Here is a 144,179-nt window from a genome sequence, read left to right as displayed (position 1 = left end):
CATTACGGTACCACACCTGCCCTGACCTGGATCTGTACCCTCCCTGTAACCTGGACTTGCTCTTCCCCATTTATTGGAAACCTGGACTATTGAACATTATAATAAACCTGTTAAAACTTCTCTGGCTTGGTGTACTTGTCTGCATTTGGGTTCTATCCAGTTAAATCATAACAACATTGAGGTTTTTCTTTCATTAGTTTTATCTGGCATTAGTGCGTAAACCTAAACTTTAGGGCTTACGGTAACTGTACGTGCGGCAAATACACACCAATTGCCAAATGCCTTTGTGAACTTGGCCAGAAAAAGTTAACGTTGATCCACTGAAGCAAAAAGGACAATGTTGGAGTTTAATTCAATAAGAGAAAAGCTGCGAAATGGAGAGTTGAAAATAAAGATAAGGGAGTGCCAGAACAGCAGCCTAATGTTTGGGAAATATGTTATGTGTGATGATTGTGAGGCACAATACAAATTGGACAGCCACAAGACTGGGACTTTAAATATGGCACGTCAAGGGAACTGTACTTCTCAGATGGGTGAAATGGAATAGTAACTGAAATCTGGACACTGACTGTAGGTCTATAACCTGTCACATAGACTAATATAATAATAATAACTCCTGCAGAATGAAGCAGTTATTGCAGTAAAATGATACACCAAATGTAAATTTTGACTCAGGAACAGGAGTGGAGAAATGTTATTTATTTATTTCAGCATCTTGAGAGAATGAATGTGCAGTTAGGGACCATCTGTAAAGGTGTTATCTTTATCAGCATCATAAAAGTTGATAGTACTTCAAAGCCCACACCAGCAAAAATGTATTTTTTTCAGCTGAAACACAATGCTCAGAGATTACCCATAATGTTGCACAACGATTTAAGTCAATAAGCCATCATTCTAGTCAAAGTATGATATATTTGGTCTTGAACAGAGCAATCTGAAGTTAAACTTTGGATTTTTCCATGTCTATACTGTTTTTCCTGATAAAATGACATACATTTATTTCTGTCTATACATGTCTTGCGAGGGCTGGCTTTATTTCATTTGGAAAAACCTACAAAACATGTACAATACCAGTCAAAAGTTTGGACACACCTACTCATTCCAGGGTTTTTCTTTCTTTTTACTATTTGCTACATTGTAGAATAATAGTGAAGACATCAAACTTTGAAATAACACATATGGAATCATGTGGTAACCAAATATATTTTATTTGAAATTCTTCAAAGTAGCCACCCTTTGCCTTGATGACAGCTTTGCACACGCTTGGCATTCTCTCAACCAGCTTCATGAGGTAGTCACCTGGAATGCATTTCAATTAACAGGTGTGCCTTCTTAAAAGTTAATTTGTGGAATTTATTTCCTTCTTAATGCGTTTGAGCCCATCAGTTGTGTTGTGACAAGGTCTGTGTGTGTGTGTGTGTGTGTGTGTGTGTGTGTGGGGGGGGGATAGCCGTTTTGTCCATATTATGGTAATAACAGCACAAATAAGAACAGAAAAGTCAGTCCATCATTACTTTAAGACATGAAGGTCAGTCAATCCAGAACATTTCAAGAACTTTGAAAGTTTCTTCAAGTGCAGTTGCAAAAACCATCAAGCACTATGATGAAACTGGCTCTCATGAGGACCTCCACAGGAAAGGTAGACCCAGAGTTACCTCTGCTGCATAAGTTCATTAGAGGATAAGTTCATTAGAGTTAACTGCACCTCAGATTGCAGCCCAAATAAATGCTTCACAGAGTTCAAGTAATACACACATCTCAACATCAACTGTTCAGAGGAGACTGCGTGAATCAGGCCTTCATGGTTGAATTGCTGCAAAGAAACCACTACTAAAGGACACCAATAATAATAAGAGACTTGCTTGGGCCAAGAAACACGAGCAATGGACATTAGACCGGTGGAAACTGTCCTTTGGGTTGATGAGTCCAAATTTGAGATTTTTGGTCCCAACTGCCGTGTCTTTGTGAGACGCAGAGTAGGAAAATGGATGATCTCCGCATATGTTGATCCCACCATGAAGCATGGAGGAGGAGGTGTGATGGTGTGGGGGTGCTTTGCTGGTGACACTGTCTGTGATTGATTTAGAATTCAAGGCAAACTTAACCAGCATGGCTACCACAGTATTCTGCATCGATACTCCATCCCATCTGGTTTGCGCTTATTGGGACTATCATTTGTTTTTCAACAGGACAATGACCCAAAACACACCTCCAGGCTGTGTAAGGGCTATTTGACCAAGAAGGAGAGTGATGGAGTGCTGCATCAGATGACCTGGCCTCCACAATCACCCGACCTCAACCCAATTGAGATGGTTTGGGATGAGTTGAACGGCAGAGTGAAGGAGAAACAGCCAACAAGTGCTCGGTATATTTGGGAACTCCTTCAAGACTGTTGGAAAAGCATTCCTCATGAAGCTGGTTGAGAGAATGCCTAGAGTGTGCAAAGCTGTCATCAAGGCAAAGGGTGGCTACTTTGAAGAATCTAAAATCTAAAATATATTTTGATTTGTTTAACACTTTTTTTGGTTACTACACGATTCTATATGTGTTATGGTTATGGTCTGGTGCGAGGAGGAACGGGCCGGACTGGAGACACGCACCACAGGTCTGGTGCAAGGAGCAGGAACGGGCCAGGCCGGACTGGGGACACGCACCACAGGTCTGGTGCGAGGAGCAGGCACGGGCAGTACTGGACTGGGAACACGCACCACTGGCTTGGTGCGAGGTGCAGGCACGGGCCGGGCCGGACTGGAGTCACGCACCACAGGTCTGGTGCGGGGAGCAGGTACGGAGCGTACCGGGCTTGCGACACGCACCACTGGTTTGGTGCGGGGAGCAGGTACGGGGCGTACCGGGCTGGCGACACGCACCACTGGTTTGGTGCGAGGAGCAGGGACGAGCCGTACTGGACTGGGAACCGGCGCCGGAGGACTACGACTGTACCAGTCCTTTACTCTCTGTGCCCAATCCTCCTCCAGTGAGGACTCCTCCGGGAGCCCCCACGAGTTAGGGAACAGAAACTCATCGTCGTCGTCATCCTCCGACTCCTCAATATATAACTGTTCCCATTCCTGTTCCCATGGTCGTAGGGACTCAAACTGGAAACCCACCGGGTGCAGTGGTCGGGGCTCTTCTCTCTCGCTCCCCGACCACCCCTTTAGCCCCCCAATTGCCTCTCGGGCTTCCTCCTCGGCCGGCGTCGGCGGTGTCGCTGTTGCTCCTCTCTAACCCGGGCCTCCTCTGTCTGTTCCCAAGGACGGTGATCCATCCCAGCCTGGATCTCCTCCCATGTCCAAGATCCCTTACCATCCAGGATCTCCTCCCATGTCCAGGATGTCTGCTCCTGGCCACGCTGCTTTGTCCTCGTTTGGTGGGATCTTCTGTCACGGACGTTGAGAGACGGGTCAGACCAAGGTGCAGCGTGGTATGCGAACATGTTTATTAAACTGGATAAACACGTACAAAACAACAAAAAGCAACGAAACGTGACGTCGGAAGGCTATACACAAACAAGCCAAACACACCGAAACACAAACAAGATCCCACAACCCAGGCAGGAAAACTGGCTGCCTAAGTATGATCCCCAATCAGAGACAACGAGCGACAGCTGCCTCTGATTGGGAATCACACCCGGCCAAACGTAGAAATAGAAACCTAGATCTAAACATAGATCTACAACAACATCGAACTAAACATGCACACCCTGACCAAACTAACTAGAGTTCTATAGGTCAGGGCGTGACAACCTACCACACAAAGCAAAACATTCCATTACACCATTACACATTCCATTACACCATAGCCTACTTGTCAAGAGTATTTTTATAATATATAACATTTTCATTGTAATCATTGTAATTGTGCACACATTGATGTCAGACATACACCTTCCCCAATGCTCTGTTGCTGATGACTGGGATGAACTCAGGAGCAGCTCTTTTTGACTGATGACTGACATAAGGGCATTTACATGATATACCTATCTGGCTTATATGATTATGATGGTCATAATGATTCTTGACAGTGTCATAAAGTGTATTTTCTTAGTCCAAGGGTGTGTTCATAAATTCACTCTGGAGTGCCAGAGTGCGCTCTGGGTGTTCATAAATGCAGAGCTTTGTCAGATTTTCCGTTTGTGCAGGAGTTCTGGCAGAGGAGTAGGGTTGATCCGAGCGTTCTGACCACACAACAACAGTCAAGCACCCAAGCTAACTGGCTAAAGTTGGCTAGCTTGCTAGCTACTTCCAGACACAAATGAGAGAACACCTCACTCTGACCATTTTACTCACCCTAGCAGAGCTGGTTAGGCTGTTTTCACGTTATCTAGAGCGTTGGTGACTGTAACTGTGCTGCTGGCAACAATTTAATTATGTTTTTTTGCCAAACAAAGGATATAAGAAACAGACTTCTTGGCTGGGAAAAAACACATTTGAATAAATGTGGGTTTTGACACTCTTATGTAGGTGTCATATCCCGCCATAAAATAACGCAATATATGTCACAACAGGTGTAAATATATGGGTCATGGCACTGTTATGATAGGTTATGACAAGTTATTTCAGCTGTTATGACATACTGTATTATGACATGGTTATGACCTTGTCATAACATGTTATGACACTAGATGTCAAGTAAAGTGTTACCAAAAGGGTACAGTAACAGTATTGGATACCGTAAAATATGGTATGGTAACGTACTGTACCTTTTCTTACAGTAATTTACAGGCAACTGGATTCCTGTAAGTTACCGTAAAACAACAGGAAAGGTTTTACAGTGCAGAGTTACAGCCATGATTATGGGTTAGAGATTAATACAGTATTCTACATTCACTGAAAGAATGGAGGCCTTTTTTCATTGTATACTCCAAAGCCTTGACTTCAAGAGAATCTTCAAGTTTACCAAGTGATGTCTCCAAAAGGTCACAACTTCTATTTTTGACCACTTGTTTACTTTAATATATTTCAAATGTACAGTCCCTGACTCACCTCAGTCCCCCCACCACTCCACCCATGTCCCCCTCTTCGTACCCTCCCTGTGCCCCCACCCCTGTAAACCACCGCCCTGCCCTCATGTCTGCTACTGGCTGCCTTGCTGCACACTAGCTCCATTCTTCTAGCCCACGGACTGAGAGGGGCCGGTGTGTGTGTATGTGTGTGAGAGAGAGAGTGAGTGAGTTCAAGTGTGTGTGCGTGTGTCCATGCGTGTGTGCATGCATGCATGTGCGTATGTGTGAGTCCCTCCGTAATAAGTGTGCCTGCGTGCGTGTCTGTTTGCATGTGGTGTGCGGCAGAAAGGTTTTTGCCAGTGTGTGTTAGGCGAAGTCGGTGTGTGCCAGTGTGTGTTAGGCCAGTGTGTATTCTAGTGTGTGTGAGGGGCCAGTGAGTCAAATACAATTTTATTTGTCACATGCTTCGTAAACAACAGGTAGACTAACAGTGAAATGCTTACTTATGGGCCCTTCCCAACAATGCAGAGAAAAATATAGAAAAAATAATAACACAAGGAATAGATACACAATGAGTAACAATAACTTGGCTATATACACAGGGTAACAGTACCGATTCGATGTGCAGGGGTACGAGGTAATTGAGGTAGATACGTACATATAGGTGGGGTAAAGTGAATAGGCAATAGATAATAAACAGTATCAGCAGCATATGTGATGAGTCAAAATAATTAGTGCAAAGAGGATCAGTGCAGACAGTTCGGGTAGCTATTTGATTAACTATTTAGTAGTCTTATGGCTTGGGGGTAGAAGGGTGCACCAGTGTATGTGAGAGAGTGTGTCCGGGTGGTGTGTAAGAGCATCCAGCCGCCGCCCCCTACCCAGCCCTGCACAGACCGGTACACCATTCTCTAGTGAGAAACTGGGCTGTCATTTCCTGGCACATGATATTGTTAGGTGGATTTGATTGGTCTTTGCTTCAATTACCCGCCTGTCTGTTTTGCCATCTCAAAATGGAGGGAAAATAAATCAATAGTAATGTGCCCCCACAGTGCCCTCATTTTGGGATTTTTTATTATGTCCACATGATTAATAATGGTTTATGGCTTATTTATATTTCTGACATAGCATCTGTTCTGTAGTAGCCTAAGCAAAGTTTGGTGAGGGAGGCCTTTGCTGCTATGATGTCCTATTATCATCCAACCCTGGTCGTGTTCATTACGGACTAAATGGAAGAAAATGGACAGAAACAGGGAGTGACTATCAGGACCAATAAGAAGCGCTACTTTTCGTTGCAAAACATTCATATGTTGCAAACCATTTTCGATTGTGTGCAGGATGTCGCATGAAGTGTTCCCTCACTGAACTGCTAACAGAACTGATAGTGATAACAGATGATAGTGTCAATCACAGAATTATATATATTATTTGTCAAAATGTTTGCCATTTACACTGGGTTTGCATATGAGGGACTAAATGACCGCGACATAAACAGAATGGTAGCTTCCCATGTCTGCAGCCTGTCTGTATGTCATCACTTTGTTCAATGTGCCTCCTTATGTTGGCCCAGAAAACACTCTCTCTCTCTCTCTCTCTCTCTCTCTCTCTCTCTCTCTCTCTCTCTCTCTCTCTCTCTCTCTCTCTCTCTCTCTCTCTCTCTCTCTCTCTCTCTCTCTCTCTCTCTCTCTCTCTCTCTCTCTCTCTCTCTCTCTCTCTCTCTCTCTCTCTCTCTCTCTCTCTCTCTCTCTCTCTCATATCCACCATCTGTTTTAGCAGGGCGTACAGAGGTAAGGGTCTGTAGCCCCCTCCTTCCACCCTCTTTCCAAATCCTTTATCCTCTCTCCCAAAAAAAGATAATTTACAGAGAATGAATAGTCCCTCTGCAGCTGAATTTATGAACTCCAACCGTAGTCATGGCAACGACTGGCAACTTTGTATTTCAGAAGGGGGAGAAAAAGGGAGGGGAAACCTTGCAGAGGAAGAACATATGCATTGTAGTATTGGTATTCATGGTGTTAGAAAACCAGAAAAGTAAATTGCAGTGTCTTTAGGGGGAAATAGGTAAATGTTTGTTCTGCAATTGCAGACTGCAGTCAACACAAAATTAACACACACACACTGTTTATTACCGATTGACTCAAACCAGTAGTTTTTTGTCACTGAGATAGGGGGTCAATCCAATTTGCAAGGGAAAGAAATTAGGCATATCACCTACAATGTGGTTAAAGCAGCAACAGAAATATCTGCACTTCTAACATGGAGCTGTTAGCTTTGCATAGCATGGCTACCGCTAACGCTACAGAATTCTGCATTAAGATTTACATTTACCTACCTATTATGCTAATGAATGCCAGTCGCTGTCACTTACACCTGCGATGTGCAAATCCTAGAAGGTTAATGCATGTGATGTGTTTACTGTCTCTGTCTATCTGCATCCACTAGCTGTTCACTCTAGGAAGTATATATCTGCTTTCAGGCTCTTATCAGTGTCTCACAGTGTTCCCTTTTTAAGGATACACACAAACACACACAGAGAGGCTCACCCTCTATACTCGACTCCCTCGGTGGAGAGGAAAAGCCCTGACACCATCAGACTTCACTTCACAGCCTCCTGGAGAAGAAAGCAGCGAGTGCTAAGCCATCCTCCAGCTGCCGCCTGCAAGGTGGAGATATTACAATTCACATTTTGGACAGATGTGAGGATCTCGCCTTGGCTATAGCACAACACTAACTGTGCTAGCGTTGTTAGTGTGTAGGTTACTGTCTGCAATTTTTGAAATTCCTCAAGTCAGGCCTATTTGATTTTGTAAGGATTCAAAGGCGTTTTTGCTGTTTTGAAAATGTGACATTTTCATAATTGTGTCTGAGAATTGTGGATGGGGCCCTCGTTGCATCTTTTGGAAGTGTTTAGGCTCGACGTGGTTGTTGAGGTAACATTGAGGTAGCGTTCTACCCAGGGAGAACTGGTTGAAACGTTGCGGTTTTGTTATGGTTATACTTTAAGATGCACAGCAGTTTGCTTCCTGAGTTTAGTTTTCGAGCGGCAGAATTATCTGACCACTATCCAAGCCAAGCTTTTCACTATGCTGCAAAACAGTATAGTGTTTTCATAAAACTGTTATGAAATGAGAAATACTTTGAAGGCAGATAAGCCAATGATGTCAATTGTATCACAACAATAGTATGCCATAACTGACTAAAACATCCTTCCCCTAAAAGTTCAATATTTACTATGCAAACACATTTAATCATACTACTGATATAATATGTGGAGCAATAAGTCTATTTACCCCACATCTGGCTGGTTAAATCTAAAACAAAAAAATACCCATGAAAAATAAATAGACCAAAATGTATATTGTGTAGGCCTACCCACATGAAAAAATACTTTTACTATAGAATTCTACTACACTGTAGTATCCCTCGATCATGTGTAGTACTTACTATAGAATGTTGTAGTATACTGTAGAATACTACAATAAATATTACAGAATTATCCACAATAAAACTCTGTAGTAAAAACTACAGTAATGTCCGCAACAACACTACAATTCACAAAAACACTACAATCAACAAAAACGCCACACTTTTTAAACTATAGTAAATACTACAGTATTAAATTTGCATACACCAATTCCCCTCCCCCATATCGCAATTTGTGCCACCCATAATTGACAAACCTACATGCCAAGTATAGATGATATTGTGTTCCCGATAGCTTAAAGAAGGTTGTGTTGTGGCCATGAGGTGGGGGTAAGATGGTGGACAGGGAAAAAAAGGAGATAGTGATGGGGAAAATGAAGTTTTCTGAAGCATTGAGAGTTTCCAGCCAATTGTGTCGAAAATAGGTTCATTACTCGAGGCTTTGAACAACTCATTGTACACTAGTGGCACCTGCTGGTCAAAATAATTTAGAACAGCCAAATTATTATAGATGGCGTCGCACACGCCGTAGCGTGGGGTAACATTTTGTCTTCTACCGAAACCAATACCTGAGTAATCAGGTGGTTGTTCGACGAAACAAAGCTTCGGACGTCATTGATCAAGTGCTTCTGATAAAGTGATGCACACATCGGCACACTGCTTCAAAGTAAACTGCTTAGTGAATTTGACATCATAAAGTGGAACATATTATAAGTAAATATGGAATGGGGAATGCACAAGCCTTCTGGAAGATCTGATGAAGGAGAAGATGACAGACAGGATTCTTTTGTGAAAAGTGGAACATGATTTAAGTGAATATGAAGTGGTGGATCACACAGAACTTTTGGAAGAGCTACAGAAGAAAACTGAAGGTGACGAGAGTGAGGATGAATTAACTACGGTGGCAGGTGTGGTGAAGACCACCGAGTTCGAGCATCGTCCTGATGTTGACAAAGATGATTCTGGCCCAGTGAGAGTGAGACATTTGGCAGATCCATATGTGGTGTCAGGTTGGGTGGAGAAGAGGTTTGGGAATGTTGGGTCGGTGAAAGTCACTCGAAGTGGAATCGTGTAGATATTTTGCATTTCTGCCATCCAGAGGGATGGGGACAAGAACCATGACTTGCTTTCCTCTCCGGATCAGGGAGCCGTTGAAAGGAGTGATAACTAGAGTGGCATTAAGTGTTAAGGCGGATCATCTGAAGTTGAAGATTCCCGGTGTTTGTGACGCCCGCCGTTTGGTGGAGAGCGTGGTGAAACTAAGAAGACACTGTCTGTATAAACTGTAGGGGTACCCATGGTGCTGGAGATCAGAGGTGTCCGGTGAGAAGTTGAGGTTGCCAGGATTAGAGTAATGCAGAAGATGTCACTGCTGAGGCAGTGGAGAGAGTAGTAGAGGAAGATGGGTACAGGGTGAGGGATCCTGAGAGGATCTCTGTGAGTAGGCCAAGGCCAATAGAGAGTGATAGGAATAACATGTGCTTCAGTAAGGTTGTTCTTTTGGCATTCATGGCCATGGTTGTCAATTGTACCACAGGAATGGAAGATAAATCACAGAGGATAGATGTTGTGGTGGCAGCTGCAGAGAAGTACTTGGGTGTACGAGATTTTACTGCAGAAGAGTTACAAGATGTTTTGAACAATAGTGTCCCGTCCTCCCAGGCTGCTGGCCTGGAGGAAGATCAGATAGGGCCAAAGTAGTGGAATAGTGGTGAGGTTTTAATGGGTGCAGGGTTAGTTGGTAGGGCAAGTCTTTCACAAAGTGTAATGAATTCATTCTACAGAATATGTGTTTGTGTGTGTGTGTGTGTGTGTGTGTGTGTGTGTGTGTTTTTGTGTAGGTGGACACAGCTGATGATGATCGTGATGATGATTGTATTGAAAATTATGACAACGACCTCATTTTGCCGGTGTGTGTGTGTGCTCAGCATCCCATCCAGGAAGTGAGTGGCCTCCTTTGGGAGAGCCATTGTTTACGCTCTGTGACTAAACCTTTCTGGGCCCGGGCCTAATGGCAGGGTTTCCATCAACAAGCCAAGGCTTCACATTCCTACTGCAACCAACACATTTTCCTTTTCACCCTCACCACCGGATTCACTCACTCCTGTTGGACTACTGTTGAGAGGGATGGGGTGACTAAGGCCGGAGAGAGGCAGAGAGAGCTAGGTAAGAATGAGGGAGAAAGAAGAGAGAGAAGGAGGGAAGTGGGTAGAGAGTTACTGTAGATACAGAGAGAGGAGAGGAAGAGACAACAGACAGAGAGCATCACGAGACAATGATAAAGAGATGAAGGGGTTGAAAGAAAAAGAGAGGGCAGTCACTATGAGAGAGAGAGAGAGGGAAGAGACATAGCAATGTGGGAGGTTAATAACAGACAGAGAGACAGGGAGAGAGGGAGGGAGAGAAAGAGAGCGATGGATGTAACAGAAGCTCCCGGAGTGAATTCCCAGAGTAGGACACGCATGGCTGAGCTGGACTGACTGACGCAGCCTGGATCTATCTGGGGTGAGGGGTTCCTGCACATCCAGCTAGAAAGAGAGGGATGGATGGATGGATGGATGGATGGATGGATGGATGGATGGATGGAGAGAAGGAGAGAGAGAGAGAGAGTGAGAGAGAGGCCCCTGGGCGGTGACAGGTGTAGCCTCCTGTACTCCAGCTGAGGCCTCATAGCTGACCTGGATACAGTCCTGAGTCCCTCACAACAGCACATGCTCCCATCCTCAGGGTTGCGCGTGCGCACACACACAAACACACAGACACAGAACACTCACTGGAACGTTGCACCATGTCTACTATTCAACGACATCTAACCAAACTGCATTTCATCACTGGATATTGAGGGAGAAATTATAATTCTGTGTACGTCGTACGGTTATTGTTACAATACTTTCCCATTTTTTTATATTTTTCATATGTCACAGCTATCGTCTTATTCAATTAATTGTTACGATAAGGGAAATGAATTACCTCATTCACTTTTTCATATTACCCATAAGCTATCATTTGATGTTAAAATCCCCTGTATAACTAACTGTAAGGTATACATTCAATTATTTGCCATATAAATTGAACAGTCAGTACAGCATATCATATTTTATTAATTAGAATACACTGTACCCTGAACTAACCATGAGTCCAGAATTTATTTGATTCACCTCACTGGTTCATATAATAAAGTGACCCTTAACTCCTTTGATTGGTAAATGAAAATGTTGATCATACAAGTGGAATGATAAGGACAGAAAAACAAAGCGCTTGTTCGCTGAGACAGTAAACTGGCTTGATTAAAATCCTGTTAAATAAACACTACATTATTAAATCCGATATTAAATTAAATGAACGAGAATGGCTTCATTTGTTTACAGCAAACCAATTAGCGTTAGTAGAAAACTTAGCAGAAGTGTACTCATGAAGGCTAGTGCATTCAAAGTATAACATTTTCTCTGGAAAAATGGTAATGATATACTGTAGTAGAAGTAGTAGCAGTGCAATGGAGGATGGATTATGTCTTCCTTAATGTGATATAGTCCTGAGCAATGAGCACAGACTAATTTTAATCTTGTTTTCCTAGCCCTCGTTCTCCTGCAGGTCTTTCCTTAACCCAATGGGGTATTCTGATGAAGGCTTTTCACACCCATACACACCCACCTCAACTAGCCGGTGCCCCCGCACATTGACTATGCAACGGTACCCCCCTGTATATATAGCCTCCCTACTGTCACTTTATTCTATTGTATATATAGCCTCCCTACTGTCACTTTATTTTTACTTCTGCTCTTTTTTTCTCTCAACACTTTTTTGTTGTTGTTTTATTCTTACTTTTTTTGTTTAAAATAAATGCACTGTTGGTTAAGGGCTGTAAGTAAGCATTTCACTGTAATGTCTGCACCTGTTGTATTCGGCGCATGTGACCAATAAAATTTGATTTGATTTGATTTGATTTGATGTGGATTATTATCAGCAGTCTACCTGAACCCCAAGGCCTGTCCACCATGCCCCCCAGTCCCCTACTGCCATGGCCAGGGGAGGCTGTCTTTATCTGGGCTACAGGACCTGGTCCTCCCTCCATCACCCCAGCCGTTGGCTCATGGTTTGGGGACAGATGCCATGCCAGTCCCCAGTGTGACTTTGGAGCCAAACCTATAGGTCTTTAAAGCTTAAGGGAGACGCTTTGTTTTAAACAGGCAGACTTGGTCCACAGTGACCCTCGGTGTGTGGACAACACACAACAGATGGAGGTGTGTGTGTGTGTGTGTGTGTGTGTGTGTGTGTGTGTGTGTGTGTGTGTGTGTGTGTGTGTGTGTGTGTGTGTGTGTGTGTGTGTGTGTGTGTGTGTGTGTGCGTGCGTGCGTGCGTGCGTGTGTCCAGGTCCCTCGGGGCCCTCGTCTGAAGCACAGCATTTGGTGGACTTACTCCTGGCTGGCATTTAGGAAACACAACAATCTGTTTTTAAGATAGAGACCAATCATATTCTGCTTTAGTCATGTCGTTCATTTTCACCGTTTCGATATATTGTCATCATATGCACTCTGGCGAGGAATATCTAACTGATTAAAACATTCATATCAAAATTGTTCTAGAAAATACCCATTGATAAAAGTCCAAGGTGATCAACGTTTTTCTGCTACAGTAAACAATCCAGTTTCTAGGGTGCTGACAAAATAATCTGTCAATACAATGTTTTCATGGAAATTATCTAAATAACTTCAAATAGCAGCAGTGCTTGAAGTGGAATGAAATAAGTGTGTTATTGTAGCTGCAGATACCCATTTTACATGTTCATATTTTAGAGCCAGTATTCTATAACAGATGAGTACCAGCTCAACTCATGTACTAAATAGCAGCAGTTTTTATTTAAATTGCTCTCAGGCCCACACAAGTATTGGGAAAAGAACAGATACACTCTTAGAAAAAAAAAGGTGCTAAGTAGAACCATATAGGGTTTTTTGGTTTGTCCCCATAGGGGAACTTTTTTTGGTGCTAGGTAGAACCTAGAACACTCTATGTATATGTAGGGTTCTTCATAGAACCCCCTGTACATGGTTCTACCTAGAACCATTGTTCCCACTAAAGTGCACACGGGCGCGCAGTAGCTCGAGACTGCCTTGCAGCTCCCCAGGACTGCAGTGCAGAATAACTATCAGCCCACAGAGAGAAGCACGAGATTGAACTTCACTCAACTTTCTAGAGCAGTGGACAACAACCGGTCGATCGTGATCGACTGGTTGATCTCCAAGGTATTCCTAGTCGATTGCCAAACATTTCTGGAAAAAAAACAATGATAAAGCCTTGTGTTCCTATATATATATATATATATATATATATATATATATATATATATATATATATATATATATATATATATATTGTTTTGCCTTGGTGGTAGGTGCACCCGATTCAGCTGCCCTGAAGGTACAAACTCTGCCTTCCCGGCGGGCCGCGAGAGTGTCTATAGGCCTACTGCTGGCCAATCGGATGGTTCAGATTACCATGTCTGCAGTAACATAGCAACAATAAAAGAAAGCTACAGCAAAATTGATGCTGTGAGATTTCAAAACGTTTAAAACCATCACTAGAGAGAGACTGTCAACGAATACAGCAAAGAGCTGCATTATGAGTGAGGTCATGTTTAAGTTCTTACTCAGCACTGTCAACACTTTGTATTCAACACTTTTATAAGCCATAAAATGCGTGTTCTTCCTATTTCCACTCAGCGCTACAACAAGCACTGCAGCAGTAATAAATGAGTAGGAAAGTGTACCTATAGGCTTCCGTTATTGTTATTATTAGTGGCTTGTGTCTCTTTTAATATTGAATAATATTTCTCTGTTCATAGGAGTTACAACATGAATTTGTGCATGAAACAGAAATAATGCGGTTCGACTCGAGTTTCGCCATCAACTGGAAGACGGTGGCCCTTTTTGGTCAGTGTCAGTGAAGGAAAGGGAGAGCGGAGGGATGTGGAGAGGTGGCCCTCAGTCTGCTGCTCTCTCCCTCCGCTGAGACTGACCATCAGATGCAGCCACCATCAGCCCAGTAAAATAAAAAACAAATGATTTAAATGTATGCTCACTCAGCTGTGCCTCACAAGTAATACAACAATGGTTATATTACCGGTGTGATCATACTGTATAGTCTACCTCAGATTTTGAAATATAATTTTAAAAAATTGCCCGAACAACAATGCATTGGCAGGGCAATTCAAGCAAAGCCAATATGCGGTGGTAATGTTTTGGGCCTATAGCTTACTGCACAAACCTCATTGTGTCACGCCCTGGCTCTGGGGACTCTTAAATGTTGAGCCAGGGTGTGGATTTTCTATGTTTAGTTTTCTATGTTTTTTGTTCTAGATCGTTTAGTTCTATGTTGGCCAGGGTGGTTCCCAATCAGAGGCAGCTGTAGCTCGTTGTCTCTGATTGGGGACCATACTTAGGCAGCCTGTTGGCACCAGTTAGTTTGTGGGATCTTGTTCCGTAAAGGTTTGTGTTGTTGTAACCTCAGGACTTCACGTATCGTTCGTTTTGTTGTTTTGTTCGTGTGTTGTGTACTAAATAAAAATGTAAGCTTATCACGCTGCGCCTTGGTTCCACGAGTCATCAGTCAACGTTCGTGACAGAAGATCCCACCTAAAGAGGACCAAGCAGCGTGTCCAGGAACAGACAGCCTGGACTTGGGAGGAGATCCTGGACGGGAAGGGATCCTGGACTTGGGAAGAGATTCAGGCCGGAATGGATCGCCGTACTTGGGAGGAGACTGTGGAGGCGCGCTACAGAGAGGAGCAGCGGCAACGCAGAGGGTACCGGCCGAGGAGGAAGCCCGATAGACAGCCCCAATATTTTTTTTTGGGGGGGGCTAAAAGGGTGGTTGGCGGAGCCTAGAGTTAGAGCAGAGCCAACTCCCCGTACTCAGGCTAGGAAGTGTGAGACTGGGCAGGCTCCGTGTTATGCGGAACCATGTACTGTGCCGCGAGTGTTCCGGTACAGTCCTGTACGTCCAGTGCTAGCACCACGCACGTGTCGTGCTAAGATGGGCATGCAGCCAGGACGGGGTGTGCCGGCTCAACGCTCGTGGCCTCCAGTACGCCTCCTCGGTCCCGTATGTCCTGCGCCAGTGCCACGTGCTGTAGCGCCAGTACGAGTGCACAGCCCTGTACGTCCTGTGCTGATGCCTCACACATATTGTGTGGAAATAGGCATTCAGCCAGGACGGGTTGTGTCAGCTCTCCGCTCCAGACCTCCAGTCCGCCTCCACAGTCCGGCCCGGCCCGTTCCGGCTCCCCGCACCAAGCCAGTGGTGCGTGTTCCCAGTCCAGCCCGGCCTGTTCCTTCTCCCCGCACCAAGCCAGTGGTGCGTGTTCCCAGTCCAGCCCGGCCTGTTCCTGCTCCCCGCACCAAGCCAGTGGTGCGTGTTCCCAGTCCAGCCCGGCCTGTTCCTGTCCCTCGCACCAAGCCAGTTGTGCGCGTCGCCAGCCCGGTCCGGCCTGTTCCTGTCCCTTGCACCAAGCCAGTGGTGCGCGTCGCCAGCCCGGTCCGGCCTGTTCCTGTCCCTCGTACCAAGCCAGTGGTGCGCGTCGCCAGCCCGGTCCGGCCTGTTCCTGTCCCTCGCACCAAGCCAGTGGTGCGTGTTCCCAGTCCAGCCCGGCCTGTTCCTTCTCCCCGCACCAAGCCAGTGGTGCATGTTACCAGTCCAGCCCGGCCTGTTCCTGCTCCCCGCACCAAGCCAGTGGTGCGTGTTCCCAGTCCAGCCCGGCCTGTTCCTGTCCCTCGCACCAAGCCAGTTGTGCGCGTCGCCAGCCCGGTCCGGCCTGTTCCTGTCCCTTGCACCAAGCCAGTGGTGCGCGTCGCCAGCCCGGTCCGGCCTGTTCCTGTCCCTCGTACCAAGCCAGTGGTGCGCGTCGCCAGCCCGGTCCGGCCTGTTCCTGTCCCTCGCACCAAGCCAGTGGTGCGCGTCGTCAGCCCGGACCGGCCCGTTCCTGCTCCCCGCACCAAGACAGTGGTGCGCGTCGTCAGCCTGGTCCGGCCCGTTCCTGCTCCCCACACCAAGCCAGTGGTGCGCGTCGTCAGCCCGGTCCGGCCCGTTCCTGCTCCCCGCACCAAGCCAGTGGTGCGTGTGTCCAGTCCGGCACGGCCCGTGCCTGTTCCACCGGTGCCTGGTCTGGCACCGGTCAGCTGCTCCACTCCCGAGTCAGAGCAATCCGCTCCACCGTCGTCGGGTCCAGCTCCAGTCAGCGGGACCAGACCAGGGGCGCAACGGGGAGGTGGAGAAAAGGTGGTGGTCACGCCCGGAGCCGGATCCGCCTCCGAGGCGGAATGCCCCTACCCTCTTGTGTTTGTGTGGCGTGGTCGCAGTCCGCACCTTTGGGGGGGTGTACTGTCATGCCCTGGCTCTGGGGACTCTTAAATGTCGAGCCAGGGTGTGGATTTTCAATGTTTAGTTTTCTATGTTTTTTGTTCTAGATCGTTTAGTTTTATGTTGGCCAGGGTGGTTCCCAATCAGAGGCAGCTGTAGCTTGTTGTCTCTGATTGGGGACCATACTTAGGCAGCCTGTTGGCACCAGTTAGTTTGTGGGATCTTGTTCCGTAAAGGTTTGTGTTGTTGTAACCTCAGGACTTCACGTATCGTTCGTTTTGTTCGTGTGTTGTGTACTAAATAAAAATGTACGCTTATCACGCTGCGCCTTGGTTCCACGAGTCATCAGTCAACGTTCGTGACACATTGCTACAGCATTGTTTTTAATTGGTTCATGTTGCAAAGGGTTACGTCATTCCCTATTAACACTATCAACCTTTCCCTTTACTGTGGCAATTGTGATCAAATCAACACAATATTAGCAACTTTTAATGCAACATACCGAAACAAAACTAACTATGCAAGAGATTTTGTTGTAGGCAGAAAACATCAGAGTAGGATTCTACATTTACATTTTAGTCATTTAGCAGACGCTCTTATCCAGAGCGACTTACAGGAGCAATTAGGGTTAAGTGCCTTGCTCAAGGGCACATTGACAGTTCACCTAGTCGGCTCGGGGAATAGAACCAGCGACCTTTCGGTTACTGGCACAATGCTCTTACCCACTAAGCTACCTGCCGCCCCAGGGAAATTCAATTCTATTGCATTGACACGTATGACTCAGCCCATAATCTACACAGACCAATGCGGCATAAACAATCAGAGCTGCAGTAGGCCTATATGCAAATAGACAATTGCCATATATGGATCTGTGCCATTTACTTTGAACTAGACTGTGTTTACAGCATGAGCAGTCGTGAGTAGATGAGCTTGTTTTGAGATCAAAGCGAGAGCTGCATGTAGCCACGTGTGCACATTTTGTTAATATCCTTTGCTAGTTAGTGAGTTATTAGCCCAGTTATAGATAATTTGTAGTCAGCAATAGGCGAGTGATTGCTTCTTACAAGACCACAAAACGTGTACATTTCTAGACTTCTTTGAAAAGTGAGAAAGGTAAAGAGCTTTTTTTGTTCTTAAAGGGGCATTGTTGTATTTTGAGACAGGCTTGGATAAGCTAAGTAGCCAATAGGGAGAAGGTAGCATAATTTGTCTGATTCTCTGTAATAATGGTATGCATTTTATTTTGTAAAGTGGTTTCTTGCATCAAACAACACAACAACATTTTCAGTCACCTTGTCTAAAGGACAAGTAGATAAACAGGTTAATGTCAAGCCCTGCATGTTTTTTTCAAAGGTTCCATGGAATGTTTACATTGAACACCTGTCATGTCTCCCCCCGTTGCTCCCCTCCGGCACTCTGATTCGCCGGTCTACTGAGACACCAGTCTGAGCGCACCACCTCGGCAACACCGGAATGGAAACCCAATGCACCTTAATCACCTTCAGCGCACCTGCACCTCATCAACTCATCACCACCCCTATTTAGCCCTGGACTGTTCTGGATGATGTTGCGTGTGATTGTTAAGCTTTGTGTCGTTTACTCTATCTTTGTTATTTCTCTTGCTAATTGTTAAGTAAACCTTGACCTTGTTAATTCCTGCGTCTGCGTCCTGCCTCTTCGTATACTCAGTACGCGTCACAGAATCACAAACCTAACGAAAATGAATGCAGCAGGAGTTTCCCAGTGCCTCGACCAGCACCAGCAGCAGCTTGCCCAGTTGAACGCCGCCATGCAGGAAGTGCTCCAAACTCTGCATAATCTGCCCAGCGCTCCGGTTCCACCTCAGGGAGCGGCGAGTGCCCCCAATCCACCTGTTCCCGTGCTATCACCCACTCCTGTGGGAACCCTTGCCCTACCGGAGCGCCATGACGGTAAAACTACTAAATGTAGCGGCTTCCTGCTACAGGTTTCCCTTTATCTGGCGCGTCAGCCTGGGGAATATCCATCTGACCAAGCCAGGATAGCACTGGTGATTTCGCTTCTCAAGAGAAAGGCGCTGGATTGGGCCACGGCAGTCTGGGAAGGAGAGGAGGCAGTGGCACTTCCCTACCCCACCTTCCTCGCTAGGTTCAGGACGGTGTTTGATCATCCCACGGAGGGAAAGGACGGGGTGAGCGTCTCCTCCATCTACAACAGAGAGAGGGGCCCGCGTTCCGAGTACGCTCTGAGTTTCCGCATGGTGGCGGCATCTTCTGGCTGGATTGAGCGTGCTCTGCGCACGGCCTTCAGGAGAGGCTTACGGGAGGACATCAAGATGGAACTCGCATGTCGGGACGACGAGATGGACCTTGATACTCTCATCACCACGTCCATCCGTCTTTACAACATGTTGAGAGAGAGACGGCGTTCCCAACACCTCCCGGAGCCTCGACGCTCACCCCATCTGAGCTATGGAAGCCACCCTACTTCCGAGTCCTCACCCATGGAGGTGGACAGCACCCCCTACACCACCACGGACCACAGATCTCCTGCCAGCTCCCTATCTAGGCGGTATGACTCCCGTCACCGCTCCATGAGTGTTACGTCAGCTCCTATCACAAAACAATTGTTTTTAGTTCCCATAACGGTGATTGGTTATTCCTTCTCTTCCATTTCTACTGCAATGATAGATTCCGGATGAGCTGGGAACCTTATAGATAGGGAGGTGGTCTCTGAATGGGGGTTGCCCACCGTGCCACTGCCATCTCTGCTACACGTCACCTCACTGGACAATAAACCCCTTGGATCAGGCACCATTACGCACGTCACTCTCCCAATCACAATCACCATTCCCACACTACCGGAGCACCACAAGGGGCTGTCATTCCACATCGTCACATCACCCCTTCACCGGATCGTCTTGGGATTGCCCTGGCTCAGACTACACAACCCCACCATCAATTGGAGCACCAAGAGGATCACAGCCTGGTCCACCTCATGCCGGAAGACCTGCCTGCCGGTGGTTTGTTGTTCCACGTCAGTGGTGAGTCCAGAGTCCGCCCTCCAGCCCAACATTCCACTTGAGTTTGCAGATCTCTCCGATGTCTTCTCTTCATTAAAGGCTACGTGTCTCCCTGCTGGAGGGACAACACCCCCCGAAGAGTCACATTTACCCCCTTTCCATGGCAGAGACTGAGGCCATGGAGAAGTATGTGGCGGAGACCCTGAAACAGGGGTTCATCAGACGCTCTACCTCTCCTGCCTCCGCCAGATTCTTATCCTTGGCCAAAAAAGACGGAGGACTGAGACCATGCATTGACTACATGGGGCTGAATGCAGTCACCACCAAGTACCGGTTCATTCCCTCTGGTTCCGTCGGCCATCGAGCAGCTACGAGGGGCCTGGTACTTTACCAAGTTGGACTTGAGGAGTGCCTACAACCTAATCCGAATCGGGGAAGGAGACGAGTGGAATACGGCATTCAGCACTACCTCAGGCCACTATGAATACTGCGTCATGCCCTACGGCCTCGCCAACACACCATCTGTGTTCCAGTCCTTCGTCAATGACGTGTTTTGGGACATGCTGAGTAGACAGGTGGTGGTGTACATCGACGATATCGTGATCTACTCGGCTACGTTCGAGGAGCACATCAGGGACATCCGAGCTGTCCTACTCCGCCTCCAAGAACACAGCCTGTTGGTGAAGGGGGAGAAATGTGAATTCCACCAACAGGCCATCTCCTTCCTGGGATACCGGATCAGTCCTCATGGGGTGTTCATGGAAGGAGTGAAGATGGACACCATCAGGTCATGGCCAGTTCCCACCACCATCAAGGGCCTACAGAGCTTCCTAGGCTTCGCTAATTTCTACCGGTGTTTCATCAGGTCCTTCAGCTCCATAGCCGCCCCGCTCACCTCTCTCCTTAACGGTGGGCCTCAGAAGCTGGCCTTGAACCCTGAGGCTGACGCTGCCTTCAAGATGCTGAAGGAGAGGTTCACCACAGCGCCCATCCTAAAACACCCAGATCCATCTCGTCCTTTCATCCTGGAGGTGGACGCATCGGAGGAGGGTGTTGTTGCGGTCTTCTCCCAGCGGCACGGTAAGCCAGAGAAAATGTATTCCTGTGCCTTTTTCTCTAAAAAGCTTGCCCCCGCAGAGAGGAAGTATGGAGTTGGAGACAGGGAGCTGTTGGCAGTGGTCCTCGCTCTGGAGGAATGGAGACACTGGCTGGAGGGCGCAGTCCATCCATTCCGGATTCTTACTGACCACCGGAATATGGAGCACTTACAGGCAGCGAAATGGATGAACTCTTGTCAAGCCAGGTGGGCCTAATTTCTCACTCGCTTCCAATTCATTCTGTCCTACCGCCCAGATCCCAGAATGTGAAGGCCGACGCACTCTCCAGGATGCACCACATCGGAGAAAGGAAGGATCTGGGGGGTCCTATCCTGCCCTCGTCTCTCATCGTTGCTCGTGTCGTTTGGGATGTGGACGAAGACATCCGCCTGGCGGCTCAGGAGGACCCAGCGCCTGCCAACGCCCCTCCGGGGCGCATGTATGTACCTACCAGTGTCCGTGACCACCTGCTGATCTGGTCGCACACCACCCTTACGGCGCACCCTGCATTCTCTAGCCCAAGAATACTGGTGGGCCACCTTGGCTTCTGATGTCTCCCGTTACGTCAACTCCTGTTCCATGTGTGCCCAAATGAAGACACCTCGGAACGCCCCGGCAGGCAAACTAGTTCCTCTCCCAGTGCCTCAGCGACCTTGGTCACACCTGTCCATAGACTTTGTCACCAACCTTCTACGTTCTGACGGCTTCACCACAGTCATGGTGGTCGTAGATCGGTTCTCCAAATCATGCTGTTTTTTGCCACTAACTGGTCTACCTTCTGCTGAGGTCCTTTTCCAACAGGTCTTCCGGCATTATGGACTTCCGGAGGACATCGTCTCGGACCGTGGCCCCCAATTCACCTCCCGAGTGTGGAAGGCTTTCCTGGAGAAGATCGGGGCCACAGCCAGACGTACTTCCGGGTATAGGCCTCAGTCGAATGGGCAGGTGGAGCGCATGAACCAGGAGCTGGGGAGGTTTCTTCGTTGCCACTGTCAGGACCGGCAGGGTGAGTGGGCGAGGTTTCTTCCCTTGGCAGAATATGCCCAGAACTCCCTCGTTCACTCCTCCACGGGGCTCACTCCCTTCCAGTGCGCCCTGGGGTACCAGCCGGCCCTGGCCCCTTGGACACCCAGCCAGATCGATGTGCCCGCTGTCGACGAGTGGTTCCACAGGGCCGGACAGGTCTGGGACGCCGCCCATGTCCATCTCCAGAAGGCCATTTGTCGGCAGAAGGACCAAGCCGACCGCCACTGCAGTGAGGCCCCTGTATTCCAGCCTGGGGATTGTGTCTGGCTGTCCACAAAAAACCTCCCTCTCCGCCTGCCCTCAAGAAACTGAGCCCCCGGTTTGTGGGGCCATTTAAGGTCCTCCGGCGGATAAATGAGGTATCATACCGGCTGCTCCTTCCCCCTCACTACCGGGGGGGTACTGTCACGTTTCCTCCCGTTGCTCCCCTCTGGCGCTCTGATTCGCCGGTCTACTGAGACACCGGTCTGAGCGCACCACCTCGGCAACACCGGAATGGAAACCCAACACACCCTAATCACCTCCAGCGCACCTGTACCTCATCTCATCACCACCCCTATTTAGCCCTGGACTGTTCTGGATGATGTTGTGTGTGTGATTGTTAAGCTTCGTGTCATTTACTCTATCTTTGTTATTTATCTTGCTAATTGTTAAGTAAACCTTAACCTTGTTAATTCCTGTGTCTGCGTCCTGCCTCTTCGTATACTCAGTACATGTCACAACACCACACATTGGCTGCTACTGTAGGCTGAATGATAAAACAGCTGTTTCCATGTTAAAATGTTATGGGATTCACTTACTCCATTGTTTTTGATGGTAGGCCACTCTGGTAGGCCTACATTTTGATCAAATAGCCACAGTAGGGAAAGGGGGATACCTAGTCAGTTGTACAACTGAATGCATTCAACTGAAATGTGTCTTCCGCATTTAACCCAACCCCTCTGAATCAGAGCGGTGCGGGGGGCTGCCTTAATTGACATCCACGTCATCGGTGCCCAGGGAACAGTGGGTTAACTGCCTTGCTCAGGCCACTGTTAAAACTGTAACATAAAGCGTGTACAGCCTCAGTCTTCACAGTAAACACGCACTGGAAGTTGCACAGAATTTTCACAACCTGAAATTTGCTCAGTGCCAAAACAAAATAGAGGGAACATTACCTAGAACCCTCTAAAACTGGTTATAACAATAACCCTTTTATCATATAAAGGTTCTTACTAGAACACTCTATGAGGGGTTCTAGTAAGAACCCTTTTATCTTCAAAGGGTTCTTCCTAGAACCCTCTATAGCTAGATTTCCATCCAATTGGCGACAGATAAAAATATGCACATTTTCCCTCAAAATGACTTGTTGCAAATAAAAGGTTGTGTGTGACGATGTAGCGCACAACAAAATAACGTTTGCAGTTAAATGCCCATGTACTGAATAAAAATTACAAGTTAAAAGGGTTTCCATCGCATTTTCAACTCTGCTGATGGTTTTGTCACAAAAAAATGCATTATTTAGCTAATGTGCCGACTCTGGTCTTGTCACATGCTCTCTAGCCAACAGCTCGCAGATACAGCGCAAGTAGGCTACTGCTAGCCTGCATGATGACATTATTATGGACAAGAGAGCAAGATTATTTTTATTTGTCAAACAGCAGCCAAGCATTGATCATCATGTTACCAGAATATACACTACCGTTCAAAAGTTTGCTTTTCTTTCAAAAACAAGGACATTTCTAAGTGACCCCAAACTTTTAACGGTAGTGTATATATACAGTGGGGAAAAAAAGTATTTAGTCAGCCACCAATTGTGCAAGTTCTCCCACTTAAAAAGATGAGAGAGGCCTGTCATTTTCATCATAGGTACACGTCAACTATGACAGACAATATAAGGAAAAAAAATCCAGAAAATCACATTGTAGGATTTTTAATGAATTTATTTGCAAATTATGGTGGAAAATAAGTATTTGGTGAATAACAAAAGTTTCTCAATACTTTGTTATATACCCTTTGTTGGCAATGACACAGGTCAAACGTTTTCTGTAAGTCTTCACAAGGTTTTCACACACTGTTGCTGGTATTTTGGCCCATTCCTCCATGCAGATCTCCTCTAGAGCAGTGATGTTTTGGGGCTGTCGCTGGGCAACACGGACTTTCAACTCCCTCCAAAGATTTTCTATGGGGTTGAGATCTGGAGACTGGCTAGGCCACTCCAGGACCTTGAAATGCTTCTTACGAAGTGTGTTTGGGGCGGTGTGTTTGGGATCATTGTCATGCTGAAAGACCCAGCCACATTTCATCTTCAATGCCCTTGCTGATGGAAGGAGGTTTTCACTCAAAATCTCACGATACATGGCCCCATTCATTCTTTCCTTTACACGGATCAGTCGTCCTGGTCCCTTTGCAGAAAAACAGCTCCAAAGCATGATGTTTCCACCCCCATGCTTCACAGTAGGTATGGTGTTCTTTGGATGCAACTCAGCATTCTTTGTCCTCCAAACACGACGAGTTGAGTTTTTACCAAAATATTTTGGTTTCATCTGACCATATGACATTCTCCCAATCCTCTTCTGGATCATCCAAATGCACTCTAGCAAACTTCAGATGGGCCTGGACATGTACTGGCTTAAGCAGGGGGACACGTCTGGCACTGCAGGATTTGTGTCCCTGGCGGCGTTGTGTGTTACTGATGGTAGGCTTTGTTACTTTGGTCCCAGCTCTCTGCAGGTCATTCACTAGGTCCCCCCGTGTGGTTCTGGGATTTTTGCTCACCGTTCTTGTGATCATTTTGACCCCACGGGGTGAGATCTTGCATGGAGCCCCAGATTGAGGGAGATTATCAGTGGTCTTGTATGTCTTCCATTTCCTAATAATTGCTCCCACAGTTGATTTCTTCAAACCAAACTGCTTACCTATTGCAGATTCAGTCTTCCCAGCCTGGTGCAGGTCTACAATTTTGTTTCTGGTGTCCTTTGACAGCTCTTTGGTCTTGGCCATAGTGGAGTTTGGAGAGTGACTGTTTGAGGTTGTGGACAGGTGTCTTTTATACTGATAACAAGTTCAAACAGGTGCCATTAATACAGGTAACGAGTGGAGGACAGAGGAGCCTCTTAAAGAAGAAGTTACAGGTCTGTGAGAGCCAGAAATCTTGCTTGTTTGTAGGTGACCAAATACTTATTTTCCACCATAATTTGCAAATAAATTCATAAAAAATCCTACAATGTGATTTTCAGGAATTTATTTTCTCAATTTGTCTGTCATAGTTGACGTGTACCTATGATGAAAATTACAAGCCTCTCTCATCTTTTAAAGTGGGAGAACTTGCACAATTGGTGGCTGACTAAATACTTGTTTTCCCCACTGTATGTATGTATCTGTATTTATATGTATGTGTGTATATGTATATGCAGTATATACAGTGGGGAGAACAAGTATTTGATACACTGCCGATTTTGCAGGTTTTCCTATTTACAACGCATGTAGAGGTCTGTAATTTTTATTATAGGTACACTTCAACTGTGAGAGACGGAATCTAAAACAAAAATCCAGAAAATCACATTGTATGATTTTTAAGTAATTAATTTGCATTTTATTGCATGACATAAGTATTTGATACATCAGAAAAGCAGAACTTAATATTTGGTACAGAAACCTTTGTTTGCAATTACAGAGATCATACGTTTCCTGTAGGTCTTGACCAGGTTTACACACACTGCAGCAGGGCTTTTGGCCCACTCCTCCATACAGACCTTCTCCAGATCCTTCAGGTTTCGGGGCTGTCACTGGGAAATACAGACTTTCAGCTCCCTCCAAATATTTTTTATTGGGTTCAGGTCTGCAGACTGGCTAGGCCACTCCAGGACCTTGAGATGCTTCTTACGGAGCCACACCTTAGTTGCCCTGGCTGTGTGTTCCGGGTCATTGTCATGCTGGAAGACTCAGCCACAACCCATCTTCAATGCTCTTACTGAGGGAAGGAGGTTGTTGGCCAAGATCTCGCAATACATGGCCCCATCCATCCTCCCCTCAATACAGTGCAGTCGTCCTGTCCCCATTGCAGAAAAGCATCCCCAAAGAATGATGTTTACACCTCCATGCTTCACAGTTGGGATGGTGTTCTTGGGGTTGTACTCATCCTTCTGCTGCCTCCAAACACGGCGAGTGGAGTTTAGACCAAAAAGCTCTATTTTTGTCTCATCAGACCATATGACCTTCTCCCATTCCTCCTCTGGATCATCCAGATGGTAATTGGCAAACTTCAGACGGGCCTGGACATGCGCTGGCTTGAGCAGGGGGACCTTGCGTGCGCTGCAGGATTTTAATCCATGACGGCGTAGTGTGTTACTAATGGTTTTCTTTGAGACTGTGGTCCCAGCTCTCTTCAGGTCATTGACCAGGTCCTGCCGTGTAGTTATGGGCTGATCCCTCACCTTCCTCATGATCATTGATGCCCCACGAGGTGAGATCTTGCATGGAGCCCCAGACCGAGGGTGATTGACCGTCATCTTGAACTTCTTCCATTTTCTAATAATTGCGCCAACAGTTGTTGCCTTCTCACCAAGCTGCTTGCCTATTGTGCTGTAGCCCATCCCAGCCTTGTGCAGGTCTACAATTTTATCCCTGATGTCCTTACACAGCTCTTTGGTCTTGGCCATTGTGGAGAGGTTGGAGTATGTTTGATTGAGTGTGTGGACAGGTGTCTTTTATACAGGTAACCTGTTCAAACAGGTGCAGTTAATACAGGTAATGAGTGGAGAACAGGAGGGCTTCTTAAAGAAAAACTAACAGGTCTGTGAGAGCCAGAATTCTTACTGGTTGGTAGGTGATCAAATACTTATGTCATGCAATCAAATGCAAATTAATTACTTAAAAATCATACAATGTGATTTTCTGGATTTTTGTTTTAGATTCCGTCTCTCACAGTTGAAGTGTACCTATGATAAAAATTACAGACCTCTACATGCTCTGTAAGTAGGAAAACCTGCAAAATCGGCAGTGTATCAAATACTTGTTCTCCACACTGTATGTATATATATATATATATATATATATATATATATATATATATATATATATATATATATATATATATATATTTTGAGAAAAACAAACAAATGGGGGATTGGAAGTGATGCAGACAATTACATTGATGGAAGTTACAATCTATCTGCAATATTAAAGCTGATCTACCCACAGTTATATAAATAAATAAAAAATAAAGTGCCAAGTCTGGTTGCTCGTCATTACACACCACAGACCAACAAATATTCTTCACATCAACAACAGAGGAATCACTACAGAACTTCTTGTATGACCTCTTATACACAATATTAGGCCCAGCCTTTGGAACTTTGGTTTTCCTAGGTATGGCTACTATATTGTGATCACTACATCCGATGGATTTGGATACTGCTTAACAAACACATTTCTGCAGCATTAGTAAAGATATGATCAATACATGTTGATGAGTTCATTCCTGTACTGTTTGTAACTACCCTGGTAGGTTGATTGATAACCTGAACCAGGTTGCTTACACTAGTTACAGTTTGAAGCGTTCTCTTGAGTGGGCAGCCTGATGAAAGCCAGTCAACATTTAAATCTCCCAGAAAGTATACCTCTCTATTGATATCACATATATTATCAAGCATTTCACACGTTATCCAGATACTGACTGTTAGCACTTGGTGGTCTATAGCAGCTTCCCTCCAGAATGGGCTTTAGGTGAGGCAGGTGAACCTGTAGCCATATTATTTCTCCATATTACTTCTCCTTCTTTCTGGTTCCGACACGCATCCATTTACGCTCACCTGGAGTCGAACAATGAGCAGCCATTTTCTGGTTCAAGCTAGTAGAGGGGTGCAGTGGCAGAAATTTATCATAGTCCAGGAAGGTCCCAAAAAACCCCACAAAAAAAAACATTGTAAAGTGGTTATCCCACTGGCTATAAGGTGAATGCACCTATTTGTAAGTCGCTCTGGATAAGAGCGTCTGCTAAATGACGTAAATGTAAATGTAAAATTATGATCCTCTTGAATGTTTTGATAGGAAGTATTTAAAGATGCCGATATTCTCATAGAATCCTTATTCAGTTCAAGGCGCTTGGTCAAATTTGTTATTTGTTCATGAAGAGTAATAATCCTTTCTTTAGCTGCATCAAGTTCAATACCTTTTTCACAAATTAAGGTATCCATCGGACCGTTCCCCGTGACAACAAGGAACATTATACATTTAATAGCTCGCGAGTCCCCAGCAGATTCAAATGAGTTTTCACTGCTGCATGCCGACAGTCCAAGGGGAACAAACATTTCCCCGCGCCGCCGGAGCAGATGCTCCCTCCATGGCCGCGGACGCCCCCACCAGCCCCCCGCACAACTGTGTTGTTGTCAGTCTCACGTTGAATGTGAGATCGAGAGAGAAGCGCAGGGGGGCGGGTGATGTCTGGATCGGTTATCAGTGTCAGGTCACCGGCTGTTCCTTTCTATGCACCGGCCCAGCTGAGTGTTTGTGTTCGGTGTAGCCTCTCAGAGCTGTGTCAGGCGTGTCTCTAGTGTCTTCAACCAATAGCTTTGATTGAATATTGTACTTGAATATTGTAAAATATTGTAGAAGGTTTAATAGTTATCAGAATTATATTTTGGGGTTTGGAATTTGGAGTGTTCTGCACATTTTAAAGTGGTTTTTGAGTTTGTATCTTAAAAGTTATATGAACAGCAGTGTTTCAGAAATGTTATATTTTGGTCACCATAGCATTTTTAAAGTATGATGAGTATCAAACATAAAATGTAAGCAACTCAAAGTAGACCTCTCTGCACGTTATAAAGTAGAAATTTTATGTTTTGCATAAACGCTGTAGGAGGAGTAGCGGTGGGAATAATAATAATAAGTAATTGAAGTATGACGAAGAACACAAATAAGTCAGATTTAAAGTGAGGACTCTTGCTTCGTGAGCCCCATTAATACAATTTTATATTTCCTGTAAATACAACCCTTTTTTTTGTTTTTTTCCTGCTCCAAGTTTATTTTTCACTTTAGAACTACCTATCCAAATTACTTCAACTGAGTTACAAGCAATTACATCAATTCCATGTCAATGAAAATGCAATCTAATATTTCCTGTACAGATTTTTCACTTTGGAATTACCTAGAAATTACAGTGGTTCATTAACATGAAACATTGACTCCAAACTGATCTTCACTTAAAACTTTCACATTTATTGGCCACAATACAGCCAAATGGTGATTTCTCAATGGAAGCATTGACCAGGTTTCTAAGTATCACATGCACTTACGCAAGTATCATTACAGATTCAGTGTGGGTAGTGTACAAGCAAGAGCCTACACTATGAATACCACAGAACATATTAATTTGAATGACATTCACTCTGATGGGTGACTAAAATGAACAACCTGAAAGGCACAGCCCAAATAAGCCACGCCACCTCTTCTGATAGGCTGCCTCTACACTGCCCCCACCACTATGCAATGCGCATTTACTTGAGGTGTTGAAAGCAATTTAGTAACTTCCATTCAATTAAAAAACACATTGATGTATCAACTTCGTCATTTGATTTCAGACAAATTGAATAGAATAGCACTTCTAGAAACGCACTTCAGATGAAGAACAGTGCCATCCCAAATTTACAGTGTATCACATGAATTTATGTAAGTATTAAACAAGTGCAGATACTGGCTGTGTATAAGGTTAAGTTTAAATGATGACTACAATAGACCAAATTAACTAGAAAGACATCCAGTCTGTCGGGTGGGCAGAAAGAACAACCTGAAAGCCACATCCCCAATAAGCCATGCCTCCAACACTTCTGATAGGCTGCCGCCACTACATTTTAAAAAAATTACATTGATCTGTCAGATTTGTCATTTGATTTCAGACAAATTGACTATAATAGGTTTAACCAATGCATACTTTTCAATCATTCTAATCAGTAAAAGCACTTCAGATGAACAACATCGTCATCCCACTTTTTACAGTGTAATACATGTCCTCTTCTCCAATAATCCTTATTTTTCACCCACAGAGTTACGAAAGGTTCCCCTTTCCTGCAATTTTAGATCAGCAGAAGAAGCCACTGGCCACTGTCATGCTGGTCTTGCTAATGATATTTGAAGTGAGCGTGCGACAGTAGCATTTACCAGAAACCAGCATAGCACTTCCTTTCAAGATGTAAGCCATGTCGCACTGCATCATCCAAGTGTATGATACTGGTAAGCACAGGCTGCGCACACACACGCAAAAGCATCATTATGAAAGACAAATTCTGTCTCTGCAAAAATAGGTCATACATCACTGTATCTCAGAGAATGTACCTCTGTATGTACAGTCATAATGACACTGTTTGTGTGTGTGTGCTTGCGTGTGCGTTACCCCTAAGTGCTGAGGTCGCGCCAGTTTTGCTTTTTATGTAGAGTAAGGGTACATTTAGGGGCCAGGGCGAACTGGTTCTAGGCCTGCACTTACCCAACCCACACATCCAGCTTAATATATTTTACCTAGAGTATGTAGCAACATCTCAGTTTGGATAACACACCCACAAACAGCAACCCACAAACAGCAGGTGTGGAGACAAAACCAATGCCCCTCACAGAGCGAGATAAGAGAAAAACAGTCTTACTGGCAGATCACAGAGTAAACTAATCTGCTCTTTGTTATTTCTCCTATATTTATACTGAAATTTCAGAACATTTAGCATAATTGGCTGATAGGAAATAAGCTTTTGAGAGTCTAGTTAACCTTGATGGTGTTAATGCTCAGTTAGTTTCAGACTCCGGTACTCTGGAAACCCCTGTTGTCAGCAATATGAAAGTACACTCTTAGAAAAAAGGGTTCCAAAAGGGTTAATTGCAGAGGGGTAGGGTTCTATCAAGAAGCGTTTTCATCCTAAGAACCGTTTTTGGAAGAAAGGGTTCTTAGATTATTCTTTGGAAGGCAAGAAGGAATCTGAATAAACTTTTTCATTGGATTAATTCTTTATTTTAAATAGTGACTTGAGCATTAGTGTTTACCTCAGTGTTTAAACTTTAATCCTACACACACACACGCATGAAGATATCATGCTCAGTTTAAAAAGATAGGTATGAGAATGTTTTAACTGTACCTATATGAGAATATTTGTACCCAGCAAATTGTCCAGTGTTACCTAGTGTTGGTTTTTCAGTGTAACATTTCAGTGTAACAAAGAGGTAAATTAACACTCAGCGGTGTAAAAGAAACTCAATGTTGGTGGACCAGAGGTGGTAGGGATGGTGTCATTTTTACTCTGTGTAGAGTAAAACAGTCAAAACCACGCACACCATTATTATTTCCCAGCATGCTCTACAGCAGGTTGATTTTAGAATAGTTTGTTTCAATATCTGTGTTTTTGTGTGTACATTGACTGATTGATTGATCTAATGCTACACAAAGATAAATAACATATATTTTTCTAAACTGCACTATAGTGGAAAACTGTAAAGATTGCTGTATTTCCAATGGTACTCTAATTCCACCGCACAGAATACGAGAAGGGTGCAATTGCGGCCCACAATTCGGGGGGGTTCCTGCATTTGTGAATTCCTGCATCTGGACCATCTATTGGTCCATTTTTAAGATAGGAAAGGAAGGAGGCGGGGGTACTCAAGTACAGTAGGTGGCGTTAATGCACAATAACATTGGATGACAGCCGCCGATAAACACCACAGAAGAAGGAGAGGGGGCGACAACGTAGCTAGCTAGCCATACACTGGTAGAAAGTGTCCTTCGTCCCCGCCTGTCAGGCACTGTTTTCCCACAGTTCTCTTAACGACGGCGAGTGCAGGTGTTTGGCAGGTGGGAGCGAAGGACACTGTGTGCTAGTTTAGCCAGCTAGTCTGGTACAAAGCAGGTGGGAGGCGGGGGTGACACCATATGCTAGCTAACTAACTAGCATGCTAGCTAGCACATAGTGTCCCTAACTAAGAAGCTAACTAGTTAACACAAGGTGTAGCCCCAGCCTCCTGCGCTAGCGGGGGGCAACCAGTAGACAGTGTCCAACGCCCCTGCCTGTCGGGCATGGTTTTCTCCAGTACATAGCAGGTGGGAGGAGGGGGCGACACCGCGTGCTAGTTAACTGGCAAGCTAGCACACAGTGTCACTAACAAGCTAGCTGTCACACGATGTCCCCTTATCCTCCCACATGCTGTGTTAGCGGTAAGCAGGAGCGACACCGGTAGACAGTGTCTTTCGCCCCCGCATGTCAGGCGGGGCTGACACCATGTGTTAGCTAACTAGCAAGCTAGCACATGGTGTTTCCCAATGGCAACCAGTAGACAGTGTTCTTTGCCCCTGCCTGTCGGGCACTGTTCTCCCGCAGTTCTGTTAACGAGGGTGAGGGCAGTTGTTCGACTGACGGGAGCGAAGGACACTGTCTACCGGTTGCCAGCTAGCTAACAAGGAGGACTCCAGGAGGTGGGGGCAAAAAAACTCAGATAACACCTTTATTTCCCTTTTGACCCATATTCAAAAGTGTCACAAGCATGAAGATGACGTGTTCAGCAGGCATTTAAGACACTGGGTGGTAGCTAGCTAGGACTCCAGTACACAGCAGGCGGGATAGGTAGCTATCTAGCTAACGATAGCTAGGACACCGGTAGACAGTGTCCTTCGACCCCTGCCTGTCGGGTACTGTTTTCCCACAGTTCTGTTAACGACAGCGAGGGCAGATGTTCGGCAGGCGTTTAGGACACTGGGTGCTAGCTAGCTAAGACTCCGGTACACAGCAGGCAGGCTAGCTAGCTAGCTAGCTAACAACAGCTAGGGGGCGTTCATGCAGGAACCAATGGGGTGCTCGAGGGGCGCATTCATGCAGGAACCAATGGGATGCTCGAGGGGAGGTGTTCATAAAGGAACCAATGGGATGTGCGAGGGGGTGGCGTTCCTGCAGATGCCGGAATGCCCATATGCAGGAATGCCCTGAATTGCGGGCCGCAATCACACACTATTGCAGAATACAATACCGTACTGTATCTTTGGAGTGCCAAAAACCTTTTGACCACTAGTGGGTGCATTGTATTATTGTTTTTGGCTCATTAACATATTTTGAGGCGTGCCTTGTAAGAGGCTATATTTGTTAGTGAAAATGCTGTACCAATTTAACTCCTATGTGGCATTTTAAATGTAAATGCAAATCTTAAAGCTCATGAATAGTCAAAATCATGTTTTTCATGAAATTGAATGATATTTGAAGGAAACCAGCTATGATGACTGAAGAATGAAAAATGACTGTTACTTCTACATTGATAATAAAGTTACTGGTCCCCTCCCCCATGTCAAACACTTGGATTCATTGTTATTTTGTTTTACATTTTTACTTAACACTTATTTTTCTTAAAACTGCATTGTTGGTTAAGGGCTTGTAAGTAAGCATTTCACTGTAAGGTTGTCACACCCTGGCTCTGGGACTCTATATGTTGAGCCAGGGTGTGTTCATTCTGTTGTGTTTATTTCTATGTTGGCTAGAGTGACTCCCAATCAGAGGCAACGAGTGTCAGCTGTCGTTGGTTGTCTCTGATTGGGAGCCATATTTAAACTGTCTGTTTTCCCTTTGTGTTTGTGGGTTTTTGTTCCGTGTTGGTCATTGTTACCGTGGACTTCACGAGTCGTTTCTTGTTTTGTTGTCTATTATCACTAAAGATAATAAAGTTTAAACATGTTCGTTCATCACGCTGCGCCTTGGTCTATTCAATACGACGATCGTGACAGAAAAACCCACCAAGTAAGGACCAAGCAGCGTGTCCCGGGGCAGAACTTGGACTGGACATGGGAGGAAGCGCCGGGAAAGGCCCTGGCGAAAGAGGAGCAGCGGCGTCAGCAGTGTCAACGTCGGACAGGCGAGAGGCAACCCCAGAAAATGTTTAGGGGGGGGTACACGGCATGGACGACGGGGCTGACGGAGGCAGAAAAGGGGCGGATTCAGAAGGCCACCAGGTTACGGGGGCCACTGGTCAAAGCAGGGAAGGAAGGTGTAGAGGCACGGCGAGAGGTACTGTGGTGTGTTACCAGTCCGGTCCGGCCCGTTCCAGATCCCGAGGTAGAGCCAGTGGTGTGTGTCCCCAGTACGGTCCGGCCTGTTCCGGCGCCTCGCACCAGTGTACGGTGTGCGTCGCCAGCCCAGTCCGGCCTGTCCCTGCTCCACGCACCAAGCATATGGTGTGCGTCGCCAGCCCGGCCCGGCCTGTCCCTGCTCCTCGCACCAAGCCTACGGTATGCGTCGCCAGCCCGGTCCGGCCTGTCCCTGCTCCACGCACCAAGCCTACGGGGTGCGTCGTCAGCCCAGTCCGGCCTGTTCCTGCTCCACGCACCAAGCCTACGGTGTGCGTCGCCAGCCCAGTCCGGCCTGTCCCTGCTCCACGCACCAAGCCTACGGGGTGCGTCGTCAGCCCAGTCCGGCCTGTTCCTGCTCCACGCACCAAGCCTACGGGGTGCGTCGTCAGCCCAGTCCGGCCTGTTCCTGCTCCACGCACCAAGCCTACGGTGTGCGTCGCCAGCCCAGTCCGGCCTGTCCCTGCTCCACGCACCAAGCATACGGTGTGCGTCGCCAGCCCGGCCCGGCCTGTCCCTGCTCCACGCACCAAGTCTACGGTGCGCGTCGCCAGCCCGGCCCGGCCTGTTCCTGCCACTCGCACCAAGTCTACGGTGCGCGTCGCCAGTCCGGCCCGGCCTGTTCCTGCCACTCGCACCAAGTATACGGTGCGCATCGCCAGCCCGGCCCGGCCTGTTCCTGCCACTCGAACCAAGTCTACGGTGCGCGTCGCCAGCCCGGCCCGGCCTGTTCCTGCCACTCGCACCAAGTCTACGGTGCGCGTCGCCAGCCCGGCCCGGCCTGTTCCTGCCACTCGCACCAAGTATACGGTGCGCGTCGCCAGCCCGGCCCGGCCTGTTCCTGCCACTCGCACCAAGTCTATGGTGCGCGTCGCCAGCCCAGCCCGGCCTGTTCCTCCTCCACGCACCAAGCCAGGGGTGCGCGTCGTCAGCCTGGTAAGGCCCGTTCCACCTCCACGCACCAAGCCAGGGGTGCGCGTCGTCAGTCCAGCACAACCCGTGCCTGGGTCACCGGTGCCTGGTAAGGTACCGGTTAACTGCTCCACTATGGAGCTGAAGCTAACCGCTCCTGCTAAGTCCAGTTCAGCTCCAGCCAGCGGGGCCAGACTGGACCAGGGGCGCTATGGGGGGTTTATTGGAGGGTGGGTGGCAAGGCCGGAGCCAGAACCGCCGCCGAGGAGGTATGCCCACCCAGCCCTCCCCTGTTTTGTTCAAGTTGAGGCGCGGTCGCAGTCTGCGCCTTTAGGGGGGGGTACTGTCACACCCTGGCTCTGGGACTCTATATGTTGAGCCAGGGTGTGTTCATTCTGTTGTGTTTATTTCTATGTTGGCTAGAGTGACTCCCAATCAGAGGCAACGAGTGTCAGCTGTCGTTGGTTGTCTCTGATTGGGAGCCATATTTAAACTGTCTGTTTTCCCTTTGTGTTTGTGGGTTTTTGTTCCGTGTTGGTCATCTTTCTGATTGAGAGGGGGTCAAATACTTATTTCCCTTTTTAAAATGCAAATCAATTTATAATATTTTTAACATGCGTTTTTCTGGATTTTGTTGTTGTTATTCTGTCTCTCACTGTTCAAATAAACCTACCATTAAAATTATAGACTGATCATTTCTTTGTCAGTGTGCAAACGTATAAAATCAGCAGGTGATCAAATACTTTTTTCCCTCACTGTATGTACACATACATATCCTTTTTAAAAATATATTTCCCTTTATTACTTTCCAACCCCACCACCCCTTCCCTAATTGGAGTAAACTAGTGAACAACAATGCTTAGGCCTCTACTTCCAGCTTATACATACTATAGACATTTTATGGACACAATTTTATAATAATTATATTTTGTTTGTTTTTACTCCTGAACTTCCTTTACCCTCAACCGCTCCGATCATTTTCATGATGTCCATCCGGTTTGCTTCTATATGCCATAGCTCTCAACCTATAACCCATATACTTATTATGGACACAGTATGCTTACATTATTAGTTATCTTGTTGTTATTAGTTGTTGTTAGTTGTTATTAGTCCCATCCTTCAACTCCATTCAACCCTCCCATATATCTCTTAACACCATCCATATTGGATTTCTATTTGCCATATATTTTTCTACTGTACTGTGATGTTTTACAAAAGTTCTGAACCTTTCTATTCTCATTGTTTATACAGATTGTACATTTAAAATAAACATTTTTGCTAAAAGTATTATTATATTATTGATCGATTGACCATGACTTTTCAGATCACCCAGTAATGCTATCTGCAGGGCTAGCTCCAGGTAAATATTTTAATCCTTCAGCCATTCCTGGACCTGTGTCCAAAAACAAGCTACAAATGGACAGTACCAAAATAAATGATCTAATGATTCTGTCTCTTCGCAGCAAAATCTGCAGAGCTGGGAAGATTGTCTCCCCCATATAAATAACATTCTATTGGTAGCAAGAATTTTATATAATAATTTAAATTGAACAATTCTAAGTTTTGAATCCGGCGTATCAGGTCATAAACAGTATGCCATGGGATCGGTATGTCAAAAATCTCTTCCCAACTATTTTGCAATCTATATGGGACGGCTGTCAATCCTTTGGTCCTTAAATGAAACTGGTATACTTTATTATTTATCACAGTTTTCTTTAACCAATTATGTTCTTTAATGCAAGGCCGACAGAAAGGTTCCTTACTTTTTCCCCCTTGCACTTTCCTCTTCCATTTTTGCGGTAATGCTGCAATTATTTGGTTGTAATGTTGGGTAGAGCAGACATTTCCATATGTTTTTGTTAGCTGCCTGTGCGACATAACTCCACCAGTCCTACCGATGATATTATTTACGAAGATTGTACCTTTTTAAAACATTTTGTAAAAAAAAAAAGGTTTTTCATCAATTAGTATATTTGAGTTTAACCACAATGTTTGTTGCATTTTTTGTTCTGTCGTTTCTGGAGGATTAAATTGAAATTGCAACCAACTTTCTATGGCTTGTTTTAGAAATAGTGATATTTGGGAGATGATTTCCTTTTCAAATAACTGAAAGTGAGAGGTTGTAATCTGAATAAAGGGGAAAAGGCCATTCTTTAACATTGGGTGAGACAATCTTACTCATTTGCTAGAGAACCAGTTCAGATTTAAGTATAACTTTTGTATGACTGAAGCTTTTAGTGATAGGTCTAATGCTTTAATATTTAATAATTTATGTCCTCCGAATTCATATTCAGTATATAAAAAGGCCTGTTTAATTTTGTCTGGCTTGCCGTTCCAAATCAAATTGAACATTTTTTTCTCATATAATTTTAAAAAACTGTTCGCTAGGCGTAGGCAAGACCATAAGCAAATAGGTAAACTGGGATAATACTAAAGAGTTAATCAGGGTGATTTTTCCATAAATCTACATTTCCATGGTAGCAAAATCTTATCTGTTTTTGCTAACTTTCTATTAAAATGTATTAGAGTGAGATCATTTATTTCATTTGGGATATGTATTCCGAGTATATCCACATCACTATTAGACCATTTTATTGGTAAACTACATGGTAATGTAAAAAAAAATATTTTTTAGTGATCCAATACATAATATAGTAAATTTTTCATAATTTGGTTGTAATCCAGAGAGGTTAGAAAATGTATCTAGATCCTCTATGAGGCTGTGGAGGGATTCAAGTTGTGGATTTAAAAGAAAACATGAATCATCAGCGTACAATGACACCTTTGTTTTTAAGCCCTGGATTTCTAATCCCTTGATATTATTGTTGGATTTTAATAGCGATTTTAACATCTCGATGCCCAACCTTGTTTCACTCCTCTTGACAGTTTAAAACTTTCGGAGAAATAGCCATTATTTACTATTTTACACCTAGGGTTACTATACATGATTTTAACCCATTTTATAAGAGATTCTCCAAAATTGAAATGCTCCAGGCATTTATATATAAACTCCAGTCGTACTTTATCAAATGCCTTTTCGAAGTCTGCTATGAATAGCAGGCCTGGGTTTCCCAGATTTTTCATAGTGTTCTATTGTTTCCAGTACTTGCCATATATTATCTCTAATGTATCTTCCATGTAGAAAACCTGTCTGATTAGAATTAATAATGTCCGACAATACCTTTTTAATTCTATGCGCTGTACATTTTGCTAGAATTTTTGCATCACAACAGTGAAGTGTAAGGGTTCTCCAATTTTTTTAATGGATCTTTATATTTTCCACTTGTATCCTGTTTCAGTAATAATGAAATCAGATCTTCTTCTTGAGTGTCTGATAATCTAGCATTTACATAGGAGTGGTTAAAACATGCTAATAACGGTCCTCTGAGTATATCAAAAAAGGTTTGGTATACCTCGACTGGTATGCCATCCAACCCTGGAGTTTTCCCAGACTTAAAGTCTTTAATTGCATCCAGAAGTTCCTCCTCTGTAATTCACCTTCACATTAGTCTTTCTGTATGGCTGTTAATTTTACATTATCAACAGAAAAAAATCTCTACAAATAGCTTTAGTTAGAGGAGATGGAGGTGACTGAAACAAAGTACTTTGTTTCCTCCTTCAAAATATCATTTGGTGAATCATGGGTGACTCCATCATTTGTAACCAGTTTCAGTAAATTATTTTTGGTAGCATTCCTATGTTGAAGATAAAAAAATTATATGGTGCATTTTTCTCCATATTCCATCCAGTTTGCTTTATTTTTTATAATATATTACACTTGATCTTTCTTGAATAAGTTAATCCATTTATTTTTGTTTTTCCTCTAATTTATTCTGAGCCTCTATGTTACAGTTTTTATTGCTATCTATCTGTTCTGTTAGACCTTCTATTTCCTTTGTTAGTATGGACTCTTTTGACCTAAATTGCTTTTGTTTTCAAGATGAGTACTGAATTGCATGGCCTCTAAAGGCACATTTAAAGGTGTCCCATACATTTACATTTTAGTCATTTAGCAGACGCTCTTATCCAGAGCGACTTAGAGTTAGTGAGTGCATACATTTTCATACTGGTCCTCCGTGGGAATCGAACCCACAACCCTGGCATTGCAAGCGCCAAGCTCTACCAACTGAGCTACACGGGACATACAATAAGGGGATTTGCTGTACCTATGTTATGTCTGAAAAAATCAGAGAACTTCCTTGTAAATAATGCTCTGCCATCAGGGGGCTCTGGCTTTGTAGGACCAACCCTGCCAGGCAGGCTCAGAATCTTGAGGGGGCGGTGCTGCTCTAGTAGGTCTCTGACCGCATTTATTTTTCTGTTTTGGCTGCATATAGGAAACTCACAGTATTCAGACCCTTTGCTATGAGTCTCAAAATTGAGCTCAGCTGCATCCTGTTTCCATTGATCATCCTTGAGATGTTTCTACAACTTGATTGGTGTCCACCTGTGGTAAATTCAATTGATTGGACATGATTTGGAAAGGCACACACCTGTCTATATAAGGTCCCACAGTTAACAGTGCAGGTCGCAGGAATTGTCCGTAGAGCGCCGAGACAGGATTGTGTCAAGGCACAGATCTGTGGAAGGGTACCAAAAATTGTGTGCAGCATTGAAGGTCCACAAGAACACAGTGGCCTACATCATTCTTAAATGGAAGAAGTTTGTAACCACCAAGACTCTTCCTAGAGCTGGCCGCCCGGCCAAACTGAGCAATCGGGGGAGAAGGGCCTTGGTCAGTAGTGACCAAGAAACCGATGGTCACTCTAACAGAGCTCTAGAGTTCCTCTGTGGAGATGGGAGAACCTTCCAGAAAGACAACCATCTCTGCAGCACTCCACCAATCAGGCCTTTATGGTAGAGTGACCAGACGGAAGCCACTCCTCAGTAAAAGGCACATGACGGCCCACTTGACTCTCAGACCATGAGAAACAAGATTATGTGTGCTGATGAAACTCTTTGGCCTGAATGCCAAGCGTCACGTGTGGAGGAAACCTGGCACCATCCCTACGGTGAAGCATGGTGGTGGCAGCATTTTGATGTGGGGATGTTGTTCAGCGGCAGGGACTGGGAGACTAGTCAGGATCGAGGGAAAGATGAACGGAGCAAAGTACAGAGAGATCCTTGATGAAAACCTGCTCCAGAGCGCTCAGGACCTCAGACTGGGGCGAAGGTTCACCTTCCAACAGGACAACGACCCTAAGCACACAGCCAAGACAACGCAGGAGTGGCTTCGGGACAAGTCTCTGAATGTCCTTGAGTGGCCCAGCCAGACCCCAGACTTGAACCCGATCGAACATCTTTGGAAAGACCAGAAAATAGCTGTGCCCATCCAACCTGATAGAGCTTGAAAAGATCTGCAGAGAATAATGGGAGAAACTCCCCAAATACAGGTGTGCCAAGCTTGTAGCGTCATACCCAAGAAGACTAGAGGCTGTAATCACTGCCAAAGGTGCTTCAACAAAGTACTGAGTAAAGGGTCTGAATACTTATGTAAATGTGATATTTCAGTGTTTTATTTGCAATTAATTTTACAAAAATTTGTAAAAATAAATTTTTGCTTTGTCATTATGGGGTATCAAATAAAATAAAATTGTATTTGTCACATGCGATGAATACAACAGGTGTAGACCTTACAGTGAAATGCTTACTTACAAGTCCTTAACCAACAATGCAGTTCAAGAAATAGTTAAGAAAATATTTACTATATAAATGAATGTAAAAAATAAAATAAAAAGTTACACAATAACAATAACGAGGCTATATACAGGGGTACCGGTAACGAGTCAGTGTGCGGGGGTATAGGTTAGTCGAGGTAATTTGTACATGTATGTAGGAGTAAAGTGACTATGCATAGAAAATAAACAACGCTTAGCAGAGTAAAAACAAAGGAGGTGTCAATGTAAATAGTCTGGGTGACCATTTGAATAATTGTTCAGCAGTCTTAGAAGCTGTTAAGGAGGCTTATGGACCTAGACTTGGCGCTTCGGTACAGATTGCCATGCGATAGAAGAGAGAACATTCTATGACTTGGGTGACTGGAGTCTTTGATGATTTTTTTGGGCCTTCTACTGACACCGCCTAGTATATACAGTTGAAGTCGGAAGTTTACATACACTTAGTTTGGAGTCATTAAAACTCGTTTTTCAACAACTCCACACATTTCTTGTTAACAAACTATAGTTTTGGCAAATCGGTTAGGAAATCTACATTGTGCATGACACAAGTAATTTTTCCAACAATTGTTTACAGACAGATTATTTCACTAATAATTCATTGTATCACAATTCCAGTGGGTCAGAAGTTTACATACATTAAGTTGACTGTGCCTTTAAACAGCTTGGAAAATTCCAGAAAAATACAGTGGGGAAAAAAAGTATTTAGTCAGCCACCAATTGTGCAAGTTCTCCCACTTAAAAAGATGAGAGGCCTGTAATTTTCATCATAGGTACACGTCAACTATGACAGACAAATTGAGAATTTTTTTCTCCAGATAATCACATTGTAGGATTTTTAATGAATTTATTTGCAAATTATGGTAGAAAATAAGTATTTGGTCACCTACAAACAAGCAAGATTTCTGGCTCTCACAGACCTGTAACTTCTTCTTTAAGAGGCTCCTCTGTCCTCCACTCGTTACCTGTATTAATGGAACCTGTTTGAACTTGTTATCAGTATAAAAGACACCTGTCCACAACCTCAAACAGTCACACTCCAAACTCCACTATGGCCAAGACCAAAGAGCTGTCAAAGGACACCAGAAACAAAATTGTAGACCTGCACCAGGCTGGGAAGACTGAATCTGCAATAGGTAAGCAGCTTGGTTTGAAGAAATCAACTGTGGGAGCAATTATTAGGAAATGGAAGACATACAAGACCACTGATAATCTCCCTCGATCTGGGGCTCCACGCAAGATCTCACCCCGTGGGGTCAAAATGATCACAAGAACGGTGAGCAAAAATCCCAGAACCACACGGGGGGACCTAGTGAATGACCTGCAGAGAGCTGGGACCAAAGTAACAAAGCCTCCCATCAGTAACACACTACACCACCAGGGACTCAAATCCTGCAGTGCCAGACGTGTCCCCCTGCTTAAGCCAGTACATGTCCAGGCCCGTCTGAAGTTTGCTAGAGTGCATTTGGATGATCCAGAAGAGGATTGGGAGAATGTCATATGGTCAGATGAAACCAAAATAGAACTTGTTGGTAAAACTCAACTCGTCGTGTTTGGAGGACAAAGAATGCTGAGTTGCATCCAAAGAACACCATACCTACTGTGAAGCATGGGGGTGGAAACATCATGCTTTGGGGCTGTTTTTCTGCAAATGGACCAGGACGACTGATCCGTGTAAAGGAAAGAATGAATGGGGCCATGTATCGTGAGATTTTGAGTGAAAACCTCCTTCCATCAGCAAGGGCATTGAAGATGAAACGTGGATGGGTCTTTCAGCATGACAATGATCCCAAACACACCGCCCGGGCAACGAAGGAGTGGCTTTGTAAGAAGCATTTCAAGGTCCTGGAGTGGCCTAGCCAGTCTCCAGATCTCAACCCCATAGAAAATCTTTGGAGGGAGTTGAAAGTCTGTGTTGCCCAGCGACAGCCCCAAAACATCACTGCTCTAGAGGAGATCTGCATGGAGGAATGGGCCAAAATACCAGCAACAGTGTGTGAAAACCTTGTGAAGACTTACAGAAAACGTTTGACCTGTGTCATTGCCAACAAAGGGTATATAACAAAGTATTGAGAAACTTTTGTTGTTGACCAAATACTTATTTTCCTCCATAATTTGCAAATAAATTCATTAAAAATCCTACAATGTGATTTTCTGGATTTTATTTTTCTCATTTTGTCTGTCATAGTTGACGTGTACCTATGATGAAAATGACAGGCCTCTCTCATCTTTTTAAGTGGGAGAACTTGCACAATTGGTGGCTGACTAAATACTTTTTTTCCCCACTGTATGTCATGGATTTAGAAGCTTCTGATAGGCTAATTGACATCATTTGAGTCAATTGGAGGTGTACCTGTGGATGTATTTCAAGGCCTACCTTCAAACTCAGTGCCTCTTTACTTGACATGAAAGTACCACGTTCATCTGTACAAACAATAGTATGCAAGTATAAACACCATGGGATCACGCAGCCGTCATAACGCTCAGGAAGGAGACGTGTTCTGTCTCCTAGAGATAAACGTACTTTGGTGCGAAAAGTGCAAATCAATCCCAGAACAGCAGCAAAGTACCTTGTGAAGATGCTGGAGGAAACAGGTACAAAAGTATCTATATCCACAGTAAAACAAGTCACTCTGGATAAGAGCGTCTGCTAAATGATGAAAATGTAAAATGTAAATATATCGACATAACCTGAAAGGCCACTCAGCAAGGAAGAAGCTACTGCTCCAAAACCACCATAAAAAAGCCAGACTACAGTTTCCAACTGCACATGGGGACAAAGATCGTACTTTTTGGAGAAATGTCCTCTGGTCTGATGAAATAGAACTGTTTTATGCCATAATGACCATCGTTATGTTTGAAGGAAAAAGGGGAACACGCTTGCAAGCCGAAGAACACCATCCCAACCGTGAAGCATGGGGGTGGCAGCATCATGCTGTGGGGATGCTTTGCTGCAGGAGGTACTGGTGCACTTCACAAAATAGATGGCATCATGAGGAAGGAAAATTATGTGGATATATTGAAGCAACACCTCAAGACATCAGTCAGGAAGTTAAAGTTTGGTCGCAAATGGGTCTTCCAAATGGACAGTGACACGACACCAAGCATACTTCCAAAGTTGTGGCAAAATGGCTCAAGGACAACAAAGTCAAGGTATTGGAGTGGCCATCTCAAAGCCCTGACCTCAATCCAATAGCAAATTTGTGGGCAGAACTGAAAAAGTGTGTGCGAGCAAGGAGGCCTACAAACCTGATTCAGTTACACCAGCTCTGTCAGGAGGAAGGGGCCAAAATTCACCCAACTTATTGTGGGAAGCTTGTGGAAGGCTACCCGAAACATTTGACCCAAGTTAAACAATTTAAAGGCAATGCTACCAAATACTAATTGAGTGTATGTAAACTTCTGACCCACTGGGAATGTGAAAAAGAAAGAAAAGCTGAAGTAAATAATTCTCTCTACTTTTATTCTGACATTTCACATTCTTAAAATAAAGTGGTGATCCTAACTGACCTAAGACAGGGAATTTTTACTAGGATTAAATGTCAGGAATTGTGAAAAACTTAGTTTAAATGTATTTGGCTATGGTGTATGTAAACTTCCAACTTCAACTGTTGTTCCTGAATGGCAGGAAGCTTGTACTGGGCCTTACGCACTACCCTCTGTTGTGCCTTACGGTTGGATGCCGAGCAGTTGCCATACAAGGCGGTGAAGCAGCTGGTCAGGATGCTCTCGATGGTGCAGCTGTAGAACTATTTGACTCATGCCAAATCTTTTCAGACTCCTTAGGGTGAAAAGGCATTGTCGTACCCTCTTCACGACTGTCTTGGTGTGTTTGGACCATGATAGTTTGTTGGTTATGTGGACACCAAGGAACTTGAAACTCTCAACCCGCTCCACTACAGCCCTGTCGATGTGAATGGGGGCGTGTTCGGCCCTCCTTTTCCTCTAGTCCACGATTAGCTCCTTTGTCTTGCTCACGTTGAGGGAGGGGTTGTTGTCCCAGCACCACACTATCAGGTCTCTGACCTCCTCCCTATAGGCTGTCTCATTGTTGTCGGTGATCAGGCCTACCACTGTTTTGTCGTCAGCAAACTTAATGATGGTGTTGGAGTCGTGCTTGGTCACGCAGTCATGGGTGAACAGGGAGTACAAGAGAGGACTAAGCACGCACCCCTGAGGAGCCCCCGTGTTGAGGATCAGCGTGGCAGATGTGTTGTTGCCTACCCTTACCACCTGGGGGTGGCCCGTCAGGAAGTTCAGAATCCAGTTGCAGAGGGAGGTGTTTAGTCCCAGGGTTCTTAGGTTAGTGATGGGATTTGTGGGCACTATGGTGTTGAATGCTGAGCTGTAGTCAATGAACAGCATTCTCACATAGGTTTTCCTTTAGTCCAGATGGGAAAGGAAAGTGTGGAGTGCGATTAAGATTGCGTCATCTGTGCTTCTGTTGGGTCGGTATGCGAATTGGAGTGTGCCCAGTTTTTCTGGGATAATGGTGTTGATGTGAGCCATGACCAGCCTTTCAAAGCACTTCATGGCTACTGACGTGAGTTCTACAGGGCGGTAGTCATTTAGGCAGGTTACCTTCGCTTTCTTGGGCACAGGGACTATGGTGGTCTGCTTGAAACATTTAGGTATTACAGACTCGGTCAGGGAGAGGTTGAAAATGTCAGTGAAGACACTTGCCAGTTGGTCCGCGCACGCTCTGAGTACACGTCCTGATAATCCGTCTGGCCCCGCGGCCTTGTGAATGTTGATCTTGCTCACATCGGCTACGGAGAGCGTGATCACACAGTCGTCTGGAACAGCTGGTGCTCTCATGCATGTTTCAGTGTTGCTTGCCTCAAAGCGAGCATAAAAAGTAATTTACCCCATCTGGTAGGCTCGTGTCACTGGGCAGCTCGCATCTGGGTTTCCCTTTGTAGTCTGTTATAGTTTGCAAGCCCTGCCACATCCGATGACCGTCAGAGCTGGTGTAGTCCTGTATTGACGCTTTGCCTGTTTGATGGTTCGTCTGAGGACATAGCGGGATTTCTTATAAGAGTCCGGATTAGTGTCCCGCTCCTTGAAAGCGGCAGCTCTAGCCTTTAGCTCGGTGCGGATGATGCCTGTAATCCATGGCTTTTGGTTGGGATATGTACGTACGGTCACTGTGGAGATGACGTCGTCGATGTACTTATTGATGAAGCCGGTGACTAAGGTGGTATACTCCTCAATGCCATTGGATGAATCCCAGAACATATTCTGTGCTAGCAAAACAGTCCTGTAGTGTAGCATCTGCATCATCTGCATCATCTGACCACTTTCGTATTGAGCGAGTCACTGGTACTTCCTGCTTTAGTTTTTGCTTGTAAGCAGCAATCAGGATTATATAATTATTGTCAGATTTACCAAATGGAGGGCGAGGGAGAGCTTTGTATACGTCTCTGTGTATAAATTAGGTAGAAATTAGGTAAAACAGATGTAAGTTTGCCTGCATTAAAGTCTCCGGCCACTAGGAGTGCTGCTTCTAGATTAGCATTTTCTTGTTTGCTTATGGCCTTATACAGCTCGTTGAGTGCGGTCTTAGTGCCAGCATCGGTTTGTGGTGGTAAATAGACGGCTACGAAAAATATAGAGGAAAACTCTCTTGATAGATAGTGTGGTCTATATTAGACATTGTGCACCAGCTGTTATTGACAAATAGATACACAACACCACCCCTCATCTTACCGGACGTAGCTGTTCTGTCCTGCCGATGCACAGAAAACCAAGCCAACTGTATATTATCCATGTCGTTGTTCAGCCACGACTAGGTGAAACATAAGATATTACAGTTTTTTATATTCCGTTGGTAGGATAGTCTCGAACGGAGCTCATCCAGTTTATTCTCCAGTGATTGCACGTTGGCCAATAGAACGGATGGTAGAGGCGGGTTACCCACTCGCCAATGAATTCTCACAAGGCACCCCGATCTCCGCCCCCTGTACCTCCATCTTTTCTTCATGCAAATAGATTTGGGCCTGGTCTCGGAGAAACAGTATATCCTTCGTGTCGGATATCTTCATCCAGTTCGAGGTGAGTAATCGCTGTTCTGATATCCAGAAGCTCTTTTCGGTCATAAGAGATGGTAGCAGCAACATTATGTACAAAATAAGTTACAAACAATGCGAGAAAAAAAACACACAGAATAGCACAGTTGGTTAGGAGCCCGTAAAACGGCTGATAAGCTGTAGACACCAAGGAACTTGAAGGTCTCAACCTGTTCCACTACAGCCCCATCGATGAAAATGGGGGCGTGCTCAGTCCTCTTTAAGTCCCTCCTAAAGCCCCACCTGTTCAGCATGGCCTACCCCTACGTCCCCTACCCTTGTAGTACGTTGTTAACAGAAGTGTCATATATTACAGCATATCCTCTTGGCAAACACTTGAATATTAAAAATGTAGTCTGAAGTTTTCCAATGACCATCTGGATGATCCAGAGGAGGAATGGGAGAAGGTCATGTGGTCTGATGAGACAAAAAGAAAGCTTTTTTGGTCTAAACTCCACTTGCCGTGTTTGGAGGAAGAAGAAGGATGAGTACAACCCCAAGAACACCATCCCAACCGTGAAGCATGGAGGTGGAAACATCATTCTTTGGGGATGCTTTTCTGCAAAGGGGACAGGAAGACTAAACCGTATTGAGGGGAGGATGGATGGGGCCATGTATCGCGAGATCTTGGCCAACAACCTCCTTCCCTCAGTAAGAGCATTGAAGATGGGTCGTGGCTGGGTCTTCCAGCATGACAACGACCCGAAACACACAGCCAGGGCAACTAAGGAGTGGCTCCGTAAGAAGCATCTCAAGGTCCTGGAGTGGCCTAGCCAGTCTCCAGACCTGAACCCAATAGAAAATCTTTGGAGGGAGCTGAAACTCTGTATTGCCCAGCGACAGCCCCGAAACCTGAAGGATCTGGAGAAGGTCTGTATGGAGGAGTGGGCCAAAATCCCTGCTGCAGTGTGTGCAAACCTGGTCAAGACCTACAGGAAACGTATTATCTCTGTAATTGCAAACAAAGGTTTCTGTACCAAATATTAAGTTCTGCTTTTCTGATGTATCAAATACTTATGTCATGCAATAAAATGCAAATTAATTACTTAAAAATCATACAATGTGATTTTCTGGATTTTTGTTTTAGATTCCGTCTCTCACAGTTGAAGTGTACCTATGATAAAAATTACAGACCTCTACATGCTTTGTAAGTAGGAAAACCTGCAAAATCGGCAGTGTATCAAATACTTGTTCTCCCCATATTGTAAACGGCCTTTGTGCGTCATCTTCATTTATTCACCATCTTTGCAGGATGTTTAGCAATGAACGGACTTCCATCAGAGAAAAAAACAATACTGCACCACTTTGCTTCGGACTTCACTACATAACGCGAACAACATGGTGAGTCCTAGCTAAATAATACAATTCAAGTTCCTATTGGACAGGGTCCCTCTCCGTTTCGTCCCATTTGGTTCCTAGTGAATACAATCAAATACGGGTTGCACTGAAATGTCTATCACGCTCTAAGTGGCTTGCTAGCTAACTTTAGTAAGTTATCTTTCAGCTGGACTCAGATGTATGCTAGGCTCTGTTGAAAACTGAAACCTGGAAATTGAGAAAATGGAATCAGGCAAAAATAAACATGTATTTTATAGGGCCCCATGTATGCTATGCTGTTAACTTGTGTGTCCTCCCTGGGGGCAGAGGTGATCAGAGGGAAGGGGTTCTCCCTTTCCGGCCATTGGGTCCCTCTTCCCACTGATCCCCCTCCAACCCAGAGAGGACTTCATGAACATCCCACTGTTGTCCAAATATGTTATGAAAACAAGTATGTTCTTTATTTATTTAAAACTTAAACAATGCCTCATTGTCTTCTGTGCTCTTATTCTGTGCTCTATTACAGTTGCATATACTGTTGTATTCTAGTAGGAGAGTGTATAAAAGTGTAGTAGTCTGAATGTAGTTATTTCTGATGAAATGTGTGATCTAGTTGCCCCACAATCTAGTATAGTGGTTCCAAACTTGGGGTAAAATCAGTGAACTTAGCAAACAAATTAATAACGTTTTTCCTCTTCAAATGGGTAAAGAATACAACCTTTTAGTGTCAACTAAGGACGTCTTAAACTATTAGAATGCGCTTTCATGTCATTATTATGTTGAGACAGCCTGCGGATTCTAAAACTGAGTGAATATGAACATACACCATTAACTAGGGAATATCATTTTTCCAAGTGGGGTCGCCTGCATTTTCTAGTGTCAAATTGGGGTCGTGTGCAGTAAAAGTTTGGGAACCCCTGTAGTAGTATATCAAAGTAATTAGACCAATTATTTTACTACATTTAACTTTGACAACGGTGCATTTGAAAAGTATTCAGACCCCTTGACTTTTTCCAAATGTTGTTACGTTACAGCCTTATTCTGAAATGGATTAAATTGTTATTTCCCTTCATCAATCTACACACAATACCCCATAATGACAAAGCAAAAACAGGTTTTTAGAAATGTTTGCAAATGTATAAAAAATTTAAAACTGAAATATGACATTTACATAAGTTTCAGATCCTTTACTCAGTACTTTGTTGAAGCACCTTCGGCAGCGATTACAGCCTCAAGTCTTCTTGGGTATTACACTACAAGCTTGGCACACCTGTATTCAGGGAGTTTCTCCCATTCTTTTCTGCAGATCCTCTCAAGATCTGTCAGGTTGGATGGAGAGCGTCGATGCACAGCTTTTTTCAGGTCTCTCCAGGGATGTTCGATCGGGTTCAAGACCGGGCTCTGGCTGGGCCACTCAAGGACATTCAGAGACTTGTCCCGAAGCCACTCCAGCATTGTCTTGGCTGTGTGCTTAGGGTCTTTGTCTTATTGGAAGGTGAACCATCGCCCAAGTCTGATGTCCTAAGCGCTCTGGAGCAGGTTTTCATCAAGGATCTCTCTGTACTTTGCTCCGTTCATCTTTCCCTCGATCCTGACTAGTCTCCCAGTCCCTGCCACTGAAAGACATCCCCACAGCATGATGCTGCCATCACCATGCTTCACCATAGCGATGGTGCCAGGTTTCCTCCAGACGCGATGGTTGACATTTAGACCAGAACATTTTGTATCTCGTGGTCTGAGAGTCCTTTAGGTGCCTTTTGGCAAACTCCAAGGTGGATGTCATGTGCCTTCTACTGAGGAGTGGCTTCCGTCTGGCCACTCTACCATAAAGGCCTGATTGGTGGAGTGCTGCAGAGATGGTTGTCCTTCTGGAAGTTTCTCCCGTCTCCACAGAGGAACTCTGGAGCTCTGTCAGAGTGACCATCGGGTTCTTCGTCACATCCCTGACCAAGGCCCTTCTCCCCCGATTGCTTAGTTTGGCCGGGTGGCCATCTCTAAGAAGAGTCTTGTTGGTTCCAAACTTCTTCCATTTAAGAATGATTTAGGCCACTGTGTTCTTGGGAACCTTCAATGCTGCAGAAATGTTTTGGTACCCTTCTCCAGATCTGTGCCTCGACAAAATCCTGTCTCGGACCTCTACGGACAATTCCTTCAATCTCATGGCTTGGTTTTTGCTCTGACATGCACTGTCAACTGTGGGACCTTATATAGGTGGTTATATAGGTGGTTATTTGATGGTTATTTGGTTAAACTCCAGTATTTTGGACTTACATGGTACACGGGTAACTGCTGCTGTTCCTGGTCGGGAGAGGTTGTGTTTTCTCTAGCAGGAGGTAAGCTTGGCTTCTTATATGGTGTTGAGTAAAGTTTAAACCATGTATTTAGATTGTAGGTAGGTATTGTAGTTAGGTATTGTAGGTAGTTTACTTAGGTAGTTATTGTAGGTAATTATTGTAGGTAAGTATTGTATTCGGCGGAGCCCGGCGAAGCACGAGGCTAGCTAACCCACTACCTGGACCAACAAAGCTAGCTAGCTAGCGGGTAGCTACTGGTAACTTTTAGCAACTGTGGATAGTTGTTTCCAATGTTATTTCACGCTTAAGAGTACCTTTAATTAGGCCAGCTAGCTACCTACCATTCAGCTGTTTTTCTAACCTCATTATCCGAGGCATTAACGTTAGGTGGTTGGTAGCTGCTGTACTTAATTACAGCTACTGATTGCAGTCTGCCACCCAGACAGCTGGCGTTGGGTAAGTTTGGCTTTATACATAGCTTGGGCTTTGTCGAGTAAGGCTTAAACTATGTATTTAGATTGTAGTTAGGTATTATAGGTAGGCATCGTGGGCTGTATATTATTAGGTATTATAGGTAGGCATCGTGGGCTGTTGTGGGTAGTTATTGTAGGTTAGCATTGTATTCGGCGGTGCCGGGTGTAGCACGAAGCTAGCTAGCTAGCTAACTCACCTCCTGGACTAGCTGGCGAGTAGCTATTAGCAACGGTAGCAACTAAATACAATATCCTTTTAGCCAGCTACATTTGTTCGCAGCGCCGCCGTTATTCAAACAAAGTCAACACAGCAGCCATTGCTAGCTAGCCAACACGACCAGCTAGCTGTACTGTAGCAGCTAAATACAATATATTTGTGCTAGCTAGCCAACGTTTAATTATTGCTGCGTTATGAAAGGAACTAGACACGGACACGAATTATCTGTTTAGTGTGTTAACACACTATTGGTAGTTTGTTGTAACCAAGTATTGGTGCTAAACTGTGTGTTATTGGATGCTAGCATGCTAGTTAGCTATAGCGTCATAGTTAGCTAGCTGAATAAAGTAAGTTGAGTCTATTCCTTGAAACATTGAACCGCTGTAGTTCACAACAATTCTAATTTCTAAAGTGGAAGTTGGGAGAGTTTTATTCGGGTGGTTCAGTGAAACAATTATAGTTTCTGAGGTGAAGTTGGGAGAGTTATATTTGGGAGTTTTGGTTTTTACTCTCTCCTTTCCCAGATGTTTAGTTCATTTCAGTCCGATCTCCTCTGCATTATTGTAGCCATTTGCTACAGCCTGTCAACTATGCCTCTGCCTATCCCTGTTCTCTCCTCTCCGCACAGGCTACACAAACGCCTCACACCGCGTGGCTGCTGCCTCTTTAACCTGGTGGTCCCTGCACGCACCCCACTCCTGGAGTTCCAGGTCTCCGGCAGCCTCTGGAACTGCCGTTCTGCTGCCAACAAGGCTGACTTCATCCCAGCCTATGCTACCCTCCAGTCCCTCGACTTCCTGGCGCTGACGGAAACATGGATTACCACTGAAAACACTGCTACTCCTACTGCTCTCTCCTCGTCTGACCATGTGTTCTCGCATACCCCGAGAGCATCTGGTCAGAGGGGTGGTGGCACAGGAATCATCATCTCTCCCAAGTGGACATTCTCAATTTTTCCCATAACCCATCTGTCTATCTCCTCATTTGAATTCCATGCTGTCACAGTCACTAGCCCATTTAAGCTTAATATCCTTGTCATCTATCGCCCTCCAGGTTCCCTTGGAGAGTTCATCAATGAGCTTGACGCCTTGATAAGTTCCTTTCCTGAGGATGGCTCACCCCTCACAGTTTTGGGGGATTTCAACCTCCCTACGTCTACATTTGACTCATTTCTCTCTGCCTCCTTCTTTCCACTCCTCTCCTCTTTTGACCTCACCCTCTCACCGTCCCCCTACTCACAAGGCAGGCAATACGCTTGACCTCATCTTTACTAGATGCTGCTCTTCTACTAATCTCACTGCAACTCCCCTCCATGTCTCCGACCACTACTTTGTATCCTTTTCTCTCTCGCTCTCCTCCAACACTACTCACTCTGCCCCTACACAGATGGTAATGCGCCGCCACAACCTTCGCTCTCTCTCTCCCACTACTCTCTCCTCTTCCATCCTATCATCTCTTCCCTCTGCTCAATCCTTCTCCCTCCAATCTCCTGATTCTGCCTCCTCAACCCTCCTCTCCTCCCTTTCTGCATCCTTTGACTCTCTGTGTCCCCTATCCTCCCGGCCGGCTCGGTCCTCCCCTCCAGCTCCGTGGCTTGATGACTCATTGCGAGCTCACAGAACAGAGCTCCGGGCAGCGGAGCGGAAATGGAAGAAAACTAAACTCCCTGCTGACCTGGCATCTTTTCACTCCCTCCTCTCTACATTTTCTTCATCTGTTTCTGCTGCTAATGCCACTTTCTACCACTCTAAATTCCAAGCATCTGCCTCTAACCCTAGGAAGCCCTTTGCCACATTCTCCTCCCTGCTGAATCCTCCCCCCCCCCCATCTCTCTCTGTGGATGACTTCGTCAACCACTTTGAAAAGAAGGTTGACGACATCCGATCCTCGTTTGTTAAGTCTAATGACACTGCTGGTCCTGCTCACACTGCCCTACCCTATGCTTTGACTTCTTTCTCCCCTCTCTCTCCAGATAGAATCTTGCGACTTGTGACTGCAGGCCGCCCAACAACCTGCCCGCTTGACCCCATCCCCTCCTCTCTTCTCCAGACCATCTCCGGTGACCTTCTCCCCTACCTCACCTCGCTGATCAACTCATCCTTGACCGCTGGCTATGTCCCTTCCGTCTTCAAGAGAGCGAGAGTTGCACCCCTTCTCAAAAAACCAACACTCGATCCCACTGATGTCAACAACTACAGACCAGTATCCCTTCTTTCTTTTCTTTCCAAAACTATTGAGTGTGCCGTCTTTAGCCAACTCTCTTGCTATCTCTCTCAGAATGACCTTCTTGATCCAAACCAGTCAGGTTTCAGGACTGGTCATTCAACTGAGACTGCTCTTCTCTGTGTCACGGAGGCTCTCCGCACTGCTAAAGCTAACTCTCTCTCCTCTGCTCTTGTCCTTCTAGACCTGTCTGCTGCCTTTGATACTGTGAACCATCAGATCCTCCTCTCCACCCTCTCCGAGCTGGGCATCTCCGCCACGGCTCACTCCTGGATCGCGTCCTACCTGACCGGTAGCTCCTACCAAGTGGCGTGGCGAGAAGCTGTCTCCGCACCACGTGCTCTCACCACTGGTGTCCCCCAGGGCTCAGTTCTAGGCCCTGTCCTATTCTCCCTATACACCAAGTCACTTGGCTCTGTCATATCCTCACATGGCCTCTCCTATCATTGCTACGCTGACGATACACAACTAATCTTCTCCTTTCCCCCTTCTGATAACCAGGTGGCGAATCGCATCTCTGCATGTCTGGCAGACATATCAGTATGGATGACGGATCACCACTTCAAGCTGAACCTTGGCAAGACGGAGCTGCTCTTCCTCCCGGGGAAGGACTGCCCGTTCCATGATCTCGCCATCACGGTTGACAACTCCATTGTGTCCTCCTCCCAGAGTGCGAAGAGCCTTGGCGTGACCCTGGACAACACCCTGTCGTTCTCCGCTAACATCAAGGCGGTGACCCGATCCTGCAGGTTCATGCTCTACAACATTCGGAGAGTACGACCCTGCCTTACACAGGAAGCGGCACAGGTCCTAATCCAGGCACTTGTCATCTCCCGTCTGGATTACTGCATCTCGCTGTTGGCTGGGCTCCCTGCCTGTGCCATTAAACCCCTACAACTCATCCAGAATGCCGCAGCCCCTCTGGTGTTCAACCTTCCCAAGTTCTCTCACGTCACCCCGCTCCTCCGCACACTCCACTGGCTTCCAGTTGAAGCTCGCATCTGTTACAAGACCATGGTGCTTGCCTATGGAGCTGTGAGGGGATCGGCACCTCTGTACCTTCAGGCTCTGATCAGTCCCTACATCCAAACGAGGGCATTGCGTTCATCCACCTCTGGCCTGCTGGCTCCCCTTCCTCTGCGGAAGAATAGTTCCCGCTCAGCCCAGTCAAAACGGTTCGCTGCTCTGGCACCCCAATGGTGGAACAAGCTCCCTCACGACGCCAGGACAGCGGAGTCACTCACCACCTTCCGGAGACATTTGAAACCCCACCTCTTTAAGGAATACCTGGGATAGGATAAAGTAATCCTTCTATACCCACCCACTAAAAAAATTAAAAAAAATAAAAAAATATATTGTAAAGTGGTTATCCCACTGGCTATAGGGTGAATGCACCTATTTGTAAGTCGCTCTGGATAAGAGTGTCTGCTAAATGACGTAAATGTAAATGTAATATAGAAAGGTGTGTGCCTTCCAAATCAAGTACAATATATTGAATTTACCACAGGTGGACTCCAATCAAGTTGTAGAAACATCTCAATGATGATCAAGGATGCACCTGAGCTCAATTTCGAAGTCTCATAGCAAAGGGTCTGAATACTTACACTACCAGTCAAAAGTTTGGACACGCCTACTCATTCAAGGGTTTTTCTTTATTTTTACTATTTTCTACATTGTAGAAAAATAGTGAAGACATATTGAATCATGTAGTAACCACAAAAGTGTTAAACAACTCAAAATATATTTTATATTTGAGATTCTTCAAATAGCCACCCTTTGCCTTGATGACAGCTTTGCACACTCTTGGTATTCTCTCAACCAGCTTCATGAGGTAGTCACCTGGAATGCATTTCAAATAACAGGTGTGCCTTCTTAAAAGTTAATTTGTGGAATTTATTTCCTTCTTAATGCGTTTCAGCCAATCAGTTGTGTTGTGACATGGTAGGGGGGGGGTATACAGAAGTTAGCCCTATTTGGTAAAAGACCAAGTCCATATTATGGCAAGAACAGCTCAAATAAGCAAAAAGAAACGACAGTCCATCATTACTTTAAGATATGAAGGTCAGTCAATACGGAACATTTCAAGAACTTTGAAAGTATCTTCAAGTGCAGTGGCAAAAACCATCAAGCGCTATGATGAAACTGGCTCTCATGAGGACCGCCACAGGAACGGAAGACTCAGAGTTACCTCTGCTGCAGAAGATAAGTTCATTGGAGTTAACATCCTCAGAAAATGCAGTCCAAATAAATGCTTCACAGAGTTTAAGTCACAGACACATCTCAACATCAACTGTTCAGAGGGGACTGTGTGAATCAGGCCTTCATGGTCAAATTGCTGCAAAGAAACCACTACTAAAGGACACCAATAATAAGAAGAGACCTGCTTGGGCCTAGAAACACGAGCAATGGACTTTAGACTGGTGGAAATTTGTCCTTTGGTCTGATGAGTCCAAATTGTAAATTTTTGTGAGATGCGGTGTGGGTGAACGGATGATCTCCGCATGTGTAGTTCCCACCGTAAAGCATGGGGAAGGAGGTGTTATGGTGTGGGGGTTATTTGCTGGTGACACTATCTGTGATTTATTTAGAATTTAAGGCACACTTAACCAGCATGGCTACAACAGCATTCTGCAGCGATACGCCATTCCATCTGGTTTGGGCTTAGTGGGACTATCATTTTGTTTTTCAACAGGACAATGACCCAACACATCTCCAGGCCGTGTAAGGGCTATTTGACCAAGAAAGAGAATGATGGAGTGCTGCATCAGTTGACCTGGCCTCCACAATCCCCCGACCTCAACCCAATTGAGATGGTTAGGGATGAGTCGGACGACAGAGTGAAGGAAAAGCAGCCAACAAGTGCTCAGAATATGTGGGAACTCCTTCAAGACTGTTGGAAAAGCATTCCAGGTGAAGCTGGTTGAGAGAATTCCAAGAGTGTGCAAAGCTGTCATCAAGGCAAAGGGTGGCTACTTTAAAGAATCTCAAATATATATAATATATTTTGATTTGTTTAACACTGTTGGTTACTACATGATTCCATATGTGTTATTTCATAGTTTTGATGTCTCCACTATTATTCCACAATGTAGAAAATAGTACAAATTAAGAAAAACCCTTGAATGTGTAGGTGTGTCCAAACTTTTGACTGGAACTGTATGTAAATGTAAGGGTATTTCTGTTTTTTCAAAAATTTCTTAAAACCTGTTTTTACTTTGTCATTATGAGGTATTGTGTGTTGATTGATGAGGGAAAAAACTATTTAATCCATTTTAGAATGAGGCTGTAACGTAACAAAATGTGGAAAAAGTCAACGGGTCTGAATACTTTCTGAATGCACTGTATATGTAACAGCATTTCCTTAAATAGTAAAGTAAAACTTTTTAAACTTCTTCCACTACCACAAAAATACTTTTAAAGAGCTAAAGTAAGCCCCACAACTTCATGTAAAGTTACCATCTAGTTCAACTTAATATTTTGATTTACATGGAATTTATGTAATTAATTGTAACCCAGTTGAAGTAATTTGCATAGGTATTTTCAAAGTGAAAAATATACTTGGAGCAAGAAAAAGTTGTATTTACAGGAAATATTTGTTTGTATTTGTTATTCATTAGGTTTAAGGAAAGGAAAAATTAAGTTGAGTGTTGAAAGAAATAGGTTGCACCAACTGGAAATATTATTACAGGTTCAGTAATAATAAAATAAAACAGTTGGCATTGAATCTTATGTTTGGTTTCAACAAACGTAGTATTTTCCCTTGAGAAAACTTAACTAATTTACTTGTAACCAGATGTAATTTTAGGTTGATCCAAAGACAAATTTTTTACAGTGTAGGTTACATTTCACAATATAGCAAAAAGGGTTCAAAGGCTGGCTTAAGGCTCACATTTTGTCCTCAAAACCCATTACATGTTTAACGACCGTTTGAGTGCAATAATGACAACGTTTTGTTTTGTGATAACATGTAAGCATATTTCTGACGGCTTCTCAGAGGATGCGGGACAAATGGAATGAGCATTATGTGCCTCGGAGCTATTTAAATGAGGCCGGCCAGAGAGAAGGGGGAGAAAAAGCATCACAAAAATCAGGGAGCGACTACACAACCCCCATGGCGCATTATGGCAGCAGTCAAGTGAAGGCGAAAACAAGCGAAAGCTTTGCCGACTATTGTTAATGCTGCATTCAAGCAGTGGAAGATGTGTGTCTCTGTATTACCCACACTCTATTTCCCTCCATACCTTGAGTTTTGCTGCCTTCACTCCAGAGAGAGGGCTTGGCTCATCGCGCTCTAGTGACTCCTTGTGGCGGGCTGGGCACCTGCAGGCGGACCTCGGTCGTCAGTTGAACGGTGTTTCCTCTGACACCTTGGTGCAGCTGGCTTTCGGGTTAAGCGGGCGGGTGTTAAGAGACGCAGTTTGGCGGGTCATGTTTTGGAGGACCCATGACTCGACCTTCGTCTTTCGAGTCCGTTGGGGAGTTGCAGCGATGAGACAAGATAGAAATTGGGGAGAAAAATGCAATTTCAGTGAAAGTTGCGCCCCTGGCCAAAGGCACTTAATGTTTTTGATTTAACTGACCTGGAAGTCCAGTTGTGTTGAATTTAGGCAATCAGTTTAAACAAAATCCTGCAGTACTTTAGGAACAGGGTTGCCTACCCCTGCCATAGGATATCAAATCTGCCTGAAAGCGCCCAGCTCGCCACAAAGAGTCATTAGAACACGATGAGCCAAGTAAAGCCCCCCCGGCCAAACCCTCCCCTAACGATGCTTGGCCAATTGTGCACCGCCCTACGCGACTCCTGGTCACGGCCGGGTTGTGACACAGCCTGGGATCGAACCCGGGTCTGTAGTGATGCCTCAAGCACTGCGATGCAGTGCCTTAGACCCCGCGCCACTCAGGAGGCACAAGTAACTACATTTTTAATAAAGAACTGTACAAATGATATTTTCATTTGTTGTATAATTCACCAGTAACATGAGATCTGTATGTAAAACATTTACATTTGACATTTTAGTCATTTAGCAGATGCTCTTATCCAGAGCAACTCACAGTTCATCTTTAGATACAGTGAGGGAAAAAAGTATTTGATCCCCTGCTGATTTTGTACGTTTGCCCACTGACAAAGAAATGATCAGTCTATAATTTTAATGGTAGGTTTATTTGAACAGTGAGAGACAGAATAACAACAACAAAAATTCACAAAAACGCATGTCAAAAATGTTATAAATTGATTTGCATTTTAATGAGGGAAATAAGTATTTGACCCCCTCTCAATCACAAAGATTTCTGGCTCCCAGGTGTCTTTTATACAGGTAACTAGCTGAGATTAGGAGCACACTCTCAGTTTATTACCTGTATAAAAGACACCTGTCCACAGAAGCAATCAATCAATCAGATTCCAAACTCTCCACCATGGCCAAGACCAAAGAGCTCTCCAAGGATGTCAGGGACAAGATTGTAGACCTACACAAGGCTGGAATGGACTACAAGACCATCGCCAAGCAGCTTGGTGAGAAGGTGACAACAGTTGGTGCGATTATTCGCAAATGGAAGAAACACAAAATAACTGTCAATCTCCCTCGGCCTGGGGCTCCATGCAAGATCTCACCTCGTGGAGTTGCACTGATCATGAGAACGGTCAGCCCAGAACTACACAGAGGATCTTGTCAATGATCTCAAGGCAGCTGGGACCATAGTCACCAAGAAAACAATTGGTAACACACTACGCCGTGAAGGACTGAAATCCTGCAGCGCCCACAAGATCCCCCTGCTCAAGAAAGCACATATACAGTGGGGGAAAAAATTATTTAGTCAGTCACCAATTGTGCAAGTTCTCCCACTTAAAAAGATGAGAGAGGCCTGTAATTTTCATCATAGGTACACGTCAACTATGACAGACAAAATGAGAATTTGTTTTCCAGAAAATCACATTGTAGGATTTTTAATGAATTTATTTGCAAATTATGGTGGAAAATAAGTATTTGGTCAATAACAAAAGTTTCTCAATACCTTTGTTGGCAATGAAACAGGTCAAACGTTTTCTGTAAGTCTTCACAAGGTTTTCACACACTGTTGCTGGTATTTTGGCCCATTCCTCCATGCAGATCTCCTCTAGAGCAGTGATGTTTTGGGGCTGTCACTGGGCAACACAGACTTTCAACTCCCTCCAAAGATTTTCTATGGGGTTGAGATCTGGAGACTGGCTAGGCCACTCCAGGACCTTGAAATGTTTCTTACGAAGCCATTTGCCCGGGCGGTGTGTTTGGGATCATTGTCATGCTGAAAGACCCAGCCACGTTTCATCTTCAATGCCCTTGCTGATGGAAGGAGGTTTTCACTCAAAATCTCACGATACATGGCCCCATTCATTCTTTCCTTTACACGGATCAGTCGTCCTGGTCCCTTTGCAGAAAAACAGCCCCAAAGCATGATGTTTCCACCCCCATGCTTCACAGTAGGTATGGTGTTCTTTGGATGCAACTCAGCATTCTTTGTCCTCCAAACACGACGTAGTTGAGTTTTTACCAAAAAGTTCTATTTTGGTTTCATCTGACCATATGACATTCTCCCAATCCTCTTCTGGATCATCCAAATGCACTCTAGCAAACTTCAGACCGGCCTGGACATGTACTGGCTTAAGCAGGGGGACACGTCTCGCACTGCAGGATTTGAGTCCCTGGCGGCGTAGTGTGTTACTGATGGTAGGCTTTGTTACTTTGGTCCCAGCTCTCTGCAGGTCATTCACTAGGTCCCCCCGTGTGGTTCTGGGATTTTTGCTCACCGTTCTTGTGATCATTTTGACCCCACGGGGTGAGATCTTGTGTGGAGCCCCAGATCGAGTGAGATTATCAGTGGTCTTGTATGTCTTCCATTTCCTAATAATTGCTCCCACAGTTGATTTCTTAAAACCAAGCTGCTTACCTATTGCAGATTCAGTCTTCCCAGCCTGGTGCAGGTCTACAATTTTGTTTCTGGTGTCCTTTGACAGCTCTTTGGTCTTGGCCATAGTGGAGTTTGGAGTGTGACTGTTTGAGGTTGTGGACAGGTGTCTTTTATACTGATAACAAGTTCAAACAGGTGCCATTAATACAGGTAACGAGTGGAGGACAGAGGAGCCTCTTAAAGAATAAGTTACAGGTCTGTGAGATCCAGAAATCTTGCTTGTTTGTAGGTGACCAAATACTTATTTTCCACCATAATTTGCAAATAAATTCATTAAAAATCCTACAATGTGATTTTCTGGAATTTGTTTTCTCAATTTTCTGTCATATGATGAAAATTACAGGCCTCTCTCATCTTTTTAAGTGGGAGAACATGCACAATTGGTGGCTGACTAAATACTTTTTTTTCCCCACTGTACATGCCCGTCTGAAGTTTACCAATGAACATCTGAATGATTCAGAGGGGAACTGGGTGAAAGTGTTGTGGTCAGATGAGACCAAAATTGAGGTCTTTGGCATCAACTCAACTCGCCGTGTTTGGAGGAGGAGGAATGATGCCTATGACCCCAAGAACACCATCCCCACCGTCAAACATGGAGGTGGAAACATTATGCTTTGGGGATGTTTTTTCTGCTAAGGGGACAGGACAACTTCACCGCATCAAAGGGACGATGGACGGGGCCATATACCGTCAAATCTTGGGTGAGAACCTCCTTCCCTCAGCCAGAGCATTGAAAATGGGTCGTGGATGGGTATTCCAGCATGACAATGACCCAAAACACATGGCCAAGGCAACAAAGGAGTGGCTCAAGAAGAAGCACATTAAGGTCCTGGAGTGGCCTAGCCAGTCTCCAGACCTTAATCCCATAGAAAATCTGTCGGGGGAGCTGAAGGTTTGAGTTGCCAAACGTCAGCCTCAAAACCTTAATGACGTGGAGAAGATCTGCAAAGAGGAGTGGACAAAATCCCTCCTGAGATGTGTGCAAACCTGGTGGCCAACTACAAGAAACGTCTGACCTCTGTGATTGCCAACAAGGGTTTTGCCACCAAGTACTAAGTCATGTTTTGCAGAGGGGTCAAATACTTATTTCCCTCATTAAAATGCAAATCCATTTATAACATTTTTGACATGCGTTTTTCTGGATTTTTTGTTGTTATTCTGTCTCTCACTGTTCAAATAAACCTACCATTAAAATTATAGACTGATCATTTCTTTGTCAGTGGGCAAACGTACAAAATCAGCAGGGGATCAAATACTTTTTTCCCTCACTGTACACAATAGTAAATGTTGGTAGACAGAAGGTGCTGTCTACCATCACTTTGCAAGCCAGCATAATGTGACTAGCAGGCCTGATGTAGCCTGTAAACAAGGTGTTTCCTAACACCACTAAAACTCATTAAAACTCGTTTTTCAACCACTCCACAAATTTCTTGTTAACAAACTATAGTTTTGGCAAGTCAGTTAGGACATCTACTTTGTGCCTGACACAAGTAATTTTTCCAACAATTGTTTACAGACAGATTATTTCACTTATAATTCACTGTATCACAAATTCCAGTGGGTCAGAAGTTTACATACACTAAGTTGACTGTGCCTTTAAACAGCTTGGAAAATTCCAGAAAATGATGTCATGGATTTTAAATGCCTCTGAGAGGGTAATTGACATCATTTGAGTCAATTGGAGGTGTACCTGTGGATGTATTTCAAGGCCTACCTTCAAACTCAGTGCCTCTTTGCTTGACATCATGGGAAAATCAAAATAAATCAGCGAAGACCTCAGAAAGACAATTGTAGACCTCCACATGTCTGGTTCATCTTTGGGAGTAATTTCCAAATGCCTGAAGGTACCACATTCATCTGTACAAACAATAGTACGCAAGTATAAACACCATGGGACCACACAGCCGTCATACCGCTCAGGAAGGAGACGCGTTCTGTCTCCTGGAGATGAACGTACTTTGCTGCGAAAAGTGCAAATCAATCCTAGAACAACAGCAAATGACATTGTGAAGATGCTGGAGGAAACAGGTACAAAAGTATCTATATCCACAGTAAAACGAACCCTATATTGACATAACCTGAAAGGCCTCTCAGCAAGGAAGAAGCCACTGCTCCAAAACTGCCATAAAAAAGCCAGACTACGGTTTGCAACTGCACATGGGGACAAAGATTGTACTTTTTGGAGAAATGTCCTCTGGTCTGATGAAACAAAAATAGAACTGTTTGGCCATAATGACCATCGTTATGTTTGGAGGAAAAAGGGGGATGCTTGCAAGCCGAAGAACAACATCAAAACCGTCAAGCACGGGGGTGGCAACATCATGCTGTGGGGGTGCTTTGCTGCAGGAGGGACTGGTGCACTTCACAAAATAGATGGCATCATGAGGAAGGAAAATTATGTGGATATATTGAAGCAGCATCTCAAGACATCAGTCAGGAAGTTAAAGCTTGGTCGCAAATGGGTCTTCCAAATGGACAATGACCCCAAGCATACTTCCAAAGTTGTGGCAAAATGACTTAAGGACAACAAAGTCAAGGTATTGGAGTGGCCATCACAAAGCCCTGACCTCAATCCTATAGCAAATTTGTGGGCAGAACTGAAAAAGTGTGTGCGAGCAAGGAGGCCTACAAACCTGATTCAGTTACATCAGCTCTGTCAGGAGGAATGGGCCAAAATTCACCCAACATATTGTGGGAAGCTTGTGGAAGGCTACCCAAAACGTTTGACCCAAGTTAAACAATTTAAAGGCAATGCTACCAAATACTAATTGAGTGATGTAAACTTCTGACCCACTGGGAATGTGATGAAAGAAATAAAAGCAGAAAGAAATCATTATCTCTACTATTATTCTGACATTTCACATTCTTTAAAATAAAGTGGTGATCCTAACTGACCTAAAACAGGGAATATTTGCTTGGATTAAATGTCAGGAATTGTGAAAAACTGAGTTTAAATATATTTGGCTAAGGTGTATGTAAACTTCCGACCTCAACTGTATGTATTGTCAGTATTTAATTTGAGGTCAATTTATTTGGTTATTCCAAAATAATAAACAATTCAAACAATAAGTAAATAATCCATCTTAATCAAATCGAACAAGAAAAAAACAAATGCATTCAATCAAAAAACAGGTAGAAATAATCAGTCTGTCAATTAGTTAGTCAGTCCACAAATTATATATTCTTCTTTGACAGTTTCTTTGAGGAGTTGGTGTAGTTAGATTTGGAGTCGTCCTTACTTGGTGAGTGGTTGTCGGTGCTCTGTCCAGAGTTGGTGCTGGGACCGAGAAAACCTGGGTTGGGGTTGGGGCGGGGTTGGAAATCATGCTGGTCCCAGGGCTGGAAACCAGGGGTTGGTGCTGGGTCTGGGGAAAAAATTAACCAGGAACCAGGAACTGGGGCTGGGTTGGGGTCTGTAGAGGGGAGGAGCAGACATACAAGGGAGTCCAGAGGTCAGTGGTGGTACTTCCCTTTGGCATGCACGCTCCAGTGAAGATGTGATCTCTGGTCCCTCCTCTGCACCTTCTCTGGTGGTCTGGTGCTGAGACTGGTGCTGGAAACCGGGATCTGGATTGGTGCTGGGACTAGTGCTGGATCTGCAGAGGGGAGGAAGGACAACCTGAGGAGCAAGCAGACATGCAAGGGAGCCCTAGACCCGGAGGTCAATGCTTGCTCTGGGTGAATGTCTGGTGTTTGGTCTCTCCTCTGCACCTCTTCTAGTGTTCTGGTGCTGGGTGTGGTACTGGAACTGGGTCTGATACTGGATCTGCAGAGGGGAGGAAGGACAACCTGAGGAGCGAGCAGATGCACCTGGAAGCCTAAGTGGCCTGCTTGCTCCGGGCGTAGGTCTAGATCTTTAGTCCTTCCTCCATGCTTCTTCTGGTGTGGTGATGAATGGTTCCTGGTTCTGGTTCCGTGAGAGGGATAAGTGTAGAGTGAGGAAGGGGGAAAGGGATGGAGAGGGAGGGGTATGTCCATCGGCCTGGGCGCTGGTGGCCGATGGACATGGCCCAGACCCACCTGGCCACGGAGCACTCACAAACAGTTGGTAGGTGTGTTCAGTGCAAGTGGGGCAGTTATCTGTACTTACCTTGTGCCGTCTATAGATGGATTCCCTAGTGGAGAGGCAACCCTGAACAGCCATCTGGGGAAAGTCCTTTTTTTCGGAGTGTGTTGTCAGGGTCATGATGATGGGTAAACGGGGGGGTCCAGGTCTGATAATTTCGTTGTAGATTTGAATGAGGGTCTCTAGTGGGTCGTTTGTGTTGTTGGGTGGTTCGTGGCTGTTCACAGGTCTTGGCGTGCCTCCCCACTGACTGCCTGGTGGCCCCCTGTACTGGCTTGGTGATGGAATGGGGTATGCTGGGAGGGGTGAAGGCGTTTCGGAGGGCGGGGAGGGCTAAGGGGGATGGATCTGGGTCGCTAAGGAGCAGGGGGAGGAGTCGGGGGCAGTAGGGGGTATGGTAGGGGGTCAAGGGCAGTTTGTGGTTGGAGTGGGGAATCAGGGGCAGTAAGGGGAAGAGAGGAGTGATCAGAGGAAGTAATGGACTGTGGGGGGGGTGGTATGGTGAGGGGGTCTAGGAGGGGGTGACGGTTTCTCAGAGGGGATAGGGGGTTTTGTGTGTCGTGTCTGCTAGTGTCAGGTTTTGTGTTCTGGGGTGGTCTTCTGGTCTCTTGTTGGTCTGTTGTTTGTCTGTTTTTTTTTTGTTTGGTCATTTTCATCCAGTTTGGGTCATCGTCTAAGAACTGGAGTTGTGAGGCAAGGGGTTATTCCAGTTATATGGCCTCTCTCAAAACCGGCTCCCATTTGAGCAGGGGTTTGGAGGGGGTTGAGGTGGGGGTGGGGGCTGTTTCTGGGTCATCTTGGGTGGTGACAGGGTAGGGGGCCGTTTCTGGGACATCTTGGGTGGTGGGTTGGGCGGTGCCTGTGGAAAGGTCTGGTTCTGGGTCTTTGTTGTTGTTGTCTGGTGGAGGATTGGTGGGTTTGGGATTTGGGTTATTGGGGTTGGGTTGGTGGCGTTGGCCCTTGCCCTGCCGGCGTAAGAACTGGGGCAGGTTCTGAAGAAGTGGCCCCCTTTCCCGCACAGGTTGCAGGGGCATTTGGAGGTACAGTCTGAGGTAGGATGGTTGTCTTTACAGATCTTGCAGATGATGGCTGTGCAGGCTGCGGCCAGATGGCCCAGTTGGCCGCAGTTCCTGCACAGTTTGGACATGCCGTAGCAGAGGACGAGCCTCTGTTGATTCCCAGTGTGATGGTGCTGGGGAGGTGTTGGACACTGCCCACTCCGGTTGGTTCCAGTCTTAACAGGACCAGTTGTTTTCGTGCCCCAGTCCAGACGTTGTCTTCATCCAGGATCCTCCTAGCCACTGACTTGAGGGTGGTGAAACTGCTTAACCAAACTTGTATGTCGTAGTCCTGGATGCATTCATTGTGAAACTGTACTGTAACTAATTGGATTCTGTGTCGGAAAGGGGGTATGCTCGGAGTCTGTTAAACAGGGCTACATTTTGACCAAAACTGTTCTAGTAACTGGGGGTTCTTGAAACTGGCTTCAAATGATTCCTGTGGCTCTGGGCGTTTCACCAGGCAGTTCAGGTCAGATGACAGAAAGCCCATACCTCTCTGGAGAACTGCCCTGTTGAATTCCAGGCAGGTCATGGTGTCTGGTCTGGCGGTTGTCGTTGCTGCTCCTGCTGTTACCCTTTGATTGGCGGCTCCATCCTCGGCAGCCTCCTCTTTGGGTATTAGCGTCAGCCTCACCACATTGTAGCGGCGCATCACTCCTTGGTTCATCCCGTTCATCTTGTTCAGGTGGGTGGTGGTGGTTTTTGGGTCTACTCCGGCAGGGGAAGAAAGGACAAACCTCAGAGCGGGCAGACACACCAGTCCATGGACTGGGCAGTCAGGTTGGGCTGCGGTCAAGCCACTGTTACCTTTCCGTCCAAAGAAAAGGATAGAAGAGAGTAGAGAAAGGGACACAACCCCAGAAAACCTCCACCACACAGAGTTGTGCATAATGAAGAGAAACCAAAATCATATAGAGTTTAATTTCAATGATGGCATTCGCTTAAGTACTCACTTTCTGAAAGCCACAGGCTTTTAAAGGAAATAATTAAATAACCGTCTCTGTCACTAACAAATACATTCATAGGTGGTAACTCTACAATTCACTCGAAAAGAAAAGGCACACTCGGAAATATGTAAATTAGGCTTTACACCATACAGTGTTAAAACAACACCCCAAAACGATTTACTGCAACACTAAAGGTGTTCATTTCTTACATTGAGAAAGTGTAACAGAGCCAGCACTAAGCAAAATTAGTCCAGTTTCCTCTAAATCAAGTGTTACAGTGGCTTGCGAAAGTTTTCACCCACCTTGGCATTTTTCCTATTTTGTTGCCTTACAACCTGGAATTAAGATTTATGTTTTGGGGGCTTGTATCATTTGGGTTACACAACATGCCTACCACTTTGAAGATGCAAAATATTTTTTCTTGTGAAACAAACAAGAAATAAGACAGAAAAACAGAAAACTTGAGCGTGCATAAATATTCACCCCCACCCAAAGTCAATACTTTGTAGAGCCACCTTTTGCAGCAATTACAGCTGCAAGTCTCTTGGGGTATGTCTCTATAATCTTGGCACATCTAGCCACTGGGATTTTTGCCAATTCTTCAAGGCAAAACTGCTCCAGCTCCTTCAAGTCATACCAAAGACTCTCAATTGGATTGAGGTCTGGGCTTTGACTAGGCCATTCCAAGACATTTAAATGTTTCCCCTTAAACCACTCGAGTGTTGCTTTAGCAGTATGCTTAGTGCTCCGTTCCAGTCTCAAATCTCTGGAAGACTGAAACAGGTTTCCCTCAAGAATTTCCCTGTATTTAGCGCCATCTATCATTCCTTCAATTCTAACCAGTTTCCCAGTTCCTGCCGATGAAAAACATCCCCACAGCATGATGCTGCCACCACCATGCTTCACTGTTGGGATGGTGTTCTCGGGGTGATGAGAGGTTTTGAGCTTGTGCCAGACATATCATTTTCCTTGATGGCCAAAAAACTCAATTATAGTCTAATCTGACCAGAGTACCTTCTTCCATATGTTTGGGGAGTCTCCCAAATGCCTTTTGGCGAACAACAAACGTGTTTGCTTATTTTTTTCTTTAAGCAATGGCTTTTTTTCTTGCCACTCTTCCGTAAAGCCCAGCTCTGTGGAGTGTACGGCTTAAAGTAGTCCTATGGACAGATACTCCAATCTCCGCTGTGGAGCTTTGCAGCTCCTTCAGGGTTATATTTGGTCTCTTTGTTGCCTCTCTGATTAATGCCCTCCTTGCCTGGTCTGTGAGTTTTGGTGGGCGGCCCTCTCTTGGCAGGTTTGTTGTGGTGCCATATTCTTTCCATTTTTTAATAATGGATTTAATGGTGCTCTGTGGGAAGTTGTGTGGGAGGCAGGTAGCTTAGTGGTTAAGAGCGTTGTGCCTGTAACCAAAAGGTCGCTGGTTCTAATCCCCAAGCCGACTTGGTGAAAAATCTGTCTGTGCCCTTGAACAAGGCACTTAACCCTAATTGCTCCTGTAAGTCGCTCTGGATAAGAGTGTCTGCTGAATTACTAAAATGTAAATGTAACTTCAAAGTTTTGGATAGTTTTTTATAACCCAACCCTGATCTGTACTTCTCCACAACTTTGTCCCTGACCTGTTTGGAAAGCTCTTTGGTCTTCATGGTGCCGCTTGCTTGGTGGTGCCCCTTGCTTAGTGGTGTTGCAGACTCTGGGGCCTTTCAGAACAGGTGCATATATACTGAGATCATTTGACAGATCAAATCAAATTAAATCAAATTTTATTTGCCACATGCGCCGAATTCAACAGGTGTAGAAATTACAGTAAAACACTTACTTACAAGCCCTTAACCAACAATGTAGTTTTAAGAGAAGAAAAAGAGGAGAAAAATTGTTAAGTAAAAAATATTAAATAGCAAATCATTAAAGAGCAGCAGTAAAATAAGATAACATTAGGGAGGCTTTATACAGGGGGTACCGGTACAGAGTCAATGTGCAGGGGCACCGGTTAGTCGAGGTAATTGAGGTAATATGTACATGTGGGTAGAGTTAAAGTGACTATGCATAAATAATATACAGAGTAGCAGCAGTGTAAAATAGGGTAATGGGGTGGGGTGGGATGGGTGGGCAATGCAAATAGTCTGGGTAGCCATGATTAGCAGTTCAAAAGTCTTATGGCTTGGGGGTAGAAGCTGTTAAGAAGCCTTTTGGACCTAGATTTGGCGTTCCGGTACCGCTTGCCGTGCGGTACAGAGAGAACAGTCTATGACTAGGTTGGCTGGAGTCTTTGATCATTTTTAGGGCCTTCCTCTGACACCGTCTGGTATAGAGGTCCTGGATGGCAGGAAGCTTGGCCCCAGTGATGTAGTGGGCCGTACGCACTACCCTCTCTAGTGCCTTGCGGTCAGAGGCCGAGCAGTTGCCATACCAGGCGGTGATGCAACCAGTCAGGATGCTCTCGATGGTGCAGCTGTAGAACTTTTTGAGGATCTGAGTACCCATGCCAAATATTTTCAGTCTCCTGATGGGGAATAGGCTTTGTCGTGCCCTCTTCCCGACTGTCTTGGTGTGTTTGGACCATGATAGTTTGTTGGTGATGTGGACACCAAGGAACTTGAAGCTCTCAACCTGTTCCACTACAGCCCAGTCGATGAGAATGGGGTCGTGCTCAGTCCTCTTTTTTCCCTGTAGTCCACAATCATCTCCTTTGTCTTGATCACGTTGAGGGAGAGGTTGTTATCCTGGCATCACACGGCCAGGTCTCTGACCTCCTCCCTATAGGCTTTCTCATCGTTGTCGGTGATCAGGCCTACCACAATTGTGTAGTCGGCAAACTTAATGATGGTGATGGAGTCGTGCCTGGCCATGCAGTCATGGGTGAACAGGGAGTACAGGAGGGGACTGAGCATGCACCCCTGAGGGGCCCCCGTGTTGAGGATCAGCGTGGCAGATGTGTTGTTACTTGCCCTTAGATCATGTGACACTTAGATTGCACACAGGTGGACTTTATTTAACTAATTATGTGACATCTGAAGGTAATTGGTTCCACCAGATCTTATTTAGGGGCTTCATAGCAAAGGGGGTGAATACATATGCACGCACCACTTTTCCGTTATTTATGTTTTATAATTTATTGAAAGAATATATTTTTTTATTCCACTTCACCAATTTGGACTATTTTGTGTATGTCCATTACATGAAATCCAAATAAAAATCAATTTAAATTACAGGTTGTAATGCAACAAAATTGGAAAAACGCCTTGGGGGATGAATACATTTGCAAGGCACTGTATGTTTTACACTGTAGGTGTTGCGTATTATTCTACAGTAGAGCTATGCAAACACCACTATCAAGTTTAGTTGAACACTTTAAGAATTGAATGGGGAACACTGCAACAGAGTAAAATCTTTAACACTTTTAGTTATTTTTTACACCAGTTCAGTGGGACTAATATGTTAACTGGAAATAGTGTACATATAACACTTTCTGAATTAAATGTACACCATTGATTTTGCTGTGCTGTAACAAACCTAGAGGCTACACTTTAGTTTAAACAATATTGCATAAAAAAACAGTAGCATATTATGGTAAGCTATAATGGTGTTAAACATCATAGGGGTAAATAGATTAATAATTGTATAGTCTAATATTCACATGTCAGATTTACATTTACATTTTACATTTTAGTCATTTAGCAGACGCTCTTATCCAGAGCGACTTACAGGAGCAATTAGGGTTAAGTGCCTTGCTCAAGGGCACATTTACGTCATTTAGCAGACGCTCTTATCCAGAGCGACTACAAATTGGTGCATTCACCCTATAGCCAGTGGGATAACCACTTTACAATTATACTTTTTTGGGGGGTAGAAGGATTACTTTATCCTATCCCAGGTGTTCCTTAAAGAGGTGGGGTTTCAAATGTCTCCGGAAGGTGGTGAGTGACTCCGCTGTCCTGGCGCCGTGAGGGAGCTTGTTCCACCATTGGGGTGCCAGAGCAGCGAACAGCTTTGACTGGGCTGAGCGGGAACTATGCTTCCGTAGAGGAAGGGGAGCCAGCAGGCCAGAGGTGGATGAACGCAATGCCCTCGCCTGGGTGTAGGGACTGATCAGAGCCTGAAGGTACGGAGGTGCCGTTCCCCTCACTGCTCCATAGGCAAGCACCATGGTCTTGTAACGGATGCGAGCTTCAACTGGAAGCCAGTGGAGTGTGCGGAGGAGGGGGGAGGAGGAGCAACTCCGTCTTGCCAGGGTTCAGCTTGAGGTGGTGATCCGTCATCCATACTGATATGTCGGCCAGACATGCAGAGATGCGATTCGCCACCTGGTTATTAATAATTATACTGCACAATTCTATACAGCAAATTCTCCAGTGTTGAATCAAAACTGACCATTAGTCCAGTGTCTATACGGGTCCACACTTTTCAGTGTTAAATTAAAAGCTGAGGAGTATTTATATCTGTAATGAAGCCCTTTTGTGGGGAAACACTAATTCTGATTGGCTGGGCCTGGCACCCAAATATATTTAAACTTAGTTTTTCACAATTCCTGACATTTAATCCTAGTAAACATTCCCTGTCTTAGGTCAGTTAGGATCACCACCTTATTTTAAGAATTTGAAATGTCTGAAAAATAGTAGAGAGAATGATTTATTTCAGCTTTTATTTATTTCATCACTTTCCCAGTGGGTCAGAAGTGTACATACACTCAATTAGTATTTGGTAGCATTGCCTTTAAATTGTTTAAATTAGGTCAATTGTTTCGGGTAGCCTTCCGCAAGCTTCCCACAATAAGTTGGGTGAATTTTGGCCCATTCCTCCTGACAGAGCTGGTGTAATTGAGTCAGGTTTGTAGGCCTCCTTCCTCGCACACGCTTTTTCAGTTCTGCCCCCTGTCACGGTTTCGGCCGAGGCTGCTCCTCCTCCTTGTTCGGGCAGGCTTCGGCGGTCGTCGTCTCCGGAGTACTAGCTGCCACCGTTCTATGTTTCATGTTCGTTTGGTTTGGTCTGTTTGTAACACCTGTCCCTTGTTTGTGTTGGATTGTGTTCCCTATTTAGTTTCGTTTATTCGGGTCAGGTGTTATGTGTGATTGTTATTGTCAGCTTGCCTCCGAGGAGTTTTCTCTCTCGTTTGTTGTTATTTCGAGAGTTCGCACTGCGTGCGCTTTTTCTTGTTTTCCGCACTGTGTGTTGTGCGTAATTGTTCGTGCCGCCCGGTTGGGTTGGCGACTCATTCCTGTTTTGGAAAGTACTAAAAGTCTGTTGAAGAACATCCTTGTCCCTGCGCTTGATTCCCTTCACTACATCCACACGCAACACTCTGACAGAATCACACATCATCCATGGAATCAGCAGGAGCGACCGCGCCAACAGCAAGCCTGGAGGAACGTCTTCGTGGACAGGAGGACCGGATTCACCAGGTCTGTCATGCCCTGGAGGGGGTGATGAACACGCTCCACCGATGGGAAACCAGCGGGGTAACCATGACCCCACCTGCCGAACCATCCCCATCGGTCAGTCTTCCTGTCCCATCTCCGGAACCCAGTGGGATTCGGCTCTCGCTCCCGAGGGCGTACGACGGCTCCGCTGCCGGGTGTCAAGGGTTCCTGCTGCAAGTGGAGCTCTACCTCGCCACCGTACACCCGGCGCCCTCAGGACACGAGAGCGTCTCAGCCCTCATCTCCTGTCTCACCGGCAAGGCGTTGGAGTGGGCCAACGCCGAATGGAGGAGAATGGACGCCGCTACCACTACCTATGCAGAGTTCTCCCGCCGCTTCCGTGCTGTGTTTGACCATCCACCGGAAGGGAAGGCGGCGGGGGAGCGTCTGTTCTACCTCCGACAGGGGATGAGGAGCGCCCAGGACTTTGCCTTGGAATTCCGGACTCTAGCGGCCGATGCAGGGTGGAATGAGCGGGCCCTTATAGACCACTTCCGTTGCAGCCTCCGGGAGGACGTCCAGCGAGAGTTGGCGTGCAGGGACACCTCGTTGACGTTTGACCAACTTGTCGACATGGCCATTCGGCTGGATACCCTGCTCGCCACCCGTGGACGTCCCGGGTGGGGTTCGCCCATTCCACTCTCCAGCACCTCCGAGCCGAGCCCTATGGAGCTCGGGGGTGCTGGCGCTAGAGAACGGAGGAGTAGGAACCCGCGGGGGGCCGTTCCCTGCACTAACTGTGGCCGTGGAGGGCACACCGCGGCTAGGTGTTGGGGAGGGTCCCCCGGTGGAGGAGAAGGCAGGTCAGGCATTGGGGGGTCCCCCCAGGTGAGTAGGCGCCCTACTTACCCAGAGCTTTCTGTCGTTCACCTAACCTTGCCTGTTTGTTTTCCACAGGTTGCACCTCGTTCCCAGCATAAGGCGCTGGTAGATTCAGGCGCAGCTGGGAATTTTGTAGATCGCCAGTTTTGTATAGAGTTAGGGATTCCCCTCCTTCCAGTTGATAAGCCTTTCCCTGTTCATGCCCTAGATAGCCGTCCGTTAGGGTCTGGGTTGATTAGGGAGGTCACAGCACCCCTTAAAATGATGGCGCAGGAGGGTCATGAGGAGACGATTCAGCTCTATCTGATTGACTCTCCTGCGTATCCGGTAGTGCTGGGCCTTCCCTGGTTGATGACCCATGACCCTACTATTATGTGGCGAGAGAGAGCTCTTAAAGGGTGGTCTGCCCAGTGTGAGGGGCGGTGTCTGGGTGTTTCCATAGGGGCGACCTCGGTGGAAAGTCCGAATCTAATGCCAGCACTGCATATTCCCCCCGAGTATGAGGATTTGAAACTGGTGTTTAGTAAAACTAGGGCGGCGCAGCTGCCGCCTCATAGACAGGGGGATTGTGCGATAGATCTCCAGTCAGGAGCAGCTCTCCCGCGGAGCCATGTGTATCCCTTGTCTCAAGAGGAGAGGAAGGCAATGGAGACGTACATCGCTGAGTCTCTGAGACAGGGATACATACGGGCCTCCACTTCACCCGCTTCCTCAAGTTTCTTTTTGTGAAGAAAAAGGATGGAGGTCTGCGCCCGTGTATTGATTACCGCGGTCTCAATCAGATTACGGTGAAGTACAGCTATCCACTTCCTCTGATTGCGACTATGACGGAGTCATTGCACGGTCGCAGTTCTTTACAAAATTGGATCTCAGGAGCGCATATAACTTGGTGCGCATTAGAGAGGGCGATGAATGGAAGACAGCGTTTAGCACGACTTCCGGACACTACGAGTATCTAGTCATGCCATATGGGTTAATGAATGCTCCCTCAGTCTTCCAATCCTTCGTCGATGAGATTTTCCGGGACATGCAGGGACAGGGAGTAGTCGTGTACATCGACGATATTCTGGTGTACAGTCCTACCCGAGCAGAGCATGTAGCCCTGGTGCGCCGAGTATTGAGGAGGCTGTTGGAGCATGACCTATATGTCAAGGCAGAGAAATGTCTGTTTTTTCAGAAGTCGGTCTCCTTTCTGGGTTATCAGTTGTCTGCGTCAGGGGTGAAGATGGAGGTAGACCGGGTGTCAGCTGTGCGTAATTGGCAGACCCCAACCACTGTGAAGGAGGTGCAACAGTTATTGGGTTTTGCAAATTATTACCGGAGGTTTATCCGGGGTTTTGGACAGGTGGCAGCTCCCATAACGTCTCTGTTGAAGGGGGGTCCGGTGCGCTTGCGGTGGTCAGCTGAGGCGGACAGGGCTTTTGGGAAACTGAAGGACCTGTTTACCTCGGTGCCGGTGTTGGCGCATCCGGATCCCTCTTTACCTTTCCAGGTAGAGGTGGACGCGTCAGAGGCCGGTATAGGGGCCGTTCTTTCCCAACGTTCTGGCACACCACCTAAACTCCGTCCCTGTGCGTTTTATTCTAAAAAGCTCAGTCCGGCGGAGCGGAATTATGACGTAGGAGACAGGGAGCTGTTAGCCGTGGTACAGGCCCTAAAGGTGTGGCGGCATTGGCTCGAGGGGGCTTAACACCCTTTCCTCATTCTAACTGACCATCGTAACCTGGAATACATCCGGGCAGCTAGGAGACTGAATCCTCGCCAGGCCCGCTGGACTATGTTTCTAGCCCGGTTTGTGTTTAAAATCACTTACATCCCTGGGTCCCAGAATGGGAAGGCAGATGCTCTGTCTCGGCGTTATGACGCGGAGGAGAGGTCCGTTGAGCCCACGCCCATACTACCAGAGTCTTGTCTGGTTGCACCGGTGGTGTGGGAGGTTGATGCCGAGATCGAGCGGGCGTTACGCACCGACCCAAGTCCTCCACAGTGTCCAGTGGGTCGGACGTACGTTCCGCTCGAGGTACGCGATCGCCTCTTTTGTTGGGCTCATACGTCCCCCTCCTCTGGCCATCCGGGTATCGGCCGGACAGTGCACTGCCTTAGCACGAAGTACTGGTGGCCAACGTTAGCTAGGGATGTGAGGATTTATGTCTCCTCCTGTTCGGTGTGTGCCCAGTGTAAGGCGCCCAGACATTTGCCCAGGGGTAAGCTACAACCCCTGCCTATTCCACAACGACCCTGGTCCCACCTCTCGGTGGATTTTGTTACCGACCTTCCCCCCTCACAGGGGAATACTACCATCCTGGTCGTTGTGGATCGGTTCTCGAAGGCCTGTCGTCTCCTTCCCATGCCGGGTCTACCCACTGCCCTACAGACCGCTGAGGCTCTGTTTACCCATGTCTTCCGGCATTACGGGATACCCGAGGATATAGTGTCTGACCGAGGCCCCCAGTTCACCTCCAGAGTGTGGAGAGCGTTTATGGAACGGTTGGGGGTTTCGGTAAGCCTTACCTCGGGTTACCACCCGGAGAGTAATGGGCAGGTTGAACGTGTTAACCAGGAGGTGGGTAGGTTTCTGAGGTCTTATTGCCAGGGCCGGCCGGAGGAGTGGGCGAGATACGTTCCGTGGGCCGAAATGGCACAGAACTCTCTCCGCCACTCCTCCACCCAACTAACCCCTTTCCAGTGTGTGTTAGGGTACCAGCCGGTTCTGGCACCTTGGCACGAGAGCCAGATCGAGGCCCCTGCGGTGGATGAATGGGTACGGCGCTCGGAGGAAACATGGAACGCTGCCCACGTACATCTGCAGCGGGCCATCCGTCGGGCAGAAAACGAGCGCCGATCTCCACCGCAGTGAGGGGCCTGTGTACGCACCTGGAGATCGAGTCTGGCTCTCGACCAGAAACCTGCCCCTCCGCCTGCCCTGCCGGAAGCTGGGTCGGCGGTTTGTGGGGCCATTCAAAGTCCTGAGGAGGTTGAACGAGGTGTGTTACAGGTTAGAACTGCCTATTGACTATAGGAATATTAACCCCTCGTTCCATGTGTCTCTCCTCAGGCCGGTGGTAGCTGGTCCACTCCAGGAGTATGAGATAGAGGAGACTCCTCCGCCCCCGTTGGACATCGAGGGGGCTCCGGCGTACACTGTGAGGTCCATCCTTGATTCGAGACGCCGGATGGGGGGTCTTCAATATCTCGTGGAGTGGGAGGGGTACGGCCCGGAGGAGCGGTGCTGGGTGCCAAGGAGGGACATATTGGACCAGTCCCTGCTGACCGAGTTCCATCGGGGTCATCCTGCGCGCCCTGCTCCGCATCGTCCGGGTCGTCCCCGAGCCTTGGTCGGCGCACGGCTGGAGCCGCGCGTCAAGGGGGGTACTGTCACGGTTTCGGCCGAGGCTGCTCCTCCTCCTTGTTCGGGCAGGCTTCGGCGGTCGTCGTCTCCGGAGTACTAGCTGCCACCGTTCTATGTTTCATGTTCGTTTGGTTTGGTCTGTTTGTAACACCTGTCCCTTGTTTGTGTTGGATTGTGTTCCCTATTTAGTTTCGTTTATTCGGGTCAGGTGTTATGTGTGATTGTTATTGTCAGCTTGCCTCCGAGGAGTTTTCTCTCTCGTTTGTTGTTATTTCGAGAGTTCGCACTGCGTGCGCTTTTTCTTGTTTTCCGCACTGTGTGTTGTGCGTAATTGTTCGTGCCGCCCGGTTGGGTTGGCGACTCATTCCTGTTTTGGAATGTACTAAAAGTCTGTTGAAGAACATCCTTGTCCCTGCGCTTGATTCCCTTCACTACATCCACACGCAACACTCTGACACCCCCAAATGTTCTATAGGATTGAGGTCAGGGCTTTGTGATGGCCACTCCAATACCTTGACTTTGTTGTGCTTAAGCCATTTTGCCACAACTTTGGAAGTATGCTTGGGGTCATTGTCCATTTGGAAGACCCATTTGCGACCAAGCTTTAACTTCCTGACTGATATCTTCAGATGTTGCTTCAATATATCCACATAATTTTCCTTCCTCATGATGCCATCTATTTTGTGAAGTGCACCAGTCCCTCCTGCAGTAAAGCACCCCCACAGCATGATGCTGCCACCGCTGTTCTTCACGGTTGGAATGGTGTTCTTCGGCTTGCAAGCGCCCCCCTTTTTCCTCCAAACATAACGATGGTCATTATGGCCAAACAGTTATATTTTTGTTTCATCAGACCAGAGGACATTTCTCCAAAAAGTACAATCTTTGTCCCCATGTGCAGTTGTAAACCGTAGTCTTGCTTTTTTATGGCAGTTTTAGAGCAGTGGCTTCTTCCCTGCTGAGCGGCCTTTAAGGTTATGTTGATATAGGACTCGTTTTACTGTGGATATAGATACTTTTATACCTGTTTCCTCCAGCATCTTCACAAGGTCCTTTGCTGTTATTTTGGGATTGATTTGCACTTTTTGCACCAAAGTACGTTCATCTCTAGGAGACAGAACGCGTCTTCTTCATGAGTGGTATGACGGCTGCGTGGTCCCATGGTGTTTATAATTGCATACTATTGCTTGTACAGATGAACGTGGTACCTTCAGGCGTTTGGAAATTGCTCCCAAGGATGAACCAGACTTGTGGAGGTCTACACATTTTTTTTCGGAGGTCTTCGCTGATTTCTTTTGATTTTCCCATGATGTCAAGCAAAGAGGCACTGAGTTTGAAGGTAGCCCTTGAAATACACCCACAGGTACACCTCCAATTGACTCAAATTATGTCAATTAGCCTATCAGAAGCTTCTAAAGCCATGACATCATTTTCTGGAATTTTCCAAGCTGTTAAAAGGCATAGTCAACTGAGTGTATGTAAACTTCTGACCCACTGGAATTGTGATACAGTGAAATAATCTCTCTGTAAACAATTGTTGGAAAAATGACTTGTGTCATGCACAAAGTAGATGTCCTAACCGACTTGCCAAAACTATAGTTTGTTAACAAGAAATTTGTGGAGTGGTTGAAAAACAAGTTTTTAATGACTCCAACCTAAGTGTATGTAAACTTCCGACTTCAACTGTACATCTATCATTTGGTATGTCTCTTGTGATGCAGTCCACAGCAGCATTGACACGTGTTGACTTGACAACTGCGTCAGAATTTTAAACGACCCCCCCCAAAAAACATAGATATTAAAAACAATTCTTTAAAAAATCTACCTGCAGTAGATCATGCTGGGAAATTATGATAATGATTGGCATGGTTTGATAGGAATGTTTTACTCTCCACAGAGTAAAACTAACAATCACTCTCACACTCAACACTGGTTTTTAAGTGGGGTTCTTTTGACACCACTGAGTGTTAATTTCACTCTTAAAGCTCTTACACATGGGCTGCAGTAAACAGCAATTGAACAGCAAGAAAATCTGTTTACCTTGTGTAGAGACCAGCGGTTGTGGTTATTGTCAGCTAATTTCATATTTTGCTGCTTTGAGCGCTGACACCGCTCACAGGAGCAAGCACCCTGAACCGCTGGGCTTGCAAAACTGCTTGCGTTTTGCTGCCTGAAGCCCTACTACCATTGAAGAGACCTTTGCCGCTTATCGTGGTCTGTCTGTAAGTGCCTTTACATAGTTAATTTAACTCCTGAATCAACACTAGAAATGTTATACTGAAAAATCTCTACTAGGTAACACTGGCCAATTTGCTGTGTACATTTGTGTAGGCCTATTTCATCTATCATGTTTCTGTCTTTTCCTAAGATGACTTGTTTCCCAAAATTAATAGTAACATAATATTAGACTATTATTTGTCATTCCATTACTTCAGCAATGTGTTACTTTTCCTCTGCTGGAAATTGTGAACACTGCACAGGATAAGTGCTATTCGGGATCCTTGGGACGCCCATACCCTAAACCCGAAATGTAACCCCTACTCTTACACTAACCATAACCCTTACCTTAAACATTTTAAATGTAAACTTCAATGGGGGTTAGGGACGTCCCACTGATCCCATATAGCACATACCCACTGCACAATGCACACACATTCTTGCACACAGACCAGCCTCACGCAGGAGGTGCCTCTCCGTTCTCGTGCTAGTCCAATGGAACAAAGACCAGCCTTATCAATTTATGCTTGCCTAACCAATGGCGCGAGTCTTCATAGCTCACGTGTTGGCTTTCTCTCACGCCTTTCCACACAGTGTACAATCGCGGGATTGTGGCATCACTGAAGATCTGAAACCGGCGGGGTAGGACGTCAACAACAGCGAACAATTTATTAAAAATTAAGACAACTTGTAAAATGAAGTTTTTCAGGTTCCCGGCCACATACATTCGCGAACGGACTTTCCCTGACTGTTGACCGCGGATATTCCTGAGCCGTAGGAGATTATGCATCATTTTAAAATGACTAAATTGAACCGTAAGTATTGTTACTTGATTCAGATTTATTTTTTATGAAATGGACGCTTATCAATGGTGATTAATTGTTTTTGTTCTCCACACCTTGCACCACACGTCCTGTGTTTGCACGCTGTGAGTTAAAATCTCTCATCTCTAAGATAAATGTATTTATTTGTCAAATGTTATTATTCAGCCATATACTTTGAGTTTCACGCATATAGGCGTAGGTCTACCTCCCCTTGGATTTGTTATCAACTGTTGGTAAAAGGTAGCCAAGATTCTGTTTTTGATTGGATATAGTCTATGTCAGGCTATGTGACGTGCAGGGCATGACATACAGCCTAAATAAAGGCACTGCAAACTCGCTGACCCTAAGTGTGTGAGTGAGGGCAGTTAACCCAACAAGAAGGCTGGAGCACTTGAGGTGCAAAGCTCTGCAACAGGGAAGGGGAAAAAGGGTGGATCATCCATCCTCCCATCTCATTTATGTCATTTCCATGCTACATTTTCTGACACATTAGCCTAATATGTCACGTGCTGAGACTTCAAGCTCAATTATAAGAAAATAAGACTGAAGTCAGCAGTAGGCTAGCCTACAAGAAAAATCTCTCACTACCAAACATGCCTTTCCTTGAGAGGGATCATGTTCCAATTAATTTCAGAGACTTTATATGATGACCTCATTCTTTCCACCCAATATTGATTACCATAATAATATTTTGAGTCACATTAAAAGGGCTGCTTTTCTCGATTTTAAGCACAATCAGAAAATAACTGGCCCGGCTGTTTTGATGTTTTTAAATGCTTCACATGGTTTTAATTAGAACATATAAAATATTTCTGTCCCATTCTCTGGAGGAAAAAGCTACCCAACACAGAAAGTAATTTTTTTTTTCTCCCTGCTTGATGCTGGTGGTATGCTCTTTTCTCTTTGTCTGGCTTCTCTGTTATCTAAACCTCCCCCAACTGCTGCTGGCTGCCGCCCTAGACACCTGAAGGCTAGACATAATGATCAACAGAGTTCCAGTCAGTCTGGAGCACAGCCAGTTGTTTTATTTAATTACCCCCCCTGCTTCTGCCTGCCAGCACGCTATGTTTGCATCGCTATGTATGGATATGGATTCTGGCACACACACACACACAGGAGTAAGGAAACTGTTCCTGTCGAGTGTGTGCGGGTTTATATGTGTGTGTTTTCTGCTGTGCTATTTTAGCAAGGCTCTGCAAAATTGTTAAATAGCACCTAGTGTTTTTCGTGCAAACAGAGCGATGGCTTATTCACACTCAGTATGGCTCATTTTAAAAGCCAGAGGTTTTTTGTTGACTTGGATTATTAGCCTGTACATTCGCTTTCATTCATTCTACGGCATAAATCGTGGCATTATTTTACCTTTCCGCCTCATGCGCTTGCCTCCGTGAATTGATCATTTTGTTTTAATTGGAACCTGTCCCTGTTTCAGCACAACATTGGTGGTAATGTTCAGGCCTTTGAAGATTATTTTCTACCTGTTTCGCCACAGACTGCTATAGTGAATGTCTATCGCCTGGGGCTGAAAGCTAGAGCATGCAGGTTTCTAATGAGAGAACATGAACTAAAGGCTTACTTACCTAGCTCTCATTAGGACTAGCGAGTTAATGAAAACACTTCAATAATAAAGATTGTCTTTGGATGAAAGCAGCTTTTGTCGAGCTAGCCTCAAATACAGAATTTTCTTACAACTTCAATTCATCCTGGTTTAATCTGATAACGACAAGCCTTTATCTTTAATAGATTTTTTTTCCCCCTCTTGTGGTCAAATCTTTCTTCTTGGGTCGCCTCAGAATGCCTTTATTGAGCTGTGTGCGGATTTCTCTGTATACAATGAGGTGGAATAAAAAGTAGGCCTACAGCATTTCACGTCATGTACATTTTTTGGGGACATTTCTGGGTGACCACTGTATTCTATGTGAGGTACAATCTTACATTGATCAAATTGACACTTTTATATGATTTATTCATAATACAACCAAGTTCCATATTCAAACATTTTGCAGATGTATAAGAGTATGTATAATTTATAGAAAATGAGAGGTGAATTATTTTGATATGTGCTCATCAAATTGCCAAAGTAAGGAACATGTCTGGTAGACTATGTAAAATGTGAAGGCAGCTCTCGATGAAAACAAGTTGTTTGTTTTTTCAGAGCCTACTTTGAGTATCGTGACATTAAAGACACTCCTAGATCTCTCATCGGATGCGTCCCAAACGGCACCATAGCCCTCATATAGTGCAGTACTTTTGACCAGAGTCCTATGGGACAAATAGGTTGCCATTTGGGATATAAGCTCCTCTGCCATGATCCTTTGAAGGGGGCCATAAAATACTGAATGGAAGCAACAAGCTGTTTTTCCCTCCCGCACTTTGAAGCATTCTACCTGGAGATGAATAGGAGGCCCTCTAAAACGAAGGAGCGAGAAGAGCGTTTATTGAAGGCTAAAGAGGGGGGATGCTACATGGCTTATAGTCATATTATACTCAAAGAGCTAGATAGTTTTGGTGCAACCAGTAGGCAATGTACCATGTGTGGTAGGTAGGCCATTGAGCTGTCATTCTGTTTGCGATCAGTGTTGAGGAAAAAACATTGATTTGAATTACCTCGGTTGAATTTAGCAAAATAGCAATGAGTAGTGATTTTTTTGTTTCCTTTAGAAATGTATGTTGCACTGGATTTTTTGCCTCTTTTTATTTGCCTCTTACATTTTCATTCAGCATTCGTCTTAACACAAAACCGCATTGCATTAGGGGTAAGTCGTAAAATGTTACATTAATATTTGCTTATGGGAATAACTGTTTGCCTATAGTAATTTGGGAATTATAGGAAACGTTTTTTATGTCTATCAATACTCCATAAATCTGTACTGAAATAAATTGCTATCTTTATTGCATGATAATATAAAACACATGCTGCTAATGTCATTGGAAAATCACAAAGCAACAGTTTATGATTTTTGTAGCAAGATTTATGTGGACCGAAGTCATGGTCAGGAATGTAAATGCAGGAATCATTCAGTTACCGATGTGTTCTTTTCTTGGAAAAGTCTGCGGCCATGAAGAAGTTAATTGTTTTTGAAAAGGGGCGAAGGGGAGGATAATTTAGCTGCCGGTTGTTGAGTGTGTCATGGATTACTGCGCTTCTCCAAAAGAGGAAAGAAAAGAAGGAGAGGGGGATCGAGAGAGGAAAAAAGCCCATGTTGTGCGATGCCGCCGCGGGGGTTTTCTGGCCTTCTCAGGAGAGTGAGCAAGTCCTTTTTAGCCCCCTGACCTTTCGCATGCACCTCCCTGCTCCAGGTGCAAGCCGAGCTCACACACACCGTGTTTATTCTTCACACACACTGGAGAACCTGGGGGAAACGCTGTGTGAAAACACGGATCCTTTTCACATTGCTTTTCTCCCCTTTGTGCTATTGTTTTGTCTCGTGGTAAAGAGTCAAAGCAGAGAGGAGGAAGCAAAACTCAGATGGTATGACATGTTGTAATAATCACAACAGCATAAATCAGAGGCTTGTTATGTATAATTATTACACTGTTTGATAACGCCAGAGCAAATCAGCCCTGGGCCATAGTGAAGGCTTCTTGATGCTATTAATATGGCTTCCTGATGCTATTAATGTGCTTTATTATAGAAAACTAAAGCCCTGATGGACTGAACCATCTACAGTGCACGGCCAAGTGGTTGTGCTGTAAGGTTAATGAACCAATTTACAAACGTTCTCCTTCCATCTGGATAGAGCGGCTAGACAGATGCTCTACACTATTTCATAGAGTTCCGGGAGTTGACAGGGACGGTGTTGATCATGTAGATCAATCAGACTTTTGGCCTCGTTAAGGTGAAATGTTTTGATAAATTAACTTTCGAAACCAACCTTCTTGCAGTTGTCGTTCGCTGGCGGTCACAGAAATGTGCAGACGTGTAGGTCTACCGTAGGTCATTTTGAACCATCACACCCATCATTGCTGGGATTTAACTTGCCAGTCAACTGCATGTGCCATTGTTCTTTGTGAATGCACCACAAGTGTGGATTACGCCAAAACCTTTCAAAAAGGAGGGGTCTGCTTACCCTTGGGCTATCTGAAACTCAACAGAACCGATGAATCAATTACATTCACCACAGAGAGAGAAAGAGGATTATCATCCAGTCCACTTATGTGTCGCCCCTCATCTTGGAGCTCATGTTACAAATAGATAATTCCCGGCGTTCCCAGTGCGTGGAAAGACAAAGTGAAGCCTGCCAGCGATCAATAAGGGGAGCGCAGAGCAGAGGGATGTGCTTTAAGAATCAAAGAGGGCTATTGGCATGGCCAGTATTGCTTCCCGTCTGCTGGAATCAGATAACGCAGTCGGGGCCTTGCAGAAAGGTCCTCCGTGGCCTCGGGGCAGCACTATCAGACGGATATCCTTCTGACCGGCAGTATTAGAAGATTGGATCAGCGAGATGGGCAACCCAAAACATGTTGGGATAGGGGGCCCCACTGTGTTCTGTTTGAGACGTGGCAGACCTGAAAGAGTCTTGGTACAGGCGGATGGATGGACGGGTAGATGGAAGGATCGGGGGGTGAAGGTTGGGTAAGCGATGCTGATAGGCGTACAGAATAAAGTCCCACTGTGTGCATCGAGAGGATGCGTGGGGTTCGATATCCCCCCTGCCTTCCCATGTCTCCTCTGCTGGGGAAATGAGGGCCCTGTTCGCCTCGCTCTCCTCTGTACCTCGTGGTCCTCTGTAGCTCAATTGGGAGAGCATGGCGCTTGTAACGCCAGGGTAGTGGGTTCGATCCCCGGGACCACCCATACGTAAAAATGTATGCGCACATGACTAAGTCGCTTTGGATAAAAGCGTCTGCTAAATGGCATATTATATTATTATTATTATATTATTTTTACGTGCAAAAAAAAAATCACCCTGTTTTGAATTTGACAACGTGTCAGTCGGCACGAGTGTTTGTCTCAGATTATCTCCCTGTGCCTTGAGGAGAGAGGGGGATGAGAAAATGCAACGCCGCCACGATCCGAGATTAAAGAAAATAATTTGCACAATTTTATATGAAAGTGGTATTTGTCCGGTTGGGTGGCTCTATCAAAGCAGAACAGGTGCAGAGGTACATGATTTAAATGCCGGTTAGTAATTTATTCGCTGAACGCTTTCCAGGGAAATGCTGATCATGGCCACTCGACTTCCTCTCTTTTCAAACAAGTCTAATTTCTACAGATGTCTCCGGTCTATAACCCCAACTGCTAAAGTTACTTTTCTCCAAATGGAGCATGTATCGCCTTTTAAGTTGTCCCACTAGCTATCCTAAGTTGAATGCACCAATTTGTAAGTCGCTCATCATAAGAGCGTCTGCTAAATGACTTAAATGTAAATGAAAGTTGAGTGGCTGTTATTGTAATTGAGTGTTGTTCAAATTCAACCTTGAAAGACAGAAAAAGAAAACCATGGTTTTTTGTTCTTTTTCTGGCCTCTCAGGCACAGTCATTGACAGATGACTTGACCTGTAGCGAAAAGAGAGATGATTATGTCACATTGTGTCACAGTTCCTGTAGTGCTGGGCGATACCTACACTAGGGGTGGACAATATGAACTAAAATTCATATCACAATATTAAATATAATATCACGATATACTAAATAAAAACAACAACAAAAAACATTTTATGAGCCCTTCAAAGTTAATAAATTACAAAATATTGCTTTTAACCTTATAGAAACAGAAAGGGGGCATTGCACATTATTTTTTTTATTTTTTTACTTCTGTGGTAAACCTGTACAAACATGAAACATAAACAAAGGTATATGAGTTAAATAAATATGCAGTACAATTAAATAAAACAAATATTTAAAGTACTCAGGATGTGAAGAAAATTAAAACATATATATTTTTTGGGACAAATATAAGAAGTGCAGTCTTTTTTCAGCATAACACTGGTCATTTATGAATTCAAGTTGTAAACCTTTTCAAACTAACTTCAAGCATTAACCAGACAGTCTGTATGTTTCTCAGTTCACCATGTAACAATTCACTGCCTCCCTCTTCACAAGTTCCGTGCCAGGAACACCAGCCTATTGACCACTTCTGGCTTCAAAGTTGCCCTGTGGCATGTGACCTCATTGCCCCCAGTGCTAAATGCTCTCTCAGAGGGTGAACTTGTGGCAGGGATGCATAAGTATTTATTTGTCAGACAACTCAATTGTGGGAAGTTGGATGCATGAACTCTCCACCAATCCAAAGGATCAGCCTCACTGTCTGCTGCCATCATCGGAGTGTAGCTGTCCAGCTCTTGCTCGATGACCTGTCTCTGTGTTCTTAAGGCAGGTGCACTATTTGGACTTCTTTGCTGATTGTGGTGCAGTGGCAGCTTCTTTCTCTCTCTCACTCTGGTCCTCTTCAAGAGAGAAGTCTCCCACGGCTGTGTTCCCTATCAAGAGGGCTTCTGTCTCGGAGGCAGCTCTCAGCTTCACCTCCACCAGCTTCTTGGTGGTCTTGAACCTTGGGTCCAGAAAGATAGCCATGGTGAGCAGCTCATCTGTTTCAGGGTCGGTGTATTTGTCATTCAGGTAATTGAGGACCCTCATCTTAAGATTTCATTTGATTTCAGAACCTCCGTCTTGAACAAATGGAAGACCGGCTTCAGAAAGGGCACACTCAAGTTTGTTTCTCCTGACAAGGCATCTGTGCAATTCTGGAGGGGCTTAAGTGCTGCCGTGATAGATTCAAAGATCTCAATGTCTTGCCAGGAGGGTGCAAGGTACCATGTTTTTTTGTCTGCAGCCAGGACTTGTGTGATGGCCTTTTCCTGCTCCAGGACTCTTTCCATCATATGCAGTCGAGATCCCCACCTTGTCGGGGATTCCTTGATGAGCTTGTGGAGGGGCAAGCACAGTTTATCCTGTGCACTTGTCAGGGCCTTCTGCTTCTTCCAACTATAGTAAAATGTGCTGACCACTTTCTTGCACACCTGTAACCAGGGAAACCCGAGGTTCGTTTTGGACACTCCTCTCTGCAAAATAAAAAGGCGAAAAAGAATTACATATGAATCACAATTATTCAATATAAATAACATTGTATCTGCTGTAATTACAATAATTTACAGCATGGACACTGGACTTGATTACAAATGTAATCCATCTATAGATTTACATACAACTGTTGTGATTATGAGAGCTATGTTGCTTTAGAAAACGGGATCATTTATTGAGTAGGCTATTTATTATTGAAAGAGAGGATGGATTCATATATTGAAACCATAGGCTAATGTATCAATTATAAATCAAAGCAATGTAATCCATGTAATGTTTGGATATTGCACACATTTACAAATTACACATATTATAGATTTGCATAGCTGTATATATTCGGCTTAACGTATAAGAAGGATCAGGCAGCGTAGTCAGCTATAACTTTAAACAGAGGAGATAAGGAATACAATAGTTATTCTGCATTTTAAGTGAAGTTATGTTGTTTTTAAGTTAAGTTATTTTTCTACCTAGCGCTATGTGTTTTGGACGTTGAAACTTACCAATAGCAATGTGTAGCCTGTGTCCTAAACACCCTAGTCTTGTCCATTTGTTCAGCTCCAATGCTTTGACCATGTTCGATCCGCTGTCGGTAGCCATACATACTTGACGCGACTCTTTCAAGTCCCAGGATGAAAGTGCCTCCCTCAGCCCAGCTGCAATTATTTCTCCGGTGTGGTCGTCTGGGAAATAAGAGGTCTGAAGGCATTTGCTTTGCAGCTTCCAGTTGTCGTCAATGTAATGAATCGTGAGGCTAATGTATGCCTCTGTGGTCCGGCTTGACCATAGGTCGGCAGTGGTACATTTTACATTTACATTTTAGCAGACGCTCTTATCCAGAGCGACTTACAGGAGCAATTAGGTTAAGTGTCTTGCTTAAGGGCACATCGACAGATTTTTCACCAAGTCGGCTCGGGGATTAGAACCAGCGACCTTTAGGTTACTGACACAACGCTCTTACCCACTAAGCTACCTGGTAGAGAAGAATGCAGCGTTACGGATTTCGTTGGCAACTCTGTCCCGACATTCTGTGTAGAGTTCTGGCAGACATGTTTTGCTGAAGTATTTACGGCACGGGATTTCGTATCTAGAGTTCAAATCAACTTTCTGTAACCGTCTTTCTCCACAGTTTGAATTGGTTCCATTTCTTTCGCTATGTGATACGTTATTGCACTTGTTATCTCATTCCACTTCTTGCTCTTCTTGTCATAGGGAGTACCACTAACGAATGATGCCTTGAGTGATAGCTGAGTGCGGATCTGACTTGAAGATGTCTTGGGACTTGCTCTGCTGCTCCGGGGGTTTGTTCTACGCATTCTGGTAGATTCTTCATATTCGCGCACATGCAGGGTTTTCAGATGGTGAAAAAGATTGCTGGTGTTTCCACCTTTAGCTAGCACAATGCGTCTCCACAACCTACACAGTACTGTTTGTTGGTCGAGGTTGGATATCTTAAAACCAAACCAGATCCAAACGACAGAGGAGGCCCCCTTTTTTCGAACAAATTCTTCGTCGTCCTGCAAATCAACCTCATTGTCTTCAGTCATCCTCAATGCTTGCTTACACTTTTGCTAAGGAAAGGAGTTTACTTCACAAAATGTTTGCTTACTCTGCAGTTGCGCATGCTTGTTTGTTGACTTTGATTGGCAGGCAGATTGTGTGTAACGTCCATTCTTCTAGTTTTTTTCTTTGCTAAAAAAGGCTATGTTTTTAGAAAAATATAAACAATTTGAACTAGCCCACTAGGCTGTATCACTGGACTGAAATGTTGAACCAAACACAAATGCCTTATTTCGTACATTTATTAATTTATCATGATGAGCACGATCTGGCAAAATCCATATCATGGCACAACGTCATACTGGTATTCATGTTCATACTCGTATACCCCTCACCCCTAACCTACACTAGACCCATGTTCAACTTCTCACGCCTTGTCAAAAGAGACATAGCAGAGTTTGTGAAGGAAAACACTGCCACACTACAGAAGAAAGGAAAGGTGAAGAGGAGAAGAGGAAGGTGGGAAAAGCATGGAATGGTGAGGACATGAGAAACTTCAAGAAAAGAGGTGTCCAGGTGAGCTCCACACCCGCTGATTTACAGCCCAAAATGGGTAATACATTCTAGATCACACCCATAGGGGAAGACATTCCACAGTGTACCGCTTAGAGACATAGTTTTATCACCTGAAATCGAACACTTTTTTTACTTCACCCCTCCCTTCCTCAAACCCTCACTGTTTGCACGTGATAAAGTGGCGATGTAATAAAAAAGTAGCGTCTTCTATCAAGCATTGAGAAGAGCCATTACGTGTAATGAAGTCGGGATTCTCAGTGGGACTTCACCAGACTCGTAATTAGAAACGTTTGTCTCGGCATCTCGCCTTAGCTGTCTACCTCTCTTAATTGCAGATCGTATAATGGGACGATACTGCCGTTTCGGCCATTCTACGCAGCTTTATATTACTTGGCGATGCAGTATAACATAACGTGCCTGTCTATTACAGTGAAGAGATCAGCACAGCCTCTTGTGTGAGTACGGCAGCTTGTTCAATTTAGAGGAGAGGATGGACAATTGAACTACAGCTCCCAGGAGGCCGTTCATTTGGTTAGCGGCCCCCTCATAAATGGCCCTGGATGTGTCGAGTTGGCTAGGGATGGGGGTTGTATGGGCTGATTAGGCTTGTTGAGAGGGGGCGTAGGGGTGACTCCCTCGGTGCTTGCCCCAGTCACCTCTCTAATGCGTTCTGAATAAGTCCCCCTCCAAATACATTTTTTCTCTGAGATTACATCTGGCCGCGTTTAAGCTGCGTTTGTCATCTGCCCCCCCCGGAAACCCATGCCTCCTTTGTCTTTGTCTGGGCTGTATGGGTTTGTAGCATGTCAGCACAATGTGCCCATGCAATCAGGGCATCTCGGCTAGGGAATTTACAAGTCTATTAACTTTTTGAGATTTGAGGGGTATACTACAATTGAAGCTAGATCTACTCAGGGTTTTCTAAAGCTAGCCATCTTCAGTTAACTTCACATTCTAGCTCAGGCTTCATCCGTACTATGACGGTGGACATTGCTCATCCGCCTGCCGCTAACTAGGGGTGGGCAGTATATCGATATGAATGTGAATACCGGTATGACTTTGTGCCATGATATGGATTTTGCCATATCGTGCATATCAGGATAAATTCATGTATGAAATAAGGTATTTTTGTTTCGTTCAACATTTCTGTTGAGTGATACAGCCTAGTGGGCTAGTTCAAATTGTTTATTTTACTAGAAACATAGCCTTTTTTTAGCAAATAAAAAAACTAGAAGCATAGACGTTACACGCCTGCCAATCAAAGTCAACGAAACAAGCATGCGCAACTGCAGAGTAAGCGTACATTTAGTGAAGTAAACTCATTTCGTTAGCAAAAGTGTTAGAAAATCAAGCATTGAGGATGACTGAAGACAAAGAAAATAACGCTATTGAGGTTGATTTGCAGGACGACAAAGAATTGGTTCGAAAAAAGTGGGCCGCCTCTGTCATTTGGAACTGACAAGAAGAGCAAGAAGTGGAATGAGAACGAGTGCAATTACGTATCACATAGTGAAAGACATGGAATCAATTCAAACTGTGGAGAAAGACGATTTCAGAAAGTTGATTCGAACTCTAGACACAAAATACGAGATCCCGAGCCGTAAATACTTCAGCAAAACATGTCTGCCAGAACTCTACACAGAATGTCGGGACAGAGTTGCCTCTTCTACCACTGAGTTGCCTTCTCTACCACTGCCGACTTATGGTCAAGCCGGACCACAGAGCCATACATTAGCCTCACGATTCATTACATTGACGACAACTGGAAGCTGCAAAGCAAATGCATTCAGAACCTCTTATTTCCCAGACGTCCACACCGGAGAAATAATTGCTGCTGGGCTGAGGGAGGCACTTTCATCCTGGGGCTTGAAAGAGTCGCGTCAAGTATGTATGACTACCGACAAAGCATTGGAGCTGAACAAATGGACAAGACTAGGGTGTTTCGGACACAGGCTACACATTGCTATTGGTAAGTTTCAACGTCCAAAACACATAGAAAAATAACGTCACTTAAAAACAACAACATAAAATGCAGAATAACTATAGTATTCCTTATCTCCTCTGTTTTAAAGTTATAGCTGACTACACTGCCTGATCCTTCTCATACGTTAAGCCGAATATATACAGCTATGCAAATCTATAATATTTTGTAATTTGTAAATGTGTGCAATATCCAAACATTACATGGATTACATTGCTTTGATTTATAATTGATACATTAGCCTATGGTTTCAATATATGAATCTATCCTCTCTTTCAACACTAAATAGCCTACTCAATAAATGATCCCGCTTTCTAAAGCAACATAGCTCTCTTAATCACAACAGTTGTTTGTAAATCTATAGATGGATTAAATGTGTAGTCATGTCCAGTGTCCATGCTGTAAATTGTAATTACAGCAGATGCTATGTTATTTCTATTGAATAATTGTGATTCATATGTAATTCTTTTTCACCTTTTTATTTTGCAGAGAGGAGTGTCCAAAACGAACCTCGGGTTTCCCTGGCCACATGAGTGTGCAAGAAAGTGGTCAGCACATTTTACTATAGTTGGAAGAAGCAGAAGGCCCTGACAAGTGCACAGGATAAACTGAGCCTGCCCCTCCACAAGCTCATCAAGGAATCCCCGACAAGGTGGGGATCTCGACTGCAGATGATGGAAAGAGTCCTGGAGCAGGAAAAGGCCATCACATAAGTCCTGGCAGCAGACAAAAAAACACGGCACCTTGCACCCTCCTGGCAAAACATTGAGGTCTATGAATCTATCACGGCAGCACCTCCAGGATTTCACAGATGCCCTGTCAGGAGAGACATACGTGAGTGTGTCCTATCTGAAGCCGATCCCCCATTTGTTCAAGACTGAGGTTCTGAAATCAAATGAGGGCGAAGCCAAACTTACCTGAGAGATTAAGATAAGGGTCCTCAATTATCTGAATGACAAATACACCGACCCTGAAACAGATGAGCTGCTCACCATGGCTACCTTTCTGGACCCAAGGTTCAAGACCACCTACATGACCACTGAGAAGCTGGTGAAGGTGAGAGCTGCCTCCAAGACAGACGCCCTCCTGGTAGGGAACACAGCCGTGGGAGACTTCTCTTTTGAAGAGGACCAGAGTGAGAGAGAGAAAGAAGCTGCCTCTGCTCCACAATCAGCAAAGAAGTCCAAGAAGAGCCTTGGGAGCTTCTTTAAGAAACCAGTAGAGCACCTGCCTTAAGAACCCAAAGAGAGCATTTAGCACTGGGGGCAATGTGGTCACATACCACAGGGCAGCATTGAAGCCAGAAACTGTCAATAGGCTGGTGTTCCTGGCACGGAACTTGTGAAGAGGGAGGCAGTGAATTGCTACATGCTGAACTGAGAAACATACAGACTGTCTGGTTAATGCTTGAAGTTAATTTGAAAAGGTTTACAACTTGAATTCATAATGACTGGTGTTATGCTGAAAAAAGACTGCACTTCTTATATTTGGCAGGAAAAAGTTTACATCCTGAGAACTTTCAATTTTTTTAAATAAAATGTTACTGCATATTTATTTAACTCGTATACCTTTTGTTTATGTTTCATGTTTGCACAGGATTACCACAGAAGTAAAACAAATAATAATAATAAAAAATGTGCAATTCCCCCTTTCTGTTTCAATAAGGTTAAAAGCAATATTTAGTCCTTTATTAACTTTGAAGGGCTTTTAAAATGTTAAAACATTTTTTTACAGTATATCGTGATATTATATCGTTATCATCCAGACAGTTGAAAATATTGTGATATGAATTTTTGTTCATATCGCCCACCCCTACCGCTAACTCTAGCAGGCTTGTAACTGCTCGTGCATGTCGCTTGGGGCTAGTCGAACACCGAACTCTTCATTGAGACAATGCTAAAACATTAATCAATGGGAGAGTCAGTGTCACATTTTCATTTGTGCTGAAATCAAAATGGAAGAAAAGTTTTCTTAGAAATTCAGCAGGCTATGGTGTGAAATAGGCTTGTTGACGTGCCATCTTTATTTTATTACTTATCGTTAATGCTATCTTTGGTGTGCTTTGGTGTGCTTATCAATGCACAAGCACCTTTTTTCCCACTACTATTGATACAATTATTGTATTAAGTCATACAAGTTTTACTGTGCGTGAAGTTTCAAATGCATTCTCTCAGTACTAAATGTGTAATGTGATAACTTTACTATATATAAAAAACAAAAACATTTAACAAATATTTAATCAGTCCTCTTCCTCAAATGAAGGGGATGATGATGCAATCTTTGCGAGAGGGAGGTAATCTGATTTCATTCATTGGTCCTCAACTCGGTGGCTCAGACACTTCATTCAGGATAAATGGAGTTAACCTTGCATTAGCCTGCCCGGGAACAGGTTAGTTCTGAAGGATTCATTGCCATAGAAATTTACCTGACTAGAAGGTGAGCCACTTTCGTGGTACCGGTTATCCTGAGTTGAACTCAAGTTGGCCAAAGTTACCTAACTAACTCCTCAAACTATGTACGTAGTATAGGGCTCTGGTGTTGGAAACACTATAGAAAGTCTATGTTGGGTTGTTTATTCTCACCTCTGAACAGTTACTGGCAATCTCATTGGCACATATGATGGTGATGATGATGATGATTGGCTCATTCACTGGACATACAGTCATGTTAAGTCATGTTTAGTAGAAGAATAGGGAACCCTCAAGTTTGAAAGAAAGATACGTTCTATTGCATTATATTATGAACAAAAAGAACATGAAGCACATTGATAAATGTTACCAACTAAATTATTAACTTTTTAAACATGCACATACGAATGAGTAGTCCTAAAGAGTTCTAAAAGGTGACTACTGAAGAATTGGCCTCTGTGCTGTTGCATAGATTCATGTGGAAGTTGAAATACCAGGAAATGGCATAGATTCTTTGTTTGAAATTGCAATAAACTCAAATTCAAGCTTCCTGTGGTAGCGAGATCAGTTGTAGAAGATAAGGGAGCGCACTGTTTCTGCAGCTGAGAAAATCCTTTTAAAAACCATTAACTGGAAATGAAATTACGAGACAGCCATTATGAGACAGCATTTTTTTAAACAACACACTGTAGTATACCTACTGGACTGAATGGTACTGCACATCTCAACCAAATGCTAATAAAACAATTTCTACAAGAAAAAGTATAATTTTATAAATAACTTGGTGTGTCTAGAATATATATTACTAAAGTTGTCAAGTTTTTCAGAAAGTTCAAGTCATTTAAAGAGAAACAAATGAGTAATGTTTTCAAGCTCACATTTCACAATATCATGCTTGGTTAAGCCAAGCTCCCTAAGGGCATACCTTCTGCATACACAGATGAGCAAAAATGACACTCAGATGAGTAATTGTTTTGATGAATCACTTCCGGACGCTTCTTTGTTCTCGGAACGTGGCAGTTGAGTCAGGAGAACCCTAAGCTACTCCCCCTTCACACAACGACTCCCTGTTCTGAGATTGACAGTTAGAGGACTCTCAGGCATTCATGTGGGACACCTCCGAATCACCTGTGTACACATTGGCTAGGGTCCTGATCACTAGTCTCTGTCAGAGATGTGGTGTGAGCCTATAAAGAGTAACATGTTACCGACTGAGCAGTCTCAATTTGCTCTCCACCCCATCCCTGCCCTAACTCTTTGAATGTTAGAAGATCTGAAGGGTCTGGAAAGGTATAAGCAGTGTAGTGGTGGAGCTTCCATATTATTGCTTCCACCTTGCAGGTCTAAAAGCATTGAAGGGTTAAGGCCAAGGGAAGCAGACAAAGTATGGTTCATATTACTGTTCTATGTAATTAATTTGTCTGGATTCCTGTTGATGGTCCCGACACGGTCATCTATTTCCCAAGTAAAAAGAGTCTTTGAGTGACCAAAATATCACCCATAATATTTTCATGCGATTAAAATGCTCAGAATTTGAGAAATGTCACCTTTTCTTTCATCTCTATCTATTAGTAAGCATGAAAGAACAGGCTTAGCAGGCGGGGAGGTTATATTCATGAGCTCGCCTTGACTGAGCTCTTTGAAACGCCTATGTCAAGCAACATGGATGCAGTGTTGCAGTGAGATCATCTCAAGCAAATTTGCTGATACACAAAGCAAATCAAACAACATTGAAATTGCATCAATTATGTAAAAAAAAGATATCTCCTGTTTGGCATGTCTCTGTTTCAGTTCGCAGCAGCACTGACAGATGTGTTGACATGATGACAGCGTCAGAGTTTTTTGTTCCATGCTGGCAAGACCTAGCTAGCCAGTAACTAGCTAACACCAGACACGGATGAAAGGGGAAACATATAAGTATCTTTGCCATTGATGAATAGGGGAAACTTGTTATTGTATTTGCTGGCACTCTACAGTCACACGAAGCCCTAAATAATCCTGCCAGCAACAGTCATTTCTCATGTTTCAATGTACCAGCAACAGCCATTTCTCATAATTTGGTAATTCTACTTTGATCTGGTTTCACCCAAATATCATCCAATTTGATGAAAAACATGATTTTGACTGCGCAGGACCTTTTAAAAGAGAGAGAAAATACATAGACCATCAGAAATGTGTTAATTTGTACTGCAGGCCCATGGTTGTGAGGTTTTAGAAAGATGAGGGATTGACTTTCAGAATAGCGCGATAGGTTAGAAGCATATCTCTGCCTAATGCACCCATAGCATCTGTATTTTCACATTTGAATGAATCACATCAAGAATCGGTTTCATCCCCAAATAAATAAGAAACCACTTCATTTACTGAATTCATTTTCAGTTTGTGCATTTTTCTCCCCATTCGATAAGGAAAGCTAGGATTTCTGTCCACGAATCATAAAATCAATGGGGTGATGTTCAGATTATCTTTGCACATGTGGGGAACACTTTGTATGTCTGCCACCCCTTCCCTCAGGGAGTGACGGCCCCTCTCACACACACACTAACATTTTCCCCCATGGCGCAACGAGAGACTGTCTTCATCTGTCCTATTGATTAATGAACAGATCCCAGCAGGGGCTCGACTCGGAAGGAGAGGCAGCAGACACCATTAAGGCTGCTGGGGGTTTTTCAGTAGCAGTCACGCACACACATAAAAACTTGCAAATACACAAACACGCACACATACAAATGCCCAGATACACTCACTGAAACACACACATACAGTGGCTTCAGAGAGTATTAATACCATTTCACTTATTCCACATTTTGTTATGTTATAGCCAGAATTATTTTTTCTCACCCATCTACACACAATACCCCTTAATGACTAAGTGAACACGTTTTTATAAATATTTGTACATTTTATTGAAAACTAAATATGTAAATGAGATATTTCTGTAAGGATTCACACCCCATGAGTCAATACATGTTATAATCAGCTTTGTCAGTGTTTACAGCTGTGAGTCTTTCTGTGTAAGTCTCTAAGAGCTTTGCACACCTGTATTGTGCAATATTTGCCAATGTATTATTTTCACAATTCTTCAAGCTCTGTCAAATTGGTTGTTGATCATTGCTAGACAACCATTTTCAATTCTTGCCATAGATTTTAAAGCAGATTTAAGTCAAAACTGCCACTCAGGAACATTTACGGTCTTCTTGGTAAGCAAATCCAGTGTAGATTTGGCCCTGTGTTTTTAAATTATCGTCCTGCTGAATGGTGAATTTATCTCCCAGTGTCTGGTGGAAAGCAGACTGAACCAGTTTCTCCTCTAGGATTTTGCCTGTGCTTAACTCCCCAGTCCTTAATGATTACAAGCAAATCCATAACATAATGCAGCCACCTCTATGCTTGAAAATATGGAGAGTGGTACTGCGTTGTAATGTGTTGTATTGGATTTGCCCCAAACATAACACTTTCTGTTTTGGACAAAGGGTTTATTGCTTTGCCACATTTTTTGCAGTATTACTTCAGTGCCTTGTTGCAAACAGGATGCATGTTTTGAAATATTTTTATTCTGTACAGGCGTCATTCTTTTCACTCTGTCAATTAGGTTAGTATTGTGGAGTAACTACAATGTTGTTGATCCATCCTCAGTTTTCTCCTATCACAGCCATTAAACTCTTAACTGTTTTAAAGTTGGCCTCATGGTGAAATCCCTGAGCGGTGTCCTTCTTAACTGGCAACTGAGTTAGGAAGGACATCGGTATCTTTGTAGTAACTGGGTGTATTGATACACCATTCAAAGTGTAATTAATACATTTGCCATACTTGAAGGGATTTTCAATGTCTGCTTTTTTTCACCCATCTACCAATAGGTGCCCTTCTTTACGAGGCATTGGAAAACCTCCCTGGTCTTTGTGGTTGAATCTGCGTTTGAAATTCAATGCTCAACTGAGGGACCTTACAGATAATTGTATGTGTGGGGAACAAAGATGAGGTAGTCATTAAAAAATCATATTAAACACTATTATTGCACACAGTGAGTCCATGCAACTTACTACACTGCTCAAAAAAATAAAGGGAACACTTAAACAACACAATGTAACTCCAAGTCAATCACACTTCTGTGAAATCAAACTGTCCACTTAGGAAGCAACACTGATTGACAATACATTTCACATGCTGTTGTGCAAATGGAATAGACAACAGGAGGAAATTATAGGCAATTAGCAAGACACCCCCAATAAAGGAGTGGTTCTGCAGGTGGTGACCACAGACCACTTCTCAGTTTCTATGCTTCCTGGCTGATGTTTTGGTCACTTTTGAATGCTGACGGTGCTTTCACTCTAGTGGTAGCATGAGACGGAGTCTACAACCCACACAAGTGGCTCAGGTAGTGCAGCTCATCCAGGATGGCACATCAATGCGAGCTGTGGCAAGAAGGTTTGCTGTGTCTGTCAGCGTAGTGTCCAGAGCATGGAGGCGCTACCAGGAGACAGGCCAGTACATCAGGAGACGTGGAGGAGGCCGTAGGAGGGCAACAACCCAGCAGCAGGACCGCTACCTCCGCCTTTGTGCAAGGAGGAGCAGGAGGAGCACTGCCAGAGCCATGCAAAATGACCTCCAGCAGGCCACAAATGTGCATGTGTCTGCTCAAACGGTCAGAAACAGACTCCATGAGGGTGGTATGAGGGCCCGACGTCCACAGGTGGGGGGTTGTGCTTACAGCCCAACACCGTGCAGGACGTTTGGCATTTGCCAGAGAACACCAAGATTGGCAAATTCGCCACTGGTGCCCTGTGCTCTTCACAGATGAAAGCAGGTTCACACTGAGCACATGTGACAGACGTGACAGAGTCTGGAGACGCCGTGGAGAACGTTCTGCTGCCTGCAACATCCTCCAGCATGACCGGTTTGGTGGTGGGTCAGTCATGGTGTGGGGTGGCATTTATTTGGGGGGCCGCACAGCCCTCCATGTGCTCGCCAGAGGTAGCCTGACTGCCATTAGGTACCGAGATGATATCCTCAGACCCCTTGTGAGACCATATGCTGGTGCGGTTGGCCCTGGGTTCCTCCTAATGCAAGACAATGCTAGACCTCATGTGGCTGGAGTGTGTCAGCAGTTCCTGCAAGAGGAAGGCCTTGATGCTATGGACCGCCCGTTCCCCAGACCTGAATCCAATTGAGCGCATCTGGGACATCAATCAATCAATCAATTTTATTTTATATAGCCCTTCTTACATCAGCTAATATCTCGAAGTGCTGTACAGAAACCCAGCCTAAAACCCCAAACAGCTAGTAATGCAGGTGTAGAAGCACGGTGGCTAGGAAAAACTCCCTAGAAAGGCGAAAGCCTAGGAAGAAACCTAGAGAGGAACCAGGCTATGAGGGGTGGCCAGTCCTCTTCTGGCTGTGCCGGGTGGAGATTATAACAGAACCATGCCAAGATGTTCAAAAATGTTCATAAGTGACAAGCATGGTCAAATAATAATCAGGAATAAATCTCAGTTGGCTTTTCATAGCCGATCATTAAGAGTTGAAAACAGCAGGTCTGGGACAGGTAGGGGTTCCATAACCGCAGGCAGAACAGTTGAAACTGGAATAGCAGCAAGGCCAGGCGGACTGGGGACAGCAAGGAGTCACCACGGCCGGTAGTCCCGACGTATGGTCCTAGGGCTCAGGTCTCTCAGTTGGCTTTTCATAGCCGATCATTAAAGAGTTGAAAACAGCAGGTCTGGGACAGGTAGGGGTTTCGTAGCCGCAGGCAGAACAGTTGAAACTGGAATAGCAGCAAGGCCAGGCGGACTGGGGACAGCAAGGTGTCATCATGCCCGGTAGTCCTGACGTATGGTCCTAGGGCTCAGGTTCTCAGAGAGAAAGAGAGAACGAGAGAATTAGAGAGAGCATACTTAAATTCACACAGGACACTGGATAAGACAGGAGAAGTACTCCAGGTATAACCAACTAACCCCAGCCCCCCGACACATAAACTACTGCAGCATAAATACTGGAGGCTGAGACAGGAGCGGTCCGGAGACACTGTGGCCCCATCCGAAGAAACCCCGGACAGGGCCAAACAGGAAGGATATAACCCCACCCACTCCGCCAAAGCACAGCCCCCGCACCACTAGAGGGATATCCCCAACCACCAACTTACAATCCTGAGACAAGGCCGAGTATAGCCCACAGAGGTCTCCACCACAGCACAAACCAAGGGGGGCGCCAACCCAGACAGGAAGATCACGTCAGTAACTCAACCCACTCAAGTGACGCACCCCTCCCAGGGACGGCATGAAAGAGCACCAGCAAGCCAGTGACTCAGCCCCTGCAACAGGGTTAGAGGCAGAGAACCCCAGTGGAGAGGGGAACCGGCCCGGCAGAGACAGCAAGGGCTGTTCGTTGCTCCAGCCTTTCCGTTCACCTTCACACTCCTGGGCCAGACTACACTCAATCATATGACCTACTGAAGAGATAAGTCTTCAGTAAAGACTTAAAGGTTGAGACCGAGTCTGCGTCTCTCACATGGGTAGGCAGACTGTTCCATAAAAATGGAGATCTATAGGAGAAAGCCCTGCCTCCCGCTGTTTGCTTAGAAATTCTAGGGACAATTAGGAGGCCTGCGTCTTGTGACCGTAGCGTACGTATTGGTATGTACGGCAGGACCAACTCGGAAAGATAGGTAGGAGCAAGCCCATGTAACGCTTTATAGGTTAACAGTAAAACCTTGAAATCAGCCCTTGCCTTAACAGGAAGCCAGTGTAGGGAAGCTAGCACTGGAGTAATATGATCAAATTTCTTGGTTCTAGTCAGGATTCTAGCAGCCGTATTTAGCACTAACTGAAGTTTATTTAGTGCTTTATCCGGGTAGCCGGAAAATAGAGCATTGCAGTAGTCTAACCTAGAAGTAACAAATGCATGGATTAATTTTTCTGCATCATTTTTGGACAGAAAATTTCTGATTTTTGCAATGTTACGTAGATGGAAAAAAGACATCATGTCTCGCTCCATCCACCAACACCACGTTGCACCACAGACTGTCCAGGAGTTGGCGGATGCTTTAGTCCAGGTCTGGGAGGAGATCCCTCAGGAGACCATCCGCCACCTCATCAGGAGCATGCCCAGGCGTTGTAGGGAGGTCATACAGGCACGTGGAGGCCACACACACTACTGAGCCTCATTTTGACTTGTTTTAAGGACATTACATCAAAGTTGGATCAGCCTATAGTGTGGTTTTCCACTTTAATTTTGAGTGTGACTCCAAATCCAGACCTCGATGGGTTGATAAATTTGATTTCCATTGATAATTTTTGTGTGATTTTGTTGTCAGCACATTCAACTATGTAAAGAAAAACGTATTTAATAAGATTATTTCATTCATTCAGATCTAGGATGTGTTATTTTAGTGTTCCCTTTATTTTTTTGCGCAGTGTATGTGACTTGTTAAGCACATTTTTACTCCTGAACTTATTTAGGCTTGCCATAACAAAGGCATTGAATACTTATTGACTCAAGACATTTCAGCTTTTCATTTTTAATTCATCTGTAAAAAATTCTAAAAACATAATTCCACTTTGACATTATGGTGTATTGTGTGTAGGCCAGTGACAAAAAATCTAAATGTTATCCATTTTAAATTCAGGCTGTAACACAACAAAATGTGGAAAACGTCAAGGGGTGTGAATATAGAAATGTGTATGCGTATGTGTACAGTCCATCTCACACATAGTCAGTCTCGCACGCTCATATCCTCCAATTGAATTAGCAAGGCACTTTGGCTGTGCACAGGGCTTAAGCCTGTGAAAGCGTTTTCTAAACATAATGTTTGTAGATTAGCTGAGGTTAATGATCCGATTGCTTGGGTGGCTAGGCGGCTGCCTGGGAGGCTAGGCAGCTCTTTAAAGTGAGGCAGGGGGAAAACGAGTTGTGCTTGGCTGTCCAGTCTCCCTAATTACCACCAGACACATACAGTACTGCAGGCAATATACAGCATAGAAATAGAATAACAAAGCCTTGACTTGAATGGGATTATCCGTTCTAGCAATTGTATTTCTATGACGGCAACACTATTTACGCTATGCAGGCACCATATGGCATAGAAATGATATTGCAGAATGTCAACTTGAATGGGAATGACTGTTCTAGTAATTCTATTTCTTTATTTATACTATTTAGGAATGGGTTTGCTAACCCTTTTAAGAGCTGCTAAGAAAATGAACAGGCAAAAATTATGTCGCACTGACCACAATGGGCAGACTATATTCTTTGCGTCAAGGAGAAATTACAAGATTGCACAGAATATCACGCCACATTATTTAAGTGAAAATAAAACATTTTAAAGGTAAATGCCGAAACTAGAAACTTTTTTGTTGTTTTTGTTTTTAAGCCACGTAGCCTCTTAAGTCTACTTGTGGAGTTCCTGTTTTTATTTCTCCTGCTCTCTCTTCATTGTTTAGTTTGAGTTTCTTTATGTTCTTCTATAAAGTATTTTGAAGAAATAGGGCCCAGCTATGGGGTCTGGGTGGCTCGTGATCCTCAGTGGTTAGTTCATTGTGGTCGGACGCCCTACCGCTGCCCCCATCTCTCAAGCCATCTCTGGTATTGCTAAGCTCACAGAAAAATTGAGGAATGGGAGAGAGATACTGAAAAATTACTGTGAGAGATCCCCCCCCCTTCTCTCCTCGCCCCTCTCCTGCCTCCCAGTTTCCCCCTCCCTCCCTGTGCCTGTCGTGGCATGCCTCCCCTCGCAACCGACGTGAACACAGACAGAGGTGGGCGAACAAAGAAGCACTGTCACTGCCTCACTGGGGTTTTTGGGGAGGGTCGGCTGGGCTGGAAGGGTAGAATAGAGATTAAAATATGGAGAGGGTGTCTATTGAGAGAGATAAAGACTACAAGCAGTGAGAGTTTCTCTCACACATACACAAAACAGTAGGGCTCTCCTGCCCGTGTCTCCCGAAGCGAGGCGCGGAAGGTCCGCACTGTTCATTGTGCAGTATTTGCTTAACCTTCTTTCCTTTATCTGTGCAGCTGTACTTTCAAAAAAATATTCTGGGAAGGGGAGGGGGTCTAGCTAGCTGAATGGGAGCACAGCTGTTAGTGATTTCTTGAGTACAATTATAACAGCCATGGATTCCTCTCTAGCTGAACCCCCCCCTCCCTCTCTACACAAGTTCTCCCTGTGGAATGCGTTGCCATTTGGCCCAAGCTCAGTTAAGTATTCTGGCTTTGCTGCTTTGCTCACTTTTGAAAACTATGCCTTTGGGCTTTTGGACACAATCTTGTGTAGAAAGTAGGAGTAGAAATAGGTGTCACTGAAAATATGTTCTCATCCACTGTGGTATTCTTTTACAGGACGATAACGGTATTCTTTTTGAAAGATAACCGAATCGCTAATGTTATGATTGGGATCCAACCAGTGGCGGGCGTGTGTTGTACGCCAGTGGATCCAACAACTTGGGCACGTCTCTCTCTCGACTAATTGAGTTTTTAATGGAATGTTCCCTGCCCTCCGCTTCGCCTTGCGAAGACGACTCCATATGCTGGAACAGTTTCTTTATCGTTTTGCCTCTGTCCTATTACATTTCAGAGGTTATCAGAAAGCTGCGAGGAGAGAGGAAAACGGAGAGGAGGAGAGGAAGAGAAGCAGCCCTGACGCGGTGTGAAGGAATGGAATATGCCCCGGAGCAGAACCAGAGGAAGGAGGGAAGGAGGGATGACTGCTGTGAGATGAAAGAGGAATAGAGGTAAGAGCCCCGAGGTCAAACGGCGCCTCGTGTGAGAGGGCTGAGGGAGGGTGAGGTGTCCTCATTTAACTCCCTTCCACCTGGATGCCTGAGTCACCTGGATGCCTGAGTCACCTGGATGCCTGAGTCACCTGCACGCCTGAGTCACCTGCACACGGGGTGGGGGATAGGTGTGTGTGTGTGTGTGTGTGTGTGTGTGTGTGTGAGTGAGAGAGTCTTCCTGAGCCCTCTTGTAGTGGAGCGGGTCGAGAGCTTCAAGTTCCTCAGTGTCCACATCACTGAGGAATTAACATGGTCCACACACATCAACACAGTCGTGAAGAAGGCACGACAGTGCCTCTTCCCCCTCAGGAGGCTGATAAGATTTGGCATGGGCCCTCAGATCCTCAAAAAGTTCTACAGCTGCAGCATTGAGAGCATCTTGACTGGCTGCAACACTGCTTGGTATGGCAACTTCTTGGCATCCGACTGCAAGTACATCACTGGGGCCAAGCTCCCTGCCATCCAGGACCTCTATGCCAGGTGGTGTCAGAGGAAGGCCCTAAAAATTGTCAAAGACTCCAGCCACCGAAGTCATAGACTGTTTTCTCTCCTACTGCTCGGTAAGCGGTACCAATGCACCATGTCTGGAACCAACAGGATAGGCCCGACACCCAAAATCAGAAATAACTTTCTCCGTTAGTAAATCCATTAATTGTTACTCTCTCTGTCACTCGCTCCCTGCACACGGCTCGCTTTGCTCATCGCGGCACTGAGTCGGTGAGTATCCATAGCAACGTTCCGCTTGGGCTGCTCTGCTCAATGAAGAGACATGAGAGAGCAATTAGCTGTTAGCTACTTTTCGTCACTATAAACTCTGACAAAACTTTTAAAACATTATTTTCTGTGAAATAATCTCTCCTGTCTTATATTTGATGAGGTTGAAGCACTTCTGACACCATGTTATGCGCTTAGTCAGATATGACTGTACTGCACAGCAGAGCACGAGCAAATGGCTCAGCCTTAAAATGTTAGTGATCAATTTAGTGATACCCGAGCCCTGCCCATACCGTAGTTATTGATGAAAAAACAGGCCCTACCCGGCCCTAACCCGATTTATAATGTCGGGGCCCGTCGGGCTCGGGTCGGGTAGCAGAGCTCTACAACAGGACCCTGAACAGCTTCTTACCCCCAAGCCATAAGACTGCTAAATAGTTAACCAAAAAGCTACCTGGACTATCTGCATTAACCCCCCTTTTCGCTAACTCTTTTGACTCATCACATACGCTGCTGCTACTGCTTATTATCTATCCTGTTGCCTAGTCACTTTACCCGTACCTATATATACAGTTGAAGTCGGAAGTTTACATAAAATCAAATCAAATTGTATTGGCCACATGCGCCGAATAAAACAGGTGCAGACATTACAGTGAAATGCTTACTTACAGCCCTTAACCAACAGTGCATTTTATTTTTAATAGAAAAAGTAAAATAAAAAAAATAAAAAAAAGTGTTGAGAAAAAAAAGAGCAGAAGTAAAATAAAATAAAAGTAGGGAGGCTATATATACAGGGGGGTACCGGTGCAGAGTCAATGTGCGGGGGCACCGGCTAGTTGAGGTAGTTGAAGTAATACAGTGGGGGAAAACATTATTTAGTCAGCCACCAATTGTGCAAGTTCTCCCACTTGAAAAGATGAGAGAGGCCTGTAATTTTCATCATAGGTACACGTCAACTATGACAGACAAAATGAGAAAAAAAAATCCAGAAAATCACATTGTAGGATTTTTAATGAATTTATTTGCAAATTATGGTGGAAAATAAGTATTTGGTCAATAACAAACGTTTCTCAATACTTTGTTATATACCCTTTGTTGGCAATGACACAGGTCAAACGTTTTCTGTAAGTCTTCACAAGGTTTTCACACACTGTTGCTGGTATTTTGGCCCATTCCTCCATGCAGATCTCCTCTAGAGCAGTGATGTTTTGGGGCTGTCACTGGGAAACACGGACTTTCAACTCCCTCCAAAGATTTTCTATGGGGTTGAGATCTGGAGACTGGCTAGGCCACTCCAGGACCTTGAAATGCTTCTTACGAAGCCACTCCTTCGTTGCCCGGGCAGTGTGTTTGGGATCATTGTCATGCTGAAAGACCCAGCCACGTTTCATCTTCAATGCCCTTGCTGATGGAAGGAGGTTTTCACTCAAAATCTCACGATACATGGCCCCATTCATTCTTTCCTTTACACGGATCAGTCGTCCTTGTCCCTTTGCAGAAAAACAGCCCCAAAGCATGATGTTTCCACCCCCATGCTTCACAGTAGGTATGGTGTTCTTTGGATGCAACTCAGCATTCTTTGTCCTCCAAACAGTTCTATTTTGGTTTCATCTGAACATATGACATTCTCCCAATCCTCTTCTGGATCATCCAAATGCACTCTAGCAAACTTCAGACGGGCCTGGACATGTACTGGCTTAAGCAGGGGGACACGTCTGGCACTGCAGGATTTGAGTCCCTGGCGGCGTAGTGTGTTACTGATGGTAGGCTTTGTTACTTTGGTCCCAGCTCTGGTCATTTTGGTCACTTTGGTCATTCACTAGGTCCCCCCGTGTGGTTCTGGGATTTTTGCTCACCGTTCTTGTGATCATTTTGACCCCACGGGGTGAGATCTTGCGTGGAGCCCCAGATCGAGGGAGATTATCAGTGGTCTTGTATGTCTTCCATTTCCTAATAATTGCTCCCACAGTTGATTTCTTCAAACCAAGCTGCTTACCTATTGCAGATTCAGTCTTCCCAGCCTGGTGCAGGTCTACAATTTTGTTTCTGGTGTCCTTTGACAGCTCTTTGGTCTTGGCCATAGTGGAGTTTGGAGTGTGACTGTTTGAGGTTGTGGACAGGTGTCTTTTATACTGATAACAAGTTCAAACAGGTGCAATTAATACAGGTAACGAGTGGAGGACAGAGGAGCCTCTTAAAGAAGAAGTTACAGGTCTGTGAGAGCCAGAAATCTTGCTTGTTTGTAGGTGACCAAATACTTATTTTCCACCATAATTTGCAAATAAATTCATTACAAATCCTACAATGTGACTTTCGGGGAAAAAAAATCTCAAGTTGTCAGTCATAGTTGACGTGTACCTATGATGAAAATTACAGGCCTCTCTCATCTTTTTAAGTGGGAGAACTTGCACAATTGGTGGCTGACTAAATACTTTTTTTCCCCACTGTATGTACATGTGGGTAGAGTTAAAGTGACTATGCATAAATAATTAACAGAGTAGCAGCAGCGTAAAAAGATGGGGTGGGGGGCAGTGCAAATAGTCCGGGTAGCCATGATTAGCTGTTCAGGAGTCTTATGGCTTGGGGGTAGAAGCTGTTGAGAAGTCTTTTGGACCTAGACTTGGCACTCCGGTACCGCTTGCCGTGCGGTAGCAGAGAGAACAGTCTATGACCTGGGTGGCTGGAGTCTTTGACAATTTTGAGGGCCTTCCTCTGACACCGCCTGGTATAGAGGTCCTGGATGGCAGGAAGCTTGGCCCCAGTGATGTACTGGGCCGTACGCACTACCCTCTGTAGTGCCTTGCGGTCGGAGGCCAAGCAGTTGCCATACCAGGCGGTGATGCAACCAGTCAGGATGCTCTCGATGGTGCAGCTGTATAATTTTTTGAGGATCTGAGGACCCATGCCAAATCTTTTCAGTTTCCTGAGGGGGAATAGGCTTTGTCGTGCCCTCTTCACGACTGTCTTGGTGTGTTTGGACCATGATAGTTCGTTGGTGATGTGGACACCAAGGAACTTGAAGCTCTCAACCTGTTCCACTACAGCCCCGTCGATTAGAATGGGGGCGTGCTCAGTCCTCTTTTTTTTCCTGTAGTCCACAATCATCTCCTTTGTCTTGGTCACGTTGAGGGAGAGGTTGTTATCCTGGCACCACATGGCCAGGTCTCTGACCTCCTCCCTATAGTATGTCTCATCGTTGTCAGTGATCAGGCCTACCACTGTTGTGTCGTCGGCAAACTTAATGATGGTGTTGGAGTCGTGCCTGGCCATGCAGTCATGGGTGAACAGGGAGTACAGGAGGGGACTGAGCACGCACCCCTGAGGGGCCCCTGTGTTGTGGATAAGTGTGGCAGATGTGTTGTTACCTACCCTTACCACCTTGGGGCGGCCCGTCAGGAAGTCCAGGATCCAGTTGCAGAGGGAGGTGTTTAGTCCCAGGATCCTTAGCTTAGTGATGAGCTTTGAGGGAACTATGGTGTTGAATGCTGAGCTGTAGTCAATGAATAGCATTCTCACGTAGGTGTTCCTCTTGTCCAGGTCGGAAAGGGCAGTGTGGAGTGCAATAGAGATTGCGTCATCAGTGGATCTGTTGGGGCGGTATGCAAATTGGAGTTGGTCTAGGGTTTCTGGGTTAATGGTGTTGATGTGAGCCATGACCAGCCTTTCAAAGCACTTCATGGCTACAGACGTCAGTGCTACGGGTCGGTAGTCATTTAGGCAGGTTATCTTAGTGTCCTTGGGCACGGGGACTATGCTGGTCTGCTTGAAACATGTTGGTATTACAGACTCAGTCAGGGACATGTTGAAAATGTCAGTGAAGACACTTGCCAGTTGGTCAGCACATGCTTGGAGTACACGTCCTGGTAATCCATCTGGCCTTGTGAATGTTGACCTGCTTAAAAGTCTTACTCACAACAGCTACGGAGAGCGTGTTCACATAGTCATCCAGAACAGCTGGTTCTCTCATGCATGCTTCAGTGTTGCTTGCCTCAAAGCGAGAATAGAAGTGGTTTAGCTCGTCTGGAAGTCTTGTGTTACTGGGCCGCTCGCGGCTGTGCTTCCCTTTGCAGTCTGTAATAGTTTTCAAGCCCTGCCAAATCCGACGAGCGTCAGAGCCGGTGTAGTACGATTCAATCTTAGTCCTGTATTGACTCTTTGCCTGTTTGATGGTTCGTCGGAGGGCATAGCGGGATTTCTTATAAGCGTCCGGGTAAGAGTCCCGCTCCTTTAAAGCGGCAGCTCTACCCTTTAGCTCAGTGCGGATGTTTCCTGTAATCCATGGCTTCTGGTTGGGGTATGTACGTACAGTCACTGTGGGGACATCATCATCGATGCACTTATTGATGAAGCCAGTGACTGATGTGGTGTACTCCTCAATGCTATCTGAAGAATCCCGGAACATGTTCCAGTCTGTGCTAGCAAAACAGTCCTGTAGCTTAGCATCTGCATCATCTGACCACTTTTTCATTAACCGAGTCACTGGTGCTTCCTGCTTTAGTTTTTGCTTATAAGCAGGAATCAGGAGGATAGAGTTATGGTCAGATTTGCCAAAGAGAGGGCGAGGGAGAGCTTTGTCTGCGTCTCTGTGTGTGGAGTAAAGGTGGTCTAGAGTTTTTTTTCCTCTGGTTGCACATTTAACATGCTGGTAGAAATTAGGTAGAACGGATTTAAGTTTCCCTGCATTAAAGTCCCCGGCCACTAGGAGCTCTGCCTCTGGATGAGCGTTTTCCTATTGACTTATGGCCTTATACAGCTCATTCAGTGCAATCTTAATGTCAGCATTTGTTTGTGGTGGTAAATAGACAGCTATGAAAAATATAGATAGCAAGGCACTTAACCCTAATTGCTCCTGTAAGTCGCTCTGGATAACATAAGATATTACAGTTTTTAATGTCCCGTTGGTAGGATAACCGTAATCTTAGGTCATCCCATTTATTCTCAAATGATTGAAGATTGGCTAATAGGATTGATGGGAGAGGCAGTTTACTCGCTCGCCGTCGGATCCTTACAAGGCACCCCGACCTACGTCCACGATATCTCCGTCTCTTCCTCATGCGAATGACGGGGATTTGGACCTTGTCGGGTGTCTGTAGGATATTCTTCGCGGCCGCCTCGTTGAAGAATTTTTTTTCCGTCCAATACGAGGTGAGTAATCGCTGTCCTGATATCCAGAAGCTCTTTTTGGTTATAAGAGACGATGGCAGAAACATTATGTACAAAATAAATTACAAATAACGTGGAAAAACACACATAATAGTACAATTGGTTAGAGGGCTTTAAAACGGCAGCCATCTTCTCCGGCGTCACATGCACCTTAGCCAAATACATTTTAACTCGGTTTTTCACAATTCCTGACATTTAATCCTAGTACAAATTCCCTGACTTAGGTCAATTAGGATCACCACTTTATTTTAAGAATGTGAAATGTCAGAATAATAGTAGAGAGAATTATTTATTTCAGCTTTTATTTCTTTCATCACATTCCCAGTGGGTCAGAAGTTTCATACACTCAATTAGTATTTGGTAGCATTGCCTTTAAATTGTTTAACTTGGGTCAAACGTTTCGGGTAGCCTTCCATAAGCTTCTCACAATAATTTGGGTGAATTTTGGCCCCTTCCTCCTGACAGAGCAGGTGTAACTGAGTCAGGTTTGTAGGCCTCCTTGCTCGCACACACTTTTTTAGTTCTGCCCACAAATGTTCTATAGGATTGAGGTCAGGGCTTTGTGATGGCCACTCCAATACCTTGATTTTGTTGTCCTTAAGCCATTTTGCCACAACTTTGGAAGTATGCTTGGGGTCATTGTGCATTTGGAAGACCCATTTGCGACCAAGCTTTAACTTCCTGACTGATGTCTTGAGATGTGGCTTCAATATATCCACATAATTTTCCTTCTTCATGATGCCATCTATTTTGTGAAGTGCACCAGTCTCTCCTGCAGCAAAGCACCCCCACAGCATGATGCTGCCACCCCCGTGCTTCACGGTTGGGATGGTGTTCTTCGGCTTGCAAGCGTGTTCCCCTTTTTCCTCCAAACATAACGATGGTCATTATGGCCAAACAGTTCTATTTTTGTTTCATCAGACCAGGGGACATTTCTCCAAAAAATACGATCTTTGTCCTCATGTGCAGTTGCAAACCGTAATCTGTCTTTTTTATGGCGGTTTTGGAGCAGTGGCTTCTTCCTTGCTGAGCGGCCTTTCAGGTTATGTCGATATAGGACTCGTTTTACTGTGGATATAGATACTTTTGTACCTGTTTCCTCCAGCATCTTCACAAGGTTGTTTGCTGTTGTTCTGGGATTGATTTGCACTTTTCGCACCAAAGTACGTTTATCTCTAGGAGACAGAACGCGTCTCCTTCCTGAGCGGTATGACTGCTGCGTGGTCCCATGGCGTTTATACTTGCGTACTATTACTTGTACAGATGAACGTGGTACCTTCAGGCGTCTGGAAATTGCTCCCAAGGATGAACCAGACTTGTGGAGGTCTGTAATTTTTTTTCTGAGGTCTTGGCTGATTTCTTTTGATTTTCTCATGATGTCAAGAAAAGAGGCACTGAGTTTGAAGGTAGGCCTGGAAATTCATCCACAGGTACAATTTCTGTAATCTTCTGACCCATTGGAATTGTGATACAGTGAATTATAATTGAAATAATCTGTCAGTAAACAATTGTTGGAAAAATTACTTGTGTCATGCACAAAGTAGATGATCTAACTGACTTGCCAAAACTATAGTTTGTTAACAAGAAATGTGTGGAGTGGTTGAAAAACGAGTTTTAATGACTCCAACCTAAGTGTATGTAAACTTCCAACTTCAACTGTACATATCTACTTCAATTACCTCGTACCCCTGCACATCGACTCGGTATTAGTACCGTTTTTATATAGCCAAGTTATCGTTACTCGTGTATTTATTCCTTGTGTTATTATCTTTCTATTATTTTTCTATTTTTATCTGCATTGTTGGGAAGGGCCCATAATTAATCATTTCACTGTTGGTCTACACCTGTTGTTTACAAAGCATATGACATACGATTTGATTTGTGTGTTCTGAATATGTGTCTTTGTGCAAGTGTGTGTGTCTTCTGAATGTGTTTTTGTGTGTACGGCATGCGTGACAGGCACTGAGCCATACGAGGCCAGGTGAGGAACGCTCCATTCTGTCTCTCACAGCACCTGCCTCATCCCTGACTCCACAACAAAAGTTCACCCCCCTTGGCATTTTTCCAATTTTGTTGCCTTAAAACCTGGAATTAAAATGGATTTTGGGGGGGGTTGTATCATTTGATTTACACAACATGCCTACCACTTTGAAGATGTCAAAAACATTTTTTTTGTGAAACAAACAAGAAATTAGACAAAAAAACTGAAAACGTAATACTTTGTAGAGCCAACTTTTGCAGCAATTACAGCTGCAAGTCTCTTGGGGTATGTCTCTATAAGCTTGGCACATCTAGCCAATGGGATTTTTGCCCATTCTTCAAGGCAAAACTGCTCCAGCTCCTTCAAGTTGGATGGGTTCCGCTGGTGTACAGCAATATTTAAGTCACACCACAGATTCTCAATTGGATTGAGGTCTGGGCTTTGACTAGGCCATTCCAAGATATTTTAATGTTTCCCCATAAACCACTCAAGTGTTGCTTTAGCAGTATGGTTATGGTCAATGTCCTGCTGGAAGGTGAACCTCCGTCCCAGTCTCAAATCTCTGGAAGACTGAAACAGGTTTCCCTCAATAATTTCCCTGTATTTAGCTCCATCTATCATTCCTTCAATTCTGACCAGTTTCCCAGTCCCTGCCGATGAAAAACATCCCCACAGCATGATGAGGGGTGATGAGAGATGTTGGGTTTGAGCCAGACATAGTGTTTTCCTTGATGGCCAAAAAGCTCAATTTTAGTCTCATCTGACCAGAGTACCTTCTTCCATGTGTTTGGGGAGTCTCCCACATGCCTTTTGGCGAACACCAAACTGCTTTTATTCTGGCCACTCTTCCGTAAAGCCCAGCTCTGTGGAGTGTACGGCTTAAAGTGGTCCTATGGACAGATACTCCAATATCCGCTGTGGAGCTTTGCAGCTCCTTCAGGGTTATCTTTGGTCTCTTTGTTGCCTCTCTGATTAATGCCCTTCTTGCCTGGTCCGTGAGTTTTGGTGGGCGGCCCTCTCTTGGCAGGTTTGTTGTGGTGCCATATTCTTTCCATTTTCTAATAATGGATTTAATCGTGCTCTGTGGGATGTTCAAAGTTTCTGATATTTCTTTATAACCCAACCCTGATCTGTACAACTTTGTCCCTGACATGTTTGGAGAGCTCCTGGGTCTTAATGGTGCCGCTTGCTTGGTGGTGCCCCTTCTTAGTGGTGTTGCAGACTCTGGGGCCTTTCAGAACAGGTGTATATATACTGAGATCATGTGACACTTAGACTGCACACAGGTGGACTTTATTTAACTAATTATGTGACTTCTGAAGGTAATTGGTTGCACCAGATCTTATTTAGGGGCTTCATAGCAAAGGGGGTGAATACATATGCACGCACCACTTTTCCGTTATTTATTTTTTTGAGTTTTTTGAAACTTCACCAGTTTGGACTATTACATGTCCATTACATGAAATCCAAATAAAAATCAATTTAAATTACAGGTTGTAATGCAACAAAATAGGAAAAACGCCAAGGGGGATGAATACTTTTGCAAGGCACTGTATCTCCCTCTCTCATCTCACTCTTTCTTTCCCTCTCTCATCTCTATCCCTGATTCAGAGTTAAAAGTCCAGAGAAAATCAGTCCTTCACGTGTGATATGAAGAGTGTTTGATCCAATATTATAAAGATTGTAAATTGTATGAGAGAGTGAGGAAAGCCGTTTGTTCGAGTGAGTACTAGAAGGTCAGTGTGCCAAGATAGATTGGGTGGCCACTGGTGCTAATCTTAGGAATGGTGCGTGATGAAATGTCATGACTAGTGTGCCACACGAAACCAAGGAAAGGAATGATATGGGTGTAGTTGAGTGACAACTCAATTATAGTTAGCAACTGGATAAGACAAAAGTAGACTGGAAGTACACTATATAGGCTGAGAGAGAGTCTATGTAATTCAGTCACATGATAAGAGGCAAATAACGTTAATCTTATTATGTGATCCAGTACTGAATAAATGTAGAGTCAAACTTCCATCTGAGTGTCTGCTGCTTTCTCTTACAACCTGCACTTCTTCATACCAGAAACTCATCATAACAGCGTGTTTAGAAGTGTTTCACATTAAATGCTTTTTTTCTTGGCACCAGCCATCAATTGTGCTAATATTATCATAATTTTTTTTACTTTTAAGTCCAGTTTTACCCATTTAAAAATATGTATTTGAATCCTAAGAGCTGTTATCAAATCATAAAATGGCAACCAATATCATGTATCGCCATCTTATCTATCTTCTCTCATGCTATGGTAGTTTTGTACTGAGTAATAATGGGTCTTGATCCAGTATTCGGTCACAGATTGGATGTTGAACCTTACCTTTCTTACCGATAACACGAGAATATAAGAAAACTGCTCTCTCAGAGGGCCTTATATTTCCAAAACAACATATACACAGTGCCTTCAGAAAGTATTCACACCCTTTTGACGTTTTCCTCATTTTGTTGTGTTACAGCCTGAATTTAAAGTTGATTCAATTGAGATTGTTTGTGACTGGCATACACACAATACCCCATAATGTCAAAGTGGAATTCTGTTTTTAGAAATTTTTACAAATTAATTAAAAACGAAAAGCTGAAATGTCTTGAGTAAATAAGTATTCAACCCCTTTGTTATGGCAAGCCTAAATAAGTTCAGGAGTAAACATTTGCTTAACAAGTCACATAAGTTGCATGGAATCTGTGTGCAATAATAGTGTTTAATATGATTTTCTAATGACTACCTGATCTCTGTACCCTACACATACAATTATATGTAAGGTCCCTCAGTCGAGCAGTGAATTTAAAACCGATTCAACCACAAAGACCAGGGAGGTTTTCCAAGAAAGCACCTATTGGTAGCTGGGTAAAAAAAAAGGTTGACATTGGATATCCCTTTGAGCATGTTGAAGTTATTAATTACACTTTGGATGGTGTATCACACCCTGTCACTACGAAGATACAGGCGTCCTGCCTAACTCCGTTGCAGAGAGGAAGGAAACCACTCAGGGATTTCACCATGAGACTAATGGTGACATTGAAACAGTTGCAGTTTAATGGCTGTGAAAGGAGAAAACTGAGAATGGATCAACAACATTGTAGTTACTCCACAATACTAACCTAATTGACAGAGTGAAAATAATGAAGCCTGTACAGACAACAACAAAAAAATATCCAAAACATGCATCCTGTTTGCAACAAGGCACTGAAGTAATACTGCATGTGGCAAAGCAATTAACTTTTTGTCCTGAATACAGTGTTGTTTGGGGCAAATCCAATAGAACACATTACTGAGTACCACTCTCCATATTTTCAAGCGTAGTGGTAGCTGCATCATGTTATGGGTATGCTTGGAATCGTTAAGGACTGGGGAATTTTTCAGGATAAAAAAAGAAATGGAATGGAGCTAAGCACAGGCAAAATCCTAGAGGAAAACCTGGTTCAGTCTGCTTTCCACCAGACACTGGAAGATAAATTCACATTTCAGCACGACAAGGCCAAATCTACACTAGAGTTGATTAACAAGAAGACCGTGAATGTTCCTGACTGGCCGAGTTACAGATTTGACTTAAATCTGTGGCAAGACATGAAAATGTTCAACAACCAATTTGACAGAGCTTGAAGAAGTTTGAAAAGAATAATGGGCAACTGTTGCACAATCCAGGTGTGGAAAGCTCTTAGCGACTGACCCAGAAAGACTCACAGCTGTAATCGCTGCCAAATGTGATTCTAACATGTATTGACTCAGGGGGTTGAATACTTATCTAATCAAGATATATTAGTGTTTTATTTTTCATACATATGTTTTACAAATGGTAGAATTTTTCTTCTACTTTGACATTATAGAGTATTTTGTGTAGATCGTTGACAAACAATGTCAATTCAATCCATTTGAATCCCACTTTGTAATACAACAAAATGTGGTAAATTTCAAGGGGTGTGAATACTTTCTGAAGGCACTGTATGTGGAAGGTTCATTGTCAGGGCAAAACAACAAAACACACCTAGAGAACAAACAGATACTGCATTGTGTTGCTGTCTTTTAGTGTTCCCAAGCCGACGTCTGAGCCACTTAGCCTAAGAGCATTCTGTCTTTCCCTCTCCTGGGCTAAAATATACAGTAAATCAAATGCTAGTCTGTAGCGTGGTCAGACTGACTGGGGCTCTAAGATTATAGGTTACGCCAAGATATAAAGAGAATGCCGGAAAGCTGTAATTTCTTCCCTCTTCTTCTCTTCGCCTGTCTTCTACCACAGAAGAGGAGAGTAAGAAGTCAAAACAAGTCATCACAAAAGGTGGTAGGAGGTTGAAAAGGTTGACGCTATAGCTTCAAGCTGGCTGTTGTGGTAGCTTAGCTGCTGTAGCCTTCTTCTGGGAAAGAATTTGCAAGTCCCTCCCTACCCACGCTCACATTTGTGTTCCCCTTGTCTGTCTCACTCACTCACTCACTCACTCACTCACAAATCCTTCTCTTCCATCCTACCAGTCCAACAAAGGCCTCTCGTTTTAAAGGCGGTTGGCGATTTAAAAAAGTTTAAGGAAGGGATATAGAGAGTAGCTCCTTGTTTATTTGTTTATTTTTTACATTAAGAAACCTGCGAGTGTTTCCAAGCAAACAACCCCACTTTGCTTTTCCTCCCCTGGGTCCTATTCATTAGGGCAAAATGTAGCAAAACGTTTTTCAACGGAAAACAAAAACAAGTGTTTCTTATTGGACAAGCTCAGGTGTTGCCTTCTGTCTCAAAGCCTGGTTTCAAATCTCGTACAAATGCAGCCTTCTGCTGATTATTTAAGGCATAATTATATATAAAACCAAATGCTCAGTATACATTCAAACACCATTGTCTACAGATCTCCAACACTTTTGACAATAGATGACTAGATCCTCATCCAAAGATGTCTTTGACTGTTCTTACAACATGACTCCCTGTGATGCCCCCTTGAATAAGGGCTCACGCTGACAGCACAGTGCGTTTCAGCTCTGTCTGTGTCATTTTAGGACTGCAGAACTACCAAGAACTACCAATAACTGTAGCTTACAGCTTACATTGTCCTGCATTAGCATGAGGATAGCACTTTACATTCCAGCTCGGTAATAACTGGGTAATAAGATGGTAATAACTATGTATTTAGTTATTCTTTATTGAAATACAATAAAGTATAAAGTAAAACACCCTGCTGGTGTGTTTTACGTTAGCTAGCTAAAAAGCAACATTAGCCAACCTAAAATTGTGTTTTTACACAATACCCTGTTATTACCTCTAGTTCGCTAGCTAATATCACAACAACATTAGCAAAGGATTGATAAAATGTACATGGACATTAGTGTTCTATTTTTTTTTTTACATTATAGCTAGCACTCGTAAATACATAGCCATCTTGCTAGGTACCTGTTCACAGCAAGCATTGAAAGCAGCAGACTGAGGAGACTGGTAGAGAGCGCACGTTCTGTTCATCTGACATTCCTGTAGACCAAATCAATCCATCACAGAGCAATTGTCAACCACAAAAGTCACTGCAGACATGAAAAATAACAAAGAGCAACGAAAAGGGAATTTTTGTGAACTTTAGGAGGGGTGAATACAACAAGTATAATAATATTATGCTATTGTATTTCACCAAAATCCCTTTTCGATGCTCTTTGTTATTTTTCATGTCTGTCGCTCTGTGATTATATAAAATGCGTGCATGCACTCTCCACTCTTTCTCCACTGCAGCAGAAATTGTCTATTATATTGACAAGATAGTTGCGTGACCGCTCCAACAATAGAAATATACAGTGCTTTCGAAAAGTATTCAGACCCCTTCACTTTTTCCACTTTGTTACATTACAGCCTTATTCTAAAATGGATGAAATCGTTTTTCCCCCTCATCAACCTACACACCACCCCATAATGACAAAGTAAAAACAGGTTTTTAGAAATGTGTGAAATGTATTAAAAACTGAAATATCACATTTACATAAGTATTCAGACCCTTTACTCAGTACTTTGTTAAAGGACCTTTGGCAGCGATTACAGCCTCGAGGCTTCTTGGGTGTGACGCTACAAGCTTGGCACACCTGTATTTGGGGAGTTTCTCCCATTCTTCTCTGCAGATCCTCTCAAGCTCTGTCAGGTTGAATGGGGAGCGTCGCTGCACAGCTATTTTCAGGTCTCTCCAGAGATGTTCGATTGGGTTCAAGTCCGGGATCTGGCTTGGCCACTCAAGGACATTCAGAGACTTGTTCCGAAGCCACTCCTGCATTTTCTTGGCTGTATGCTTAGGGTCGTTGTCCTGTTGTAAGGTGAACATTGGCCCCAGTCTGAGGTCCTGAGCGCTCTGGAGCAGGTTTTCATCAAGGATCTCTCTGTACTTTGCTCCGTTCATCTTTCCCTCTATCCTGACTAGTTTCCCAGTCCCTGCCACGGAAAAACATCCCTACAGCATGATGCTGCCACCACCATGCTTTACCGTAGGGATGGTGCCAGGTTTCCTCCAGATGTGTCGCTTGGCATTCAGCCCAAAGAGTTCAATCTTTGTTTCATCAGACCAGTTTCTCATGGTCTGAGAGTCCTTTAGGTGCCTTTTGGCAAACTCCAAGCGGGCTGTCATGTGCCTTTTTACTGAGGAGTGGCTTCCGTCTGGCCACTCTACCATAAAGTCCTGAGTGCTGCAGAGATGGTTGTCCTTCTGGAAGGTTCTCCCATCTTCATAGAGGAACTCTGGATAGAGGCCACTGTGTTCTTGGGGACCTTCAATGCTGCAGAAATTTTTTGGTACACTTCTACAGATCTGTGCCTCGACACAATCCTGTCTCGGAGGTCTACGGACAATTCCTTCGACCTCATGGCTTGGTTTTTTGCTCTGATATATGCTGTCAACTGTGGGACCTTATATAGACAGGTGTGTGCCTTTTCAAATAATGTCCAATCAATTGAGTTTACCACAGGTGGACTCCAATGAAGTTGTAGAAACATCTCAAGGATGATCAATGGAAACAGGATGTACCTGAGCTCAATTTCAAGTCTCATAGCAAAGTGTCTGACTACCTAAGGTATCTCAGTTTTTAATTTTTTATACATTTGAAAACATTTCTAAAAACCTGTTTTCGCTTTGTCATTATGGGGTATTGTGTTTACTTATTCAGTCCCTTTTAGAATAAGGCTGTAACGTAACAAAGTGGAAAAAGTCAAGGGGTCTGAATACTTTCCGAATGCACTGTATATATATTTACTATGTTTTATAATGTTATTGTTTGGTACATCATAATTGAAAAATGTTTTTCTTTAAAAAATCTCCAGGGCGGTCACACCCACGGCCCTCACGCTAGCTCCGCTTCTCTGTGTGTGTGTGTGTGTGTGTGTGTGTGTGTGTGTGTGTGAGAGAGAGAAAGATTTAATGAGGGGACCTCTCTTTAATAAACAAGTGTATGAATTAGCACGGCTCTCCGTTCATCCAGAATTAGCACGGCTCTCCGTTCTCTGTTCCTCCAACTCCTAAAATAAGAGTTATAATGAATATGATCATTGAAAGTATATCCATTTTTTAAAATGTTTTTTTTTGAGGGCTTTACCGGTTTAGCCTGTATAATGAAAGCAATAATGAATATTATCTTTAGAAGAGAGCGTTTCCATTTACAAACTGCTTTTTAGAGCAGAAACATAAATATGTTTGTACATTGAACAAAAATAAATGCAACATGTAACAAATTCAAAGATTTTACTGAGTTACAGTTCATATAAGGAAATCTGTAATTGAAATAAATTCAATAGGCCCTAATCTATTAATTTTACATGACTGGGAATGCATTTGTTGGTCACAGATACCTTTAAAAAAAAAATAGGGCCGGTGATCAGAAACCCAGTCAGTATCTGGTGTGACCACCATTTTCCTCATGCAGCGCAACACATCTCCTTCAGATAGAGTTGATCAGGCTGTTGATTGTAGCCTGTGGAATGTTGTCCCACTCCTCTTCAATGGCTGGATATTAATAATAATAAATAATAATATGCCATTTAGCAGACGCTTTTATCCAAAGCGATTTACAGTCGTGCGTGCATAAATGTTTGTGTATGGGTGGTCCCGGGGATCGAACCCACTACCTTGGCGTTACAAGCGCCGTGCTCTACCAGCTGAGCTACAGAGGACGTACGTTGTCGATCCACAGCATCCCAAGCATCCCAAACGTCCTCAATGAGTGACGTGTCTGGTGAGTATGCAGGCCATGGAAAAACTAGGACATTTACAACTTCCAGGAATTGTGTACAGATCCTTGCGACATGCCGTGGTTGAATGGCACGCAATGGGCCTCAGGATCTCGTCACGGTATCTCTGTGCATTCAAATTGCCATCGATAAAATGCAATTTTGTTCGTTGTCTGTAGCTTATGCCTGCCCATACCATAACCCCACTGCCACCATGTGGTGCTCTGTTCACAACGTTGACATCAGCAAACTGCTCGCCCACACAAAGGCCATAAACGCTGTCTGCCATCTGCCCGGTACAGTTGAAACCCGGGATTCAACCTGGAAAAGCACACTTCTCCAGCGTGCCATTGGCCATCAAAGGAGAGCATTTGCCTGCTGAAGTCGGTTACGACGCCAAGGTAAGACCCTGGTGAGGACGATGAACATGCAGATGAGCTTCCCTGAGACGGTTTCTGACAGTTTGTGCAAAAAGTATTTGGTTGTGCAAACCCACAGTTTCATCAGCTGTCTGGGTGTCTGGTCTCAGACAATCCCGCAGGTGAAGAAGCCTGATGTGGAGGTCCTGGGCTGGCGTGGTTACACGTGGTCTGCGGTTGTGAGGCCGGTTGGACGTACTGCCAAATTCTCTAAAACAACGTTGGAGGCGATTTATGGTAGAGAAATGAATATTCAATTCCCTGGCAACAGCTCTGGTGGAAATTTCTGCAGTCAGCATGCCATTTGCACGCTTCCTCAAAACTTGAGACATCTGTGGCATTGTTGTGTGACAAAACTTCACATTTTAGAATGGCCTTTTATTTGTCCCCAGCACGAGGTGCACCTGTGTAATGATCATGCTGTTTAATTAGCTTCTTGATATGCCACACCTGTCAGGTGGATGGTTTATCTTGGCAAAGGAGAAATGCTTACTAACAGGGATGTAAACAAATTTGTGCACAAAATTTGAGCGAAATAAGCTTTTTGTGCGCATTGAAAATGTCTGGGATCGTTTATTTCAGCTCATGAAACATGGGACCAACACTTTACTTTTTGTTCAGTGTATAATAGACTACGAAATATGCTCCTGAAAGTCTCTTTAGACCCTTGTTTACTATTAGCACCTTTTTGTGAGACCATTTATTTATTTTTCATAGAAGCAAAGCAATGCTCCCTATTTTCTCTTTGGCTCATGACCTTCCTCAGCTTTCAAAGAGCTACAGTGCTTGGATGGTGGCTCAACCTCTTCATTGAAATGTCCCAATAATCTCTCCTTTCTCCTGAATTATGCACTTGTTCACTTCACTTGGATTTGAAAGGAAATTACAGATGTATGGAAACTCCTTCCAACCAATGCCTACACCAATCCAATTATTTTACATTTGTGGGGAGAATTGAACAAGTGCACAGTTCAGGAGGAAGGAGAGATTATTGATACTGAACGTAGTTGTGAGATTTTAGTTGTGAGGTTTTGTGTATCAGCTGGTAAGTCAAAGGAAGGCCTGGAGGTCACGTTGCACACACACACTCTCACACACACTCTCACACACACACACACACATTCTCCCGCATCCGTCATCTGTTAGGGGTTGTGAAAGAGCCAGTCGAGCTCGCCTCAAATCAAATAAATTGAGAGAGGTGCGTAGTGGGCCCCCCTGCCGGGTTCCCATCAGAGCCAGTTCACTGAAGCTAAAATGGCCGTCTCCCCTCCTCAGTCTCCCGCTCTGTGTATGAAGATAAGTAGCTCTGGGAAGGGCTACTATATGAATGCCTGAGTCATGTTCATTAGGCACCAAACAGACGAAAACTGACTGAAACAGGGAGGGACCACCTGAACTTGTCCAATAAGAAACGGTTATTTTCGTTTTCCATTGCAGAACGTTTTGCTACTGTGTGCCCTAATAACCTCAGGACTAACTTGATGATGTAGCCCCCTCCCACCAGAATGTATTAGGTTACTTACCTTCTCTTGTCCCGCGGCCTGGGATCTGCTAGCATTGGTTAGGGGTCATTAGCCACGCTGCCTAGAATAAACAGCCTTTGATAGCCTCAGCGCTAACCTCTGACAGAAACAGATTAATACCTCAGGGTTGGAGGTTTTTGCACATTTCGGTGCCGAGGAGAAGGAAAGGAGGGATTCTTCTCTCTCTCTCTTCTGCTCTCTTGGCCTCCTTCTTTTCTACTCCTTTTCTTCACACTTAGAAAATAAGGTGCTACCTAGGACCAACAAGTGTTCTTATGCTTTCCCTGAAGGTATTGGTTATTGGTTCCATCTTCCAAAGGGCTTTTGGGGGTTATTCATTGAGTGAAAGGGTTCCACCTAGAACCAAAAAGGGTTCTACCTGGAACCAAAAAAAGGTTATCATACAGGGACAGCCGAAGAACCCTTTTCCCAAGCGTTCTTTTGTTTTCCCCAGTGTCTTTTCAGGTACTGTTCAGTGCATCGGAATGTCACCGTGCTTTAGTGAAGCTTCTAAACTATTTGTTTAGAAACAAAACATTCTGAATGAGGCAGGCAGATGATCAAAGAGTTTTGGATCTGGCAGAGAGGCATTGCTACGGGTCCTGCATACCCCTTGACTCGGCTGCCCCTGATATTACCATCTTAAAATGACAAACCTCTGAAAGGAAATGTAGCAGTGTATTCATAACACTGACACTCCTTTATTACGACGTCTGGGTTCTCACTGTTCCTTTCCTTCTCTCTTTCCGGGTCTTCCTCTGTCTAGCACGGCTTGATATAGATGTATTTTTTAAGTTGCTTCTTTGAAGTCAAAAGGATTCGCTAGCAGTGTGTTTTTTCAAGTCTGACTACCTCTGTAGACTGAGCAGTTAAGACAGAACCTCTGCTGGAATTTAACGTTGACGTCGATGGGTAACGTTTACAAGACTTGTTGTTTAGGAGACACTCTTATACAGTGCAACTTAAATGGATAATTAGTGCATACAAAGCAGCATCAATAAGCATGCATAAGAACAGATTTCATACTATAATTGGGGACTTGAGTTTTTCCTTGCCATATGAATTGACCAGGGAAAATTCTTTGTACTAATTTAGGCGTAAATTGCTTAAAGCCCTAAAATCCTCCCATGGCTGATGATTGCCACACAACTGTGGGACTAGTTTTAGTTTAGATGTGTTGGAAGTAGAAAGGCCCTACCAGAGGATGGAGACAATTAGGACTTGTGAGAGGAGGGGGGAATGTTTGGATGACTGTTCTGGGTGGTCTACAGCTAGACAGACATGTCTCTACTGGTTGTTTTACTACACACGCTACAGTAAAACCATGTCTCTACTGGTTGCTTTACTGTAGACGCTGTGGTAAAACCACGCAGAGACATTTCTACTGGTTGGTTTACTACACACCCTACGGTAAAACCATGCAGAGGGGTTATGGTATGGGGAGGCATAAGCTACGGACAACGAACACAATTGCATTTTATCGATGGCAATTTGAATGCACAGAAATACAGTGACAATCCTGAGGCCCATTGTCAGGCCCATTTTTTTTAAAGGTATCTGTGACCAACAGATACATCTCTGTAATCCCTGTCATGTGAAATCCATTGATTAGGGCCTAATGAATGTATTTCAATTGACTGATTTCCTCATATGAACTGTAACTCAGGAAAATCTTTGAAAATAATAAGAGATTTCTGAATTTTATTTTCAAGACATTTTCAAACATTTCTAAAATCATTATAGGGTATTGTGTGTAGATGGGTAAATAAAATAAAAATGTTGAATTTAGCCTGTAACACAACAAAATGTGGAATAAGTCTAGGCATATGAATACTTTCTGAAGGCACTGTATATTACACAGTTTTTTTCTTCTGGTGAACATACATACATACAAACGGCACGTTTCCTTGAACGTCCCCCCGTTTTTATTTATGTGAATTCCCTCATTTAGTCACCGGAGAGCAGCTCTTTATTGTGCGTAGTTGTTTGAGAGGGCATAAACGCGTGGGTGGTCCCCATGTTTTTACTGTAGTGAGCAGCACATGTATCTGCTAATGAGGGAATAAATTGGCGAGTCGGTGCCGAACCTGTCCTAATGAAGAATGCCGTGCCTGGTTTTAGCGAGAGAGAGAGATTCAGTCACCGGAATAAAGGCCTAATTTCTCCTCCCGCTCTCCACTGCAGCAGCACTGCCAACTGCATCCCAGTCATATTTAACATCAAAGTGAGGTATGAACAATCGAGGCAATTTCTCACAGAGTCAAGTTCAATCATTGCCATTCTCTGTGAATGTAGAACCATTTAAATAGTTCCGGTGCTGTATTTTACCATCAAATCCATATTTAGCACATAACCTTTCCATGACTTTTGGGATTAAGGTTTTTAGCACTTCCGCTTGTACATCTTTATTCAAAAACGATTGAAAGAAAGGTTTTGCTGATTTATTCCACCACGTCTATTTTGGATATGGCATAGTTATTCAATAGGGAGTTATTTGCCCTCTATGGTCTACATTAAGGAAGAAAGACATTGTACAGTTAGTATTATTACCAGCATTAGTGGCTGGGGCACGTTGAAAAGTACATCTGGATTTTTAACCAGGGGAAAATGTTGTGGGCCACAGTGGTGACCGGTTGGCCTGGCTGGTATTTGCGCTATGGCAGGCACGTGGACATCTCACAGGAATGGACTGAATGCTCCCAGCTGCAGCCGGGATCTATTCAGCAAGCCTAGAAATGTCATGAATAGAGCTGACACAGTTCCCTATTCTACATGACAGGCAATTATATCTGTTCTAGATAATACATTTCTATCTGAACGTTCTGTAACGTTGCAGATAGAAATGTCATGAATAGAGGTGACATAATTTCCCTTGCTACATGACAATCATATCTATTCTACACAATATATTTCTATCTGTCAGTGAGCCTAAATATTCAGAACATTGTAAATAGAAATGTCCTGAATAGAGCTAACACGATTCCCTTTTCTACATGACATGCAATTATATTGGTTCTACACGATACACTTCTATCTGAACATGCTGTAACATTGCACCCTCTTGAACAGACGCCTGATTTCTATCTGCAACATTCAGAATGTTGCAGATCGAAATGTCATGAATAGAGCTGACACGATTTCCTATTCTACATGACAGACAATCATATCCGTTCTACACAACACATCCGAACAGGCTGAAAAGGCCCCTGGGTTCTACTGTGGGCCGACTGGTCAGAGATTTGTAAAATAAATAAAGACTCAAGTTTCACGAACTCCTCATTCTCTATAAATGAGGTAAAAGTCAGAGTTTAAAGGGATACTGTGAGATTCTGGCATAGCAATGCTACCGTACCAGTAAACTTCCAGTTATTGCACTAGTTAGCATTGGCTTGCAAAACTACTGCCAACTTCCTTCATACTTCACACTGAGACATAAAAATGGTATCCACAAGTTCATCTGACTCTGGGTACGTAGAGCACGTATCCCTTTAAGTTACATTTGTTTAAGTGAGTGCCACGAAAGACATAGCAGTCAAGTCAGGTTGAGAGTAATGCACCATAAAAGCAGTAGACCACCGATGATGTGAGTATGAATGAGGTTGTGAGTGGACCCACGTAAAAAAGTGTGACTTTGCGTTTAATGTTTTGGTTGACAGGCTGTCTTGACATCTTCCTTTCCTGTGAGACAGGAATCTCAGTATTCACTATGTACAATAATGACAATAATGACTCCTTGCAATGAGACATACCCCGTAGTTCATAAATCATAATGTTTTTTTTTGTCTAAATCTAAGATATGTGCGTGCATGCGTCTGTGTTTGTATCTGTGTGTGTGACTAATTAAATTAGTGACACTGTACAGTACACCTGAGTTTATCTCCTTGTTTCTCCTCTGTTTGTTCACTCAGGTTCCCTCAGGCCCCTCAGTGCATTTTACATTTACTGTACTTTTCGCCGCATTTCTTGATAACGAAATCTGAAAATACTCGGGATACATGCAGTAACATGATAAGAAAATTCCTGGAAAATGTGGGGTAGGTGCAACATAAGCAGTATTGGGAGTAACATGTTACAAAAGTAAAACGTTACGTAATCCGATTACTTTTAGGAGTAAAGTAATGTGTCAAATTGGTTAATATTATTACAGTTACTTTGTCAAAAAACGCATGCATTACTTTCATAATCATATCTCTACAGGGCACGTGTTTCCATGATCCGATCTCGACTTCCTCATTTAGTTCTCGAGCGAGCGGAGAAAGGCTGTTTGGAGAAATATCATGATAGCTGCTGTCCATAGAAATGGATAGAGGGTGCACCTCTGATCTTTGCCATTGATTGCTTCTGTGATAGCAAAGCCTATATACAGTGGCAAGAAAAAGTATGTGAACCCTTTGGAATTACCTGGATTTCTGCATAAATTGGTCATACAATTTGATCTGATCTTCATCTAAGTCACAACAATAGACACAGTCTGCTTAAACTAATAACACACAAACAATTATACATTTTCATGTCTTTATTGAACACACCGTGTAAACATTCACAGTCCAGGGTGGAAAAAGTATGTGAACAATTGGATTTAATAACTGGTTGACCCTCCTTTGGCAGCAATAACCTCAACCAAACGTTTTCTGTAGTTGCGGATCAGACCTGCACAACGGTCAGGAGGAAATTTTAGACCATTCCTCTTTACAAAACTATTCAGCAATATTCTTGGGATGTCTGGTGTGAACCGCTCTCTTGTGGTCATGCCACAGCATCTCAATTGGGTTGAGGTCAGGACTTTGACTGGGCCACTCCAGAAGGCGTATTTTCTATTGTCGAAGCCATTCTGTTGTTGATTTACTAATGTGTTTTGGGTCGTTGTCCTGTTGCATCACCCAACCTCTGTTGCGCTTCAATTGGCGGACAGATAGTCTTACATTCTCCTGCAAAATGTCTTGATAAACTTGGGAATTCATTTTTCCATCGATGACAGCAAGCTGTCCAGGCAAGCAGCCCCAAACCATGATGCTCCCTCCACCATACTTTACAGTTGGGATGAGGTTTTGATGTTGGTGTGCTGTGCCTTTTTTTCTCCACACATAGTGTTGTGTGTTCCTTCCAAACAACTCAACTTTAGTTTCGTCTGTCCACAGAATATTTTGCCAGTAGCGCTGTGGAACATCCAGGTGCTCTTTTGCAAATTTCAGACGTGCAGCAATGTTTTTTTTGGACAGCAGTGTATTCTTCAGTGGAGTCCTCCCATGAACACCATTCTTGTTTAGTGTTTTACGTATCGTAGATTCGTCAACAGAGATGTTAGCGTGTTCCAGAGATTTCTGTAAGTCTTTAGCTGACACTCTAGGATTCTTCTTAACCTCATTGAGCATTCTGCGTTGTGCTCTTGCAGTCATCTTTGCAGGACGGCCACTCCTAGGGAGAGTAGCAACAGTGCTGAACTTTCTCTATTTATAGACAATTTGTCTTACCGTGGACTGATGAACATCAAGATACTTTTGTAACCCTTTCCAGCTTTATGCAAGTCAACAATTCTTAATCTTAGGTCCTCTGAATCTCTTTTGTTCGAGGCATGGTTCACATCAGGCAATGCTACTTGTGAATAGCAAACTCAAATTTAGTGAGTGTTTTTTATAGAGCAGGGCAGCTCTAACCAACATCTCCAATCTCATCTCATTGATTGGACTCCAGGTTAGCTGACTCCTGACTCCAATTAGCTTTTGGAGAAGTCGTTAGCCTAAGGGTTTACATACTTTTTCCAACCTACACTGTGAATGTTTAAATGATGTATTTAATATCAACAAGAAAAATACAATAATTTGTGTTATTAGTTTAAGCACACTGTGTTTGTCTATTGTTGTGACTTAGATGAAGATCAGATCAAATTATGCAGAAATCCAGGTAATTCCAAAGGGTTCACATACTTTTTCTTGCCACTGTAGGTCTTTCCCGTCTAGTGGCAAGTGTGCCCTCTGCATCTCTATGGGTCCGTGTACGTGCGGTTTATAACCAGAACTGGCGCCACGAGAAAGATTTTTAATGAAATGATAGGAAATCTGAACAGATGTTTGATTTACAGTATATATGGCTAATTAAGCAACACATATATAGTGCAGCACTTGTAGAATAGCACAGAAAATAAGTGCCACAGATGAAAGGAGAAACTATTGATCAAACCTGAGTTAGTAAGTAGCCTTTCTTTGTTAGAGCACGCGGGGATCGCCTTACTCCCTCAGACAGTAAAAGAAACTGTGAGATTTTGAAATGTTTTTTCATGAAAGTAACGCAAAGTAATATAACACGTTACCTTCCACACAAAGTAATATTGTAAAGTGACGCGTTACTTTTGTTAAATATAATGAGTAATATGTAATGCATTACTTTTTCAAGTAACTATTCCGAACACTGAACATAAGACAAAAAATTACAAGGGTTTGAGTAAGAGGACTAACTGGTGTCTCCAGGTAGCCACACAGCTCTCCAAGGTGTGCACAGTTCCTAAGTAATTTTAATGCATTTTTATGACTCAAAGAATAGTCTTTATGGTGCTTTTTTTTTTGCTCTCCTAGGTGTGCCATTGAGGAACTAGAGCAAGCACACTTGTAGTTGTTTCGTTTGGAACACAGCCCTGCATCCCCGCCATCACACAATTACTGTTGTTGTTTACGCAATCCAAAAACTGACCATTATAAATCGCAGTCTGGGTCAAGTGGGCATAATTTGAAAGCATGTTCTATTGCCAACATGACTAGCTAGCTAAATTATAAAATACAATCTTACAGTGTTAGGCTTTCACAAGGCAATACAGAGAAACAGATCATAATTTTGCTGTGCATAGAATGGACTCATGCGTACATTCAGGTGCGTATTCCGCAGAGACTTTTCTTCACAATAGACATACATTGGCTCATTCTGTTCAGAACAACCCAGGGTATGACGCCCTGTCTTCTTGTAACTGTACATCAAACATAGTGATCATAAACGTTGTCACTGAATATGACATGAGTTTTATGATATGGGAATGTGAAGTGCACATTTTGGATTCATTGGTGTTTGGCTTGCTTGTATGACATCAAAGCGGTATTTATTATAATCCTCAACGTCTTATCTTTCAAAATACATAGTCCTCTTAATGTACAGCATTTCTCTCACTCACACAACAAACAATTTGCAAAAGTTGCCCAATTAGCGGCAGGGATGGGGGTAACTTCTTGTCGCGTGCGGTGCTCAAGTTTAGAATGGCTGTCAGTCAAAACCCGTACAGCGCTGTGAATCCTCTCGGTCTGACTCTCTAATGAAACCCTGAGACCCTGATGCCCTTTTACACACACGCACACAGAGAAGGCAACTGTTCCATTTACCCACTATGAAAACATCCCTACTCCACTTCCCAACAAGACCAAACACCGGAGCGCCGGGATTACGAAATGCCATCCTAGGCCTGCAGTTACCATGGGAAAGTCTCTCTCTCTCTCTCTCTCTCTCTCTCTCTCTCTTCTCCTCTCTCTCTCTCTCGCTATCACTCCCTTTGCCCCCTTCCTCTCTTTCTCCCTCTCCCGGGGTGTTTGTTTTATGTGCATCTACGTTCATCAAGTTAATTCACATCTGCAATTGTACTGTCCAATTAGAGAGAGTATACCTTCTATCATAAGTCTGCCGTGGGATAATTAGGGGTGGTTTCAGTCTTAAAGTGTGTGTGTGTGTGTCCGTGTTTTATGTCACGTGCACAAGTACAGTGAAATGTGTGTGTGATTATTTTATACCCTGAGGCCATGGTTTGGTTAAGTACAGACTCTGTTGTAGTAAGCTCATGCTGAGTGTGTGTGTGAGATGCTGTCTGTGTCTTGGACTGCTCTGGGGTGATGTTTCCTTTAGGTACAGTTCTAGGATCAGCTTTCCCTCCCCTAATCCTAACCTTAACCATCAGAGGGGAAAATGCCAAACTGACCCAAGATCAACGTTTAGGGGAAACTTCATTCTACACCGGCCTAGACTCTCTTCAACCAGCTGCTAGCATCACTGTACAATTGCATTGCTAATGGTAAATACTAAAATATACTTAAAGCTTCAGCATTGACTATGAAAAGCTTGAAATGTATATGTGTACTATAAGTCTTGTTGCAGATTCAGAAATCACATCAATTTGGTGAATGGACTCGGTTAGCTGGTTAGATGAGCATGGTGTGAACATGCACGCACACATGTATGTACGTACACACACACACACACACACACACACACATGCACATGCACAGACACACACACACAAACACAGTGGAGCTATTAAGGCCCTCAGAATGAGAGCAGAGAGAGAGCGAGAGAGAGAGGACGGGCACGGCTAATGGATGACTATTAATGTTCTCGTTTATGTCAGCCACTGTAAGTGATACTTAATTATTCACTATTTTACTCTCCATCCATCTTTCTCTCTCTCCATTTCTCTCTTTCTCTCTCTCTTCTCTCCATTTCTATCTCGGTCCTCTCTCTCTTCTCTCTCTCTGTATTTCTATTTCAGTCCTCTCTCCCTCTCTCTCCATTTCTGTCTCCCTCTCCCTCTCTCTCCTCTCTCCATTTCTATCTCAGTCTCTCTCTTCTCTCTCTGTATTTCTATGTGTCCATCCGTCTCTTTCTCTCGCTTTCTGTCTCTGTCTTTCTCTCTCTTTCAGGTTTTCCATCTCTTCTCTCTCTCTCTCTGCGTTGTCTCTCTCTTTCTGTCGTCTCTCTCTCTCACTCTATCCATTTCCATCTCTCATCGGTAATGAATAATGTCAAATGGACTGATAATGGACTGATAAGTGATGTTGTGACACAATGTGAGGCCCTTCCTGCTCACAGACAGATGGTTCTCTCTCCGTCATCCATGCACGCACACACACACGCACACACACACACACACACACACACACACACACACACACACACACACACACACACACACACACACACACACACACAACAGTGGAGGCTGGTGGGAGGAGCTGTAGGAGGACAGGCTCATTGGAATGGCTGGAATGGAATAAATGGAACGGTATCAAACAGATCAAACTCCATTCTATTTATTCCATTCCAGCAATTACAATGAGCCTGTCCTCCTATAGCACCTCCTACCAGCCTCCACTGACACACACACACACACACACACTTGGCCTTTCCTGTAGAGTCAGGTGGGACCCAAAGGTACTACCTCAGGGTCGTGTTCATTAGGCACCATATGAAACAAAACAACTGACTGAATTAAGGAGGAACCACCTAGACTTGTCCAATAACCGCACATTTCTGTTTTCGGTTGCATGCCCTAAAGAGCACAACCCAGATCTCTCTCACTGACATGCACGTCAGTGGGCTGACCAGGGGTGGAGACGTGGCCAAGCTGGCCGGACATGGTCTTATCACCTGTGTTCACTCTAATGACCGGCTCCAACGTCCACCCAGTCCACCTCATAACCAAAGGGTCAGTGTGCATAGTCGTTGTGTAGAGTGGTTTAGAAAGAACTGAAAACTGCCCTGTTATCCAAACTTATGTGTGGAACACTAAACATTTTGTCATATCTTATATTGGCTTTTGTCAAAGAATGAATGGATTATGTGAATAGGTCTGTAACGAAGGATTAAATAGGGGGCAATAGACAAGTGAATAAGGGCACCCACTACAAACTTTTGAGTTGAACAGGCCAATTCCTTATTGTAGGAGTGAATAAGGGACTATGAAAGTTTGTGTGACCACTGCGCTCAGAACAGGTTTGTCGACCAAAATGTAATAGAATTCCAAAATTGTGTAGCTCGTCTGCACTCAAAAAGGAGATTCAAGGTTTCCTTTTAGTATATATTTCATTCAGGGGTAGGTAGATTGACAAAGGCTTAGACCGAAACGTTTGTCTGTGTCATGACAATTTAGGAGTGAATAAGGGAACATTTGTTTGCCATGACGACACTGTCTTGTTGCACATTATACTAAAAGTGTAGTCCCTTTTGAACAATGGATGAACAATGGATGAGCAATGGCTTTAATGTGTAGATGGGTTCATGTGTAGCCATAAAGGCACTCTATGAAATACATGATATGAGATACATTATAAAGGACTTTGTGAACCTCTTCTTCTCAGTTACCACAGTGAGACTAACTGCCTGAGCCACTGTGTGTGTGTTTGTGTGAGCTCATCTGTGTTTTGAGAGAGGGAGAGAGCCCAGCCCAGTCCTGTCAGCTGTGATCAGACCGTGTGATAAATATGCATACAGTCTGCTAGGCTACAGGTCTGCCTGTCTTTCTAGTTAGCAGTAGCGGCGGATTAGCAGCCCAGAGCCCAAATGGAGGATGGCTTTCTTTCTGTGCTATTCACACGAGGCCTGATGCTAGGAAACTGCTGCCATTTTGGTTTTGTCTGAGTAGGGCTTTGGTCTGAGCGAGTCTCTCTCTGTGGTTTGTTCAGTGCTCAGTGGCTGGAAGTCGATACGGGTGTCAAAGCCTGTCCTCCCCTGTTTGTGTGTGTGTGTGTGTGTGTGTCCTCACCACTCCATAATGGTCATCCTGCCACAGGATCCCACACAATTACTGTAATCAACCCCATCAAACACAGCCTGTCACATGGAGGGTGTGTGTGTTTGAGTGCAGCGAGAGAGAGAGAGAGTGTGTGTGTGGCTTTGTTGTAGTATATGTTGCCTGTGCTCTTATAACTGTTATACTGTTTCTTCAAATGTCTTTTAGTATTTTTCTGCTATTGAAATCCTTGGGCTGGTCCAAAACTTTTTTATTATTAATCATTTTTGGGATGGAAAAACACTTTCAGTGTAAACTTAAACGACTAAAATCAGATATAAAGTATGTAGAAAAGATGATGGACGTGTATATATATTTTAAAATAATATAATCTTTGAGAACTAACGATCACCAAAATAAAAGCTAGACAGTCAGGGAGAATTTTTAAAATGAAAAAAATAAACAATGAATTTAGCCATATTGATTTTGTTATTATGTTTAAGCAAAAGAATTGCAGGACATTAGCTTTAAAACTGCAAAATGTTCTGTCAGCTCCATGGTAGAATGTGTAGAATTGCAGGAAATTAGCTTTAAAATGGCAAATAAATATCTCAGCGCCATAAAGAAATGTCTAGAATTGGAGGAAATTGGGCTAAAAATGAGAACATTTCTCTACACCGCCAAGATGGGGGCCTCTATAATTTTCTTGAAAATTCAGCCGCGCCAATGGGCCAGCCACGCCCACCCCCTAATCCCCTTTTTTGATCCAGAAAAAAACCTGTTTTTCAAATGTCAAAATGGTAACAGTGTGTTTTATAATTTTTTCCTGCGCGTGTGCGTGCATGACAGCAGGTCACAGAACAACTCGAGAAACCATTCAGCTGTGAGGGGACAGAAGAAGCCAGAAGATCACACACAAACACACCCGAAGGTGAGCATTAAGACGGAGGTAAACAGATCACATAGTGGGTGCGTGTGTGAGAGAGCTGCAGACGAGCTGAGCTAACCAGTCTGTACCTGCTGGCAGCCTGTAAATATAACAAAAAAACTAGGAAGGAATTTCCTTCTCAGATAGACAACCTAACCTGTCTGCAATAAATTACTTTACCCTAATGCCATTATGTAGATACAACATATAACTACTTTGGTAGCCAGAATGTAACTACTGCAGATAAGGTATATGAAAATGTTTTATTATAGTGTAGCCTAATAAAAAGAAACTGACCAAATTCTCTGTTAAATTCATTACTAGTGTAGTTACACTATAGTCACATGTAACTAATTACACCAAAAGATGACAAGTTCCCATAACTACATGGTATGAAGGTTGCCCACTGCCCAACCAGTCTCATATGTCAGTAACACCAACAGGGTCATGTTCATTAGGCACCAGTTCATTAGGCACCAAATGGATGAAAACAGCCTGAAACTGGGAGGGACTACCTGGACTGGTCCAATTAGAAACTCTCATTTTTCTTGTCCAATCGCTTCCCTAATGAACATGACCCAGTAGCCTGCTGCCCTGCGGGGAAACCAGTCTGTCCTGTACTGTATTGTATTGTATTGTGTTGCCTGGTCGTCCCTAACCAGTTGTCACAAAATGTTCCCCGTGTCATCGCTGCGCCCCCCCCCCATGGTTGAAAGGAGCTCTCTGAGTTGTAAAATAGGCAAAAATTCACACGCTGCTACGATCACAATGTGCCGACAGCTCCCTTTTGTTATGTTTACGTAATTTGATAACCCCAAGCGATTTGTCACTGGAGTTTCTGTTGTTTTTAGATAAGGGTCCCAATACATGTGGTTGTAATTTGGCTATCTGTTATGTGTTCTCACTCTGTCTTCTCTTTGTCATTCATCCAAAAATAGATTAAATCGTATTTAGAATGGCTCCCATATCCCTTTCAGCGATGGAGACATTTGTAGAGAAGGTTATGTATAACGTAAATTATTTTATTTTATATTTTGGATTGCAATGTTCTGTATGCTTTGACTATAGCGGAAACTACTTCTAACACAAAACCTTTACAATGAGTCGCACATTCACAGTGGTCTCCATTCGACCATCGTCTTACAACGATGAAGTGGTCAAATGTCAGAGCTGCTCGTGCCATTAAGCCCAGCTCGTCTGAGGGAAGGACTACCCCCCTCCTCCCCCTAGCCCCAAATACTGTAGACTTCCACCTTCCCCACCACCCACCCCGGGCCGGCGGCGGTGATGCCCAGCCCCGTCACTCCGATTTGGGCTTGGACGTCAGCTCAGGGTCCCTCTCTGGTTCTCTCTGACTCCTGGCCTAACCAGTTTCTGTCATGCTCGTCCTCTGGACAGAGAAGACCTTGGAGTACAATGTCACACAATGTCAGTCCAATGGCTTAATAAAGGGCCAGGGGTCAGGGAGTTTGATGTGGCCCTCGAGCAAGGACTGGCTGTACTTTTGGTTATGGCTCTGGTTAGGAGTTAGTCCTTTTTTGGCAGTAGGGAATAGACAAGAGAATTTAGCTAATGAAGAAGGGTCAATATATAGATAGTCTCCTATTCACTTTCAGTCCACCCGTGAGAAAAAATGTCCTTGAAAGACAGTCACACTCTGTTCATCATTAAATTTAGATTAAATTAAATGACTGAACACATTTTATTATTACTCATATGAATTATTGAAAAAACGGCACACACATTCCATGAGAGTGCATGCACCGATTGTGGCATGGGCACAAATGCAGATGACTGTCTTGCCTTTGAAAGGCCCCCACATCATAGTGAAACTTCAGATGCTATCAATTAGCATGACTCAGCAGGTTGCGTTGACGCTAAGGCCACTCAGTTGAGGTAGCAAGCAACACATGCCGATAGACTACCACAGAAACCACCCATAGCGCGCTCACGGTGCGCTGTTTACCAAGACTCAAATGAGTCAGGACTTTCGAGATGACTAAAAGATGACTAAAGCCTCAACCGCTACCAAGAGTGAAAACAAACGTGTTTTCCTACTCCGCGTACAGTTTAACAAAAAGTGAAGTACATGACCTTGCTTTAAATTTGTCTAAGACAAATAAACAGATACTATGTGAAGTGCTTTGAATAATTATATTAGGAATAATTATATTATATTAGACCATTCCTAGAACATTCCTTCCTTTTGCCCTCAAAACAGCCTCATTTCATCGGGGCATGGACTCTACAAGGTGTCGAAAGCATTCCACAGGGATGCTGACCCATGTTGACTCCAATGCTTCCCACAGTTGTATCAAGTTGGCTGGATGTCCTTTGGGTGGTGGACCGTTCCTGATACACACGGGAAAGTGTTGAGCGTGAAAAACCCAGCAGCGTTGCAGTTCTTTATCTATCTATCTATCTATCTATCTATCTATCTATCTATCTATCTATCTATCTATCTATCTATCTATCTATCTATCTATCTATCTATCTATCTATCTCTCTATCTCTCTATCTCTCTATCTCTCTATCTCTCTATCTCTCTATCTCTCTATCTCTCTATTAGGGAAAGGGGGTGCCACTCAGTATACAATTGGCAATCAGGACATTGAACAGTCTGTAAAACAAAATGGGCCTTTATTTGAAATGGACGTGTTCATAAATTCAGGTTTATTAACCCAATGGAAGTGCATGTTTGAATTCTTAATGCCTCCCTTTCTTTCTCTCCCTCGATTTCTCACCTATGCCAGAGGACGAGACCAAGGGTAAGCAGAGAAGATGTCTGCATTAATTTCCAAACCTTCGTCTCTCTACACACATGCGCAATGGTTTATGAGATGGTTTCAGTCATTGAAGTAGAATAAAAACTAAACATTAAATAGCCATCTTCTTATAACAGGTAAATGGAGGCATCTGAAAAGTGACTTAAGACATGAGGGAGAATGGCCTTGTCTTTGTTGTGTCCTAGCTCAGAGAGAGCGCGAGAGAGAAAGAAAGAGAGTAAAGGAGAGAGTGAGTAAAAGAGAGGGAGAGATTGAGTAAAAGAGAGAGAGAGTGAGTAAAAGAGAGAGAGTGAGAGAGCGGTAGAGAGTGAGTAAAAGAGAGGGGGGGAGAGTGAGTAAGAGAGAGAGAGTGAGTAAAAGAGAGAGTGAGTAAAAGGGAGAGTAAGAGAGAGAGAGTGAGTAAAAGAGAAAAAGAGAGTGAGTAAAAGAGTGTGTAAAATGGAGAGTAAAAGAGAGAGTAAGAGAGTATGAGAGAGTGAAAGAGAGCGCGAGAGTAAGAAAAAGTAAAAGAGAGAGAGAAAGAGTAAAAGAGGGAGATGGTGAGTAAAAGAGAGTGAGTAAAAGGGAGAGTAAGAGAGTGAGTAAAAGGGAGAGTAAGCGTGTGAGTAAAAGGGAGAGTAAGAGAGAGAGTAAAAGGGAGAGAGTAATAGAGAGAGTAAAAGAGAGAGAGTAATAGAGAGAGTAATAGAGAGAGTAATAGAGAGAGTAATAGAGAGTAAAATAGAGAGTAAAAGAGAGAGGGTAAAAAAGAGAGTAAGAGCGAGTAAAAGAGAGAAAGAGCGAGTAAAAGAGAGAGAGTAAAAGAGAGAGTAAAAGAGAGAGACAGAGAGAGTAAAAGAGAGAGAGAGTACGAGAGAGTAAGAGAGAGTAAAAGAGAGAGAGCGAGAGTAAGAGAGTAAGAGGGGGAGAGAGAGAGAGAGTAAGAGAGAGAGAGAGTAAAAGAGAGAGCGAGAGAGAGTAAAATAGAGCAAGAGAGAGAGAGTAAAAGAGAGCAAGAGAGAGAGAGTAAAAGAGAGAGAGAGTGAGAGAGAGTAAAAGAGAGCGAGAGAGTAAAAGAGAGCGAGAGAGAGGGTAAACGAGAGTAAAAGAGAGAGAGAGTTAGAGAGGGGGAGTGAGTAAAAGAGAGAGAGAGAGAGAGTAAGAGGGGGAGAGAAAAATAGAGAGAGAGTGAGTAAAAGAGAGAGAGTGAGAGTGAGGGAGAGTAAAAGAGAGAGAGTGAGGGAGAGTAAAAGAGAGAGAGAGTGTGAGAGAGAGAGAGAGAGAGTAAAAGAGATAGAGAGAGAGTAATAGAGAGAGATAGAGAGATTAAAAGAGAGAGGGAGAAAAGGGAGAGTAAGAGAGAGATTGAGTAAAAGGGAGAGTAATAGAGAGAGAGAGCGAGAGAGAGAGAGTAAGGAGAGGGAGAGAGTGAGTAAAAGAGAGAGTGAGAAAAAAAGAGCGAGTGAGTAAAAGGGAGAGCAAGAGAGAGTGAGTAAAAGGGAGAGTAAAAGAAAGAGGGAGTAAAAGAGAGAGAGAGAGTAAAACAGAGAGTAAAAGAGAAAGAGACAGTAAGAGTGAGTAAGAGAGAGAGAGAGTAAGAGAGAGAGTAAGAGAGTAAGAGAGAGAGTAAGAGAGTGAGAGAGAGTAAGAGAGAGAGTAAATGAGAGTATAAGAGAGAGAGAGAGTAAGAGAGACAGAGTAAAAGAGAGAGAGTAAAAGAGAGAGAGTAAAAGAGAGAGAGTTGGAGAGAGAGAGTGAAAGAGAGAGAGTGAGTAAAAGAAAGAGAGAGAGAGTGAGTAAAAGAGAGAGGGAGAGTAAAAAAGAGAGAGAGTAAACGAGAAAGAGAGAAAAAGAGAGACAGAGAGAAAAAGGGAGAGAGAGAGAGTAAAAGGGAGAGAGAGAGAGAGTAAGAGAGAGAAAGAGAGAGTAAAAGAGAGAGAAAAAGTAAAAGAGTGTGTAAAAGAGAGAGAGAAAGTAAAAGAGAGAGAGTGAGTAAAAGAGAGAGCGAGTCAGAGAGAGTAAAAGAGAGTGAGTAAAACAGAGTGAGTAAAACAGAGAGAGAGAGAGAGTGAGTAAAAGAAAGAGAGTGAGTAAACGAGAAAGAGAGAAAAAGAGAGAGACAGAGAGAGAGAGAAAGGGAGAGAGAGTGAGTAAAAGAGAGAGCGAGTAAAAGAGAGAGTGAGTGTGAGGGAGAGTAAAAGAGAGAGAGCGAGTCAGAGAGAGTAAAAGAGAGTGAGTAAAACAGAGTGAGTAAAACAGAGAGAGAGAGAGAGTGCGTAAAAGAAAGTGAGTGAGTAAAAGAGAGAGTGAGTAAAAGAGAGAGTGAGTGTGAGGGAGAGTAAAAGAGAGAGTGAGAGTGAGGGAGAGTAAAAGAGAGAGTGAGAATGAGTTAAAGAGAGAGAGTAAAAGAGAGAGAGAGCGAGAGAGTAAAAGAGAGAGAGAGAGTGAGTAAAAGAGAGAGAGAGTGAGTAAAAGAGAGTGAGTAAAAGAGAGAGAGAGAGAGAGTGAGTAAAAGAGAGAGAGTGAGTAAAAGAGAGAGGGATGAGAGAGTGTGAAAGAGAGAGAGAGAGTAAAAGAGGGATGAGAGAGATAATAAAAGAGGGAGATAATAAAAGAGGGATAGAGAGGGAGAGAGAATAAGAACGATGGAGAGAGAGAATAAAGGTGAGAGAATAAGATGGATGGAGAGAGAGCAATAGAGATAGGCCGAGCTGCCAGGGCCCGGGACACTGACCTCCAGGCGGGCCTGTTTTGGGAAACTGCATTTCAACACATTTTGTGTTGAAAGAATGTATAGTTTTATAATACTATTTTAAAGCTAATTTCCTGTGATTCTAAACTTTTTGCCATGGGTCATAGAGAAAAAAATTGCTGTTTTTTAGCTCATCTCATGCTATTCATATTTTGCCATGAGGCTGAGAGAAAATGTTGCAGTTTTATAGCTAATTTCCTGCTATTCTACACATTTTGCTATCATATGCTATCTGGGGGGCCCCGACCTCCATTCGGTAATCCGGCCTTGCCTACTGCTCTCCTCCTCATCTCTCCTCATCTCGAAGCAGCAGACTGTCAGCCCGGCTCACCATCAGGCCCTGTTTTCCCCGGTGAACATTCAACGCTGTCGGTGAGTTTGAGCTAAATTGACAAAAACCATCGGCCGTTGAGTGTACCCTGTGGCCAGCCCTTGTCGCTTGACGAACAATGCACACGGCTACTGAGTCTCAGTATTACCAGAAGAAAAAGGAAGATGAACACTATGGTCCTATCTGCCTCTCCACCCCTCCACATCTACCCCCTCCTAAATACACACACACGAACACACAATATATCCTTTCCTTCTGAAAAACTCTCCCGAAGAAATCCTCCAGCCTCGAACCGCAGCAAAGGTCACAATCAACATTCATTGCTGTCGGTGGGTTTAACTAAGTGGAAAAGCTCGCTGAACAATGAATGCTACTGTGTCCCAGATTTCCGCGCCGACCAAACGTCAGAGGGGATATCGTCCTGATATGCTGATTCTTGTATATATATTATGTATTTCCCCCACAGGCTTGTAGGGAGAATGTAAGTAGACATTTTATCATATCAAATCTTGTTCATGCTTGTTGGAGCTTTCTTATGTGGGTATGGGAGAGGGGGGAATAAAATGGATATTTCTAACCATCTGTATGATGCTATGATTCTGTGGCTTTCTTTTTTTGACTGAGGGTCATAAGGATTTTGAAAGGCAGATATTATAGGTCTCTCTTGCTAAATATATACAAATGTTATCTCAATGAGACAAATAAAAGCTAAATAAAAATAAACCATAGACAGTTCTTACCAAGGTTTAAAGACCACCATAGTTTACATAACTTTAACTGAAAATCTGAAGACTTGTTTTAGCCCATCACTCCTTCATGATGTGGACGACTGTCAAATATAGCTCACATGCGCCTACTGTAAGACTATTAGATTATAGCACTAAGTTTGTCTAGTTTGACAGATCGGGGACAGAATATGTCCTGAAGGCAATAGCCCCACTAATCGTCTTGGAGAAACAGTAAGTCCATCCCACAACCCCACCCTTAGTGATTACGGTATTTAGTAGGCATTATATAATAAATGTATACACAAATATACAGTGAAAACAAAGGAGGATGGCAGGTCATAAGAATTCCAAATGGTTAATAGTGTGCCTAGAATTTGATTACTTTAAGTACATTTGTGTTTCCATGTGCAATAGTACCAGTGGAGGCTGCTGAAGGGAGGACGGCTCATAATAATGGCTGGAATGGAGAGAATGGAATGGCATGAAACACATAAAAACCATGTGTTTGATTTATTTGATACCAGTCCACTCATTTCGCTCCAGCCATTACCATGAGCCCGTCCTCCCCAATTAAGGTGACACCAACCTCCTGTGATAAGTACAATAGATAACCCTCAATTGACTGCAGTGGAAGGGTTAGCACACTGGCACAAACACTTAGCCTGGGGGCCAGTCTGTTTCTGCCATAGAGATCATAAGTGCCAAATTCAATCAGATCCTCTTTAGCCGACATCTGCATAGCTGATGTTTTGACTGTGTCGGAGGTGAAACTGCGTTAAAGCTGTCAAATCAACAAGGCTTCCAGCATTTAACCTAATATAGCAGGTGTTGAAAGACGCCTGAGCTGAGTTCCCACTTTCAGGGGATACTGAAGTCAGGTTGAAAATACTGTACCCTGAAAACCGGATGTTAGCGATTTCTGGGGACTCCGCATAGGCTACCCGGCATTATAACTAAAGCGGACATTGCCATTGGCTGCACAGAGTCAGATAAAGTATGCAAAAATAGTATGTATATTTCCCCCGCTATTTATTGCCTTCTCGCCATTAAATCGAGTTAAGGAGGAAATAGCTGCCTTTGCAGCCTGAATGAATAATGTTTTATGTACGAACCGGTCCACGGGATACGAGTGTATAGCCATGTACATAGATTCCCTTTGGACACTAAGATTAACCCACTCAATATCGGCATCTGCCGGCCTTTGGGTTAGCATTAAGAGAAATCCCATGTAGCCTTGTTTACAAGTTCGAACACTGGAATGTGAGATGTAATCTACACCTCCATTAGACTGATAGAAATCCTCATTATTTGTTTTTCAATTTGAGCGTAATTTTTTCTATGTAGCCTATACTTTCTTGTTCAGTTTTTTTTTATAGACTTTATTTATAGGTTTTTGTTCTGAACTTCTAACACGAGTGGGACGGGTGTAGCTTCGTGACAAGGATCACAAGAGCAGCAGCAGCTCACCGATTTGACAGCTCCAACGCAGTTCCACCGCCGAAACATCAGCTAGGTGTGTTTGGGATCATTGTCATGCTGAAAGACCCAGCCACGTTTCATCTTCAATGCCCTTGCTGATGGAAGGAGGTTTTCACTCAAAATCTCACGATACATGGCCCCATTCATTCTTTCCTTTACACGGATCAGTCGTCCTGGTCCCTTTGCAGAAAAACAGCCCCAAAGCATGATGTTTCCACCCCCATGCTTCACAGTAGGTATGGTGTTCTTTGGATGCAACTCAGCATTCTTTGTCCTCCAAACACGACGAGTTGAGTTTTTACCAAAAAGTTCTATTTTGGTTTCATCTGACCATATGACATTCTCCCAATCCTCTTCTGGATCATCCAAATGCACTCTAGCAAACTTCAGACGGGCCTGGACATGTACTTGTTTTAGCAGGGGGATACGTCTGGCACTGCAGGATTTGAGTCCCTGGCGGCGTAGTGTGTTACTGATGGTAGGCTTTGTTACTTTGGTCCCAGCTCTCTGCAGGTAATTCACTAGATCTCCCCGTGTGGTTCTGGGAGTTTGGAGTGTGACTGTTTGAGGTTGTGGACAGGTCTTTTATACTGATAACAAGTTCAAACAGGTGCCATTAATACAGGTAACGAGGACAGAGGAGCCTCTTAGAGAAGAAGTTACAGGTCTGTGAGAGCCAGAAATCTTGCTTGTTTGTAGGTGACCAAATACTTATTTTCCACCATAATTTGCAAATAAATTCATTAAAAATCCTACAATGTGATTTTCTGGAATTTTTTCTCTCATTTTGTCTGTCATAGTTGACGTGTACTTATGATGAAAATTACAGGCCTCTCTCATCTTTTTAAGTGGGAGAACTTGCACAATTGGTGGCTGACTAAATACTTTTTTCCCCACTGTGAAAGCACGATTAAATGTAGATGTTGTGCTAATGATCTACACACAATGTGGAATTTTAAATTTAAAAAAAAATTAAAGCTGAAATGTCTTGAGTCAGTAAGTATTCAACCCCTTTGTTATGGCAAGCCTAAATACGTTCAGGAGTAACATTTGCAATAATAGTGGTTAACATGATTTTTTTATGATTAGCCCATCTCTGTACCCCACACATACAATTATCTGTAAGGTTCTTCAGTCAAGTGGTGCACAGATTCAACCACAAAGACCAGGGAGATCTTCCAATGCCTTGCAAAGGAGAGCACCTATTGGTAGATCAAAAAAATAAAAAGCAGACACTGAATATCACTTTGAGCATGGTGAAGTTATTAATTACGCTTTGGATGGTGTATCAATACACCCAATCACTACAAAGATACAGCTGTCCTTCCGAAATCAGTTGCCGGAGAGGAAGGAAAGCACTCAGGGATTTCAACATGAGGCCAATGGTGACTTTAAAAGTTACAGAATTTAATGGCTATGATAGGAGAAGACAGGATGGATCAACAACATTGTAGTTACTCCACAATACTAACCTAAATGACAGAGTAAAATGTACAGAATATGCATACTGTTTGCAATAAGGCACTGGAGTAATACTGTAAAAAAAAATGTGGCAAAGAAATGAACTTTTGCCCGAAAGCATTATGTTTTGTGCAAATCCAACACATCACTCTTCATATTTTAAATCATGGTGGTGGCTGCATCATTATGGATACGCTCGTCATCGGCAAGGACTATGGATTTTTTTGGGATGATAAAAATAAACGGAATAGAGCTAAGCACAGGCAAAATCCTAGAGGAAAACCTGGTTCAGTCTGCTTTCCAACAGACACTGGGAGACAAATCCACCTTTCAGCAGGCCAAATATACATTGGAGTTTCTTACCAATACGACATTTAATATTCATGAGTGGCCTAGTTAAAGTTTTTACATAAATCTGCTTAAAAATCTATGGCAAGACTTGAAAATGGCTGTCGAGCAATGATCAACAACCCACTTGACAGAGCTTGAAGAGTTTAAAAAAGAATAATGGGCAAATATTGTACAATCCAGGTGCGCAAAGCTCTTAGACTCCAGGCTCTGTCGTAGCCGGCCGCGACCGGGAGACCCATGGGGCGGCGCACAATTGGCCCTGCGTCGTCCAGGGTAGGGGAGGGAATGGCCGGCAGGGATGTAGCTCAGTTGGTAGAGGATGGCATTTGCAACGCCAGGGTTGTGGGTTCGATTTCCACGGGGGGCTAGTATGAAATTTTTTAAAAAGAATGTATGCACTCACTAACTGTAAGTCGCTCTGGATAAGAGCGTCTGCTAAATGACTAATACATTTTTTTAAATGTAGACTTACCCAAACAGCTGTAATTGCTGCCAAAGGTGATTCTAACATGTATTGACTCAGGGGTTTGAATACTTATCTAATCAAGATTAGTGTTTTATTTTTAATTAATCTTTAAGTTGGGAGAGTTATATATATATATATATATTAGGGCTGTCAAATGATTAAAATTTTTAATCAAATTAATCAGAATTTTCAGTGGATTAATCATGATTAATCACTATTTGCAATTACACCTGAATCCTAACCATTTTTTTTCTGAAATGCATACCAAAAGATAAATAACAGGACACAGATACATAATTTTCATATTATGTCTGTTTATTAACACAGCCAAATAATGGTGTTTTAAATCAAGCTGAAACATACTACACACCATAATATTTGTCTTTGTAATGTTCCATCACTTCCTCTTTGGCATTCCTCTTAACCAGGATGTACAATTTACAGTATTCAATTGAACAGAAAGCAATAAATGTAGTCAAATCATAACAGTGACCTACCACATTTTTGCACAATTTGAGTCATCTGTGGAAAAAAACATTTTCAATAGAACTTTTAAATCAAACCAAAGAACAATCTTTTACCTTTTCCTCCATTCTTTAATCCAGTTGCTCAAAAATCCAGTTGCTAACTACTATAACATGTTGCACTGAAACTGGTCTTTTTGTTTGAACATCACCTTTCAAATCTACTGAGCTTCATCATCTTTCAGCCAGTTGCTGAGGCAAACTAACTTGTTCACATTTTCTGAAAGTAAAGCTGACCTTTTCTTGTTCACAATGTGACCTGCAACTGAGAAAAGTCGTTCACAGGGAACAGTGGTTGCAGGAGTGGCTAGATATTTGTGAGCTAGTGAGGCCAGCTTCTCATGGGCTCCTGAATGAGATGCCCACCACCTCAAGGGGCAGTCCTCCAATTTAATGGTGGGCTCTGCTCTGTACCTCTGTATGGCAGGTTGGACCTCTTCATCTTCTGATTCTGAATCTGAGCCCATTTGCAGAAGGCTGATTTTCTTCCTGGGTGGCCCATCATGATGTGTCTGTGAAGACCTTCTGGGTGATTCTTGTTGCAGCATCCCTTCAAGTGTGGTCCACACCTCTTCCCTGTCTGTCTTGGGCAGGCATTTCAAGTCTTTGAAACGAGGATCCAAAACTGTAGCAATCTGGAGCCATGCATTGTTGAGCTGTTCTTGACGGGATGCTAGGTCCTCCTTGAACTTGGTCTTGAATCTCACCACATATGCAGGGTCCTCATCACAGGCTTCCATCTTGAGACGCAAGTGGCAGAGAGAAGGTAGTACCACAGAACAGGAGACATAGGCCTCTCCACCCAGGAGCTCAGTTACATACCTACGCACACAAACACACACATGCACACAGAGACAGTGTATTATTAGAACAGTGGTTATCAACATATTATTATTATTATTATTATTATTATCATCATCATTATTTTTTACATAGATACATGTTATTGATATTTGACTTGGTTTAATTCATTCCAGAAAATAATCAAAGCGATGTTATTTGATAAGTTACAGACTGATTTACCTGCATGGCTCTAGAAGTGTCTCCAGCCTCTGCAGTTTATCCCACTCTGCTGCGGTCGGCAAAACGAGTTTGTGCTCCTGATTGTCCAGGGCTGCGATGACAGCCTCTTTATTTCTGCTCACGCGCTTGACCATTTCCAGCGTCGAATTCCAACGTGTTGGAACATCCTGGATCAATGGCTCTTGCTTCTTTCCCAGGCTGACTTGTTGTGCTTGAAGCTCCCGGCATTTGCTGGGCTGTGCTTAAAATGACCGACAACTTTGCGAGCCTTGGCCAAAGCATTTACAAAGCCGCTGTCAGCAAGACTCACTGTGACACTTCTCTGCACCATGTGAGCGACACAGTTCATGTGTTCATAGCGTGTAAGTCGATTTGCGGCAACCATGTTGCGTGCACTGTCAGTCCCAATGGTTGTAGTCTTGCCCTCGATGTCCCACTCACGTGCAACAGACAGGAACTGTTCTTTACAAGCCTCCGCAAAATGACGCTCCTCAGTTTTTAATATAGTCAGCGCAAAGACTTCAGTTCCCACGTGTCACTGATTAAATGTGCAGTTACTCCGAGGTAATTGTTGTTACTCACTGATGTCCAATGGTCTCCTGTCAGGGCGATATGATTTACTTGAGCCAAGACCTCTTTCCTTTTTTCTTTTTCGTTTTCATAGAGCTCGTGGATTTTCTTCATAACTGTGGCTCTTGACGGTGGCTTATAGAATGAGTCTTGAGACGCCACTTGCAAAACATCAAGGAAACCTGAGTCTTCTACAATGCTAATGATCTACAATCCTTTGCAATCCATTTTGCTATTGTGTTGGTCAAATTATCTGAGGTTGATTTTGTTAATTGCCTGCAAACATTCAGCGTGGTCTGGCGCAAACCACTTGCTGAATCTGACGGCCCAGCAAACGCATGTTT

General features: G+C 44.2%; 1 protein-coding gene and 1 long non-coding RNA gene across 3 annotated transcripts; one reads left to right on the top strand and one right to left on the bottom strand.

Annotated features, from left to right (window-relative positions):
- The first annotated feature begins 78,536 nt into the window (after positions 1–78,536).
- Positions 78,537–134,429, top strand: LOC121533781. Of its 2 annotated transcripts, XR_005994496.2 has the most exons (4): positions 78,537–78,717; positions 101,781–101,937; positions 131,307–131,388; positions 134,139–134,429. It is a non-coding gene; the product is annotated as an uncharacterized LOC121533781 (long non-coding RNA). The 2 variants fall into 2 exon arrangements; XR_005994495.1 differs by lacking the exon at positions 134,139–134,429 and having other exon boundaries at positions 131,307–131,599.
- Positions 134,430–142,395: 7,966 nt separating this feature from the next.
- On the bottom strand, positions 142,396–143,480 carry LOC121532786 (zinc finger BED domain-containing protein 4-like). Its single transcript, XM_041838580.2, has 2 exons — positions 143,266–143,480; positions 142,396–143,064 (listed from the first exon to the last, which is right to left on the bottom strand). The coding sequence occupies exons 1-2, from the start codon at positions 143,397–143,399 to the stop codon at positions 142,404–142,406; spliced, it is 795 nt and encodes a 264-aa protein (XP_041694514.2). The 5' UTR covers positions 143,400–143,480; the 3' UTR covers positions 142,396–142,403.
- Positions 143,481–144,179: the final 699 nt, after the last annotated feature.

This window comes from Coregonus clupeaformis, chromosome 20 (genome assembly GCF_020615455.1).
Source record: "Coregonus clupeaformis isolate EN_2021a chromosome 20, ASM2061545v1, whole genome shotgun sequence".
Lineage (NCBI taxonomy): Eukaryota > Metazoa > Chordata > Actinopteri > Salmoniformes > Salmonidae > Coregonus > Coregonus clupeaformis.
The sequence above is the reverse complement of the archived record's forward strand: the minus strand, read 5'-3'. Positions and strand labels throughout refer to the sequence as shown.

Excerpts from the sequence above, each read along its gene's own strand:
- LOC121532786 (XM_041838580.2), bottom strand. The coding sequence starts at position 143,399 with ATGGTCAAGCGCGTGAGCAGAAATAAAGAGGCTGTCATCGCAGCCCTG. Across the intron at positions 143,065-143,265 it reads ACACTTCTAGAGCCATGCAG|GTATGTAACTGAGCTCCTGG; the intron begins GTAAATCAGTCT and ends TTGTGTGCGTAG.